Below are 144,179 nucleotides of genomic sequence, written 5' to 3'. Positions count from 1 at the left end.
AAACATAACACTTTGTAGTCAGGAAAAAAAGTGAATTGCTTTGCCACATTTTTTGCAGTATTACCTTAGTGCCTTGTTGCAAACCGGATGCATGTTTCGGAATATTTGTATTCTGTACAGGTTTCTTTCTTTTCACTCTGTCAGTTAGGTTAGTATTGCGCAGTAACTACAATGTTGTTGATCCGTCCTCGGTTTTCTGCTATCACATCCATTAAACTCTGTAACTGTTTTAAAGGCACCATTGGCCTGATGTAGGGTGACCACATTTAAAATACCCAAAATGCGGGACTGTCAAGCACAATCCGGGACATGTGGTCACCCTAGCCTCATAGTGAAATCCCTTTCCTTCCTCTCCGGCAACTGCTTTAGGAAGGACGTCTGTATCTTTGTAGGGACTGGGTGTATTGATACACTATTCAAAGTGTAATTAATAACTTCACCTGCTCAAAAGGATATTCAATGTCTGTTTTTTTACACATCTACCAATAGGTGCCCTTTGCGAGGCATTGGAAAACCTGGTCTTTGTGGTTGAATCTGTGTTTGAAATTCACTGCTCGAATGAGGGACCTTACAAATAATTGTATTTGTGGGGTACAGAGATGAGGTAGTTATTTAAAAAAAATCATGTTCAACACTATTATTGCACACAGTGAGTCCATGCAACTTATTATGTGACTTGTTAAGCAAATATTTACTCCTGATCATAAGCTTGCCATAACAAAGAGGTTGAAAACTTATTGACATTTCAGCTTTTCCTTTTTCATTTATTTGTAACACATTTTTAAAAACATAATTCTACTTTGACATTATGGGGTATTGTTTGTAGGCCAGTGATGCAAAATCTTAAATTCAGGCTGTAACACAACAAAAAGTGGAAAGGCGAAGGGTGTGAATACTTTCTGACTGGAAGTTCTATGGGTATCTGTGTCTGGGCATCTGCTAGCATGCTAGCAGATACCCATAGAATTTCCAGTCATTGCGCTAACGCTAGTTAGTATTGGCTCACAAAACCACCTCTAACTTCCTTCATACTGGACACGGAGACATAAAAATGGTATCCACCAGTTCATCTGACTCTGGGGAAGTAGATTGAGGGCCTCATTGACAAAAATCCCAAAGTATCACTTTAAGCCTGTTTTAAAATATGCTTAACATTTTTAAAGGATAAAAAAAGCTATTGAGATTGTGTTGAATTGTGTTTGGGAAGTAAAGATAGACATGGTTTTTAAAAGGTAGTGGTAATATATTGTAGGCGGCTTAACTTAACTGTACCGTGGCTCAACTAACCCATACCCGGGGTAAATTGTGCCAAGAGACCACCATGTTTTCAAAACTGATTATTTCTGATTATTTCCAGGGATGCACAACATCCTGAAATATATGGAGATATCTTTGTTAGAAATAATACTATATTTCCCTTGACGGAGTGATGCTGAATGTAAAAAATGGCTTAACGTACTCTGCTCTTCCCTAACTTTGAGGGTGGATGAGATGGGTTTCTATGCTACAGTATGTGTCCAGTTAGTAGGAGTTAGGAGAAGAAATATGGAGGAGAGTGGTGACATTGAGACTATAATGAGCTGAAGGCAGAACAGAGGAGAGCAGAGAAGAGGACCCAGCTGTTTCACGATTCCTTCAAAGGCCCTTTGATGCCTGTTTAAGCTGGAGCCAAATTAGGAGATGTGCTTGTGCCACAGTCTCCAGCTCCTTTGTCGCTCTTTCTCCCTCTCTTCCTCTTCCTCTCCTTCTGTCTCTCCCTCTCTTGTCTCCCCCTCTCTTTACCTGCCTTTCCCACTCGCTCCCTCTCTTTCTCTTTCTCTCCCTCTCCCTGCCTCTCTCTCTCATTCTGTCTCCCTCCATCCATGTCCCTCTACCATCCTTTGTTGGCTGTGCCCATTTGAGAGCGGGACCTTTGATTAGATCATTAAGGCCTGGCCTCATTGTTCAGGGAGAATCCAGTGATAGTTTTCGGTCTCCTCTGATAGCTCCTGTTCTGTATAACAGCAGCTCATTAAGACAGCCTGGGGAAGGAGAGGAAAAGAGAGTGAGAATGAGGCCTGAAGGAAGAGTGCTTTAAAAATACATTCATCTTTATTATTGAATAGGGGCCCAATGCCCATCTATGTGTCGAGTTTTCTCCTCCATTGTAGCTGTGGCCATAGAGGAGGCTGCAGGCGTTGTGTCACCTGGCATGTCTCATCACCATTCACGATTATGTGAGCTGAGGGATTTTTTGCGAATACCAGTAGTAATTTGCATGGCTCAAAATATAATTCAATAGGGCTCTTGTCCCTAAAAGACCCCAAATGATTCTCATCTTCACAGTTTTTTTATTTTTATTAACCGGGATGAGAACCATTAGTGATGCCTGAATGTGGTGAATCCATTAGTCATCTCTGGATATAGTTCGACAGCTCCTCTCATCATCGTCAGAAAAAGCCTTACCTAATTATTGTCTAGTATGCAGACTCAGCTTAAGGGTTCCTGGGCCTACCCCTATAAGGAATGGGTTGTCTAGGTATCACCCACATAAACCGCAACAGCACTCAATGACTAAATTACATTTTGATTGAAAATTACATTAGGCCAATGTTACACACTGAGGGAAGACACATGAACAAATGAGGGGTAAAACTGCATTCATCAATAGATAAACAATACACATATATTTTGGACTTCATATGGTAGGTATAACAACTCTTGACAGATAAATAGAGAATCGGTAAACTACTTGTAGAGTTATGGGCCCTCTGTGCACTTTACGACCCACAGCCACTGTTCTCTGGGAGTATGATATTACATTGACATTTTAGTCATTTAGCAGAGGCTCTTATCCAGAGTGACTTACAGTAGTGAATGCATACATTTCATACATTTTTTTTCTTCTTCCGTACTGGTCCCCCGTGGGAATTGAACCCACAACCCTGGCGTTGCAAACACCATGCTCTACCAACTGAGCCACACAGGACCACTATACTGTGTATAGAGGAGATGGAGCCCCACATAAATTGTATAGTAGCTACTAGCTAATGTGCCACTGGGCTGTTATGTTGTTCCATTCTTCTCAGCATAACATCCTGCTGCTGGGTGTACCATTAGTACACAGGGTCAATCTGGAATACAGCAGGGCCATGCATGGCCAGGGATTGGATCATCAATACGAGTAGTAATGTCTGGATGTATGGATTTCCTAGAGGATCAAATAAAAATCAAATCAAATTTTATTGGTCAATGGCACGTGGTTAGCAGATGTTATGTAGTGAAATGCTTGCATTCCTAGCTCCAACAGTGCAGTAATATTTAACAATACACACAAAACTAAAAGTAAAAGAATGGAATTAAGAAATATAGAAATATTTGGACAAGCAATGTCGGAGACGGATTATATACAGTACCAGTCAAAAGTTTGGATACACCTGCTTATTCAAGGGTTTTTCTTTATTTTTACTATTTTCTACATTGTGAAATAATAGTGAAGACATCAAAACTATGAAATAACACATATGGAATCATGTAGTAACCAAAAAAAGTGTAAAACAAATCAAAATATATTTAATATTTTATATTCTTCAAAGTAGCCATCTTTTGCTTTGATGACAGGTTTGCACACTCTTGGCATTCTCTCAACCAGCTTCACCTGGAATGCTTTTGCAACAGTCTTGAAGGAGTTCTCACATATGCTGAGCACTTGTTGGCTGCTTTACCTTCACTCTGCGGTCCAACTCATCCCAAACCATCTCAATTGGGTTGAGGTCGAGTGATTGTGGAGGCCAGGTCATCTGATGCAGCACTCCATCACTCTTGGTCAAATACCCTTTACACAGCCTGAAGGTGTTATGGATTATTTTTCTGTTGAAAGCAATTGATAGTCCCACTAAGCACAAACCAGATGGTATGGTGTATCGCTGCAGAATGCTGTGGTAGCCATGCGGGTTAAGTGTGCCTTGAATTCTAAATAAATCACTGACAGTGTCACCAGCAAAGCACCCCCACACCATCATACCACCTCCTCCGTCATTCACGGTGGGAACTACACATGTGGAGATCATCCATTCATCTACTCTGCGTCTCAGAAAGACATGGCGGTTGGAACCAAAAATCTCATATTTGGACTCATCAGACCAAAGGACAGATTTCCACCGGTCTAATGTCCATTGTTTGTGTTTCTTGGCCCAAGCAAGTCTCTTTTTCTTATTGGTGTCCTTTAGTAGTTGTTTCTTTGCAGCAATTCGACAATGAAGTCCTGATTCACGCAGTCTCGTCTGAACAGTTGATGTTGAGATGTGTCTGTTACTTGAAATCTTTGAATAATTTTGGGGGGTTTAATTTCTGAGGCTGGTAACTCTAATGAACTTATCCTCTGCAGCAGATGTAACTCTGGGTCTTTCTTTCCTGTGGCGGTCCTCATAAGAGCCAGTTTCATCATAGAGCTTGATGGTTTTTGCGACTGCACTTGAAGGAAATTACCTTCATGTCTTAAAGTAATGATGGACTGTCATTTCTCTTTGCTTATTTGAGCTGTTCTTGCCATAGTATGGACTTGGTCTTTTACCAAATAGGGCTATCTTCTGTATACCACCCCTACCTTGTCACAACACAACTGCTTGGCTCAAACGCATTAAGAATGAAAGAAATTCCCCAACTTAACTTTTAACAAGGCACACCTGTTAATTGAAATGCATTCCAGATGACTACCTCATGAAGCTGGTTGAGAGAATGCCAAGAGTGCGCAAAGCTGTCATCAAGGCAAAGGCTGGCTACTTTGAAGAATCTCAAATATAAAATATATTTTGATTTGTTTAACACTTTTTTTGGTTACTACATTTCATATTTGTTATTTCATAGTTTTGATGTCTAAACTATTATTCTACAATGTAGAAAATAGTAAAAATAAAGAAAATCCTTGGAATGAGTAGGTGTGTTCAAACTTTTGACTGGTACCTTCGGAAAGTATTCAGACCCCTTGACTTTTTCCACATTTTGTTAGGTTACAGCCTTATTCTAAAATTGATTGAAGTGTTTTTTTCCCTCATCAATATACACTCAATACCCCATAATGACAAAGCAAAAACAGGTTTTTAGACATTTTTGCTAGTTTATAAAATCAAACAGAAATATCACATTTACATAAGTATTCAGATCCTTTACTTCTTGGGTATGACGCTACAAGCTTGGCACACCTGTATTTGGGGAGTTTTTCCCATTCTTCTATGCAGATCCTCTCAAGGTCTGTCAGGTTGGATGGGCTTTTCACCTTTTCTACTGTGTCCCCGTCGATGTGGATGGGGGCCTGCTCCCCCTGCTGTCTCCTGAAGTCCACGATCAGTTCCTTCGTTTTTGTTGAGGTTGAGGTTATTTTCCTGGCACCACTCCGCCAGAGCCCTCACCTCCTCCCTGTAGGCTGTCTTGTCATTGTTGGTAATCAGGCCTACCACTGATGTGTCGTCTGCAAACTTGATGATTGAGTTGGAGGCGTGCGTGGCCACGTAGTCATGGGTAAACAGGGAGTACGGGAGGGGGCTGAGCATGCACCCTTATGGGGCCCCTGTGTTGAGGATCAGCGTAGTGGAGGTGGTGTTGCCCACCTTCACCACTTGGGGAGGCCCGTCAGGAAGTCCAGGACCCAGTTGCACATGGTGGGATTCAGACCCAGGCCCGCGAGCTTAATGAGGAGCTTGAGGGTACTATGGTGGCTGAACAGTAGTAGTATGAACAACATTCTTACATAGGTATTCCAGATTCCTAGAGGATTTCCATGGATACCCTAGAATAGTTTCAAAGCATGCCATGCTTTAAAATAACATTCCATTCAGCATTGGAAAATATTCATAAGGTGATCTCATGGATCCATGAAATGTAATTTGGGTGGGTGAAGTGTGACCTGTGTTTCTCCACAGGTCTGTGCCCAGAATGTTGAGCTTCGCTGTGCTGATGTCTTGTCTCTTTGCTTCCCGAGTGACACAAACTGCTGTCAGTCAAGAACACAGCACTGCAGGGTTGTGGTGGGATCTGATGGGAACTACAATAGCAGCTCTAGGTACTTGAGGCATCACCACCTAGACACAGATGGCTGTTAGAGTTGTGTCTGTGTTTCAGGTGAGATCTGTGGTTTGTGAATGTCAGGTCTAGGGATTTGGCTTATCACATTCACACGATGGAGTGGCTGTCTTCTGTATCACACAACAACTCTAATTTCCCTACAAAAACAAATGACAAAAATATTTTCTTGTCAAATTCTCTGAACGGAATATCTTGAGTAGATGGTACGTTGAAATCTCCCTCACATCCACTTGCGTATACTCTCCCTCTCTCTCTCCCTCCCTCTCCTACTCTCCCTCTGTCTTCCCCTCTCCCAATCTCTCTCTCTTCATCTCTGTCCCTTCCATGCAGCGCTCATATAAAAGGTTGACCCCTGGGGCCGGTCAAGCGGACATGGCTTTGTGTGTTTTTCAAGCCTGCATGTGATGTGTGTATGTGTGTCTATGCATGTGTGAGGAAGAGAAGAGAGGAGCGAAGTGATAGAGGGAAAGTGTGTGACAGTCTGTGTGTGTGAGCGAGAACAAGAAAGAATGAGAGAGAGATAGAGTGGAAGAGAGAGAAAGGGACAAAGAGAGAGAAAGGGACAGAGAGAGAGACTGCCCAACATTCTAGCGTTTAAATGAAGAGGCAATTCAGTTAAGATGCAGCTGCCTCAGATCTTCACACACTAAACAATGCGGGTTGCAGACTTTGACGTTGGGTTGTTTTCTTTAAAAAGAGTTGTTGATTCTGGGTCATTGATGCTGGGTTATTGAGATATGACCCAGTGGGTCAGATCAGAAGATTGGAGGCATGGCTTAGCATGGGTGTGGCTTTCAGATAGTTCTTTTTGGCCACCTGTGAGATTAAATATAATTCTGGTTCATCTTTTTTGTTGTATTATCACATGCTAAGGTTAAACACTTAAAATTGTGATGCTTTAGTGAAGCGTACACAAGTGTATGTTCATTAAGAGCCTATGCCAATCCCAATGTTGGGATGGTTACCACTTTGTTACAATGTGTTAATAATAATAATAATATTAATAGGATATTAGAATATGTAATGTGCAGACCTTTTTACATTTGCATTGTACAAACTTAACATGATGAACAGGAATGATGTTTACTCTCATGGGTGGCGAAAAATAACTACCAGAAAGCCACAACCCTAATAAGCCCTGTCTCCTGAAAATAATCTAGGGATTACATTAAAAAAGACCCAGCTGCAGGGTCAACCCAGCATGAAAGTGAATAAAAACCTAACTGATGGTTAATTTAAGACATGTTTTTAGTAATCCCAAAAACCAAACATGTTGAGTTATTCATGCAACCCAGCTGGCTGGGTCAAAATAACCCAGTGTGTGTTCTGTCCAATATTTGCCCAGCCCTGGGTAATAATCAAAATTGCAAATCCATCCTTTTATAGATGTCACTCCTTGATCATTCTCCAGAGCTGCTTCCAATATCCTGCTCTTTATGAGAGAGAGTGTGTGTGTGGGTGGGGGGGGGTTACGTGTTTGTCTGTGTGTGTCTTTGTCTCTGTGTCGGTACGTGTCTGTGTTTTTGTAGATGACTGTTTCCATCCTGATTACCAGTCGTCTCCGGTCTTCCTGAACGCTGGGTCTGCTCTGATTGTATTGATTCTCTGCTGTAGTATTGACTAATGACGGATGAGAGGCTGAGAAATGAGCTGCAGCTCCCCTTGTATGAGCTAATTGGTATGTAACTCCCTTGTCATGGCTTCTCAAGGAAAGTCTGTGTGTGTGTGTGTGTGTGTGTGTGTGTGTGTGTGTGTGTGTGTGTGTGCGTGTTGTGTTGACAGGTTGGTGGTTGTACCACTGTCATTGCTGTGTGTTCAACAGTTGCAGCCCTGAATTCATCCAGGTGACCGATGTTCTCATTTGCTTCACTGTGCTGCCAAGCCACAACAATGCTGGATTGACTAAATCCTGATTGACTCAGTATTTAACACTCAGCTTTAGATAGCTGCATTGCTACACTGTATCAGCCAATGCTAGATTGGAAAGTCTATCTGGGGGGGGGGGGGGGTAGATGAGTGGAATGGAGGAGAAAGGGAGGGTAGTGGTCAGGTAACGGAGCTGGGGGCAATTTTCTGTCAAACTGCTTGACGCCTGGGAGTGGCACAAACCCTGTTAGCTACCTGCTCTTTAACTACAGTTACAGACAGATGTCCAACATCTGTTTAGTTACCAAATAACCATATTACCATAACATTACCAGCAAGTTACAGGAAAGCCGCTTTTCGGTATCAGATTCCAAGTGTGCATTTAGAATGGTAATATGTATGATTTTCCAAGCGTGTCCCTCCCCGAGTAGTAATGCTAAATCGCTGAGAGCCTGCGACACATATTGTTCGAACTGGAATTAAAGAGTGGGTGGCAGAAAATCACTGGGGGCCTAAATTACATTCCACCAGCGTTTTCCTCTCCCTCCCTGGCTCTCTCCCTCTCTTTCTCTATCGCTCTCTGCCACCTCCTCATATTGGCACTTGTTCAGCAGCAGATCCTTCTCTACCTCAGGTCTATTTATAGAACTTCATTTGTCTGTGTCGTGTGGCATGTTTGCTTTGTTTGTTGGGTTTGCGACTTTGCACTGTGTTTGCAGTGTGTGTGTCGATGTGTGTGACTGTGTGTGTGTGTTTGCAGTGTGAGTGGTGGCTCTGATAGCACTGAGAGGGGATGGTATTGCCAGGATTGTGCTATAAAGGGCACTGATAACAGTCCAATCACACAGCTGCCAGGGACATCCCAGCTAACAACAAACGTTCCCACAACTTTAGAGAACGTTCCCTTAAGTCTCATTCAGTCATTAACTAACGTTTTCATAGAATTGTTCCTGTGATGTGGAAGGAATGTTTCCAAGAGACTATTCCCTTAATGTGAAATAGAACACGTTAAATGAGAATGTTGCAAGAACATCCGTGTCCAGTTTTCTGTGACTCCATCAACGTCCCACCAAACATACACAGATCATCGTTGCTATGTTCTCAGAATATAAGATCTTGAAGGAAAGGTTCACCCATTTTGAACGTTATATTGTTTTTGAGTGATACTCTATCAATTTGTCACGATCGTCGTAAAGATGGGACCAAGGCGCAGCGGGAATGTGAATACTCATCTTCTTTTTAAGATGAAAAACCAAAACTAACACTTAAACAAAACAACGACGAGAAAACAGTCCTGTGTGGCACACAGCTACACTTACGGAACAACTACCCACAAAAAAAACATGAAAAAACACCCCTACTAAATAGGTCAAACCAATACACTAAGCATAGAAATAGATAAACTAGACACAGACACAGAAATAGACTAACATAGAACATTGCCCAACAAACCCCGAAACACATTAAACAAACACCCCCTGCCAAGTCCTGACCAAACTACAATAACAAATAACCTCTTTACTGGTCAGGACGTGACACAATTCCTTGTGTAATTTCATATTTTCATGTGTATCTGAGTTATTGGCATTCAAGCAGGCAGAAATCAGGCCAGTATGACATAGCGCTATGATAAAGTCACTTTCACTACACTGGAAGTTAATAGGAATACGACTTTTAGGTCACAGAAAAGTTTGTAATACATGTCAGATTTCAGTACTGGCCAATGTCATAACTCAGGAGGACGTCTTCTTTTTAATGAGCCATTGATCATATTTTTTTGATATTCCTACCTTGAGAAATGTGTAATTTAACAGAGGTCTAGCACATTTTTCCTATTTGTCATCCTCTTTAGTCCAGGGTGCTTTGCATGGTGCCATTGCCAGAGATATTATAGACAGGAGATAGGAATCTATGTAATGAAGGAACGTATAACGACTGTCGTCCAATCACGTTCACGTTGTCATGCTGCGGTTGCAATGCTAATCATCATGCAATCCTTTCTCAAAGTCAGTGTATATGTCGAGAAATGTGCCTGTTTTTCTCAAAGGTACGTAATGTCACGATTCCAAAGCTACAGATAGTAAGTTCGTTATCTCACATCTCGGAAAAGATTTGTAATGTTGTACTTCTTGTTGATGAAATCCGTGCTAATGTTGGGTTTTTGAGCTAGTGCCCAATACACTCCCATTCACTCCTTGAAGGAGAGCCCTGCTTGTCCAAGAATCGCCCAGAATGCACCGCATGGTCCATTGATGTAGCATGGGCAACGTTTCCCGTCTCTTCAAAAGTATATATGCCGTTGCGAACGTAAGACTCCACTCTGTGAGGCACATCGATCTGCAGGTTGAACATGCTGAGATTTTAGACTCCTAAATTGATAGTGCAGTTTGTTTGGATGATTTTACAGCTAACTAGCTACGTTGCATGCTGATATTGTCTTTGGTATTATTGTGTGTAGCTATGTTTGCTAGCCTGCCAGCCCATAGTGGATTTTGTAGTCGACTTGAGCTACAACAGATTTCCACAATGATTTTCCATGTTGCTACCAACCTTTTTATAATGCCAACATTTAACATTTGTTCACAAAAAATATTGTTCTCACATATTAGTGTTATTTAACACTAAATTAAAGGAATTAGTCGTTAAATGACACGTTAAATGAGAACGTTAAATGAGAACGTTGCAAGAACATTCATGTGTCCAGTTTTCTGAGGGTTAGGAGAATATCCCATCAATGTTGCACCAAACATACACAGAACATGGTTGCCATGTTCTCAGAATGTAAGATAGTAATGTTCGAGACACGTTTCTTGGGAATGTGGCAAAAACATTTTTGTCCAGTTTGCTGTGGGTTAGGAGAATATTCCATCAAGGTCCTGCCAAACATACACATACTATATTAACTTATGGGCAGGTGGGACGGTAGCGTCCCAAAACCGTAAATAAACGATAAAATTTAAGACAGAGAATCGTTATTGTCTTTACCGGAGAAAAATACCAAAGAACACGTTCTCTTCCTCGTGCTTGGAAACACTACAGCCAAAATGGGAGCCACCTAGAAAAACTACAATTTCTGGCAAATTTTTCCAAAAACCAGCCTGAAACTCTTTTTAAAGACTGTTGACATCTAGTGGAAGCCCTAGGAACTGCAATCTGGGAGGATTTCGCCTTATAATAAAAGTGACAGCCATTGAAAACAGTGGTAGACAGATTTTTTTTTGGGGGGGGATGGTTTGTCCTCGGGGTTTCACCTGCCGTATCAGTTCTGTTATACTCACAGACATAATTCTAACAGTTCTAGAAACTTTTGAATGTTTTCTATCCAAATCTACCATTATATGCATATCCTAGCTTCTGGGCCTGAGTAACAGGCAGTTTACTTTGGGCACGCTTTTCATCCGGACGTGAAAATACTGCCCCCTACTCAAGAGAGGTTAATGTTCTAGACAAGTTTCATGGGATGGTTGCAAGAACATTTGTGTGTCCAGTTTTCTTAGGGTTAGGAAAGTATTCCAAGGACATTTATTTATATGTCCAAAGAAAAGTTCATTGCACATCAAGGCCCTGATTGATCAACCACTGATCCATTCATAGCAAAGTCAGGAATATTCACACAGAGCTTTTAACTTAGTGTTTTCATTCAGCTTACATATTTGACCTACATGATTACAATAATTATTATTCAACTTATACTCACCTGGGATTTGAACTCACAACCTCTTAGTTCAAGATACTCATATTCCTGCTACGCCACCATCTCAGTGTCAGGTATTAGTTAATCTGACTATCATCATTGATGTGACTGACTTATTTCAGTAATTGAAGGGCTTTCTGTATAATTGTCTAATGTCGGTGTGGCATATTAAATTGTTGTTATGATACACCTGAATCACTATGATCAATCAAGTGTTTTCTTGAGTGTACTTTTAACAGAGCTGAGATTTACTTCAAAATGCATTCACTCTAGTGCTTACACCTATCAAGTTGTTTAAGGTCTACACAAATGCCTATGAAGGAGGGTTTACGGTTTGTTCTGGACAGGGCCTAACTATACTGATAAGCACATGCCCTAGAGATATCCCTTATTGGGACAGTGATTAGGGTGTTTGTCATTGGTACTGGTGGCCTGGGTTTGAGACCTGGTAGGGGAGTCACCCTACTCTAACTATCACATTTCAGGTAAGACCCAAATGCAGACTGTGTTGAAGTAACAATGTTTATTACAGCTACAGGATCAGGCAAATGAGAGGTGAAGGCAGGCAGTAGTTGATAATCCAGAGTAGTGGCAAAGGCACAGGACGGCAGGCAGGCTCAGGGTCAGGGGCAGGCAGAGTGGTCAGGCAGGCGGGCTCAGAGTCAGGACAGGCAAAGGTCAAAACCAGGAGAGCGAGAAAAAGAGAGACTGGGGAAAAGCAGGAGCTGAGAAAAAACGCTAGTTGGCAACAGACAAACGGAGAACACAGGTATAAGTACCCAGGGGATAATGGGGAAGATGGGCAACACCTGGAGGAGGGTGAGGACAAGCACAAGGAGAGGTGAAACAGATCAGGGCGTGACACTCACATTCTTAGCAATATATGTTGGGCGACACCTGAAGGAGGCTGGAGACAAGCGCATGGACAGGTGAAACAGATCAGGGAGTGACAGTACACCCCCCTCTAGGGACGCCACCTGCCATCCTACCTGGATGCATTCCTGGTTGAGCAGGGTGTTGGCGTTGGAATTAAGAGATGAGGCCTGGGTCCAGGATGTCCCCAGCGGAGACCCAGCACCTCTCCTCCAGGCCATAACCCTCCCAGTCAACCAGGTACTGGAATCCCCTGCCCCGAGGTCAAACCTTCAGACAGGTTGGCCGTCGATGAGATGGGGGAGAGGGGTGGGCCTGGAAAAAGGAGACAAAGGGCTGTGAGACATGGGTTTACATCTAGACACATGACAAGTAGGAAGTATACAGAGGGTACGGGGCAATAGAGGACGAACAGCAGAGAGGCTAATGATTTTGGAACAGGGGGGAAAGATCTCGGCTTCCGGGGGTGTAGCCATGGGGCTATAGCGGTGTGCCAGCGCACCCGGCTTAACATCCTTGAGTAACGGTCTGTGTTGCGGAAGCGAAGTGGCCCGGGCCTTACTGAACCCCTCCCGGAGGTCCTGGTACTCTGCAAGAATGGCTGAGAGGTTCGAGGCAATTTCCAAGCCCCCAGGAAGATGTCCTGGGGCAGGCAGAGCTGATTTCAGGCAATGAGCGTGGCAGAATAGGCTCCAGCCCATGATGGCACCAGTAGACCAGTCAATTGAGAGATTGTGTCGCTGGAGTGAAGAGAATCCCAATACCAAGACTCAATTAGCAGGAATTGGAACGTCTCGCTGTTGATGGGGGTGGTATGGTGGGTGACCCGGCCTATAGAGCACCCGTCCAGCGCTCTAACATTCATGGGAATGGAGAGGGGTTGAGTAGGAATGCCCAGCTCAGACGTCAGAGTAATGTCCATAAGACTAATTTCGGCCCACGCGTCGATGAGTATCTGGAAAGACTTGGACTGCTTGTTTTGACAAACAAGATGAACTAGCAACAGAGAACACAGGTATAAGTACCCCGGGGATAATAGGGAAGATGGGCGACACCTGGAGGAGGTTGGAGACAAGCACAAGGAGAGTTGAAACAGATCAGGGCGTGACATTCACATTCTTAGCAATATATGTTAATATCATTATTGTCGTTTTGAATTGGATTATTCAGACATTTTGATTGTTTATATGGCAATGTCGTTAGAACACTTAGAAATATTATTTATGCGTGTCTGTTTATTATCATAATGTGTATAGATTTCTCCTCTTTCACGCGTTTCTGGAACTTTCTGGCTACCAGAGAATGCCTTTTAGCACGACTTCCAGATGCTTTTTCAGGGTTGATGTGGCATTTCTACAAGGAAAAGGTTAAGTGGGATAACAAAACAGCTGCAATCTTTCTTCGATTTTTGGCTTTACGATAGCCTATTGGAAACGGGTTCACTAACAGCATGAACTCTGTTAGCATGAGACAAGGTTTAAAAAATATACAGTACCAGTCAAAAGTTTGGACACACCTACTCATTCAAAGGTTTTTCTTTAGTTTTACTATTTTCTACAATGTAGAATAATTGTGAAGACATCAACACATCAACACAATTCACTATAAAAGCCTTCCCTGTGGCTCAGTTGGTAGAGCATGGTGTTTGCAACGCCAGGGTTGTGGGTTCGATTCCCACGAGGGACCGGCACAGAAAAAAATATGTATGAAATGTAAGAAATTGTGTGAAATGTATGCATTCACTACTGTAAGTCGCTCTGGATAAGAGTGTCTGCTAAATGACTAAAATGTAAAATAACACAAATAACCAAAAAAGTCAAACAAATACAAATCATTTTTAGATTTTAGATTCTTCAAAGTAGCCACCCTTTGCCTTCATGACAGCTTTGCACACTCTTGGTATTCTCTCCATCGGCTTCATGAGGTTGTCACCTGGAATGTATTTCAATTAACAGGTGTGTCTTTTCCCCAACTTTTCAAAGTGGATAATGCTAGTGTCATACAGGTTAATTACAGAATGGTGAGGTTTTACATCCATGTTCCCTCACAATCTTTAAATAACATATCCTCATATACTCTTTTAAATCTTAAAGGCAGACAATTAACTGTAACTCTGTAACTTGGCAACAGGTTCCACTTAGATGCCCACACACAATGTAAACAACCAAACAGGAAACACACGCCACCACATGCACACTCGCACACAAACACACACACACACACCAGCACCAGCCCAGATGACTGTTTTTCATACCCAGATCAGCAATAGGACTGATATGATACCCATCATGAAACAGGATGAGATTTATCCTCACAATAGCTGATGTTGTAGTTCAGGGAGCTCTCTGCCACAAATAGGCTCCTGTGTAACACCCAGGTGAGAGATAAACAGTATGTAAAGCCCTTTGCGACCTAGTGGGTCTATTAAATCGCTCCACTAAACAATTCAATATTTACCTAATCAAAAAACTGTGTGAATACAGCATTTGAGTGCGGTACACATGTAGGATCTTAATTTGATCCCTCTTTTGTTGCTGAATTTTTTAAATAATAATTAAGATCTGACACTCAATTTTTTTGGTGTGGCTGCTCAGACACCCAGCTAACAATTCTAGGTAGAGCGAAGGTTTTTGTAATGTTACCCTAATGTTTGAGTGTCTAGTTTTCCATCAGTTAGAAGAACATTCTGTCTATGTTTGCACAAACTTTCTGAGAACCTTTTTAGCATGTTTTTGTATTGAAGTTAGAACAATCCCCTAATGTCAAACATAATTTATATAAAACATGCTTACAATGTTCTCAGAATATATGATATTAATGTTCTAGACACATTTTATGGGATGTTGCAAGAACATTTCTGTGTCCAGTTTTCAGTGGGTTAGGAGAATATTCCATTAACGTCCTGCCAAACATACATAGAACATGGTTGCCATGTTCTCAGAATACAAGATATTAATGTTCAAAACACATTTCATGACAATGTTGCAAGAACGTTCATGTGTCCAGTTTTCTGAGGGTTAAGAGAATATTCCATCAACGTCCCACCAAACATACAGAACATGGTTGCCACGTTTTCAGAATGTAAGATATTAAGATATGAATGACACATGAATGTTCTTGCAATGTTCCCATGAAACATGTCTAAAACATAAATATCAAGTTCTGAGAACACGTTAACCACATTCTGGCTACGTTCTATTTGATATTAAGGGAATGGTCTCTTGGAAACCTTCCTTGCACACCACAGTAACAGTTACTGTAGGCCTACAGTAGTTGTATCCAGATACCTAGAATTAGCGATTCTGTTTCTATGAGTGTATCTGCACAGTGCTCAACAAACAGTGACTAACAGTGTTTGCATGACTTCATACATCTTCATACATGTGAACTGCCATTTCTGTAATAAGACCGTGGTTTAGATTGCATTCAGACAAAATGTAAACTGCAACATAATCTGATGGTGGAGGAAGTGGGAGGGTGTGCGTGCGCACGCGCGTGTGTGTGTGTGTGTGTGTGTGTAAAGCCATTTGCTCTCCTCCAATGGTAAATTGGCTCTGGCATAGGATGATAAGGTCTTTAAATAACAGCACTCAGCATTACACAGACAGAGCGTCAACCCCCAAGGGTGCAGTCTGGACTTTCAGGAGGACATTAGTGTGTGCGTGTGTGTGGCACTGTATGGATTTGTACCATCAGTGTGTGTGTGTCTGAATTATGTTATTTATCACAGCTAGAGAGGCAGGGACAGCAGGGAAATGACTCCCCCTGGTCTAGGAGAGAGAGAGAGGTGGGGTGTGGTGTCGTGTCTTTGGCTATGCTGGATTAAGTGATATGACATGCTATTCTATAAAATAATTTCTCTGTAATTAATATTACCTGATTAAGCTAATCAGGTAAATGTAATTAACTAGAAAGTCGGGGCACCACAAAAGAATGTTTATAGAGCTGTTATCTTCCGAATAAACTCTTAAAGACCTAGTAACTTTTTCATCTGTAGCAGTCAATATTTAATCGTCACTTTATTCAGTCTCATCTGAAAGTTGTAAATTCTTGGTTATCTTCACGAACCCTGGCTAACAAGTTGAATCAGCAATACAAAAATTGGTTTAATTATGTATTTACTAAATACCTAAATAATCACACAGAATTACATCTACACAGAATGGATCATACATTGATTACAAATGATGTCATAAACGACAACGTCCCTAGCGGATGGAACAGATATGACGGCTGGTTACACAAAGAAAGGGGGATTGGGTTTGAGTGAAAGAGTGGGAAGACTGAGGAACAAAAAGGGTTTTGTGTCTCTATCGGGCCGTAGCCAGCTATGCTATCGTAAATACAGTATTTTATGCATTCTAAATAACCGGCCATTTGAAAAAGGAAAATGCAATAAATATTTACTCTGAGCTGTGCTTCGATCGGTTGGTCGTAGATGGAAGGCCAGGTTGTCCTTTGAAGAATGTCCGGTGGTAACCTGGATACGTTGTAGTATCGTTGTGTGTGTTAAACGGGATACGTTGTAGTATCGTTGTGTGTGTTAAACGGGATACGTTGTAGTATCGTTGTGTGTGTTAAACTGGATACGTTGCCCATCCTTTCCTAGTCCATGTTTACAGCGGCTGCTGCTAACTCAACGGCTAGGAGGTATCACTTCTGGAGTGAATAAGAGTTCAAAGTTCATACCAAGTTGCCATACTTTTAAGCTCGTGCTATATTCTGGCTGGTATAGTCGAAATTCATCCTTTCGGCGTGTCGATCGTCACCTTCACATTGGACACGATGCTAATTTCGTTAGGTTGTTATCTGAGCCCTTTTAACGTAGGACCGTTGTCCTCACGTCCTCGGAACAGGAAGTAGTATTTTCATCAACGGGTTTATATAGTGGTGAAAGAAGGACGTGTTTCATAGTTTACAACCAATGTCTGTTCACTTGGGCGGGGCCTCTGAGTGAGCAGAGTTTATGACAAACCGTTCTCTCATTTAAGAAGCTAAAATTACATTTCATCTTTTCACAAATAGTTTCATATTTAAACATTACCGAAATAGGGTTCCGTTTCCCACCTTTTGATGTTCCCAGACTCTCTGTGTTAACAAAGGGATTTTCAATAGACACATCGGTAGAGTAGAGAGAGGAAAAAGGGAAAGGTATTTATGGGCGTCATAAACCTCCCCCAACAGGCCAACATCATGACAGTGGTTAGGGGCTGCTCAATCTATGCTATAGACTAGGGCAATAGCTTTTGAAAATCTATGAATAAAGGCTTGATAAAAGCATACCAATGAACAGTTTCAGCAACCCACAACCCACAATATCAATGTCCAGTGATTTAAATCGGTTTGGAAATCTATGACAAGACTTGAAAATGGCTGTTCAGCAATGATCAACAACCAACTTGACAGAGCTTGAAGAATTTTTTTAATAATAAATAATAATGCAAATATTGTACAATCCAAGTGTGCAAAGCTCTTAGGGACTTAGCCGGAAAGACTGCCAAAGGGGATTATAACATGTATTGACTCATGGGTGTGAATACTTATGTAAATGAGATATTTCTGTATTTCATTTTCAATAAACCTGCAAACATTTCTAAAAACAGATTCCTTAAAATTACATTTCACTTTAATCTGGGACTGATTTAGACCTGGGACACCAGCTGGGTGCAATTAATTTTCAGGCAGAACAGAAATGCCAGCAGGCTCCAGACCTCGTAGGGTAAGAGTTTAATACCCCTGCTTTAGAACCTTCTCTTATATTGTCACAATCGTCGAAATGAGTAGACCAAGGCGCAGCGTGTATAGTGCTCATATTTAAACTTTTAATGAAGACACTTGAACCAAAACAATAAAACGACTGACAACAGTTCCGTAAGGTACACTGACAACACGGAAAACAACTACCCACAAAACCCAAAGGAAAAACAGGCTGCCTAAGTATGGCTTCCAATCAGAGACAACGAAAGACACCTGCCTCTGATTGGAAACCATACCCGGCCAAAACATAAAAAACAAAACATAGAAATAGAAATCTAGAACAACCCCACATATAAACAGAAAACCCAAAACCACCCAAAACAACCACCTGTCACGCCCTGACCACTCTACTATGGCAAATGACCTCTTACAAGGGTCAGGACGTGACATGTATGATGGTGTGTGTGTTACATGACTGGCAGCTTGTGTGTATGTGTATCCCCCTGGGTTTCTGACCTGCTTTAGAGCTCTTTAGAACGGTTACATGAATAGGACATTTACTGCAACACCTTAGAGAGTAACCATGGGGTGTGTTTATTGTTTTGTTGTTACCAACAAACACAGATGTGATTGAACATGACCGTGCCACACACACAAGTAGACACACACACACACACACACACACACACACACACACACACACACACACACACACACACACACACCACACACACACACACACACACACACACACACACACACACACACGAGTAATGGACATGGGTTGAGAGTGGCTATCAACACATCAACTATTCTCTTCTTTCTTTGTATCTATTGCTCTCTCTCTTTTCCCCATCTGTCCATCTCTCTAAATATATTTTCCTCGGTCACACTCCCTCCATCACTCTCTCAGCCCATCTTCCTTCTCCTCTCTTCAACCCTCTCCTCCCTCTGTCTCTCCTATCTCTATATACAGTACATATTTTATCTAAAATACTTTACGGAAGAGCAGCAGAATTCAGAGAACTGTCAATGCTACTTCCTCTAATTGATTTTGAGGAAAGGCTGCTTTCACTCTATTGGCCTTTTGTGCACACATGTCCAGTGGTTACCAAGGAAACATGGTGCCAAACTTGAATTGGTAATTGGCAGGGAACTCTTTATTGCAGACCATGTCTTGGTCACGGCAGCCATGGGGCTCTGTTACTCTCGGTAACAACTATGACCTTTAGAAATGTCTCTCTGTTCAGGCAATTTGTCCCCTCCTGCAACATTATCACAGTGTACACTGGTTTAGACCTAGATACATCTAGATTCACAGTGTACACCTAGATTTACCTCAGTCTATCAAGTTACATTTCTCTGACTTCTACGTCTTTAGAATGGAGGTGTCACCATAGAATTAGGAATTAGTATCACTTTGTCTTTGACACCGTCCGGTTTTTTTTAGGTGGTAGATAGCTTTAATATTGCAGATACTGTAGATTGTGGCTTCTATCAATGTAACATCATTTACAATCTGCATCATTTACAATCCCCCATATATATATTTTTGTAAATATATAGATATTACTTTAAATATACACTACTTTTCAAAAGTTTAGGGTCACTTAGAAAGGTCCTTCTTTTTGAAAGAAAAGCTAATTTATTGTCCATTAAAATAGTATCAAATTGATCAGAAATACAGTGTAGACATTGTTAATGTTGTAAATGACTATTGTAGCTGGAAACAGCAGATTTTTAATGGTTATCTACATAGGTGTACAGAGGCCCATTATCAGCAACCATCACTCCTGTGTTCCAATGGCACGTTGTGTTAGCTAATCCAAGCCTTTTAAAATGATAAACTTGGATTAGCTAACACAATGTGCCATTGGAACACAGAAGTGATGGTTGCTGATAATGGGCCTCGGTACGCCTACAACATTAACAATGTCTACACTGTATTTCTGATCGATTTTATGTTATTTTAATGGACAAAGAATGTGCATTTCTTTCAAAAACAAGGACATTTCTATGTGACCTCAAACTTTTGAATGGTAGTGTAAGTCAAAACTGTAACTAGGCCACTCAGGAATATTCACTGTCTTCTTGGTAAGAAACTCCAGTGTATATTTGGCCTTTTGTTTCAGGTTATTGTCCTGCTGAAATGTGAATTTATCTTTCAGGGTCTGTTGGAAAGCAGACTGAACCAGGTTTTCCTCTAGGATTTTGCCTGTGTTTTGCTCTATTCCTTTTCTTTTTGTCCCAAAAAACTCCCTTGTCGATGACAAGTATACCCATAACATGATGCAGCTACCACCATGCTTGAAAATATGAAGTGATGTATTGTGTTGGATCTGCCCCAAACATAACACTTTGTATTCAAGTTCATTTCTTTGCCACATTTTTTGCAGTTTTTTACTTTAGTGCCTTATTGCAATCAGGATGCATGTTTTGGAATATTTGTATTCTGTACAGGCTTCCTTCTTTTCACTCTGTCATTTAGGTTGTTGATCCATCCTCAATTTTCTCCTATCAAAACCATTACCTGTTTTAAAGTGCTCAAAGGGCTATTCAACATCTGCTTGAAAAAAAATAATTACCCATCTACCAATAGGTGCCCTTCTTTGCGGGGCATTGGAAAACCTCCCTGGTCTTTGTGGTTGAATCTGTTTGAAATTCTCAGCTCGACTGAGGGACAGAGATAAAGCAGTCATTAAAAAATCATGTTAAACACTATTATTACACACAGAGTGAGTCCATGCAATTTATTATGTTACTTGTTAAGCAAATGTTTACTCCTGAACTTATTTAGGCTTTCCATAGCAAAGGGATGGAATACTTATTGACTCAAGACATTTCAGCTTTTCATTTAAAATGAATTAGTAAAAATGTCTAAAAACATAATTCTACTTTGACAGTATGGGGTATTGTGTGTAGTAGGCCAGTGACACAAAATCATAAATTCAGGCTGTAACAGAACAACATTTTGAAAAAGTCAAGGGGTGTGATTACTTTCTGAAGGCACTGTATATTATGAATGCAGCTTTAACTGGAAATGATGAGGTCTTTTTTGAGTCCTGTGGTGAGATAACATACAGACTACTTTTTAGACATTAAAACACTGGGCAAACCTTGATTTTGGGTTGAACTACCCTTCTGAGTACACAGCTAAATTGAATGCTGTCTCAATGTCTCAATTCAATTGGGCTCTTCGTTTAGTCTGGATACCTTTTCTATGGCCCTCAAGTGGTTGGTAGAGAATGGAAGGAGCTTCAGACTAGAGTTGGACGGTATCCAGCTTTTGATACTGTTTGACCATTTCTGCACCATACTGCAATATACAGTATTACCGAATGTGCAGACAAGGGGTGTTATTTCTACCAAAAAATAAATAATAATAATATTATAAAAATAACAAATAAGAATTGACGCACAAAACAACTTAGGCAACAGGGATCTTGATCAAGGAGGGGATTGATTGTCTCTACTGTAACCCAGAAGCTTGATCTTGACATCTATCCACAAGTTAGCAAACCAAATGCATAGCTGGAGACCTGAGCTGGATATTATTTATTTGACACATCTTAGAGGTCTTATAGTTATTGTTAAAGCTGCAATATGTAACTTTTTGGCCGACCTTACCAAATTCACATAGAAATGTGAGTTATAGATCTGTCATTCTCATTGAAAGCAAGTCTAAGAAGCAAAATATCTCTTCTATGTGCTCTTTTTTATACACCTACTTCAAACAGCAGAAAATACAATATCTTTGGTTATTGAAAATATATTTTACAGAGGTTTAGATGGTACAATGATTCTCTACACCAGGGGTACTCAACTCAACCTACGAGGTCGGGAGCCTGCTGGTTTTCGGTTCTACCTGAATATTAATTGCACACACCTGGTGTACCGGGTCTAAAGCAGTCCCTGATTAGAGGGGAACAATGAAAAAATGCAGTGGAACTGACTTCGAGGTCCAGGTTGAGTTTGAGGGCTCTACACTATACTCTATACACATAAACTGAAATTAGGCGAACTATTCAAATTTGAGGAACCAGTATTGAAAATCATATCGTCGGTATTGTGAAATACACCGGCATACGGTATAAACGGTATATCGCCCAAGCCTACCTCAGACTAGGATTATGTTAGAGCTTGTTGGTGTTGCGTCGTACTGTATATGAGTATGTGGTGAGGTGTTGGGGTGCATTGGCGTGTTACTGCAGGGGACTCTGACGTAGGTAGCGTTTGTGTGTGAGAGAGCAAGCCTCTGGGTGCCCGGCAGCAGCGGCACCTGTGGACGCTGGGAACACAGGTGGGAGTAGGTTCCTGGTCGGGCTGGAGTCACAAGGAATAAGCCAGGATGATTAGGTAGAGCTTTGGGCAATTCGCTGCATTTGTTATGGAGCTTAAGTTTCTAAGAGTCTGTACTGAGATGAGGACCCAGATTTGCATACTTCTCCTTCTCTCTCCTCTCATTTTCTTTCTCTCCTTTCACTCGCTCTTTCTTCATGACTTTGTGTATGAGAGGGCCCTAATCGTCACTAGAAAACAAGGACAAAACAAGGTTGCACCTCTGGCTCTGTGGGTGTGTGCGTGCATGTGTGTGCGTGTGTGTGTGCGTGCGTGCGTGCTCGTGTGCGTGCGTGCATGTGTGCTTGTTGGAGGATGATGCTGGTGTAAGAATAATTTGCCTCATTACTGGTTTGTAGCATTCATTGTGTTATTGACAATGGAAATCAAACATGTTTGATGTTAGAGAACACAATCTCTCTCTGTCTTTTACACAAACACAGCCTTTCCCCTGATTAAATCCCTGTTTGTTTCTCTCTGGCTTTAATGACAAACACACCTGTTTTCCACAGATGTTCTCCTTAACAAGCGGTCGACCTTCACTCTCAGATGGGCTGTATGGAGGTGATGACCGTCTGATGCTATAAATCAGACAAACTAAGAACCTATTTAGTATTTTAGTATTTTATTATGATCCCCAATTAGCCACTGCCCTCCTGGGTTCCAAACAGGAAACAAAGCACAACAAATAAAATACATAACATAATACATAATACGATGCAAAATACAAAAGATATAAAAATGTTCCCGTCGTGCTGCAAGGTGTTATTTTATCAGTTTTTTTTTTTTTGGGGGGGGGGTTATTGCTAGCTTGAGTTACCGGGCTTGTAGAGAGTTCCATGTAGTCATGCCTCTATTTAATACTGTGTGTTTCCCAGCCTCTACTCTGGACCTGGGGACTGTGAAGAGACCTCTGGCTGCATGTCTTGTGAGGTACCGATGAGTATCTGAACTGTGTGCCAACTGCTTGAAGAGACAGTTCAGTACCTTTAACACATCAACACCTCGCACAAAGACCAATAGTGACGCAGTCAATATGTCCTCATTGACATGCATACCACTGACGTTCTCCCTCTATGTACATCTAAGTGCAATACGTGCTGCTATGTTCTGGGCCAACTGCAATTTTCCTTTGTCCTTCTTTACCGCACATGATCACACAACTGGGCAGTAGTCCAGGTGAGATTAAAACTAGGGCCTGTAGGACTTGCGTGGTTGATTTAGATGTCAAGAAAGCAGAACAATGCCTTATCATGGACATACTTCTTATTGTTTTAGCAACCATTGAGTCTATATGTTTTGACCATGACAGCTTGCTATCTAGGGTGACACCCAGCAGTTTAGTCTCCTCAACTTGCTCAATATCCACATTATTCAGTAATAGATATAGATGAGGTTTAGGGTTGAGCCAGTGATTTGTCCCAAAAACAATGCTTTAGTATTTGAGATTCTAAAACTGACTGGAGCTCTATGTTAAGGGTGTCAGTTATTTATTTTTACTGTCGTAACCTACGTGTATATGGTTGAGTCGTCAGCGTACATAGACACAGGCTTTATTCAAGGTCAGTGGAAGGTCATTGTTAAAAACAGAAAACAATGGCCCAAGCCGGCTGCCCTGCGGTACTCCACACTCAACCGAATTTGCATTAAAAAGGCTTCCATTAAAGAAACCATGTGGGTTCTATTAGATATGTAACTTTCAATCCATGAGGCAGAGGATGTAAATCCATACCACCTATGTTTTTTCAGCAACAGGTTATGATCAATATAACAAGCTGCACTCAAATCTAACAAAACAGCTCCCACAATCTTCTTATCAATTTCTTTCAGCCTATCTTCAGTAATTTGTGTCAGTGCCGAGCATGTTGTGTCCTTCCCTATAAGCATGCTGAAAGTCTGTTGTGTAATTTGTTTTCTGTAAAATAACATTGTATTGGATCAAACATGATTTCTTCCAAAAGTTTGCTAAGCACCGGTAACAGGCTGATCAGTTGGTTGTTTGAACCATAAACACTAGAACCGCTGGGCCTCAGGCTGATCAGTTGGTTGTTTGAACCATTAACACTAGAACCGCTGGGCCTCAGGCTGATCAGTTGGTTGTTTGAACCATTAACACTAGAACCGCTGGGCCTCAGGCTGATCAGTTGGTTGTTTGAACCATAAACACTAGAACCGCTGGGCCTCAGGCTGATCAGTTGGTTGTTTGAACCATAAACACTAGAACCGCTGGGCCTCAGGCTGATCAGTTGGTTGTTTGAACCATTAAAACTAGAACCGCTGGGCCTCAGGCTGATCAGTTGGTTGTTTGAACCATAAACACTAGAACCGCTGGGCCTCAGGCTGATCAGTTGGTTGTTTGAACCATTAACACTAGAACCGCTGGGCCTCAGGCTGATCAGTTGGTTGTTTGAACCATAAACACTAGAACCGCTGGGCCTCAGGCTGATCAGTTGGTTGTTTGAACCATAAACACTAGAACCGCTGGGCCTCGATGGACCCCCCCCCCCTTCAAGCTAATCAGCGGTCATTCTGACTGCAACGTTCTAACAGTGTAATTAATGTATTTCATATATGCTATCACAAAAATAATCAGTTGGTTGTGTTTATGAAGGCCTTGGGTAACATTAGAATACCATTTTTATTTTATTTCAAATAAGTCAATAGCATTTTCATTAGTTTAAGTTACTGTAGACTATATGTAAAAAAAAAAAAAGATTAAAAAAAAAAAAAAGGCAATATTCAAGTTTTCAATAAATTTTATTCGTGGAGTGCCTTTGTTACAGCTACGAAACAGAAAGCTTATGTGTTGGAACATGGTAACAGCTTATTTTTATAATGACAAAATAAATAAATACCCCAACCACTAAGATGCAAGGTCAAATGATGAAACCATCAGTAGCCTAAACATCATTATAATCGCTAAGTGGCCTTGATAAATAGTGAAACTCGGCACAAAAGCAATAATGGCATTATAATTAACGTGAGTGTCGATATAACGGCAGTCAAAAATAGTCAATTATTGTCAGCTTGTGTGCATCTTCACGAAATGGCATCAGTTGGGTTTCATTTAGCTGCTATTCCTTGTCTTAACAGTTGACACAATTTTCGTAACTTTCACCATCCCACTTTTGCAAGCAACTTGTTCGCCAATGTCAGTGAAGAAATTGTCAAAATTGTCCATGTTTGGTAATTTATTCCAATACATTTTTGAATGCCCAAAAATATGTTTATGAATCTAGCTACGTTTTATAGGCTCCTCATTACGAGACTAAGCCAATTTGCCAATGCTAAAATCAATGTTGTCTATATATATTTTTTAGTAAGCTAGCTTCATAATTTTTTCTGACATGCCGAAAATGCAGTTTGACATGTGACTACAGTTTGCATTGAATTGTGGGTGACCAAAGTTCTTAACTCGCTCCCTCGTGTCACGTCCTGACCAGTATAAGGGTTAATTGTTATGGTAGTTTGGTCAGGACGTGGCAGAGGGTATTTGTTTTATGTGGTTCGGGGTGGTGTTTTTGTAGAAGGGCGTTTGATTTATTATTTCCGGGTTTTGGTTTATGTTCTATGTTTATGTATTTCTATGTTTCGTCTAGTGAGTGTATTTCTATGTTAGGTTAATGGGGGTTTGGGACTCTCAATTGGAGGCAGGTGCTTCCTCGTTGCCTCTGATTGAGAGTCCTATATATGGGTAATTGTTTGGTGTAGGTTTCTTGTCTAGCGTGTGTGAGCATGAGAAGACTGTTTGTTGATCGTGAGTTAGTTTTGTTATTTTGGTGTTCATTTTGAGTTTAATAAAAGTTCAAGATGAGCAACCACAGACCTGCTGCATTTTGGTCCTCCTTTCCCAACGACAACCGTGACACCTCGAGCTAAATCGAGGGCCGACGGGGCAAAGTTTGTGAATTGGACCTCCACTTAAGATAGCAGTCAAACTACATCCGGTTTCGACGGGGATTCCCCTGAGGGAAAGTGGCTTGCGCAAGGGCTGAGGGAATAAAAATAACGGACTGCAGCCTCTCACTGTGTAGCCTACTCCAAGTTGACTAGAGTAGACTGATAAGACTGATTTTATTATAGGCTACATACCATTTTAAGATTAGGCCTACAATTAGAATGGATCAATACAATAGAATGGCCCGCCCTGTTCTTCATTCACAATTGGTGATTACATAATTATGCATCGTTCGCTTCCCCTCGCTCATCAGTTCACCCATTCTCCCTATCATACTTTTCTTAATTTATTTAATCTGTTATTAGGCTATATGTGTGAAATTAGTTTTGGTATAGTTTAGGTTCAGTTTCGAGGCAATTATCAGGGTGATTATCAGCTGGGCACTGCACTTTCAACAGTCGGAAGAAGGAGCGTAGCAGGCCCAACTTTTTGGAGAAGGAGGGGCAACGGGGGGAAACCATTTTTAAAAATGACATGCCTTCCTAAAACTGGTTATAACTCCAGTTCTGTTTGTGATATTAAGATTCTAACACTGACAGAGTGTTAAGTAGACTTATTTAGGAAAAGTCAAGGATGGAGGGGGCATTTTATTTTATCAGCAATAAACATGACTGCTTTAGTGGTTCTATTGTTAAAGGTTTCATTGCTATTCTTGCGCAATGGAATGATATTTGCCTCCCTCCAGGCCTGAGGGCACACATCGTCTTCTAGGCTTAAATTGAAGATGTGGCAATGTATTCCGCTACCAACTTCAGCAATTTCCCATCCAGGTTGTCAGTACCAGATGGCTTGTTGTTATTTATAGATGCAACAATTGTTTCACCTCTTCCACACCAACTTTACGGAACTCAAAAGTACTGTGCTTGTCTTTCGTTATTTGTTCTGGTAAGCATGAATAGGAAGGCTCAGCGTTTGTTGTTTGCATGACATGCCTAAGATTGCTAATCTTGTCAACAAAAAAGTTATTAACTTGCTTGGCAATCTCAAAGGGTTTTGTTGTGAACGAGCCATCTGCCTCAATGAAGGAATGAGCTTTGTTTGCTTTTTTGCCTAGAATCCCATTTAATTAAGGTACTCCAGAGCTTTTTACTATCATTCTTTGTCATTTATATTAGCTTTTTTAGCTATTATATTAAGATCACCCCAGCCAATGGGTGTGGATACTGCTTTAGAGCAGATTTCCGCCAAATTGGTAAAGATCTGGTCAATACATGTTGGATGATTTAGTTCCTGTTCTGTTTGTAAATACCCTGGTAAATTGACTGATAACCTGAAACAATTTGCAGGCATCGGTTACAGCTTGAAGCTTCTTTTTGAGCGGACAGCTTGATGACAACCAGTCAATATTTAGGTCACCAAGAAAATATACTTCTCTGTTGATATTACATACATTATTGGGCATTTCACACATATATATAGTCAAAATACTGACTTGTTGCACTCAATGGTCTATAGCAATGTCCTACGAGAATAGACTTTAGGTGAGGCAGATGAACCTGTAGCCATATTACTTCCACATCATCTGACATGAGATCCTCTCTCAGCCTAACAGGAATATGACTCTGATCATATACAGCAACACCTCCTCAATTTGCATTTCTATCTTTCCTATATATTCTATAACCATGTATAACTGCTACTGCGTCATCAAATTCATTATCTAAGTGTGTTTCAGAGATGGCCAGAATATGAATGTTTTCTGATGTTTGTAAGTTGTCAATTTCATGAACCTTGTTTCTCAGGCTTTATAAGTTAATATGTGCTATTTTTTGTCATTTTCTAAAAACGGGCCTTTTTACAATCACATCCAAGAGGAGAACAGAACTACCAGACCCTGCACGGATTGAAACATTGTAAATTATGGCTATACCTTTCTACCATTAATACAGGACAAGTGTAGTATGAGCTCATGTAATTAGCCTTCCCAGTGGGCTCCAGATCTGTGAGATATGAAACTAATCCAGAGGTCACACACAGTCTCTGACAGGGCTGTCATGGAGACTGTTGATCTGGGCTGCAGTCAGGGAGAGACCCCCTGGTCCCTGTCAGATCCCCCTCTATCTGTGGGATGATCTCAGGGTCCAGAGAGGAGAAAACTGGGCTCCAGTTACACATGCCTCACACAATTGTGTCTGTGTGTCTGCTTGCCTGTCTCAGACTGAATGACAGACTGACAGGCAGACAGACAGACATACTTATTGCAAAGCGTATCTGGGTTTTACAAAAGCGCTATATAAGACCTAGCTATGTATTATTATTATTTATTACAGAAAGATACTTTACAACTTTATTACTCCCTTAGTGGAAATGAATGTGCCTTGACACATCCACTCCATTAGAATAACAGACAGACGCTTGGCAGTGATGTGTTTCACAATAACCCAGTCATCTTCCTGTGAGGAATAAGCCTGAGAGAGTGTGTCATGTTTTTAAAGCTGGTGTCTGTCTGCCAACTGTCTCTGTATAAATGTCAACAGCTAGCGACACGTTACAGGCTGTTAACTAGAAGGTGCTCCAGCAGCTCATGCAAATATTGTTAAGGCTTCAGCCTCTCAGAGCAACACAGGGAGCACGTACATGATGTGATGGAACTTAAGGGTTTTGTGCCCTGGCCAGCTGGGCTAGTAGACAGCAATTTCTACTAGCCCGGGTCCAAAGTCTGCTGTGCGATAATGGAAAAGACAGAATTTTACCTGCATCTCAGGCTAGTTTGGCACATTTTCTACTAGCCCATTCTGAAAAGGACTAGCTTTGGGCTAGTGGGCTAGCATATTTTCCATCCCTACATCTAAATAACATCAAGTCATCATGACGGACAGGGAGATAGGCTGATGATCTTATGAAAATACTATATAAATGTCTATTGTGAGCCATAACTGTCTAAATACTGTTTGACCAGGGCTGATGGCTAACCTTATGGCTGTGATGTCATTCTGTATAGCTACAGTTGAAGTCGGAAGTTTACATACACCTTAGCCAAATACATTTAAACTCAGTTTTTCACAATTCCTGACATTTAATCCTAGTAAAAATTCCTTGTCTTAGGTCAGTTTATTTTAAGAATGTGAAATGTCAGAATAATAGTAGAGAGAATGATTTATTTCAGCTTTTCGTTCTTTCATCACATTCCCAGTGGGTCAGAAGTTTCCATACACTCAATTAGTATTTGGAGCATTGCCTTTAAATTGTTTAACTTGGGTCAAACGTTTTGGGTAGCCTTCCACAAGCTTCCCAGAATAAGTTGGGTGAATTTTGGCCCATTCCTCATGACAGAGCTGGTGTAACTGAGTCAGGTGTGTAGGCCTCCTTGCTCACACACGCTTTTTCAGTTCTGCCCAAAAATGTTCTATAGGGTTGAGGTCAGGTCTTTGTGATGGCCACTCCAATACCTTGACTTTGTTGTCCTTAAGCCATTTTGCCACAACTTTAGAACTATGCTTGGGGTCATTGTCCATTTGGAAGACCCATTTGCAACCAAGCTTTAACTTCCTGACTGATGTCTTGAGATGTTGCTTCAATATAACCACGTAATTTTCCGTCCTCATGATGCTATCTATTTTGTGAAGTACACCAGTCCCTCCTGCAGCAACGCACCCCCACAACATGATGCTGCCACCCCCGTGCTTCACGGCTGGGACGGTGTTCTTCGGCTTACAAGCCTCCCCCTTTTTCCCTCCAAACATAATGATGGTCATTATGGCCAAACAATTATTTTTTAGTTTCATCAGACTAGAGGACATTTCTCCAAAAAGATGAATGATCTTTGTCCCCATGTGCAGTTGCAAGCCGTAGTCTGGCTTTTTTATGGCGGTTTTGGAGCAGTGGCTTCTTCCTTGCTGAGTGGCCTTTCAGGTTATGTCAATATAGGACTCGTTTTACTGTGTATATAGATACTTTTGTACCTGTCTCCTCCAGCATCTTCACAAGGTCCTTTGCTGTTGTTCTGGGATTGATTTGCACTTTCCGCACCAAAGTACGTTAATCTCTAGGAGACAGAATGCATCTCCTTCCAGAGCGGTGTGATGGCTGCGTGGTCCCATGGTGTTTATACTTGCGTACTATTGTTTGTACAGATGAACGTGGTACCTTCAGGCATTTGGAATTTGCTTCCAGGGATTTTCTGAGGTGTTGGCTGATTTCTTTTGATTTTCCCATGATGTCAAGCAAAGAGGCACTGAGCTTGAATGTAGGCCTTGAAATACATCCACAGGTAAACCTCCAATTGACTCAAATGATGTCAATTAGCCTATAAGAAGCTTCTAAAGTCATGACATCATTTTCTGGACTTTTCCAAGCTGTTTAAAGGCACAGTCAACTTAGTGTATGTAAACTTCTGACCCACTGGAATTGTGATACTGTGAATTATAAGTGAAATAATCTGTCTGTACACATTTGTTAGAAAAATTACTTGTGTCATGCACAAAGTAGATGTGGTTGAAAAATGAGTTTTAATGACTCCAACCTAAGTGTATGTAAACTTCCGACTTCAACTGTAGCTACCCTTTAGCTGTGACTATTGGATCTAAATACTGTAGCTCTTGACTCTTTAACAATTGATAAGGTATATGATTTTACATTAGACCTCCTGAAATCCATCAAGTTTGAGAATAGATTTAATTCTTCGTTTTTTTGTGATCTTTAGACTAGTCATTTTCCTGGCTGGCAATGCTGCTCCCTTGGCTGTGAGCCAGTCCTATCTCGATCTGATCATCACTCCTGGGGCTGTAATGACATTTTGCCATTCACAGCCCAGTCCAACACCAGGGGGAGTACAGGGACACAGGTTCAATCTAAATGAGAAGCCAAACCTTCACTCCATTTAGAGAGTAGACCTCTTTAAATACATCAGGTTGATATCGCGTTGATATTGTTGTTGTATCGCTGTTTTCATCCTTATTGTCATCATTGTCATTATCATCATTATATTAGGAATCGTCATTACCATTTCTCAAACATCTCCAATGTCAAGTTGTCATTGTAATATCTACAGCACCAGTCAAAAGTTTGGACACAACTACTCATTCCAGGGTTTTTCTTTATTTTTACTATTTTCTACATTGTAGAATAATAGTGAAGACATCAAAACCATGAAATAACACATTTGGAATCATGTAGTAACCAAAAAAGTGTTAAACAAATCAATATATAATTTACTATTTGAGATTCTTCAAAGTAGCCACCCTTTGCCTTGATGACTACTTTGCACACTCTTGGCATTATCTCAACCAGTTTCATGAGGTAGTCACCTGTAATGCATTTCAATTAACAGGTGTGCCTTGTTAAAAGTTAATTTGTTGAATTTCTTTCCTTCCTTCAATCAGTTGTGTTGTGACATGGTAGGGGTGGTATACAGAAGATAGCCCTATTTGGTAAAAGACCAAGTCCATATTCTGGCAAGAACAGTTCAAATAAGCAAAGAGAAATGACTGTCCATAATTACTTTAAGACATGAAGGGCAGTCAATCCGGAAAATTGTAAGAACATTGAAAGTTTCTTTAACTGTAGTCACAAAAATCATCAAGCGCTATGATGAGACTGGCTCTTATGAGGACCATTACAGGAAAGGAAGTCCCAGAGTTACCTCTGCTGCAGAGGATAAGTTCATTAGAGTTAACTGCACCTCAGATTGCAGCCCAAATAAATGCTTCACAGAATTCAAGTAACAGACACATCTCAACATCAACTGTTCAGATGAGACTGCGTGAATCAGGTTTTTATGGTCGAATTGCTGCAAAGAAACCACTACTAAAGGACACCAATAATAACAAGAAACTTGCTTGGACCAAGAAACACGAGCAATGGACTTTAGACCAGTGGAAATCTGTCCTTTGGTCTGATGATTCCAAATTTTGAGATTTTTGGTTCCAACCGCCGTGTCTTTGGAATAGTAGCACCAGAACGTATGACGCAACAAAGGAGTCTAAACACCATTGTTGTCTGAACAGCATCTAAATATTTTTTTTGTACTGATGGAAAATAAAGGTCTTAAACTTTATTCCTCAATTTGACCTTTTAGTGTAAAAGATAATTCAAACTTCATTATCCAAGCATCACACGGAACACATCCACAGCCAAACTGTTAGCAACCTAACAGCTAGACTAGTTTACAATGTACCACATCTCTGGTGAGCACAAGAGACTAATGTAATGTTGTTTAGAAAAGAAATGCGTGTCAGCTAAGCTAACAGCAGGTCAATTCTTTATGATGGCAGCCACGCATTCAAAACCACTGGAAACTCTGAAAATAATGATCTCCGACTGGGAAAAATAGATTTGAATGGTCGTCCAACTCGGAATTCCATTTCTGTTATGGGGGATTTATCAATAAATGGGGTGCAAACACAGGAGAAATGTGTAAACTGAATAAAAATAAAACCCCTGGAAAGGGGGTCTGAGCTAGCAAACCAGAGTAACCATAGTTACAATCTAAGTCAGTCCTGACAGAAAAGCGTAACTCTTGACAGACACTGATAGCCATTGAGTATAGAGATAATGTCCAATTTCAAAAGGAAACGCCTCACTGATGAGGAGATATGGGAAATATTTTGTCATTTTGATGATGACTCTGTGTATGAGAGTGAGTCTGATCAATCGGATAGTGACGAGGAATATCTGCCCCACAAAACTTGTGGACTGTGAGCGTGAGGAAAATGGTGCCCACCTCAACCTTGCAGGCAATGAGCGTCCGTCATCTTCCCTAGATGCTAATGTTGCTGTCAATTTTGTAGGCTGTGAGGGAGAAGAGGTTGAAGTTGAGGAGGATGGTCCCTGCTGCTGGAGATCCTGTCACTTCACACCATCAGAGATAGACTTCAATGACACCCTGTCTGGTGTACAAAGCACCCTGCCTAACCCCACAGAGTCAGAATGTTTTAAACTGTTCCTTGATGAGGAATTGGTGGAGAGTGTGGTGCAGGACACCAACAGGTAAGCCCGTTATCATATTACAGAAAAACCCAAGGCTCTCTTCAAATGTATCAAAATTCAGAATGCCTTTAGCCTACTAAATATGCATATTTGTTTGCAGGTATTCTCATGAACTGAAAGAGAAGACTGCCCCTGGCGTTAAAGGGAAGCTCTCAAAACTGGTGAACACTACCGTCAGTGAAATGTATCCCTTCCTGGTCACGGTGCTGCTGATGGGGCTAGTGAAGAAGAGCTCTGTAAGGGACTACTGGACCCCTTTTTCCCCAACCTTTTTTTCCCAGGAGCACTTCCTCGTCTTGCTGAGAGCGCTCCACTTTGTGAACAACGCCACTGCCAACCTTCATAAAATTAGGAATTTCCTGGTCAGCTTCACCAGGGCATTTGGAAGAGTGTTGGTTCCTCACAAGGACTTGTGCATTGATGAGTCTCTCATGGCTTGGAAAGGAAGGCTTGCATTCTGCCAATACATCCCATCAAAGCGCCACAGATTTGAAGTCAAGTTCTTTGTTTTATGTGACTGTCTGACAGGATATGTACAGGACCTGATCATCTACACCGGCGCCACCGCAGATATGAGGCATTTTGATCACCATGCTGCAGCCTTACCTTAGAAAGGGGCACACTGTTATTGTGGACAACTGGTACAGTAGCCCTACCCTTTACCATTACTGTTTGAGGGAGAACACAGGGATCTGTGGCACAGTGAGATCCAACAGGAAGGGGATGCCAATATTCAAAAATAAAATGAGCAAGGGGGAAGTGGAGTCCCAAACAAACGGGGAGATAACGGCAGTGAAATGGCACGACAAACGCGATGTCCATGTTCCTTCCACTGTACACACCTCCAAAATGTCAGACACAGGAAAACTGGACTATGTCACCGAGAGAGGAAAATTAAGCCAGACTGTGTCTTGGAGTACAACAAGAAGACAGGACTAGTTGAAGTTGGACATGCAGAACAGTTTTGTTGAGTGTGCCAGAAAGTCCCTTAAGTGGTACCAGAAGCTATTTTTCTATCTAATAGACATAGCTCTCCTCAACGGCCACATTGTCCACCGGCAGGTCACAGAACAGGTGATCTCGTACCTGCAGTACAGGATAAACCTGATGCGGCAGCTCCTTGAGGACCACCACACTCCTCGTCGTCCTTCTGCTGGGAGCCGGCCTGCCTCTGACAATCCTCTATGCCTCACTGGACGCCACTTTCCAAGTGATGTCCCTCAGACCATCCTGCAAGGAAAAAGAACAAGGAGGCATTGGTTGTTGGCTAGGAAAATATGATTTGATTATTTCAATCAAATCATATGTTCCCTAGCCAACAACCTTTATCCTAATCTGTAGACTACTTTAAACTAAAGAGAGTGATTTGAGTTGTTACATTACATCAACTTTTCCTAGGAATATACTGTATAGTTAGTAATACTTGAAATGTATCCAAATGTAACCACATTTTGGAAGGAGAGTGATATCTGTTCCACCAACGTAACATTCAGCCTATAGATGGCATGAAGCATGAACCTAGATAATCCTGTCTTGCTCCATAGTTTACGATAACCCATAACATCTACAACCTCGCTTCACTCATTCCACGGTCTCTGCATACAATATAGCTGATTACAAGCACGCACCATTCAATCTGATCGCTCGCACAAACTACCTCACTTTGTTGCTAACATGACTTCGTCCACCAGCCTGTTCTCAGCCTGTTCTCATTATCCTCCGCCTTGACCAGGCTAAAACCTATCCCAGCCATAGTACTCACCGCATTTGATGGGAAATATCTTCCTCACTTGGTGACGAAGCAGGCATCTGTAGGTTACATGTCCAGTGGTGATAATACATTGACATGATAATGAAATGTATCCACAGCTGTAGCCTAGTTTTCCAGGGGAGAATAAATAAAATTAATTAAAAAAAATAAGTAAAAGGTATTTAGGATGCCAGCCTTTAGCCATGGTCGGCATATGTACTATATGATTATACCACGCTCTCACTTTTTGTTCGCAACTATTGTATCAAATACACCGGATTTAGCACCTCAGGTTTCCTGCCCTATCTCACACGCGCAGCCCCTCAGACAGGCTAATAGCAAAGCCTCTTTCCGATAATAATACAGGTAATATAGACGATAATAACAATTATACAATTATCAATAATACTATAGATACTCACAGCTACTACTATAGGAAGAAAGTGTTATAAAGCCTCATATGAAGCAGACATTGCGGTATTGATACAATGAGGGGTGTAGAGAATAGCGGCAAAATGCAACAATCAAATTCTAGAACAGCAGCATAGAATTCTGGTACCACGTGCAAAAAGAACTCACGCTGTCAGGGCCGTTATTAATATTTCGAACTTATGTGTCAAAAGGTTAACCAGAATGGGTACTACAGCATTCTGCAGCGATACGCCATACCATCTGGTTTGTGCTTAGTGGGACTATCATTTGTTTTTCAACGGGACAATGACCCAACACACCTCCAGGCTGTGTAAGGGCTATTTGACCAAGAAGGAGTGTTGGAGTGCGGCATCAGATGACCTGGCCTCCACAATCACCCGACCTCAACCCAATTGAGATGGTTTGGGATGAGTTGGACCGCAGAGTGAAGGAAAAGCAGCCAACAAGTGCTCAGCATATGTCGAAACTTCTTCAAGACTGTTGGAAAAGCATTCCAGGTGAAGCTGGTTGAGAGAATGCCAAGAGTGTGCAAAGCTGTCATCAAGGCAAAGAGTGGCTCCTTTGTTTAACACTTTTTTGGTTACTAAATTATTCCATATGTGTTATTTTATAGTTTTGATGTCTTCACTATTATTCTACAATGTAGAAAATAGTCAAATAAAGAAAAACCCTTGAATGAGCAGCTGTGTCCAGACTTTTGACTGGTACTGTATATTGTTTACATATAGGGATAGGAGGGACAGAGGAAGGAGAGGCATGAAGAGAGGAGAAGGAAGATGGGCAGAGAGAGTGATGGAGGGAGTGTGACTGAGGAATAGATATTTAGAGAGACGGGCAGATGGGGAAAAAGAGAGTGAGAGAGTAATAGATACAGAGAAAGAGAGAGAATAGTTGATGTGTTGATAGCCACTCTAAACATATGTCCATTACGTGTGTGCGTGTGTGTGTGTGTGTGTGTGTGTGTGTGTGTGTGTGTGTGTGTGTGTGTGTGTGTGTGTCAGCAGTAGCAGGTGTTGGAGCAGGCCTGGGGTCACACACTCAACAGACCTAGTGCTTGTTTAGAGAAAATTACACCTGATTGCAGTCGATGGCCTGCACTGATAACATTTGTCTTTCTCTCTCCCTCTCTCCCATCTCTCCCTTCTTTCTCTTTCTAGGTAAGTGACACTTCAGAAGAGGTTTTCTCAGAATATGATGCTTCAGAAGGTAACACTGCTCTGCGGCTTTGACCCTCGGTCTTCAAACAATGGACTCTCCTCCTACTAAGGGATGAAGTTAGCTAGCATGGATGTCCTTGTTTGTGTCTCAAATGGCACCATATTCTGTAGTGCACTAGGGTGCCATTTGGGACTCAGACCTTGTGTTATATACTACAGAGTACGACAGTATGAGTCATAATACTCATGAAACCTAGCGGTCAAACAGGGAAATGGTTCCAATCGTTTTCCCATAGGGTTTTTTAGAAACACTTTAAATAAGGGCTGTGTTTCATGTAGGCTTACCCTGGCGTGACATTTTGGTAACTGTGTATCTCTGTAGAACCTTTATTTAACTAGGCAAGTCAGTTAAGAACAAATTCTTATTTACAATGGCAGCCTATTGGGGAACAGTGGGTTAACTGCCTTGTTCAGGTGCAGAACAACAGAGTTTTACCTTGTCAGCTCGGGGATTCAATCCAGCAATCTTTCAGTTACTGGCCCAACGCTCTAACCACTAGGCTACCTGCCACCCAGAGGTGACTTTTATCATTAAATTGGTTTAATTGATTTCTCACAGGCTGTACGACTACAGACATATCCTACTTTAAGAGGAAGCAGCAGCCCTATCCAGTCCATCCTGGTGTTGATCTGTCCCAGCAAATCCACTGTGTTGTTGTCTCGATCTTAGAGTCAGTGTGACCAGAGGGTACACTACAAAGCAGCATTAGTGAGTTAGCAAGCTAACTTACTTAAATGTTTGGAAAAAACTTCACATGTTTTAGGAATATATGCTTCAAATGGGCATGGATGGATTCAGTTGTTTCAACCAATTGATGAACCAGAAACTATTTATAGTTGTAGTTGTTTGTCAGAGTTATCTGGCTAACTCATTGAACCTGATTTGTAGTATACCCCTCAGATGTGATGGTATAGCGCCAGTGTGTTGTTGTTGATGCTAATCTGTTGATGTAATCAAATGACCAGGGTTAGGGGTCCTTCTCATTATCTCCCAGTCTATTGATTTGCTGAGGTTATGCACAGCAACACAGCAACGCTGCTCAGCTCAGAGCTCCCTATCTCTTCGCTCCCAGGTGGGAGGAATACAGATTTCCTCCTCCGCACCTCATCAATCGATCCTTCCAGGCTGAGCTGTAAGTGTGTGTGTTCTATAGCCCATCAATACAGATCGATGTAGAGAGAAAGGAGATCTCGTTAAAGCACTGAGAGAGTGTTGTTGAATAACAGTCAATCTGTGCCATTACCTCTGTCCCTGTCGCTAATGCATTCATGAATGTACACTACCAGAGTGAGACTATGTCAGTTGAAACATTGGTGCTGTACAACTAGCTTTTTTTATAAAGAGCTGAGAAGACTGGGCAGGTGGATGCGAAAGCAGAGATTAGAGAGTTTGTTTTCTATTCAGTGCCATTTGTTCTGTTCTGTCTAATGCATTATACAATGACTGTGTGCCATGTTCTGGCTGAGTGCATTATGTTAAATGTATCCCTGTCACTGTGAGATGTTGATAGATGGCTATGATTGGCCCTCCTGTGCTGGGCACATCAGTGTGAGGGTGTGCCATTGGCCGTGTTCAGGGTGGTGCGTCACTCTGCATCTCAACCAGGCCCAGGAGCTTCCCTCAGGCTGCTCCCACCACTTACGTAACACTGCTATTCTTACCCCTGGATGTGTGTGTGTTTGCCACTGTGTGTGTGTGTGTGTGTGCATGCATGTGTGTGTATGCCGCAACACGTCGCAACACTTCCCATAGCGCGACCTCCGACACATCAACAGAGTCAGCACTCTCTCTCTATCTTCCTTTCTGTCTCACTCTGTCTGTCCCCCTCCCTCATCCTCAGGGACAGCTGGAGGTGCAGCAGACATCCACGGGAGAATACGTATATGTATACTCACTCTATCCTCCATGGGAGTACACACAATCATTTATTCCCTTAACAGCGTTCAGAGATGGGCCAGGAAGAGAGAGTGGGATAGACAGAGAAGAAGAGGAGCAGCTAGTGAAGTCTACTAGTTTGAGGTGCATTGTGGGTGCCATTCCATCCCAGGTGGAAAGGCTTGGGAGGGCATTTGATAGTCCTCATGTTTAGCCTCAGTGTCTCCAAAGGGTTGAGTGTTTAGTGAAATATATTGGGAGCGTTGGTGTATTGGAAAGGCCTTTTCTTTGTTTTCACAGGGCATTATTATAGAGCCTTGTCTAAATCCAGCACTTGTTTTCAACAGGCAGGAAGAGCAGGAAGAGCTTGCGGTGCACAGGGGGGTCGTTTAGAGGTCAACGCTAATAATTCCAATGTGTACTCACCATCTCATGACTGGCTGTGTCTGTTACCAACACACTGACCTATCAGCCATATGGAATTCAATGTGAATATATACAGTTGAAGTCGGAAGTTTAAATACACTTAGGTTGGAGTCATTAAAACTCATTTTTCAACCACTCCACACATTTCTTGTTAACAAACTATAGTTTTGGCAAGTCGGTTAGGACATCTACTTTGTGCATGACACAAGTAATTTTTCCAACAATTGTTTACAGACAGATTATTTCACTTATAATTCACTGTATCACATTTCCAGTGGGTCAGAAGTTTACATACACCAAGTTGACTGTGCATTTAAACAGCTTGGAAAATTCCAGAAAATGATGTCATGGCTGTAGGAGCTTCTGATAGGCTAATTGACATCATTTGAGTCAATTGGAGGTGTACCTGTGCCTCTTTGCTTGACATCATGGGAAAATCAAAAGAAATCAGCCAAGACTGCAGAAAAAAAAAATTGACATCCACAAGTCTGGTTCATCCTTGGGAGCAATTTCCAAACACCTGAAGGTACCACGTTCATCTGTACAAACAATAGTACGCAAGTATAAACATCATGGGACCACGCAGCCGTCATACCGCTCAGGAAGGAGACGCGTTCTGTCTCCTAGAGATTAATGTACTTTGTTGAGAAAAGTGCAAATCAATCCCAGAACAACAGCAAAGGACCTTGTGAAGATGCTGGAGGAAACAGGTACAATGGCCATAATGACCATCGTTATGTTTGGAGTAAAAAGGGGGCCGCTTGCAAGCCGAAGAACACCATCCTAACCATGAAGCACGGGGGTTGCAGCAGCATGTTGTAGGAGGGACTGGTGCACTTCACAAAATAGATGGGAGGACAGAAAATCATGAGGACGGAAAATGATGTGGATATATTGAAACAACATCTCAAGACATCAGTCAGGAAGTTAAAGCTTGGTCGCAAATGGGTCTTCCAAATGGACAATGACCCCAAGCATACTTCCAAAGTTGTGACAAAATGGCTTAAGGAAAACAAAGTCAAGGTATTGGATTGGCCATCACAAAGCCCTGACCTCAATCCTTTAGAACATTTGTGGGCAGAACTGAAAAAGTGTGTGTGAGCAAGGAGGCCTACAAACCTGACTCAGTTACACCAGCTTTGTCAGGCGGAATGGGCCAAAATTCACCCAAATTATTGTGGGAAGCTTGTGGAAGGCTACCCAAAACGTTTGACCCAAGTTAAACAATTTAAAGGCAATGCTCCAAATACTAATTGAATGTATGTAAACTTCTGATGAAAGAACGAAAAGCTGAAATAAATTATTCTCTGTACTATTATTCTGACATTTCACATTCTTAAAATAAAGTGGTGATCCTAACTGACCTAAGACAGGGACTTTTTACTGGATTAAATGTCAGGAATTGTGAAAAACTGAGTTTAAATGTATTTGGCTTAGGTGTATGTAAACTTCTGACTTCAACTGTACCATTAGGAAAGGTCACATTCCATTCTATTCTTGTACATTTGTTCTTTCATAATAATCCTATTTCTCCACAATGGCTCTCAGAGCTTTTACAGGATCCTTGCAGGCTGACCTCGCTCTTAACACTAGAACCACTAAAGCAGTCATTTTGACTGCTCATGAATTTAAAAAAAAGTGTTAATCTTCCATTTTTTTAGTCATGCCCCCCTCCGTCCTTGACTTTTCCAAACCAACTATATTTAACACACTGCCAGTGTTAGAATCGTAATATCACAAACAGAACTGGAGTTAAAAACAGTTTTATGAGGGCATGTCATTTTTCTTATGCATTTCCCCCTTTGCCCCTCCTCCCGACAGCAGGGCCAGCTCCGCTCCTTCTCCCGACAGTGGAATGTGTAGTGCCCAGTTGATAATCACCCCAATAATTTCCTCGAAACTGAACCTAAGCTATACCGAAACCAATAACGCATATAACAACAGATGAAATAAATGAAGTACAGTATGATGGGGGAGAAGGGATGAGTTGATGAGCTAGGGGAAGCGAACGATGCATAATTATGTCATCACCAATTGGGAATGAATGAACATGCTGCGTTAGCGCTGCTACAAGATCTGGATGGAAATGACTCTGATGACTCAAATATCATTTCTTCGCCGCCATCTGAGTCATTTTCATCCAGATCTTGTATCAGCGCTAACGCAGCATGTGCATCCATTCATCTTGGTCTTCTTGCCATTGTAAATTACGCACATGGTGTACTCCCAAGTAAGCCTGAGTAGACTGATAAAACGGCTTGGATTTGGTGGACTGATATAGGGTACATACCATTTTCAGATTAGAATTAGAATGGATCAATGCAATAGAATGGCCAGTCCTGTTCTTCAATCACAATTGGTGATTACATAATTATGCATCGTTCGCTTCCCCTCGCTCATCAACTCACCCATTCTCCCGCTTTCTCCCCTATCATACTTTACTTCATTTATTTCATCTCTGATGAATATTCTTCTGATTCTGAGCCTCAACCTGAATAACCTACACCTCTGAGGCCTAAGCGCAAGAAAGACAGAATGGTGCGTACTGAGCAGAGGCCTGCGCCACTACCAAATGAAACAGTGAGACAGGAGAGAGGAAGGGACGCCACTGTTTAGATAGAACAAGCCGGTGACAGTGCTGCGGGCCGAATATCAGCACACAAGGTCATCACTGAGAGAGCAGGCCCTACATCTCAAGCAAAAAACAGCAACATCAATTCACTCAACAGTTGTTGTTGTTTATGTGACATGGACATGCTACAGCATTCAGGGACTGTACTGTGTCTAAGGCACACACGGAGCAAGGAGACACTGCCTGGGATCTGTCTGTTGATGATCTGGAAGCGTTCATTTAAATCCTGTATATCCGTGGAGCATACGGTGGAAAGAGCGTGTATATGGAGAGTTTCTGGTCAGACGTATATGGGACACTTTTTTGGAGAAACTACGGCACGGGATGGCTTCAGATAGATCACGCGTTACCTTCATTTCGATGACAAACAGACAAACTCGACGTTTAGATAACGGACTGTTTTTGACTGCTGTCATATCGACACTGATATTCATTATAATGCCATTGTTGCCTTTGTGCCAAGTTTCGCTATTTATTAAGGCCACTTGGCGCTTATGATGAGGCTACTGGTGCTTTCATCATTTGACCGCACATCTTGCTGACCGTGCGTCTTGGTGGTTGGGGTATTTATTTATTTTGTCTTTTTAAAAATAAGCTGTTACCATGTTCCAACACATATGCTTTCTGTTTCATAATTGTAACAAAGGCACTCCACGAATAAAATTGACTGAACACTTGAATTATTATTATATTAATTGTTTTACATATAGCTTATAGTAACATCAAATAATGAAAATGCTATTGTGCTATTTGAAATACAATAGAAATCATATTTTAATGTTACATTCGACCTTTACACAAAATAATTATTTTTGTGATATCCTATATGACATTTATTAATTACACTGTTAGATTGTTTGAGTCAAAATGACGACTAATTAGCTTGAAGGTGGGTCTCTCGATGCCCAGCAGTCTTCCTGCAGTCATATATACTGTGAATATAGGAAAGGTCCAATTTTGTTAATTGAATTAAGGTTTGTTCAGTCAGCCAACCCAATCTGTAACCTCCTCCTCCGCAAAACCTCGACCCTAGCTTTTAGAGAATCCTTGCCGGTCTTAAAACATCCACTTCCTTCAGCCTTCCCTGCACTGTGGCTTATAAAACATTTACTGAAACTGTCTGTATTCCGACTCTTTCTCCTGTTCTCTCTTCTCCCTCCTGTCTCATCACATCTGTAATAGCACTTTCCTTTGATTTCTCCCCTGCACTCGTTATAAACCTCTGCTACATATTTGTTTGTCATCCTTCTCTTCTCTTCCTCCCTTTGAAAAACAACTTGAGATGGAGCGATAGGGACTTGACTGTAGAGTCAGGGTCAAACATGTATGTGTATTGTCTGTTCCTCCGCTGTGTTGATGAGGCAGGAGAAGGTGGTGAACCCCTTGACTTTTAAATGTCATCTGGACTGTGACAGTAGCAGACACAGTGGCCAGCCCAGCTCCTCTCCTGTAAGCTCTTACGTTTACAGTCAACTCCTCTTCTAAGACTCACGTATGATCACATTTTATTCCTTGCGCGTTTATAAATAGCTACAAAGTAACTGCATACGTTACTTCTCTGTAAATCCTGTAAAATAATGTTACTGCCATGTTCTGTAAAGCTTTAGCTTTGTCATATAACAAAATAACAATTCAATATTACCTTCTATCAGGCCAACCTAGTGATGTCCGTGAGCTAGCAGACATAATCTCATAGACAGAGCCATTTGTCTGGGTAATTTTACGGCCTGGCTGCCTCCACCTAGCTTGTAATTGCTTTAACAGTTTAATGTCGCCCAAGTTCCTTTCACACTCGTACATGGCACTGTTGTCATAATTCATGCTCAGTAAAAGAATTCGAAAGACTAAAATAACTTCACTTTTGACTGACCAGGCCGATTCGGTCTTGTGTAGCAAAATTTGAAATTGTATTTTTACACTGAATAAAAGTAGAGACTCAGAGCTACAAAATGGTATTTCATACACTACATTTGAGGAACAATGGGAAAGTAATTCTGCTTTGAAAGTTGATAAACTTGTAACCTCACTTTTGAGAAAACGGCCCTTGAAAAGTTTGCAACCTACTGGAGAGCTCTTCTTTGTCTACACCCATTCAGCATCGTTCACAGTTCTTAAGCTTTAGCCCAACCCATCTCTTTAAGGATTCACATGTGAGGCTATGTACTAAACAACCAAAGATTTCAAGACTAAAGGCTGGTTTATACTACGGGTGTGTTCGTAAATTTAAATTGGAGTGCCAGAGTGTGCTCTGGGTGTTCTTAAACTCAGAGCGTTGTCAGATTGTCCGTTCGTAAATTCAGAGCGTTTCGGATTTGGAGCGTTCAGAGCGCACACTGGACGTTCTGGCCGACGACTATGGTTGATCCGAGCGTTCTGACCTAACAGCAGACACCCAAGCACCCAAGCTAACTGGCTAACGTTGGCTAGCTTGCTAGCTACTTCCAGACACAAATGAGAAAACAGCTCACTCTGACCATTTTACTCGCCCTAGCAGAGCTGGGTAGGCTGCACGAGAATGCTCTGAAATTCGGAGTAGATAGCCAGAGCGAATTTACCAGCTACATCTATCAACAGTTGTCTCAGTGACATCATAAACATTCTATTAAAATAGTTACTTGCATAGTGGAGTCTTTTGTTTAGACATGTAGCTAGCTAGCAAAACAATGAACCATAATCCCAACTCATAACGTTACTACCCTGCATGAATCTGCAGGCAGCTAACCAACCAGGTTCAATGTTTGCTAGCTAACATTAGGCTATAACTAGCAATGCGGATGGCTCTGAGATACAAATAATATCACTACACAGATCATACACACTAACGTTAGCTAGCCAGCTAACAGTACACTTTAACTTGAAATGAAAATGACTTTCTGACAAAATTAGAAACGTGTAATATCTGAAAATGTTGCTAGCTAGACTCTCTTACCCGTATACATGGATGGACGCTTCTCCCTATCTGCCACGGATGCCATGACTGCCCTTAGTTTGAAGATGTAATCCGGAGGCAGGTGTTTTATACAACAGCCTTCTGTGTGATGTCTTTTCGACTCGTCTGCATATTTGCAATCAAATGCCATACTTTTCTACATCTCCTTAGCTATCATACTCTAATTTCACTGATTTCAAAACTCGATCCTGCAGAAAGTGAAGAGCAACACTTATGCAGTTCTACTACCTGATATCTTTAAAAAAAAGCTGCGTTAGAAAGGATTACCTACACATACTGACCATCTCGTGTTATAGACATAAGCGAGCTACATGGCAGACCAATCACAACTAATCTCTCGGCATGTCCAGCCCACTCATTATCTCAACCAATCATGGCTAGCGGGAAGGTTGCTGACTTTTTCCATGGCTAAACCAACTAGTCTCATAATGTAACAGTTTATTCGTATTTACAGATGGCATACAAGTTTGTTATTAATAACCTGTTGAGGACCTGATCCCGGTATTGGGATTTATTGTCAAGAGACCATGGCGGGAAATTCAAAACTGCAAGAATCTAATAATTTCAATTTCTCAAACAATCAACTATTTTTCACCATTTGAAAGATAAACATCTCCTAAATCCAACCACATTGTCCGATTTCAAAGAGGCTTTACGGCGAAAGCATAAAGTTAGGTTATGTTAGGAGAGTACATTGAAAATAGCTGTGTGTAATGTTTTGTCAATTCAAAGACAGGCGTCACCAAAAGCAGAAAACCAGCTAAAATGATGCACTAACCTTTGACAATCTTCATCAGATGACACTCCTAGGACATTATGTTATACAATACATGCATTTTTTGTTCCATCAATCATATTTATATCCAAAAACAGCATTTTACAGTAGCGGTGAAATTCCGATTTTCTTTTCCCTCAAATGCTTCCGGTGAATCAGCGTTACAATTTACAAAATTACTATTCGAAAACATTGGTAAATTATAATATTGTCATTGAAAGAATTATAGATTAACATCTCGTAAATGCTACCACATTGCCAGATTTCAAAATAACTTTACTGGGAAATCACACTTTGCAATAAACGGGGTGCTAAGCTAAGAACAATAGGCTAGGATATACAGGTTAGCACCATCTTGTAACCATCTAATATCAATAATAATATTGTAAATAATCCCTTACCTTTGATTATCTTCATCAGAAGGCACTTCCAGGAATCCCAGGTCCACAACAAATGTGGTTTCTTTCGACAAAGTTCATAATTTATGTCCAAATAACTCCAAGTTGTCCCATGTTGTTAGCGTTCAGTAGGCTCCTCAAAAGTAGGGCGGGGGGGGAAAGTCACGACGAAAAGTTAAAAAAAAAATCTATTTACGTTCGTTCAAACATGTCAAACGTTGTTTAGCATCAATCTTTAGGGCCATTTTTAACGTGAAACATCAGTAATATTTCAACCCGACCTCTCCTGTGTCTTGAAAAACGTTTTGAAAAATGTCTCGCCTCACATGAACGCGCAGGTGCGCGCAATAATGAAGTGACGACATCCCAGGGACGTCAACTTCTCTTCCTTGTCATCCGGTCTCTGTTCATCATAGACGCTTCAAACAACTTTATAAAGATCGTTGACATCTAGTGGAAGCCGTAGGAAGTGCGAAATGAATCCTTTGTCACTGTGTGATCTATTAGCAATGACTCGAAAATAGTACAGCCACAAAATTCTCATTTCCTGGTTGTATTTTTCTCAGGTTTTTGCCTGCCATATGAGTTTTGTTATACTTACAGACACCATTCAAACAGTTTTAGAAAATTCAGAGTGTTTTCTATCCAAATCTGTTAATAATATGCATATCCTAGCTTCTGAGTTGGTGTAGGAGGCAGTTAAAAATGGGCACATATTTTTTTCAAAATTCTCAATACTGCCCCTAGCCCGTAGAGGTTTTAAGGCACAAGAAAGTTCACATGTTCCAGAAGGCATTTCTGCCAAAAAACGCATTTGCATTAAAAAAAGTTTACTTTCAAATGGCGCTCCTGTGAACTAGTAATGTGCGACATATGTCTAGTTTCCTGAAACGAGTCACATATGAGAAATGTTTTGTGCAATGAATTGCCATTATGCAAATAGCCCTCAGACAGGATTATTTCATTCACCGAACTACATTGTTCTCTAACAACGAGCCTGAACCAGGTCTAAATGAGTTGAGGATTTCCTCCAGCTTCACTCTGCTCTTCCCTGGAAGGACAGGAGACACAGTTATAGGGTTGAAGGAAGAGGTCTAGTCAACTTGCCTGCTGTTACTAGGCAGGATCCCCACATCTTTTGCAAGTCTCTCACAGTACCAGTGTCAATCAGTGATGGTTTTGATAAAAATAAAATCGGATTCTATCACGTATCATATGAGTTTATCATCATATGAAGAACATCGAATCCAAACTTGGTTTTGCCATAGCATTTGATGAGAAAGAAATTGAAGTTGCACATAGACACTGAGGCAACATTTTGGCTTGCCCCTCCTAATGGTAACGGTTAGGATTTCAGGAGGGAATGCTGATCTAGTAGATCTGTTCCTAGGGGCAACTTCATCCTACTCCTTTGATTATTACCATATCCTGGAGATCATTGCATCACTCTGAGGCAGTCTAATCACACCCAGATAGATGAGTGAGGCGATTCAGAACAGTGTGGTTGGTCAGTGATTAAAGTCCAGACTGAGAGCAGTGCTGGGAGAAGTAAGCCAGCATCAGGCAGGCAGGGCTGCCGTAATGACACAAAAATGGTGCAATGCAAGAAAAAAAATATTTTTGAGGTGGGGGGTCTGGTCCCGTCATAGGACAGAGAGTGAAGGCTAGGAGTGGAGGGGTGATGGGGGCTGTAGGCCTGAGGCTGGAAGCCAGGAGGGGTAGGCTCAGAGCTGGCTATAGCCAGGGATGGAGTAGGGGTAAAAATGGCAGCATAGACCTGAGCCTTGCACTGACCTCTTAAGTTGCACACTGACACCACCTGCCAAACAATGGATGTGCCCTCTGTCACCCCAACTGTGATAGAGATTTAGATTGGCCACAGCTCACACTTCCAACTGGCCCCGACTGAATTAGAGGGAGAGTAAGTCTTATTGAGAGGCAGCAGCAACTGTTAGTTAGCTGCAGCAGATGGTACTGTTATGGAGATTGCCTGCAGTCATGGCTCATTGATATTTAAACAGCTTCCCATCTGTACCTGCTCCAGGGAGAGGCAGAGAAATAGATCAACAACAGCCAGGGAACTGCAAACCAGATCCTCTCCCGCATGGTGCTTGATCACGCCATATGATTGTGTTTTAGCCACTGAAGCAGTGTCTTTCTCATATCACTTGCTAAAGTCTGTGAATCGACTGTATGCAATGCATACGTCAAGGCATGCATGTTAGAGGATCTCTGGGTGCATTGGGATGGAACGGTGTGCTATTAAAATGATTCAAGTATTTGTGCCATTGTTTTCCTTTTGGTGCCAAAATGAACATTCAAATGTGACTGCTGTCTTCCTAACAGTGACAGGGATTTTTACCTGAGCCGTTAACAGTGGAATAAGTGTCTTGTTGATCTGCAACTGAAGTCTATACGACATTTAGTATTGGGACCCTCAAACCCATTATTTCTCCAACCAGCGCTTGATGCTACCAAACCCCAGATTAGGTTTTGTGTATCTTAACACCAATGCATAATTTGATGGGTAAAGGAGTTAACGCTTAGTGAAATGCCACCTCATCACGGGCTATGAATGACAAGGAGGGCCTTGGCATTTCTACAGCTACTCGTTTGACGGACATCTAGCCAAGATAGCCCACCTCCGTCTCACCCTCTCTCAGGCCTGATGGACAGAGGGTCTGGCACTCTTTACTCATCTGTACTCACATTTCTCTTGTATTTCCATTCGAAATTGAGATGAAGAATACTTTGATAGATATGGCAGCCCCTCGCATCTGTCAATAAGCCAACACCACCTTGTGGCGACTGAGAACTGAGCAGTGAGATAGTGAGAGGAATACTTCTGTGTAAATTACTATATCATGCCCTATGGCAATGGAATGGCATTATATTGTATTGTATGTACCTTTTCTGTTGTACTGTATGTACGTTTTCTGTTGTACTGTATGTACCTTTTCTGTTGTACTGTACCTTTTCTGTTGTACTCTATGTACCTTTTCTATTGTACTGTATGTACCTTTTCTACTGTACTGTATGTTCCTTTTCTACTGTACTGTATGTTCCTTTTCTACTGTACTGTATGCACCTTTTCTATTGTACTGCATGTACCTTTTCTACTGTACTGCATGTACCTTTTCTACTGTACTGTATGTAGCTTTTCTACTGTACTGTATGTTCCTTTTCTACTGTACTGTATGTACCTTTTCTGTTGTACTGTACCTTTTCTGTGATACTGTACCTTTTCTATTGTCTTGTACCGGCACTGTTCTCTCAGCTATTGATCTAGAGATGAAGGAAGAAAAGGACTTTGCTAAATGTCAGCGCACATGAAATCGATATCCTCTTCCTCTGGCATCCATTTCCGTTCCGAGCGTAGGAATCCATAATGTGCTGTTTTGTTGTGTTAGCAGCATGGCTGGTTTAATGAAAGTGCTGCTGTAGAATGAAAAAAAGATTTGATGTTTCGTAAACTAATTTCGTCGTCAAGTTCTGACGATCATTATATTCAGATGATGATCTGTCGTGGAAATGTGAGTTGATGGAATAATAATAATAGTAATATTATGGTACTAAAGGATATAAATTGGTTTTGTCACAGACAAATGCTTGTTTTTTTCTTCTGTGGTTTTGGAAAAGCTAAAAGACTTGTAAGTCTCCCTCTCCCCATCCTGCTCTCTCTCCCATCCTTAAATATCTTCCCATCCCTCTTTCTCCTCTTCTCTCTCCCCATCCTGCTCTCTCTCCCATCCTTAAATATCTTCCCATCCCTCTTTCTCCTCTTCTCTCTCCCCATCCTGCTCTCTCTCCCATCCTTAAATATCTTCCCATCCCTCTTTCTCCTCTTCTCTCTCCCCATCCTGCTCTCTCTCCCATCCTTAAATATCTTCCCATCCCTCTTTCTCCTCTTCTCTCTCCCCATCCCTCTCTCTCTGAGCCTTGCAGTCGATCTATGTTTACCCACTGTGACCTTTCCCATTTCCCATTTCTACAATCTCCAGTCGATCTATGTTTACCCCACCCTCCCTCCCTCCCCCTCCCTCTTTCTCTCTCTCTCTGTCTCGGTACCAACCACGATGGCCTTTTCCATCTCCCCTGTCTGTCTGTAGTGTGGCAGGCTGCAGGATGGCTAGTGACAGCTCATCATGTTCAGTAAAGCAGGGGTACAGCCCCAACACTGGGATCTTCGTTATGTAACAACACCACAGACGGACAGAGACAGGCTATTTATAACCTGGACCCACCATCAATTTAAACACAAAGATGCTAGATGAGATAGAGTCCTGTTTGGATGATTGTGTGTGTGCGTGCAAGTATATGTGTGTCTATAATAAATCAAAATATTACAGTATACACAGTACACTATGTATTATAGTCAAAGGAAGGGAATTCCTCTACTTGGTTACTTCCCAAATTAACCCTTTACCACCCCTCCTTTCACCTCTCCACTCCTCCACCCTTCTCTCTCTTTCTCTGACGGGGGGGGTGATGAGAGGGTTTCTGGAGGGGGAGAGGCGGTCTGACTCCTGGCAGGAGTTGAGAGACTGCTGATCTGTGCGTTGGGCAGGATGTGTGTAAGAGGCAGGACTGAATCCTATATTTCAGAGCACAGCAACTGGCTCAGAGCCAGGGTTGTTTTGTATTTAAACGCCACTTTAAATGTGTACATGACACTGCAACAAAATTTCCCCATGGGGACAATAAAGTCAGTAAGTATGATGGTTTTAATGCTCACACATGCACATTCACATAGTCAGAATGGTCTAACCCTTTCCTCAACCCAGCATCACGTGCGCACACACTCACTCACTCACTCACTCACTCACTCACTCACTCACTCACTCACTCACTCACTCACTCACTCACTCACTCACTCACTCACTCACTCACTCACTCACTCACTCACTCACTCACTCACTCACTCACTCACTCACTCACTCACTCACTCACCACACACACACACACACACACACACACATACATACATACACACACACACACACATACTTGGCAGCACCAGCACCACATAAAATTGGCAGCACCATTTTAAGGTCTGTAAAATTTCTATTAAAATCTGAGTCTCAAATCGTTGCATGTCCTTTTTAATAGCCAGGTATCGGCACAAATTTCAGCTAATAATTGCGGGTCTAAAGGAATTGTTTATATTTCTGTAAATTAGTAGGCACTCTTATCCAGAGCAACTTCTTGTACACTTTCATACTGGCCCCCCGAGGGAATCGAACCCACAACGCTGGTGTCGTAATTGCAATGCTCTACCAACTGAGCTACGTAATTGTTGAGGTTACTACAGCGCTGATATTCCCACTGTCATCTGCATAAAACATAAATAAAACTTTTCTGTCATCGTTGCTAGCCATGGTGCCACCAAAAGGAAAACACAACATCAAATTCAAGCTCTCCATGGTGAGGAAGCACGAAATAGGCGGGGTGTATGATACTGTATGCAGCCTTTGCAAGTCTGATCTGCAATGGATTTTTTATTATAATCTTTATACTGGTCATACTGGTCACAATTAATAGTGTGGTAATCTTTAAAAAAAATATTAAGCAAAAGCTGTGTGCATTAAGGAAATAGAAGCCTGTCTCTAATAGAAGCCTGTCTCTAATAAGCGCTAATGTTGTTTCGTTTAATACCGGAGCTTCGAGTCATGCGTCGAAATCGCTAAGGAACTAACTTCGGAGCAGTGTGCCGATGCATGTATCACTTGATCAGAAGTACGTCATCAATGATGTCCGAAGCTTCATTTGATCACATGCTTTTTCAAACCGCGTGTTGTGAGATTCCACTGATTCCACTGTGGTTCCCGTGCTTTCTTCGAGTCTTTGCTGCTTTCAAACTTCGATCTCTACTGGACACCGTACTTACAAATATAGTTAAGATTTTGTACAAAAAGTTTTATTTGGCTGGTAGCGTAGTAGGTAGAGTAGAGCACTATGGAACATTTAGGGACATGAGGTGGAATCCTGTTGAAGGCACAGTATTACAGTATTTTGTTTTATGTGAAGCCACTCTGCACTGTTAAAATAATTTGTTTTATTTAGTATAGTATAAGCTTCTGTGTTAAAGCATCATAAAAAAATGCCATAGATTCCGTTTTTGAAAAATAGTAAACTTGAATACAAAAAAGGGACGCATGATATATATATAAGATGCAAACCTGGTATTCCAACTGATTATAGGCTACTGAAGCGAACGACATACGGAGTTTTGATGAAAACAGTTGAGGAGAAAAAAAAAACTCAATCTGATAATCATACAATTTATTGCTGACCGTCAGATGTCACTAATGTGCATTGTGAACAGATAATGAAGCTCAGAGCAATCAACTGTCCTAAAGAAAGCCTCGGTTTCCCATCACTAACATTCGCCGGTTGTGTTCAGTGATTGAAGAAAATAACACCCGGGCTAATATTTGAAGTTTTATGATAGTACATTTTCTTATTATTTTTATGTTTGAAAAAAGCTAATATTGGTGACTTACAGCTGCCACCTGCAGTGCTGGAGTCTTGAACCAAATCTTGTTGTTTATTTATTGTGGCCACTAGATGGCGATCATATAGCTTAAAGCCATTTACAAACTAGGCAAACCAATTTGAAAAAGAATACAATGCTCTGATCATTGGCTGATCGCTCCCCACCCAGTTCACTACTTTAAAATGTCTATGCAAAAACGTGTTATTTCTTTGCAATGATCTCCATACCTTTCTATGACACACACTCGCACACACAAGAGAGTGAGATGTCTACAGTCACAGATGTCTACAATGTACAGCATATTTTACATGCTTATTGACGGAAACACAGTCCTGTTTCACTATTCTTTTGTCCTATGTGACATCAAAAATTGTAGTACATAAACTCCATAGTATGTAAAATCATATGTAATCAGGGGTTTGAGATTAGCGCCTGGGATTTTAATGAGTTTAGATATAGTTAGGCATCTCTCAGAAGACGTCTACATTACAGAGATCGTTGTTGGCTTGGTCCATGTGCCTATATCCTGTGTACTGTTACTGTAGCATGTTTCCTGCTAAGAACATACCTAAAGATGCCCAATGCTTGATAGCACACACTTACACACACACGCACTCGCGCATGCCGGCACGCAGGCACACAAACTCACACACGCACACTAACAGACACATACAGATGCAGAAACATGAGCCAGCATTAGTTCTGCAGTCTGAAATGTCATTGTTCAATGGTGTGTCGGCACACAGTGAGAGAAAGAGAGAGAGAAGGGAGGAGTAGGGAGAGAAAGTGTGTGTAGAAGGGTGGACAGATAGAGAAGGAAACATGGTGAGAGAGAAAATAAATGATAGAAAACAAACAATGCGTACATTTGGGAAATGATGGATGTCACCTCTTCTCCCACACTCTGATCACAAATGCGCACGCACGCAGGCACGCATGCACGCACACGCACACGTCAGCAACACCAAGCCTCAGAGGACTGGAAAGCTTCCCTCCTGCTTTCTTCGCTCCTCTCCCTGCCAGTTGTAAGCTGAATGAAGCCTGTGAGCTGTGAATTCTAAGAGGATCAATAGGTTTAACTCACTGTACACAGGAGGAGAAGGCACACACATAACAAGGTCAGGACATCCCACTGACTGACTGCCTGTGAGGGTGGGAGGGAGGGAGTGAGAGAGTGAGAGAGCGATAGGGAGAGCAGGGACAATAGCGCAGCGCTCCACTCATTTTCTTCCCCCTTTCCCTTCCAACCCCGGGAGCTCATGGGGACAGGCAAGATCTAGACATAGCGAAAGAGAGGGAGATAGAGATCGACAGAGAGAGAGAGAGAGTGTGACATGCCCTGTCACGCTAGTGTCGACTGCTCCCGTGCCGACCTTCTTCCCTGGCTGTCAGGAAAAGGAATGTTTTCCGGAGAGATGAATCCCTGAACCCGTTCACCATGAGGATGTGGGACAGCGATTTCCAGATCCTTGCCGGAAGAATCCCTCGGAAAAAAGAGCAGCCGCCTGAGAAGCTAGTAGCTGATCCTGTGTGGACTCCTGGGTCACAGTGCTGAGGACTCTCTCCCCTTCACACCGCTGAAGCATTACAGCACTGCTTTCTTGTTTTGCTCGTTGTCATATTGGGTGGATTTTGTTTATAGTTGTGTTTACCCTGCATTTTTTGGGGGGGGATTTTTTATGCTCCAAACTGCTTTTGTTAATCCAAGCAGGGGTGGCCTTGCATTATGTAGTCCATTCATATTCCAGCTGCTGATAACATGACTCCATAAAGGCTGACTTTGTGCCCAACACTGGAATGACTAAGTGGACCTCCAGTGTCATTACTATGGTATAGAGCACAGAGCAGTCTAAGGGGCAGGCAGGCATGATGTTGTTTTGGGAGTGGTCACAGTGTGTGGAGGGCAGTGTGTGTAGATAGAGTCTTAAAGGTTAGAGGGAAGATTCATCACGCGGCTTCATGAAGCCTGGACTCTGCCACGGGGCGAGGGAGAGGACTATGATGCACCTCAGCAACTTCCCTTTCAGGAGGCACTCATGGATATGGTGAGTTTGTGTGTCTGTGTGCGTGTATGTGCGCGTGTGTCCAACATGGCGGCAACAGTAGTGGACATGAGTTCTGTTCTCCTGCATGTTCTCCTGCATGTTCTCCTGTGTCCTATGTGTTCCTGCTGGTCTGTACTGTTCCAGGATGGTTAGAAACGCCGACAGGCAGCCCAGTTCTACTCTGGGAGATTTATTGTTCAATGGGCCAGACATTTCCTGCCATTTTCTCCCACATAAGCCTGTGGAGGCTTATGGAGCTAGCTAGCCATGGCTCCCTGCTTTGGATTCCCCCTCTGCACTTTTCATCAGCCACTTAAATAGAGGCTCCTTTTGGGATGTGGCTTTCTCAGGGCCATGACAAGATTCCTGGCTGATTGCTATCTTCAAATGGTTTGTTATTAGAGCTAGTCATATAACAGTGACTCAATGTTTGGACCGTAATGGTCTCTGTCAGATTATTGACCCATACCTCAACTCTCCTGCTTCCTTCCTGTACTAGTACTAACTAACATGCAGTATGTACAGTACAGTCTTCAACACAGACAGGCTTCTGCTTTTCTTTGTGCAGTGACAGAAGTGTCTGGAGAGTGAGCTCAAACGCTGGCTGTAGCACACGCTGTGCAGACTTATACTGTAGACATTATTTTAGCTTCTCGACGTGTCCGCAGCCAAGCATTGTCTCAGGTCAAGAAAACTCCATATAAGACAATGTAATAATAATATAGCACATTTTTTTCGAAATCAACTTAGAGCGAACACATGTATTCAGTATAGGTGGCCCGACGTGGGGATAAAACCCCCAGTGTCAGCTGTTGAGTTTCTCTAGGTCAGGTCACGTGGTTAGGAAAATATGTACAGTAGTTCCAACTCATTGTTTACTTGATCAGTATTAGATTAGAGGCAGTGGAGGGATGCCACTAGACTGTGACCTTTAGAGAGGCCGAACCAAAGACTGTGGCTGGATGGGGGAACAGCTGACAGACAGACAGACAGCGGTCAGGAGGAATGTTTCTAGCTAATCCAGTAGCAGCTACGTGAAGAGAAACAAACGGTCTATTTCTCCTTCTCTCTCTCTCTCTCTCTCGCTCTCGCTCTCTGTCCTTCTCTCTCTCTTTCTCTCTCTCTAAAACACACACATGCTCAGCATTGCCGCAAGTTATCCTTTGATATCGCTAGCTAAAGTCACACTTCAAACATGAAGTTGATTACTTTTGTCATTCAGACGCGACATCATAGGGTTACTGAGAAAGTATTTACCATGACATGCTGTATTTTCTGAGGGCAACTTTGAAAGAGTTTGACCTTGTCTGAAAGACTGTGACCTTGTCTGAAAGACTGTGTTGCAGATGCTTAAGGGTACCTCAAGATTTGAAAATACCAAGCCAGAAATGATAGTAAAATATTGAATTGTTTAGGCTGTTCTTCCAGGAGGTGCTATCTAATCCTCTTCCTCAAAGCCATGGCAGTACAGTAAGTAGGGGGATGTATAGTAGTGTACATGTAGGTGTGGGTCATAACACCATCAGGCCACTGCTGTCTTCTATGTTTGCATCCCAAATGGCACCGTTCTGACCAGTGGTGTGAAGTACTTAAGTAAAAATACTTAAGTACTAAGTCGTTTTTTGGGGTATCTGTACTTTACCTTACTGTTGATATCTTTTCCTAAAGAAAATAATGTACTTTTTACTCCATACATTTTCCCTGACCCCCAGAAGTATGTGTTACGTGTTGAGTGCTTAGCAGGACAGAAAAATTGTCAAATTGACACACTTATCAAGAGAACATGCCTGGTCATCTGCTCATCCCTACTGCCTCTGATCTGGCAGACTCACTAAACACAAATGCTTAGTTTGTAAATTATGTGTGAGGGTTGGAGTGTGCCCCAGGCTATCCTTACCTTTTAAAAACGTTTACTTTTGATACTTATGTATATTTTAGCAATTACATTTACTTTCGATACTCTAGTAGATTTTAAAAACAAATTATTTTAGACGTTTAGTCAAGAAGTATTTTACAGGGTGGATTTCACTTTTATGGTTTTCATTTTTTATGAAGGTATCATTACTTTTACTCAGTATGACAATTGGGTACTTTGTCCCCCAATGCTTTTGACCAGGGTCCATAGGGCTCTGGTCAGAATAGTGTGCTATGTAGGGAATAGGGTGCTGCTATTTTGGACATAGACTATGTAGGGGAGTTATATAAGGATGCTTACGCCTTTCATTTAGTCATGAATTGATGGTCATTATAGAGATTGAATGGTTTAGCTTTAGCAGGCTGCTCTTAATGTATGATAATAATTTGGTATTGCCATTTTAATTGGTTAGATAATCTGAATGGGTAATCATTCCTCCTCAGAGTTTCAGTATACAGTATATGTTCCAGTATAGTACAAATACATTGTACAGTACAGAGTTTCAATTTAGTATAAATGTGTTGTTTTTTTTCAATCACGTGTTTCCCCTTTCATGGATAGTCTCAGGGGTTTGGTGGGATATAACAGACAGATTGAGTGACAACATGGCCACATTGTCATGGTTGTCTGAACAAAGACTTTCTTCTCATTCCTTTAGTGATGAGCTGTCAGAACTCATTTTGACGGTGTGTCTGTTTGCTGCAAGGGGGACCGAGCACTGTTTCAGTCCCCATAGAAGAGGAATGCACCAGTGTGTGTGTGTGTGTGTGTGTGTGTGTGTGTGTGTGTGTGTCTACAGATGAGCTTTCAGATGGATATGCATTATTTATCACTATATTCTTCAAACTTCTTGAGCTGGCAGCACTTTTACACTGTTTCGCTATGATTGTATTCATCAATCTAGCAAGAGGGCAATATTTATGTCTGGGGGGAAAAAAACACCTTTCAACCCAAATAATCTAGTACATAAAAGTATAATAAAACATATACAAATGTGATGATATCATAGTGAATTCATGACGTGAATGAATAAGCCTTTTCATACTTTGTAAAATGTCTATATTATACTGAACAAAAATATAATTGCAACATGCAACAATTTCAAAGATTTTACTGAGTTACAGATCATATAAGGAAATCAGTCAATTTAAATCAATTCATTAGGCCCTAATCTATGGATTTCACATGACTGGGCAGTGGTGCAGCCATGGGTGGGCCTGTGAGAGCATAGGCCCACCCACTTGGCAGCCAGACCAATCCTAATTAGTTTTTTCTCCACAAAAGGGCTTTATTACAGACAGAAATACTCCAGCAAGCATTGTTTGGTTAGCGATGTTTCTGTAGCACTCATAATTGCGGAGTTTGCAAAATACATGGCCACTGGATTGATGTAAATAATCCTGATATCATTCTGCCTGTCACGATTCCGTAAGGCAGGAGGAAAAGGCAGAGTCAAACGCAGGAGACGTAGTCCAGTTGTGCCGTAGAACGGTATATTTATTTCACCAATAAAACCACTCGGCGTAACAAAAGGGCATAGGGTGTGCCCAGAGACCACACGGGAACACAGTTAACCCCGAGAAAACAAAGATACGCACAGGGCGCAGCCCGGCAAATATAACATTCCTCTAGCGAGAATCCGCTGGGGAAAAATGTGCAAAAAACACAAAACGTTCACAGACCTGCCCGCTGACGAATAAACAATCCCGCACAAAACACAAACCACAAGGAACAAACTAAATACCCCCCCTACTAATTACAGAAACGGAAACAGGTGCGGACTTAAACAGACAAAACACAACGAACACAGAACATAGATCGGTGGCAGCTAGTAGACCGGCGACGACGACCGCCGAGCGCCGCCCGGCCGAGGAGGGGCGCCATCTTCTGTGGATACTGTGACACTGCCAGGTAGGCATAGACTACTTTGTAGTTAACATTGAATTGAGAAGGCTTTTGGGAAAACCTTTCCGTCTCTACCAGAAGAATGTTATCCTTAGCATCATCGCTAACGGCACACACACACACACACACAGAGAGACATGGGCATTCATGTGTCATTTCAGAAAGTTGCAGGAAAATGTTAATCACATGCATTTTGTGGGCAAATGAATGAACGTTCTTATCAGTTGAATAGATTTAGTTGATTTCCTACTAAGTTCAATACATTTGGAATATTGTTGAATTCCATTATAATGTCTGTATTCCGTGATTCTGTCTGCGTTTTCCGCAGAGCAGATTATATAGGGCCCTGGGGAATAATGACCATAATGCCAGGTGTCTGTCTCCAGCATAAAATAAAGTTTTGGACTTCCATACAAAATTACTTCTTTACTTATTTTAGGTTAAGGAAGCTTGTACAGTAGGCATCATTCATTATCACACAGCTATATAAGTCATATGTATAGGTCCGTGTGCTAGAGACAAAAACAACGAGCGGTCTGTCTTCGCTCTGCGGTGTAACAAAGGATTTACGCTATAGAAGCAGCACTCACCTAGCCATGCTATCCTCACCTTCATGTGGGTGCTAACAAGCTTGCATGCAAGCTAGGTAGTGTTACGTATCAACAGCCATTGTCAGCCAACCCAGTAGCGGCTGGAAGCTATGGTGAGCTCCAAATGGTCACTCGCATCGCGATATCACAGAGGAATTGTATAAAGTCCCACCCTGTTCAGCTCCCTCGCCCATCCATCCTGCATAGCTCAACGGTCCCCCCACTCACTCCACTTCTCTCGCTTTCCTTCCATTGAAAGTGAATGGGTTCCGATGTTGAACCGTGCGATGTGGTTGTATAGTGTGAATCCACTGTAAGGGCTGCCGGGGAGCAGACATTTTCTAAGCACCACCCACTTGAAGAAGCTGGGCGGTGGCGTCACAAAGTTGTCAAACCCAGAGGCACAACATCACGATACTTCCGGAGCAGACTCGACAGACCAGACTGGGGTTTGGGAAGTCCAATGGGAGGAGTGAAAAATGTGTCCTTGGTTATACATTTTCTGGAATTCTCAAGGCAAAACCTCGATTCAGGCCAATGTCTTAAGTAGTCAAACCTGTCATTACTAAAAGTTTGTGAAAGTGACAAAATTACATGTTTTAATTTTGGTCAAAAACAACTTTTTATCAAATGAGTGCATTTTCAATATGTTTAGGTTCATTATTATTGTTATTATTACTATTATTATCATCATCATCATTTTAGAATTTTCATTGTTGGACCTAAAATACCAGAAAAACACTATGAAATCAGTTCCAACTGATTTACATGTTGTAGTGTTTTTTGTCCAACAATGAAAATTCTAAAATGATAATAACAAACCCCAAAATATTTGCTCAGAAAAATTGGTAAGTATTCCCACGTATAGTAATGAGACACATGTTATTGTATACTGTCACGTTGTATAAATGATTGGAGACAGGCGCAGTGATACGTAATGGGGGGTTTTAATACTCCACCCAAAAATATACAACATGCCATGAAAAGGCATGGGGACGAAGCCCAAAACAAACACGTAAACAAAAACACAGGGATGTAACCCAAACAAAAGAGCGAAGTTAAACCTCTAATAAATACACGGGACGAGACCTGCAATCACAAGTGCACAATACATGCAGCACGAAAGCCGAAACAACAAATCACAGGTACTCACAAGACCAACGGACATGGGAACAATAACCGACCAAGAAAATGGTGAACAAAGGGCACAATTATACAATTACTAATCAGGGGAAATGGGAACCAGGTGTGCGTGATGAAGCAATTCAGTGACGCCTAGAGGCCGGTGACGTAGACCTCCGGAACTGGTGCACGGAATGAGCAGCTGTACCAGGGGGATCCGTGACACATACAACAATAAGCAAGGTTTGAAATGATTATATTTTAGTCAAATATTATATCTGTTTGGGCTTCTTGTGATCAATATGCAGTGAACAAATTATTTGTAATTATGTTCTGACCCCCGAACATCCACTCAAGAAAAAATTTGACCGTGGCTGAATCTAGTTGATGATCCCTGTTCTAGGACAAAGTCACCAAAAATAGAAGCTCCTAACATATGTCCGTTTTTTTGCATTCTGACTTTGAAAATGGTGTGAAATGAATAAAATAAGTTATGTAATCATATTAGTAATTATTATCAGTAATTCTAGTGACCGATTTCAGGTACTGTAGTCTTAGGAGGTTTAATAATGGACCAGCCTAATCCTCTCTGTCCCTGATTTACCAACACTACCAAGCCCCTGCTGACTGAATTACTAGAACTTCACTCCCCACAGTCATCTTGCATTTGTTTTACGGGATTAACATGTTGCTTTAGTTTCCTCTTTACTTAGGACTACCTCATTAAGATTAAAATATTCACATCCAGTCTTGATATTCAAGGTACGAAGCCCAAAATACCAGATCTTATTCAAAGTGCGTGTTGCGTTCTGAATTCAAGCCAGTGTTGTTATTTTCGGAGCGTGTTGTTAACATGTGCTAATGCGGTACAATAGACTAGAGTATGTACTTGAAAGCCCCATGGCTCCTGGTCCAGTAGGACAGTATGAGCACAAGCAGATGCCAGACTAAATCTGCCATTTACCTCCATGACAATAAAGCCTCACCTGGCTAGAGAGAGGCTGAGTGGCTGTTACACAATCCCAGTTCACCTTGGATTTGGCACTCAGCAGGCACGCATACACACACACACACACACACACACACACACACACACACACACACACACACACACACACACACACACACACACACACACACACACCTACGTAGGAGAGTGATTTTTCCTCTATACTCCTCAGACCTGTAGACAGGTAGTGCTGTCTTTGTCAACAGAGGACGCTCGGTTGTCTTTGTCAAAAGAAGACGTTGGGTTTAGAGCAATAGTTTGGCAGTTAGATAGTCGAGACTTCACAGCTCTCATTGAAGGGATTAATGAGTGGCTTAGTGTTAGGTTGGCAGACTCACTTTTCATTTGTCACAAACACATTTGTCGCCATAGTGATTTTTTGGGGTTGGACTTTGGAGAGATAATTACTGTTCTTGTCTTTCTCTGCCGATGTTCAATATTATTACATGGCTATAAATACTTAAAGACAAAGCATTAGTTTCAGGAACAGAGTTAATGTGGGAATAATAACATTACTGTAGCTGGCACTGACAATTTGACTCAATCTAAAGGCGTTTTCATCATGCATCACTATTTGTCATGTAATGTTATTACCATGTTTGTGGGCTTGGGTCTGAGCACTTTAATAATGGTAATAAAATAAACATTGTATGTGGATTTCTATTTGTAGAAATATGATTGAAATAATCAGAAATGTAACAACATCTGCAGTGTATCTACAGTAATCATATACAGTGAATCCTAATACACTTTGATGTACTGAGGGAGGAGAGAAGAAATGTGAGGTCTATTTTTAGATACTGTACCATGGTACAGTAGGAGTTGAGATGGAGCTCTGCGCTTTATTTGCTCCCAGAGGTATTGGCACTGTGGGGCCTCAAGAATCAAGTCAGACAGGTGGTGAAACTGGGTAAAATGAGCTGCTCCCTTTCTCCCCAAGAGCTCTCTTTCTCCCCATTTAGTCCTGTGCAGGATCAAATAGTGTATACCCAAACTTAGAAAAAATTGCCTCACTCTCAGTTACTTTGCTGCGACCGAGGTGGAGGTTAAGAAAATTGGCTTTTGGTGACGTCATAGTGCAGCCAGAATCGCATCCTTCTGGAGGCAAAGCCATCACTCAGTGTACCCATAGGACCAGCAGAGACGAGAGAGAGAGAGAGAGAGAGAGAGAGAGAGAGAGAGAGAGAGAGAGAGAGAGAGAGAGAGAGAGAGAGAGAGAGTGTGTGTGTGTGTTGCTGACGCCTCTCCTGCAGCATCAATCTCTGTCATCCTGCCTTGCTGCTTGTGATACACAGATCTTTATTAAGGTGGGCTATATAGAGCCAGACTGGGGGGGGGGGGGGGGGGGGGGGGGGGCAGTCTGCTGCAGAGCTCCATGGGGGGCAATAGACAGCTTGTTGGAGAAGTGTGTGCGTGCCGTATGCATGCGTAGTGATGTTCCACGGAAAATTACTGTTCGTCTGGATAGGAAGAGCATCATAGCAGCATAATACTGTGCCATTTCTAAACAATAAAATACTTTCCTTGTTACTCAACTCGCTACTCACCGTCTATACAGTAATTGTTGTTTGCACATTCACAGCTTGTTTTGTGTCTTTTGGTAGAGGAGTGTTTCATGCTGGGGAGTGAGTCAGTCAGTCAAAGCTGGTATTAGTCTTCTTACCAGATGTGAAGCTCGTCGTTCTCAGGATGTGCTGTTCTCTCCTCCTTAGCCCTCTCTTTCCCTCACACACGCATGCTGAATGCACTCACACACACACACACACACACACACACCTTTTCTCTCACTCTTATTTCACTCACTCTCACACACAGGTACTCAGACATGCACGCACACGCACGCACGCACACACACACACACACACACACACACACACACACACACACACACACACACACACACACACACACACACACACACACACACACACACACACACACACACACACACACACACACTCAGCTTAAGTCAAGGGAGGTGCAGTGATCCATGGCTGGAGATAATGTTCCCTTTACTCATGATAACCAGCAACAGTCAAGATCTAATGACTCATCCAGCACCCCAGATCTGCATCGTTGTTATGTGTGTAGTGTGTGTAAGTGCGTGCACGTTCGTGTATGTTGAAGTGAGCGTTTATCAACCATTGTACTGGACAGAATATGTGCTTGGCAGGGCCAGTTGCTTTGAGTAACCATGCATCACTTTGTCTGGGATCCACTGTCAGATTCAATGTTCAGTATATTTTTCTTGAAGGTGATAGCTTTAAAAAATCAAATCAAATTAAATTGTATTGGTCACATACACATATTTAGCAGATGTTATTGCGGGTGTAGTAAAATGCTTGTCTTCCTAGCTCCAACAGTGCAGTAGTATCTAACAATTCACAACGATACACACAAATCTAAAAGTAAAATAAATATATAAATATTAGGATGAGCAATGTCGGAATGGCATTGACTAAAATACAGTACAATACAGTATATACATATGAAATTAGTAAAGCAGTATGTAAACATTGTTAAAGTGACTAGTGTTCCATTATTAAAGTGGACAGTGATTCCATGTCTATGTATATAGGGCAGCAGCCTCTAAGGTGCAGGGTTGAGTAACCGGGTGGTAGCCGGCTAGTGATGGCTGTTTAACAGTCTGATGGCCTTGAGATAGAAGCTGTTGTTCAGTCTCTCGGTCCCAGCTTTGATGCACCTGTACTGACCTCGCCTTCTGGAGGTAGCAGGGTGAACAGGCCGTGGCTCGGGTGGTTGTTGTCCTTGATAATCTCTTTGGCCTTCCTGAGACACCGGGTGCTGTAGGTGTCCTGGGGGTGTCCTGGAGGTGTCCTGTAGTTGTCCATGAAGTGTTCTACAAAGACACCATAGTAGGGCTGGTCGATAAATCAATATCAATAATTATCGCGGTAATTACTTCCCTCAATGATGATATAAAAACGTTTTAGATTCATTTTCGATAATGTCGATATAGAATAATTAGGTACAACAGTCCATTTCACCTCTGTGACGCAGGAACGTGCGGAGAAGGGACAACATGCATGTGGAGAGGTATACGCCCACTAAAAACCTCTTAGCACCTCGGGTGATGGAGTAGCCATTATTAATCAGGAAAATGAGTGATGTAGGTGAAAACACTGGCAGCGATAGCCATGGAGAAGGAGCAGCTTCCAACAAAGACATTATTGATAAAAAGGGTTAAACTGTTTCAGTCATTTGGAAGTGGTTTGGCTTTTTGAAGTCCGACAAAGAGCAGAGCAATGTTCGGTGCAAATTGTGCCGTAGACAGATGGCTACGAAGTGGCATCTGAAGCAAAATCAACATCTGAAGCAAAATCACTCTTTGGAACATGCAGGAAGTTTGAGTTTGCGCCACGGTATTGATAAATGCCTCTCAAGCACCAACCAATCTACGGATGTTTGCCTAAAGCAGTCAACACTGACAGCATTTATGCCCTACAAGCAAACATCGAAAAGACAAAGACATCACAAATGCTATTATGCATTGCATTGCTATGGACATGCTACCGATTAGCACAGTCAAAAAGGAAGGTTTCCAGAGGCTTATCAATTTAATTGACCCCAGGTACCCCTGGCCGCAAACATGGAACAATTTTCCTTAAAGTATAATTTTATGTGTAGCTCACATATTTTAAAAACAATGTAACCTTTATTGAACTAGGCAAGTCAGTTAAGAACAACTTCTTATTTACAATGACAGCCTATCGGGGAACAGTGGGTTAACTGCCTTGTTCAGGGGTAGAACGACAGATTTTTACCTTGTCAGCTCGGGGATTCGATCTAGCAACCTTTCGGTTACTGGCCCAACGCTCTTCCTAGTGGTTTGTTCAGCCATTAGGCATTCTTGAGTCTGAAGCAGATATGCACCTTTTAAACATTACTTGATTAATATCGTGATAATTATCGTTACCGAATGAAAAAATATATAGATATCGTGATCATTTATTTGCCATATCGCCCAGCCCTACACCATAGACCATATGCACTATTTGACTGTCAGGTTGTCATTCTAATCATTTTGGCTGCAAGGCCTTTTTTAAGGCATGTCCCTGTACTTACTATTGAGATGTGTGCAGCCATCCTCACACAGAAGAGAGCCACTGCGACTGCATAGCCCCAACGCTCACATCCATTTTATTGGATTCCCTCTGCTCTGTTTCCCATGTATCCCCAGTAGCAGAGGTAAGATAGAGCATTCAATCTTTTGTATCTCTCTGGAACATTTGGAACACAACAGTCAGATCAATAAAAATGCAACCCCGGTGTCAGATCTGTCAGAGGAGAGTAGAGATGGCCGCAGGTGGTTCATGACTAAACTCACCATGAATCAGATCTATCTTTTCTATCTCTGTGTCTGAACGGTTGAACCTCTCAGAGCAGGGGCACAGTAGGCTGGCAGGCTGGCAGCATGTCATCTAACAGCATGGCACCTGCCCTCTGCCCAGAAAGGGATTGGAGATACACAAGGCAAATACAAATATGAGCACGATTAGAGATTAAGTAGTCGTAGCTCCACCTTAACCCAGCCTTACAGTAAAGGTGCTACAGCCTAGTTGTCTGGTATCTGTTCATATCATTAGTGAGTGTGAGGTCAGAGATCTGGTGCTGTGTCCATGCGTACGTCACCATTAGACCCCAACAATGGCCATCGGATCTAATCAGACAGGCCTTTCCTGCTGGAACAAAAAAAAAAACACTGAGACCGGCGGCCAATAGCAGTCACACCTCGCTCACAAAATAAACAGATGTAATGAAACAAAAACGTTGATTTCATTGACTTAAAAAGGCTTTGACAGTATAGACCGAGAGAAGCTGTGGAACAGTATGGCACAATATGGAATCCCACCCAAATCCATCAACATCATTAAGCACACCTACTAAGGAATGCAATGTCAAGTCCATCATGAAGGAAGTCCAACAGAAAAGTTCCAAGTCCTTAATGGGGTGCGGCAGGGCTGCCTGCCCTCTCCCTTCCTCTTCCTTCTTTGCGTAAACTGGATCATAAAACAAACAACCAATAATCAAACCGGTATTCAGTGGAGCCTGACCGAACAGCTAGAGGATCTAGACTTGGCTGATGATTTGGTACTATTAGCACAAACTCACCAGCAGATACAGAAAAATCCCATACTCCAGAACAGCGATTCTCAACTGGTGGGTCGCAACCCAAATTTGGGACGCGGGAGGTTTTGAATGGGTTTGAGAAAAGAAAATCAAAATATATCTAGATTTTTTTAATGAAAAATACTCCTGTATGAACTTAAACGACTTAAACCAGGTCGAACGTGTGTAGAAATTATAATGAACTTATATTTTGTAACAATTTTATATTTTTTCTTCAATCACAGTATTTTCAATATAGAGTTATTAGAAGCGCTATTTTGCGTATTTGTTTGATTTTGTGGTCTCAGGCCATTGAGTTTAACATTCTTCATCAAGAATATGGGCAAAATGTAATTATTGACAATGAAGAAGATGGGACTATTGTTGCCTTGTCATGTTGGTACATTTACTATCAATATAGCATTAAACATAGTTTTCCAGATTGCATTTTGGCAACAAACAAATGGCAGCGTGAATATTAAATCGCGACTGAGACAACCTGGTTGAAATTGGGTCCCGAGGCAAAACCAGTTGAGAACCATTGCTCTAGAAACAATAGCAGCTACGTTGAACTTGAGATCAACCTCCCGAAAACCAAAATCATGAGGATCAAGAATAAAAACAACACACGCATAACCATGGAAAACAACCAACTAGAGGAGGTAGATAGATAGATTCACCTATCTACAGTAAGTAGTGTTACGGAGGGACAGATTAAGATGTCAAAGCAAGAATTTGTGAAGCAAGAACAGCATTCAACACATTGTTCTGTACGGATCTGATGCATGGAGAACCACCACTAACACACTGAACAAATTGCAAGCATTCCCCAACCACTGTCTCAGACACCTTCTAGGAGTCCACTGGCCAGATATCATCAGCAACATCAAGCTGTGGGAAACTACCAAATAAGAACCAATAGCAGAACAACTCAAGAGGAGAAAGTAGAGTTAGATAGGTCACACACTCGCAAAAGAAGAAGACCTAGAACTACCTGGAGACGAAGCGCAGAGCAAGCGATTAAGGTTGTGGGTGTGACATGGCAACGTCTGGAGCGGAGGGCAAAAGACCGAAAGGGATGGCCTATGTTCCTCAAGGAATACAAAGGCCTAAGTAAGGAAGTAATAAAACAAAAAGGTGTGATTATTCTGCAGGAGAACAATCCCGGGCACTGACCTGGGGTTATGTGAAGTACATGAACCACACAGTTCTGAGTAGTTAGAACATTCTGGTCAATTTAAAGACATCCTATAGCCTATATCCGGTATCCTAACCAGGATTTCTGGAAAACCTGGGAATTTTTGGAAAATTACAGGAATTTTGCAACCCAAGTTGAGTCAAATCAGGGCAAAGCAGATCATTTCAAACAATAGGCCTACTGGTCATCCCTCTTGTCCCAGCCCTTCAGGGTAGGCGGCTTACTTGTTTGTGAATGTAGGTAATTTGGGAACAGAATGTTAACAATGGATCGTTCAGCTGATCTGTTATACCGATGTCTGTTATCGTCCGATTGTTTCAGTGAGTGTTACATCACTGGGCTAATCACGTTAGGATTCACCTGCAGAAAATGTTTATGAGAACAGCAACAATAGAGGCCTATTGCTTATGACGAACAAGGTGATTAGGATCAGTGTGATGACAACAATGGCCGGAGTAGCTTACCTTGGCTTATCATCAGAGAAGGAGTCCGAGCCGATGACGTGGACGTCGATTAAGGCAGCCCCCCGAACCGCTTTGATTCAGAGGGGTTTGGTTAAATGCGGTAGACACATTTCGGTTGTATGCATTCAGGTGTGCAATCCCCTTTCCCTATCCCCAAACACGCAGACATGATCAATCCATAATACAGCACCAGAGGGCTAATGCTATAGTCAGGTACATAATAATTGGCACCCTTGATAAAAAATGAGCAAGAAAGACTGTATAAAATAAATGATACAAATAGTGAGACATATTGTACTGTATGCTCAATTTAAAAAAAATATATTTATACTAATACAATTGCTCAGCGAAATAGATTTTTTAAACAAGTAATAAAAACAAATCTCAAAAAGATATGGGTCAAAATTATTGGCACCCCTGTTTTCAATATCTTTCAATCCCTCACCTTGTGAGGATAATGGCACTGAGCCTTTTTCTATAATGTTTTATGAGATTGGAGAACACATTGGGAGGGATCTTAAACCATATCTATATACATAATCTTTCAAAATCCTTGATATCCTTTGTCTGCGCTTATGGACTGCCTCTTCAATTCAAACCATAGGTTTTCAGTGGCTTTTAAGTCCGGAGACTGAGATTTATGGCCATTGTAAAATGTTGATTTGGTGGTCAATTAACCATTTATTTGTGGATTTTGATTTATGCTTGGGGTTATATTCGGGGCCTTTTAGCCAAAAAACCTGGTTACTTCTGCCAGGAGGCTGAATCTTGGCCGCAAGTGGATCTGTACTGGAGAGCTCTTCTTTGTCTATACCTTTTCAACATCATTCACACCCTCTTAAGCCCCACAGATCTCTTTAATGATTCACATGTGAATAAGTAAGTGTAGTAAAAAACCAAAGACTTCAAGACTAAAAGTGGTGAAAGTAGTAGCTTACAATAAGGAAAAACTCCAGGTAAAAATGCACTTAATCTAGTCCTTGGCCTATATCCTCATCTGACTTTGATGCAGGTCTTGTTGTTCTTCACATTACTGTCTCTGGTAAACACACACTATATCAAACACAATCTTATTTCTCACATGCAGAGGATACAGAAGGTACAGTACAGTGAAATGTTTACTTGCATATTTGCATAGTAGCAATATCAAAAATAGAATTTGTATTCTATAATCACTTTATAATTATTAGATGATGATTACCCAGACACACTTGTCTAAATTGATGGGTCATGTGAAATAAATTATATAACCACTCCCCATCCACATCTAGCAAAGTGGATGGGTCACTTGTCTGGACATGTACATATTTTCATGAAATAGAATAGATGACCGTAATCACCTCAGACACACCTGGCTAACTTGATGGGTCACGTAATCAGTATTTTGCTTAGACATGTAGCTAGCTAGCTAAATAATGAACCAGAATCCCAAACCATACTACTAGCGATACAAACGGATTGTCATGAAATGAATCTTCAGGTAGCTAAAGCTAACCAACAACGTGCAATGTTAGCTAGCTAGATAACATTAGACTATAACTAGGATTGCAAATGGCTCTCTGAGTTATGAATAATATTACTACACAGATCATACACGTAACATTAGCTATCGAGCCAGCAAGCTAACGCTCGCTAGCTAGCTAACAGTACGCTTTAACTTGAAATGAAAATGACTTTCTGACAAAATTAGAAATGTATAATATCTGAAAATGTAGCTAGACTCTTACCCGTATACAATCATGAATGCTTCACGGCAGACTGGAACCCCTTTAGCTAACTAAGTAAGACGTCTTGTGTCGTTTCTGTTTTGTTTGTACAGCTTGTTTGGCACGGGTTGTGTCAAGTCACTCTGATTTACAGTGACCATGTGCAGAAAGTAGTCCATCACAACTTTTTCCAACTGATCTTTGTTGATAGCGCCTGCTAAATTTAGGGTAGCAATGTTTTTGAGAGCAGTAGCAACATTTTTGTAGTTCTCCACATTTGTAGTTCTTCAAAAAAGCCGCGGTAGCAAGGATTATCTAAACATAATGAGCAGGTCACTTTAAAGACAGAATCATGGTACATGGCAGACCAATCCAAACTCCTCTCTCGGCATGTCCAGCCCATCCATTATCTCAGCCAATCATATTTTAAGTTCAAATGCCTCTCCAGTGAAGTAGTGATGTGCGATATATGCCTAGCTTCCTGAAACTGGTCACGTTTTTCCCCTTTTGCCACCAGAACAGCCTCAATTCGTTGGGGCATGGACTCTACACTACAAGCTCTCACAGAATTAGAAGTTCATCCATGTTTATCAAACGTCAATTTCCAAAGTGTTTAAGGTTAAGTTTAGGCATTAACTCAGAATTCTTAAGGTTAGGCATTAACTCCAAATGGTTAAGATAAGGGTTAAGGTTTGGGACAGGCTTAAAACAAAAATAACAGGGACAACTTTCTATCGCTGGATTCGAACGTGCAACCTTTTGAATCAGAGGAAGATGCTTACACCCATCCACCATCCCTGGCCACAATATCTTAGCAAAACAAAAGCCTAGTTCAGGGTAACAACGTTCACTAGTGGCCGGTTTCCACGTCATCTCCCGACGTCTTCAGCCCTGGTTGACTCCAATGCTTCCCACAGATGTGTCAAGTTGGCATCAAGTACTGGGTCAGACCCCACTTTGCCTCCAGAACAGCCTGAATTATTTGGGGAATTCTACAAGGTGTTGGATACGTTCCACAGAGATTGTGGTTCATGCTGACGCTATGGCATCATGCAGTTGCTGCAGATTGGATGGCGGTACATTTATGCTGCGAACAGCCCGTTCCATCTCATCCAACTCACTGTCATATTCAAGGAGATGCTCTCCACTCCTCAATTTTCCAGCATTGGTTATTGTGTGCCCATTGGAGACGCTTCTTCTTGTTTTTAGCTGATAGGAATGGAACCCGTTGTGGCTGCCATAGCCCATCTGTGGACCGACGAGTTGTGTGTTCCGAGGTGCCGTTCTGTGCCATTATTTGTCTGTTTTTGGCCCGCCTGTTAGCTTGCACGATTCTTGCCATTCTCCTTCGGCCTCTTTCATCAGCAACCTGTTTTTGCCCACAGGACAGCCGCTGACTGGATGTTTTTTGTCTGTCGCACCATTCCCGGTAAACCCTAGACACTGTCATGTGTGAAAAGCCCAGGAGGACGGATGTTTTTGAAATACTGGATCCAGCGTGCCCGGCAAGCTGCTTAGGTCAACTATTTTAACCATTCGTTCAATTTATTTCATTTTTTTCATTTTTTAAAAAACATTTAACCTTTATTTAACTAGGCAAGTCAGTTAAAAACAAATTGTTATTTACAATGACTGCCTACCCCGGACGACACTGGGCCAATTGTGCACACCCCTATGGGACTCCCAATCACAGCCAGATGTGCTACAGCCTGGATTCAAACAAGGGACTGTAATGACACCTCTTGTAGTGCCTTAGACCAATGCGCCACTCGAGAGCATCCGAAGTGTAACAGAATGCATAGATTCCTGTCTGCCTGCTTTATATCGCAAGCCACCACCACGTGACTCACTGCCTGTAGGAGTGATACATTTTTGTGAACGGGGCGGTGTACCTAATAAACTGTCTGGTGAGCGTACAGTATATAGCTGTGTTACACTTAGAATGACATATTAGAACTCGGGTGTGACATCACAACATCAATTATAAGGTGCTCAACTGCATAAAAACATAGGAACTCTAAGGATGATGACCCTGTTGTCGTGTTTATGACAACAACACAGCTTATGACAGAGTATGATTACAGTTACCATTGTGTCGTTGTATTATTATGATCATCATGGTGGCCCTGGTGCTCTATATTCTGTTTGGAGAACAGCTTAACCAGGCTAATCTCCAGATTATTTTGGGATCTTCGGGAATCCTTGATCGTGGCAGCCCCTTACACACAAGCACACACACACACACACTTTGTCTGTGCCCATATGCCCTTACTCACTCTCCCACCTCCCAAACACATGCAGTGACACTACGCTGTGATGATGTCATCAAGGTTTTAAAGAGGGATTACTCTGACATCACTGAAAGGGGTGCCAGACTAAACCTATTAACACAGGCATGTGCTGGCTCCTGCAGTGTGTGTGTGTGTGTGTGTGTGTGTGTGTGTGTGTGTGTGTGTGTGTGTGTGTGTGTGTGTGTGTGTGTGTGTGTGTGTGTGTGTGTGTGTGTGTGTGTGTGTGTGTGTGTGTGTGTGTTTTCCCGGAGATTAGAAAAAAATAGAAGAGCATTTCAGAGTTTGATTGAATGATTGATTTGATTATTAATGTCATTAATCTGTCATTACTGTTGAGGTTATTGTAATATGTTATATTGTATTTAAATTAATATGTGCACATGAGGTATGTGGGAGGCTGGGGGGGTGTAACTCGTAATATGTATAGGTAATAGGAATGTAGATCTTTGTTTGTGTTTTTGTGCTTTTTCTTTGCTTATGATGTTTTTCAAATTGATGTATGTTTTTTTTACATGTCTTAAGGACTCTTGAAAGACTAGCCCTTGGGCTAAAACAGATCCTAATAAGATCAAATCAAATCTATCCATCTTGACACTTTGCATCGCATTAGCTGTGATGTGTCAGAGTGGTGTTGAGTTGATATTGGATTTGACCTGTTAACAGCTTACTGGTGCTCCATGTGTTTCTCCCAAAGATAATCAAAGATGTTTTACATGAGGACATCACAGTGGTACGACACTACCCCCTGTTTTGTCTGCTCATTTACTCTTCATATATTGTAATTGCAGAGCTGTTGGTATTATCATCTTTTTTAAATGTTGTGTGTTGGCACACTAGTCTTGTTGTTTTGTGCATACTAGGATTCTGTCTATCCCTGTGCACTGACTGCAGGACTGTGACTGAGCATGGCAGACTCAGAGAGCCATGGTGGTTACATGTGTTCCTGGGAGACACTGAGTGAGATTACTGTACTGTATGCCTGTCTGCGTCTGCTTTTCTCATATTCATGGGTAGGACACACACACACACGCAGAGAGAGAGAGAGCTGTCGTCTGCCTAATCCCCTAGTGTGTTACGCTTGTCCCATCATATTTATAGATTTGTCAAAAGATTTTGATACAGTTGATTGTTCTTTTTTATTGAGGAAGTTGTCTGTGTTAGGCCTTGGCACTAATGCCTGTTTGTGGTTTCAGAATTATCTTAGTGACAGAACCCAGGCTATTATGATAGACGGGGTAAAATCAGAATTTATTGAAGTGCTTAAAGGGGTACCCCAGGGATCGATTTTGGGGCCATTCTTGTTCACGTTGTATATAAATGACATTGGAAATACTGTTAACACCTGCAACATTCATCTTTACGCAGATGACACAGTTATTTACTCCTCTGCCTCTTCAGTGCAGCAGGCCATTTGTGACCTTCGGCATGATTTCGACTCAATCCAAAAATCACTTACTGATCTTAAATGAGTGTTAAATGCAGATAAAACCAAGTTCATGCTGGTCTCTAGATCTCGTAATGTTTACCCTGAGGACCTGCGTATTTGCACTCCAAACGGAGCATAAATTCAGAAAGTGTTTCACTATAAGTTCTTGGGTATCTGGATTGATGACAAGTTGTCTTTTGAAATAGACATTGAAAACTTGACAAAGAAGCTGAGATCTATGATTGTTTTTTATATAGAAATAAATCCTGCCTCAGTCCTGAAAATAGAAGGAAGATTGTTCAAACAACGCTTCTCCCTGTAATAGACTATGGTAATATTATTTATATGCACGCGACAGCCTCTGTTTTGAAACCACTGGACTCAGTATTTTATTAACCCTGGGGACGGTTTTAGGACTCACCATTGTATTCTTTACAAACATGTGGGATGGACCTCTGTCTGTATGAAGAGAGCTACACTCTCTTTTATTTATTCACAAAGCAGTCTTGCAGAAACTTCCTTTGTACATTACTTAATTGATTCATTTTAGATGTACAAATGACCAAACCCATTCTCAGGGATGGATAGCTCTGGAGATCCCTTTGGTCTCCACAGAATTAGGAAAATCAGCTTTTAGTTTTTTTTCTCCTTATTTGTGGAACGGTACACAGAATTCCTTGCAATTAGATATTCTGGTGCCTTTCAGGCATTTTCAATTATTAATTGGAGACTTTTATGTTACTGAATGCGATAGATTTAAAAAATATATATTTAATGTTGTGTATTATGTGTTTTATTATAGTATTTTATTATAGTGTGTTTTATTATAGTGTGTTTCATTATAGTGTGTTTAATTATAGTGTGTTTAATTATAGTGTGTTTTATTATAGTGCGTTTAATTATAGTGTGTTTTATTATAGTGTGTTTTATTACACTGGGTTTTATTTGCAATGTATATGTAGGGCTGTTGTTTTATTTATGTTTTGTGTTTTATTTGTAAACGTATACAGGGCTCTCTTGTAAAAGAGTTTTATATCAATGTGACTCCCCGTTTAAATAAAGGTTAATAAATACATTTGAAGTGTGGAAAACTTTTTGACTTGTGAGCCTATCTGCTTTGTGAACCAGTGAGTCAGTGTAGAGACTGAAGGCTCAGTTTGGCTGGTGTTAAGGGGGCGCAAGTGGCACTGGTGCCAGGGTTAGTAGGGCGATAGGCAGCCTAGCGGGTTAGAGTGTTGGGCCAGTAACCTAAAGTTTGCTCGTTCAAATACCAGAGCCAACAAGGTGAAACATCTGTCGATGTGCCCTTGAACAAGGCACTTAACCCTAATTTGCTCCAGGGTCACCGTACTACTATGGCCAACTCTGTAAAAAAAAACATTTAGTACACCGATTCTGTGTATGTGACAATAAAACCTCTATATCTTTTTTTTAACCTGATTTATTGTATATCAGCTCACTTGCGCTGAGGTGTAATGGTGTAACATTTTTAGGTGTGTCCTTAAAAACGTGCGCCAATGTGCCAATTTCAAGCAGTGCTGCTGGTGATATTCAAGGCTCACGAAAAGCTGGTCTGAAAAGCTGGTCTTAGCGGTAACGCAGTAGCGAATCATGATTATAGGACCTAGGCCTTCAGAGGGAACAAAAATCTTCCAATACATTGTATCAACAGCAAAAAAGTCAAGAAAGCATAGCATCACTTAAAGGAAAACTCTTTTGGTATTTGTTTCATTAGTCCATTGTTGACACAGTCCCAGAAATACAGAAATCATTCCCGTATGGGGCATTTTGCATGATGCAAAATGCATCATACGGGGATGGTTTCTGTATTTTAAAAGTTACATGTGTTGAAAATGTAATTTCCTTCATGTTTAGAAAACATTCCTAACCCCCAAAAAGCACATATAAATCACAGTGAAATTATCACAAAACGACCATTAACCGGTCCCAATCATTATCATAAAAAAAAAAACCTACACGATTTTCAAAATCCTAAAATCGCTGAGCCTCTCACATTGAACAACATCTTCCTGTATTATTTTTTCGGTCTTGCCAACATAGTGATGCACACTAAACAGTGTGGCACAGACAGGGGTCACACACTACAAGATTCTTCAATTGGTCATGAGGATTCTTGATACCACTCTGTCTCGCGAAAACAATGACGTGATTAGATTTAATGTACTGTAGCTACAACGAGCTGTGGCTCTAAGGTCTTAATTTAAGGTTAAGGTTAGGGTTAGGCATAATGACTTTGTGGCTATGGTAAATAGCGACAACTGGTAGGTACTGTAGGTAGCAAAGACTGTGGTAAATTGAACTGCATTGACCCCTACTGGTCATATGCAGAAGCATATCTAAATTGTGAATTCATGTCATTTTATGATAAAAAAAAAAAAGCAGTTTAAACGTTAAGAAAAGTTTTACATCCCTACTACATGTTTGTTATAATTATGCCTATTGCAGGGTTACTGGATACTATTTAATAAACTATCTTCAGTGGATAGGACAAGGATTTATGATATCATGCGTCTGACCCTATCCAATTTAGAAATATTGTTGTTGGTTTACAAAACCGATTGATTGTTTTTCGTTTAATTTGAATGTAGTGCAATTTCGTCTGATGTTTCTGAAGAAGTGCAAATATGATCTGTAAGATGGTTCCATTATGTTTATAAAACATTACATTTGGGAGCAGTGTAATATTTATATTGGATCTTTGTCCAGCTCTTGTGAAAAGTTGGGATGTGCGTAAAACCCTCCATAGTCAAAGTTGCCCTGTCTGTATTATATTGTACGCCCTTGGAGAGCAATTACAGTATGGTGCCTGTATAATTGTATTTAGACATAGCCTATTTAAAACAAGTCGTTGTTTCATTTTCATTCCAATTTTATTACAATTATACACTGTAGGGTTGTCACAATACCAGAATTTTTACTTCGATACCAATACCAGGTTTAGTATCACGATACTCGATACCAAAATGATACCACAACAACAAAAGAAGGCGTATTAGCCAAAGTCACAGAATGGCACTATCCAGACAAATAAACGAAGCTACTTCTCTGTTCCATCGTTGGGAATCTTTAGAATGTTTTTGCCATTTTTGTCCAAAAAATATTGACAGCCATGATGCATTAATGAATCAATTATACAGCCATTCAATCAGTTTGACTTTGTTTTTACCAATCTAGCTTCAAAACAGCAGAATATTAGTAATTTACTTGAATGGTAAATCTCTATTGATAAACTGTGTAAATCAGGCTGTAGCCCAGATCTATTCACAATGCAGGTGAATGCATATTATTCAATAAGAGTGAGTGCATGCATTGAGTTAATGAGCTCGTTTTAGCTGATTTCATGGGGCTACAGATTACAAACCACCCCTTTACATTTAGGATTTATTTTATTGGCAACTGCTAGGAGAACACATTATTTTATTGAGCTGGTCAACAACATTTGCATAGAATAAGCTAAATCTTTTCTCCGCCCCAAAGTGGGGGGCCCCCCCAATAAAATGTCAAAAGGCTAGGGACGGCTCTGACTGCTTGTGTCAGTATGGATGTGGGTAGACAGACAGATCCACCACTTGTTTATTCATCAAAACCCAGCTGTTTCGCGCCACCGCCAGCTACTGTGCCTATAATTCCCATTGTGAAAATAGCTCAAATATTTCTGACTCAACCTCAAACTTATAGCGCTACTGCCAGCGCTAAGATTGACCATTGCGTTAGGTTTGTTAAAATAGAGCCCTGAGAGTTCATCCAGCTTAGCTCCTCACTGAAACATCCAACTTAATGGCTGTGTTTACACAGGCAGTCCAATTCTGATATATTTTGACCAATCACATCAGATCTTTTTCAAAAGACAAATTAATGAAAAAAATATATAAAAAATGGGCTGCCTGTGTAAACATAGCCATGGCAGGTAGACTAGTCATGAACTGTCCATGGATGTTGTGACCCTTGAAGTGTTTGTGCTTTTCACATATTGTTCTCTTCAAGAAACCTGTTTTACTTGGGTACATCTTCAGAAAATATTGATAACTGTACATTTATATCATTCATCATGTCTTGTAAACTCAGCAAAAAAAGAAACGTCCTCTCACTGTCAACTGCGTTTATTTTCAGCAGATGTAACGTGTAAATATTTGTATGAACATAACAAGATTCAGCAACTGAGACATAAACTGAACAAGTTCCACAGACATGTGACTAACAGAAATTGAATAATGTGTCCCTGAACAAAGGGGGGTTCAAAATCAAAAGTAACAGTCAGTATCTGGTATGGCCACCAGCTGCATTAAGTACTGCAGTGCATCTCTTCCTCACGGACTGCACCAGATTTGCCAGTACTTGCTGTGAGATGTTACCCCACTCTTCCACCAAGGCACCTGCAAGTTCCCGGACATTTCTGGGGGGGAATGGCCCTAGCCCTCACCCTCCGATCCAACAGGTCCCAGACGTGCTCAATGGGATTGAGATCCAGGCTCTTCACTGGCCATGGCAGAACACTGACATTCCTGTCTTGCAGGAAATCACGCATAGAATGAGCAGTATGGCTGGTGGCATTGTCATGCTGGAGGGTCATGTCAGAATGAGCAGGAAGGGTACCACATCAGGGAGGAGGATGTCTTCCCTGTAACACACAGCATTGAGATTGCCTGCAATGACAACAAGCTCAGTCCGATGATGCTGTGATACACCGCCCCAGACCATGACGGCTCCTCTACCTCCAAATCGATCCTGCTCCAGAGTACAGGCCTCGGTGTAACGCTCATTCCTTCGACGATAAACGCGAATCCGACCATCACCCCTGGTGAGACAAAACTACGACTCGTCAGGGAAGAGCACTTTTTGCCAGTCCTGTCTGGTCCAGCGACGGTGGGTTTGTGACCATAGGCGACGTTGTTGCCGGTGATGTCTGGTGAGGACCTGCCTTACAACAGGCCTACAAGCCCTCAGTCCAGCCTCTCTCAGCCTATTGCGGACAGTTTGAGCACTGATGGAGGGATTGTGCGTTCCTGGTGTAACTCGGGCAGTTGTTGTTGCCATCCTGTTCCTGTCCCGCAAGTGTGATGTTCGGATGTACCGATCCTGTGCAGGTACTGTTACACGTGGTCTGCCACTGCGAGGACGATCAGCTGTCCGTTCTGTCTCCCTATAGAGCTGTCTTAGGCGTCTCACAGTACAGGCATTGCAATTTATTTCCCTGGCTACATCTGCAGTCCTCATGCGTCCTTGCAGCATGCCTAAGGCACGTTCACGCATATGATCAGGAACCCTGGGCATCTTTCTTTTGGTGTTTTTCAGAGTCAGTAGAACTGCCTCTTTAGTGTCCTAAGTTTTCATAACTGTGACCTTAATTGCCTACCATCTGTCAGCTGTTAGTGTCTTAACGACCGTTCCACAGGTGCATGTTCATTAATTGTTTGCGGTTCATTGAACAAGCATGGGAAACAGTGTTTAAACTATTTACAATGAAGATCTGTGAAGTTATTTGGATTTTTACGAATTATCTTTGAAAGACAGGGTCCTGAAAAAGTGATGTTTCTTTTTTTGCTGAGTTTAAATATAGGCGTATTGATTGTTTAAAATTGTTCTATGACACCTAAATGGATTGGAATACTCCATTCTCATTCATTCTGATCTTCTTATACACTCCTTATATTGCATATCATTTCCTGTAGATTTTACAACAATAAGGCTTGGGGAGAAGCCTGGTGGTCATACCCATTCATTTTCCCATTACATTGTCTCATTAAATGAGGGATTATTAAACCTGAAGCTGTCTCCTAGCAACTGAGGCCTGATTGGTTATCAGGACCTACCTGCCTTTATGAATTCTGTCATTCTGCAACCATGGAAACAAATTTACAAACATTAATCTGGAAGGAGAGCTTAAAGATAAAGAGGACCGAAAGAACCTGGTCACCTGGACAACGCAAAGGGTACACTAGAGTGGATTTCTAGTCCAGAATTTTCAGTTCCCTCAAAAGCTTTTTGATACCCGTCACTTGGAAAACTTTCCATAAGGTTTCCATTTCAGATGTCAAGCATGGCCTTATTTCTATTACAGCATATTGGATGACTGTTATTCATATTCCATTCACCCAGCTCAATGTAACATCGATATATTTAGGCTGTTACATGATACTCACATTTTCCCTATACCCATCATGAGGTTGCTACAACCTACAACCAAATGAAAGTTTACAATGTAGGTGCACAGGTCGAGAGAAATTAGAGTAATCAAGGTGTCTGCAGTGCCTGCATCCAGCTGATCTAGGTTGTAATCATTAGTCCAACAGTTGCAAACTAGGGTTTCTATTGGACAAATTCAGGTATGATTATCACCGTTTCATTTAGTTTTATTTTCTTGCATTTCAGAAACGTTTTTCATCAGAATCGGTGGAATGAACCCCTGATCACACTCAAACACAGAACTAGCAGCCACATATAAACCGCATGAACACTTTGCTCGTTGTATATATAATTCCTTCTCGCATCTACGCTCTCTCCTGTCATCACCTTTTCCCTTCAGTGCACAATACAACAGCTGTCTGTGACCATGCGATAAAACCTTTCCAAGCCAAACTTTCATACCATAACTACTACACACAGCGTACATTGTTTTCACCATATTAATGTCATAGTCAACATAGCTACTAGAACTAACACGTTAGTAAACCCGCTAAAATAATGCAGTACAGTGTACAGCAAGCAGTTTAGCAGTTACACCGGCGTGCCCCGGTGACAATAAAATAAAACCAAAAGCTTACCTTGACTTGGACAAGTTCCAGTGTTGGATAGCCATAGCCAGCTAGCTAACATAGCAGCCCTCTCTGTTTGAACCAGGTGTTTGAGTAGACTAAACTAACTAGCTGCATTGCTAGCTAAGTAAATTAAAGTAAAACATATATTTACAACAAGATACAGCTATTTCACTCTGACAGAGCTCCAGAGTTCCTCTGTGGAGATGGGAGAACCTTCCAGAAGGAAAACCATCTCTGCAGCCCTCCACCAATCAGGCCTTTATAGTAGAGTGGCCAGACGGGACAGCCCGCTTGGAGTTTGACAAAAGGCACCTAAAGGACTCTCATACCATGAAAAACAAGATTCTCTGCTCTGATGAAAACAAGATTAAACTCTTTGGCCTGAATGCCATGTGTCACATCTGGAGGAAACCTGGCACCATCCCTACGGTGAAGCATGGTGGTGGCAGCACCATGCTGTGGGGATGTTTTTCAGCGGCAAGGACTGGGAGACTAGTCAGGATAGAGGCAAAGATGAACAAAGCAAAGTACAGAGAGATCCTTGATGAAAACCTGCTCCAGACTGCTCAGGACCTCAGACTGGGGGCAAATGTTCACCTTCCAACAGGACAATGACCCTAAGCACACAGCCTAGACTATGCAGGAGGGGCTTTTGGACAAGTCTCTGAATGTCCTTGATTGGCCCAGCCAGAGCCCGGACTTGAACCCGATCGAACATCTCTGGAGAGACCTGAAAATAGCTGTGCAGCGACGCTCCCCATCCAACCTGACAAAGCTTGAGAGGATCTGCAGAGAAGAATGGGAGAAACTCCCCAAATACAGGTGTGCCAAGCTTGTAACGTCATACCCAAGGAGACTCAAGGCTGTAATTGCTGCCAAAGGTGCTTCAACAAAGTACTGAGTGTGTGTAGATTGATGAGGGAAATCTTTATTTAATCCATTTTAGAATAAGGCTGTAACGTAACAAAATGTGGAAAAAGTTAAGGGGTCTGAATACTTTCCAAATGCCCTCTAGGTTGAGTAGATCGGTAGGAATAAAATCAAGTGTAATCCCTTTTCAGATGTCATTTTAAGGCAGCAAAATGTGAAAACTGTGCAAGGGGTGTGTAGACTTTCACTAGGCACTGTATGTTACTCAGCACTGAAGTGGGTTGTGTGCTGATTATACATGTGAGGCAGGCATCCAATCTAAGCTATTTTTGAACCCAGCTGGTCTTCTCTGCGGTTGAGGGCGGAGTGGGTGCCCTCTCTCTCTCTCTCTCTTTCTCTACACCACCTTTGATAATGAGTCAGTATGAGAAGTGAATGTATTCCCAAGGCTCTGTATACAAAGTCCCAAAACCCTTTATTTGAGCCTATTTTGAGCCTATTTTGTAAGTTGGACAGTACAGAAAAGCCTTGTTTGTTGGGTTTGTGATGGGGCCTGGTGAAGGGGTAATAGGGTCAGAGAGGAAGAGGTGGAGCGAGAGGTTTCATTCTTGTCCAAATCTGTCCAAAATAAGCCTAATGCATTTCTACGGGCTTATTTTGGACCTAAGCTTGTCGCCTGCGTTCCCGCCTTTGGGACAACGACTCCCATTGTTAGGGCGCAGACATGAGCATCTAGTCATTATATACAGATCTCTGAAAGGGTACAGCAGAGGATTGGGACACAGGAAGTGTGAAAAGGCCATTTAGGAGCAGAGAGGGAGAGAGAAAAACACCGCTCCTACCTCTTCTTTTCTCTTATTCTCTGATTTCCTCACACTCTCTCGCTCTTCCATTCTCAGTTACTCACTCTCCCTTCTTCCTTCACTCTCTCACTCCTGTTGATCTGTCGCAGGTGACCTTCCTTCTCAAACCCCATTGAGGAGGAACCTCTGGCTTTCTTGTCCAATGGGATTTGAGAAGGAAGCAAGGAGAGTGGAGGGAGGACACAAGGAATATGCAATTGAGATATTCCCAGTGAACCGTTTCTAAGCTCCTAATGAGGTCTGTGACCCTGGGCTGTAGCACTGCGCCTCATAAGCCAATCACACTGACACATTCTGAGACAGCCTGGCCAATTAGGTGTCCACTCTCTCTCTCTAACTCCCTCCAGCACACTGTCTCTCACCACTCTCTCCCTTTCGCACTTTCTCTCTGGTGAGCTATTGAATGTCTTTATTTAATAATACAGTTGAAGTCGGAAGTTTACATACATCTTAGCCAAATACATTTAAACTAATTTTTTCACAATTCCTGACATTTAATCCTAGTAAAAATTCCCTGTCTTAAGTCAGTTAGGATCACCACTTTATTTTAAGAATTTTAAATGTCAGAATAATAGTAGAGAGAATGATTTATTTCAGCTTTTATTTCTTTCATCACATTCCCAGTGGGTTAGAAGTTTACATACAATCAATTAGTATTTGGTAGCATTGCCTTTAAATTGTTTAACTTGGGTCAAACGGTTTGGGTAGCCTTCCACAATAAGTTGGGTGAATTCTGTCCCACTCCTCCTGACAGAGCTGGTGTAACTGAGTCAGGTTTGTAGGCCTCCTTGCTCGCACACACTTTTTCAGTTCTGCCCACAAACTTTCTATAGGATTGAGGTCAGGGCTTTATGATGGCCCCTCCAATACCTTGACTTTGTTGTCCTTGAGCCATTTTGCCACAACTTTGGAAGTATGCTTGGGGTCGCACCAAAGTACATTAATCTCCAGGAGACAGAACGCATCTCCTTCCTGAGCGGTATGACAGCTGCGTGATCCCATGGTGTTTATACTTGCGTACTTTTGTTTGTACAGATGAACGTGGTACCTTCAGGCGTTTGGAAATTGCTCCCAAGGATGAACAAGACTTGTGGAGGTCTACAATTTTTTTTTGCGAGGTCTTGGCTGATTTCTTTTGATTTTCCCATGATGTCAAGCAAAGAGGCACTGAGTTTGAAGGTAGGCCTTCAAATACATCCACAGGTACACCTCCAAGGTGTTCAGGTCTTACTGTCCTACTTCTTAGAAGAGACTGTCCCCTGTTGGCAACGGAAGGCATGCTCATTACAAACCCAAACTAGCATCAATGTCATTGCTTGCAGCCATAACAAATGTCTTGTTCTCCCTGCTATTGATCGATGTTATTGGAAGGATTTGGAGTTAACAGGTAGTCTAACTGAAAAAATATGTTTTCAACAACTGTTTTAGCAATTGGCTAAATGTTAGGCGGTGATACAGTATGTTTCTTATGGTGGTGCTGGTGTTGTTTTTGATAAGGCTCATGCAACGACAATATAATGGTGAATTACAGTGAGTGCAATCCCGGCATGGTGCACTGCTGCCACCTAGCTTTGGAAGCTGGGTATCATAGCTCTTATGGGTGGACTATCACAGCACTGAGTGGGAGAATCTCAATGGAATTCCTTGATTCCTTGGTCCTCTCTCCTCGCCTCCTTCTCAAAACCCATTGGATGAGAAGGTCAGAATGAGTTTTGAGATGGAAGCGAGGAGAGAAGACACAGTGAATCACGGAAATGCAATTGAGATTCTCCCAGTGAGTGAGTGAAGTGGGTTAGTATTATCTTCTTAGCTGTATCAGTTGGTCATAGAAGCCCGTAGAGCGAGATGGTAATAGTCTCTTAGAGACAGACAGCTGTAGCGCTGCTACCATACTGAATGTGTTTCTGAGGTAACTCATGTGAAGTATTAGCCAGCTACATGTACCCGCCCCTCCACACAATCATTTAGTCCTCTCTCTCTCTCTCTCTCTCTCTTTCTCTCTCTCTCTCTCTCTCTCTCTCTCATATTCACTCCTCCTTCCTCTCATGCTAGCCTTATCTCATGCTTCTCCCTCCGTCCAGTGGAGCTCTAGTAGGGGTGTCGTCCCAGGCGCGTGTATGTGTCTCTGTCTTCTGTGAGGGAGTGGTCCCTCACACGTGTGTAAGTGTGTGTTTGTTTCAGCTGTGAGTGTACGTAGGCTATCTGTTGAGTGTGGAGGTGTAGTAAGATGAGTCTGCCAGCGAACTCTGAGTCACTTGAAAGGATAGCACGCTACCGCCATGCCTGCTCCAACGGCTCTCCGTACACCACGAACAAGCCCATCGATATCAAGCCCAAGAGGAGAGGGTAACTGTGGGGACCGGTGCTCAGGCACTGGGGGATGGGGATGGAGGGTAGGCTACTGTGACTGTGCATTCCTGCAGTAATATCTGTATTTGTTATTCATCTAACATTATATGCTGTTTCTGGTTAGTTATTATTCCAAGGTTATAGTGTGCAGTTTTTGTCACAGAGACTGTGGCTTGACATGGACTAGAATGGGATTGTTGCTGTGATTCTTGCACTGTCCTAGTTATTTTTCAACTGAGTGGTTGAGGTATTGGAAGAGGAGGAAAGGTGAGGAGAAGTTGAGTGTGATTGAGTTCTATTAGCTGACTGTATTTATCAGTAACAGCTCTTTAAAGCCCTTCATCATTTTGTGTGTGTGTGTGTGTGCTCTCTTATCTGAGCCCTACCTGGCCTGCGCTGATAATTCTCTCCACCGGGGCAACCAGAGCAGCGTTCACATTGGAGCGCGCCACAGTGTTATGGAAAATGTCGTTGCTCCGTTTCTCAGTTGCCAGGCTGTGATAGCTTTGTGGCTTGGGTTTTTCTAAGTGATCCAACAGCCTTTAGTTCTGTAGTTCTCGTGTTTGCTCTGTGTAGATCCAATGTTGCACAGGTGTTGGTCGATAACTACAGTACACATTGTGTGTGTGTGTGGAGCAACACATCTACCGTTAGATAGGTACATAGAGATTTAGTGACATTAGAAGGGTAAAATAGTCGACAAATAATGGAATGAGAGCTGCACCAAAGCCTGCACTTTACTCCATGTTCTGGAAGACGGGTCCATTCAGAGGATTATTCAGGTTATTGGCTGCTCTGAAGCTCATAGCCAAAACACTTTCTTCCCATTAGTGCTAATTCTGCAGGGTTTTAGACCTTGTTATCCCCATTCACTCTCTCAAAGTAATCAGATGTGCATTATGATTATCAAAGCAGGTTTTTTCTATATGTGTGTGTGTGTGTGTGTGTGTGTGTGTGTGTGCGTGCGCACATGCGTGCGTACATGCATGTGTGTGTGTGTGTGTGGTGTATGTGCATGCATGTGTGCTTGCGGGGGTGTGTATGTGTGCAGGCGTGTGTCTGTAATGTTGGGTGCCCATCTCAGTATCATAACCAAGTCATAAGATAAATGTCATTATATAGATATGGGTTGAGCTCAACCTGTCGATTGAGTGGGCTGACCATCTGTTCTTTGCAGCCTCACGTCAACCTATTTATAACACTATGCACTGATAGTGAGCGTGAATAGGGCCATCCCATATGCATCATAAACTCATGTTTGGAGGCCTATTTATCGCTAACAAAATCTATTCAACAAAGTGACTTTAGAATATTCGGATTCTTAGCTTGGCCTAATTCTATCGGATTGCTAGGCCTACTGCAGGTTACCATGAAAAAAGGGAACTTCCGCTTTAGAATTCCAATAGCACAGGATCAAATGACAAAGGGCTCGGTTCAATTTGCAACACTGAAATTCATCGTTACAGTGTGATTGAAATTTAAAGGGGATGTTCCCGCGCTAGTGGAGACTGAATTCACGGTGAATGCTGTTTATGTCAGCTCAATCCGAAATGATCTTTAAATTGAGAGAGTGCAATCTGTAACGCTTCAGATATACAGATTGAATCGAGTCCCTAGTCCTACCAGATACAGTATGCCTATTTCAGCACTAGATGGCAGTAATGCTTAAAATCATCTGTATGCTGAACTTTTATTATACTGTACCTATATATTTACATATAACTGAATGTAACTGCTGATCTTAGTTTGAGTGTCTTGTTATCATTTCTTTAAGTTGTTACGCCTTTCTTGTAGTGTTCTATGCAACAATGATGATATTACAGTTTAAAATAAAAATGATAAAGCCTTTAGCCTGTAGCTATGACCCAGGGGCGTGACTCAGGGCGTGACTCATGCGCTCTCCTGAGCCAGTGGATTGTGCCTATTCAACTCTGGTTCATCCACTGCAAAAGACTGACAAAGGGTTATGTAATGTGCATAGCATGGACAGCCAGCCAGTCAGGCAGCATGAAATCAGTCACACTACCTCTGCTGTTAGAGGTAGTTGGTTTGCCAGCCTCACACAGAGGTTCATCCTCTGATTGAATCCAGTACTGGAGAAACATGGCATGCATCCCAAATAACACCCTACCGTATTCCCTACAGTATGTAATGCACTACTTTTTACCAGGGCACATAGGGCTCTGGTCAACAATAGTGCATTATACCGTATAGGTAATAGGGTGCCATTTGGGACACAAGTATGATCCTGTCAACAGAGGATAGGTATATACTGCTGGATGGAGGGTGTATTTATACTACACCGTGGTGGGGATGTATTTATACTACACCGTGGTGGGATGTATTTATACTACACCGTGGTGGGATGTATTTATACTACACCGTGGTGGGATGTATTTATACTACACCGTGGGGGGATGTATTTATACTACACCGTGGTGGGGATGTATTTATACTACACCGTGGTGGGGATGTATTTATACTACACCGTGGTGGGGATGTATTTATACTACACTGTGGTGGGGATGTATTTATACTATACTGTGGGGGGATGTATTTATACTACACTATGGCGGTATTTATCTAGTATAGTCCAATGGCGGTGAGCTTTACACCACTCCAGCCGATGCTTGGCATTGCACATGGTGATCTGGAAACCCATTTCATGAAGCTCCTAAACAGCCTAGTCATGACATTGCTTCCAGAGGCAGTTTGGAACTCGGTAGTGAGTGTTACAAATGAGGATAGACGATTTTTACGCGCTACGCGCTTCAGCGGTCCCGTTCTGTGAGCTTGTGTGGCCTAACACTTCGCTACTGAGCCGTTGTTGCTCCTAGATGTTTCCACTTCACAATAACAGCACTTACAGTTGACCTGGGCAGCTCTAGCAGGGCAGGAATTTGACGAACTGACTTGTTGGAAAGGTGGCATCCTATGACGGTGCCTCGTTGATAGTCACTGAGCTCTTCAGTAAGGCCATTCTACTGTCAGTGTTTGTCTATGGAGATTGCATGGCTGTGTGCTCAATTGTATACACCTGTGAGGAAAGGGTGTGGCTGAAATAGCCGAATCCACACATTTTGTATATATAGTGCAGGTTCACACAGGGTCCAAAAAGTGACCGGTAGAAGAGATAAGGCAAGTTTATTATCAATATACAGTACTTTGTTAACATTGTCCCCAGTTGAATCCTATTGCATCCTGTTTTTGGGTGAATAGGCCTATTCCTTAGCTGACGTGTGTGGGTAATATCCTGCATACTGTTTGTTACATACGTACTCTACACACATTATCTTTGGGTCAGCATTGATTATGTAGAATTACAACTCATCGTGTAAGAGTGTGCGTGTGTTTGGGATTGTGTGTGTTTATTTGAGAGTGTGGGAGAGTGTGACGTGCGGCCCACGGTGGCCTCAGGCCTGTCTCCTTTCTCTCACATAACAGAAAGCGCTTCATTTGTTCTCAAGCAGCAGATGAAGCAAATAACCTCTCGAGTGGCCGGCTTCTCTTTTTCTCTCTCCCTCTTCTCTGGCAGAACAGAAGACAATATCCTCTGTTTGACGTCACTCTGTTGTCATCACATCCTAGACTGGTGTGTGTTCTAACGACACACAATTATGCCAGGGTGTGTGTGTGTACGCTGTTTGTGTGCATGTGTGTGTTTCTGTCATAGCCGGGCCTTATTACTAGCCAGGTCTTATTACGGGGCTGTTGTTGTGTCTGAGACGTGCATCATAAGAGCAACACTTACCTGTCCCAGTTAGACCTTAATGAGGAGCTCTCACTCACTCACTCACTCACTCACTCACTCACTCACTCACTCACTCACTCACTCACTCACTCACTCACTCACTCACTCACTCACTCACTCACTCACTCACTCACTCACTCACTCACTCACTCACTCACTCACTCACTCACTCACTCTCACACACACACACTGTGTGTGACTAGGTTATGAGGTAATTGGGTTTGTACAGCCCTGTCATACATGTTGACCCAGTTCTGCCATGTGGTGAAAGCCTCCATGTTTTGTTGACAAAACTCCCTCACAAGCCGGAGTCATACAGTTCCCACATTAACCACGTTCTCTATCTGTTTGATAAGACATGTTGATTATAGACGTTGACTCCAGTTGAAGCAGTGTTTACTACCTCACACCAAATAAAATATGATCAAGTAAGACTAAGTAATGTGACGACCCTCCCACTCTGTCTGCTGTATTCTTTCCCTTTGCTCTCGTTTTCCTTATTAGGATGCTGGTGGGCGGAGCCGGGAGGGTTGTCAGCGACATGGATAAATACACTACTTCCCCATTCATGGAGGAGACTCTCTCCATGCAGACACCTTTATTGATTTTGTTGTGGTATTTTTGGTGGCCTTTTGTTTGTTTTGGCACCTTTCAACACCCCCGCATTATCACATTTACTCATGCAAACACTCACTTACACTACTGATTACACACACCATTGTTAATTGTATTTAGTTTACTTTATTTAATAAATGTATTTTGTTTTTCCTTGTCTCCACGTTGTCTCCCTTTTGTTACGAACTTCGAGCCGGTTCGCGACAGTAACAATAGATGGTTAAGTTACAATTGATATGAAGTTGCAGAGATTAGACTTCCTAGAATTCATTTTGTTGGCGCTATTACATGCAACACAGTATTTTCACAGCATTGGAGAAGGGTCTGGGGCTAGTGGAGTCTTGTAGCTTACCCTCTCTCACTCACACCGTCTCCCCTTTGACTCCCTCTCTTATGGCCGTCCTCTGTTCTTTTCTCACTTCCCTACTCCTCCCCTCCTCAAATATTCCTTGTCTGCCACTCCTTCTTTTTCCTCCCTCCCTCTCTCTCTCTCCCTCGCTCCTCCATTTTGCAAGTGGTTTTCACTTATTGAAGTTGCTTAATTGACCCCCCATAATTTTAGATAGCAACTGTCACTAAACAGGCTCGAGTCCGAACATCCTCGGACAAGCTCACATTTCAAACACAAGGAAGCCGATGAGGGCAGTGGCAAACACTGAGTTTTCATCAACAAATAAATTATTTAAATGGCTAAATAATTTATCAGTCCACCGGGGTACTGTCATTCCTGAAATGCATAGCCTGTTGGAGAATTTTTCGAATCCAAAATGATATTTTACTTCCATTGTTTGCTAGCTGCACTGCCCCCATTGAAAACGCTGTTAATTCTAGCTAGCTAGCCACTTACTGTACATTTGTAGAAAACAAGTTATATTATGTTAGCTATCTAAGTTAGCTATATCATGAATATAACTCTCATCTGCTGTCCACACCATGATATGAGGATTTGAGAGCAATATTTAGCTCTAAATTGAATAATAGCTTTGACTGCATGCTGACACATTCAGAGCCATCCAGTGGCTAGTAGAGCTGGGAAGAAAAAACTAAAATGATCGACACCGACAATACCGATCACTTATCGCAGGCATTTTGCTGATATCGTTTATTACGATAAGTAGCTTATACTAGAGAAATATGAAGTTTGAAAGGAAATAAGTTTGCTAATATGGATGATTGTTAATGGGGCAATTGATGGCTACAACCATCAAACTGTATGGCTCAGTTGGTAGAGCATGTTGCTCTATTCCTGGAGCCACCCATAAGTAAAATGTATGCATGTATGACTGTAAATCGCTTTGGATTAAAGCGTTGGCTGAAGGGCAAATACAGTGGATTCGGAAAGTATTCAGACCCCTTGACTTTTTCCATATTGTCACGTTACAGCCTTATTCTAAAATGTATTAAATTGTTGTTTTTTCCCATCAATCTACACACAATATTTACATTTACATTACATTACATTTAAGTCATTTAGCAGACGCTCTTATCCAGAGCGACTTACAAATTGGTGCATTCACCTTATGATATCCAGTGGAACAACCACTTTACAATAGTGCATCTAAATCTTTTAAGGGGGGGGGGGGTTAGAAGGATTACTTTATCCTATCCTAGGTATTCCTTAAAGAGGTGGGGTTTCAGGTGTCTCCGGAAGGTGGTGATTGACTCCGCTGTCTTGGCGTCGTGAGGGAGCTTGTTCCACCATTGGGGTGCCAGAGCAGCGAACAGTTTTGACTGGGCTGAGCGGGAACTGTGCTTCCTCAGAGGTAGGGGGGCCAGCAGGCCAGAGGTGGATGAACGCAGTGCCCTTGTTTGGGTGTAGGGCCTGATCAGAGCCTGAAGGTATGGAGGTGCCGTTCCCTTCACAGCTCCGTAGGCAATCACCATGGTCTTGTAGCGGATGCGAGCTTCAACTGGAAGCCAGTGGAGAGAGCGGAGGAGCGGGGTGACGTGAGAGAACTTGGGAAGGTTGAACACCAGACGGGCTGCAGCGTTCTGGATGAGTTGTAGGGGTTTAATGGCACAGGCAGGGAGCCCAGCCAACAGCGAGTTGCAGTAATCCAGACGGGAGATGACAAGTGCCTGGATTAGGACCTGCGCCGCTTCCTGTGTGAGGCAGGGTCGTACTCTGCGAATGTTGTAGAGCATGAACCTACAGGATCGGGTCACCGCCTTGATGTTAGTGGAGAACGACAGGGTGTTGTCCAGGATCACGCCAAGGTTCTTAGCACTCTGGGAGGAGGACACAAGGGAGTTGTCAACCGTGATGGCGAGATCATGGAACGGGCAGTCCTTCCCCGGGAGGAAGAGCAGCTCCGTCTTGCCGAGGTTCAGCTTGAGGTGGTGATCCGTCATCCACACTGATATGTCTGACAGACATGCAGAGATGCGATTCGCCGCCTGGTTATCAGAAGGGGGAAAGGAGAAGATTAATTGTGTGTCGTCTGCATAGCAATGATAGGAGAGACCATGTGAGGATATGACAGAGCCAAGTGACTTGGTGTATAGCGAGAATAGGAGAGGGCCTAGAACAGAGCCCTGGGGGACACCAGTGGTGAGAGCGCATGGTGCGGAGACAGATTCTCGCCACGCCACCTGGTAGGAGCGACCTGTCAGGTAGGACGCAATCCAAGCGAGGGCCGCGCCGGAGATGCCCAACCCGGAGAGGGTGGAGAGGAGGATCTGATGGTTCACAGTATCAAAGGCAGCAGATAGGTCTAGAAGGATGAGAGCAGAGGAGAGAGAGTTAGCTTTAGCAGTGCGGAGAGCCTCCGTGACACAGAGAAGAGCAGTCTCAGTTGAATGCCCAGTCTTGAAACCTGACTGATTAGGATCAAGAAGGTCATTCTGAGAGAGATAGCAGGAGAGCTGGCCAAGGACGGCACGTTCATGAGTTTTGGAGAGAAAAGAAAGAAGGGATACTGGTCTGTAGTTGTTGACATCGGAGGGATCGAGTGTAGGTTTTTTCAGAAGGGGTGCAACTCTCGCTCTCTTGAAGACGAAGGGACGTAGCCAGCGGTCAAGGATGAGTTGATGAGCGAGGTGAGGTAGGGGAGAAGGTCTACGGAAATGGTCTGGAGAAGAGAGGAGGGGATAGGGTCAAGTGGGCAGGTTGTTGGGCGGCCGGCCGTCACAAGACGCGAGATTTCATCTGGAGAGAGAGGGGAGAAAGAGGTCAAAGCACAGGGTAGGGCAGTGTGAGCAGGACCAGCGGTGTCGTTTGACTTAGCAAACGAGGATCGGATATCGTCAACCTTCTTTTCAAAATGGTTGACGAAGTCATCCGCAGAGAGGGAGGAGGGGGGGGGGGAGGGGGAGGAGGATTCAGGAGGGAGGAGAAGGTAGCAAAGAGCTTCCTAGGGTTAGAGGCAGATGCTTGGAATTTAGAGTGGTAGAAAGTGGCTTTAGCAGCAGAGACAGAAGAGGAGAATGTAGAGAGGAGGGAGTGACAGGATGCCAGGTCCGCAGGGAGGCGAGTTTTCCTCCATTTCCGCTCGGCTGCCCGGAGCCCTGTTCTGTGAGCTCGTAGTGAGTCGTCGAGCCACGGAGCAGGAGGGGAGGACCGAGCCGGCCTGGAGGATAGGGGACAGAGAAAATCAAAGGATGCAGAAAGGGAGGAGAGGAGGGTTGAGGAGGCAGAATCAGGAGATAGGTTGGAGAAGGTTTGAGCAGAGGGAAGAGATGATAGGATGGAAGAGGAGAGAGTAGCGGGAGAGAGAGAGCGAAGGTTGGGACGGCGCAATACCATCCGAGTAGGGGCAGAGTGAGAAGTGTTGGATGAGAGCAAGAGGGAAAAGGATACAAGGTAGTGGTCGGAGATTTGGAGGGGAGTTGCAATGAGATTAGTGGAAGAACAGCATCTAGTAAAGATGAGGTCAAGTGTATTGCCTGCCTTGTGAGTAGGGGGGAAGGTGAGAGGGTGAGGTCAAAAGAGGAGAGGAGTGGAAAGAAGGAGGCAGAGAGGAATGAGTCAAAGGTAGACGTGGGGAGGTTAAAGTCACCCAGAACTGTGAGAGGTGAGCCATCTTCAGGAAAGGAACTTATCAAGGCGTCAAGCTCATTGATGAACTCTCCAAGGGAACCTGGAGGGCGATAAATGATAAGGATGTTAACCTCTATGGGCTAGGTGGGACGCTTGCAGCCTGTGGCGCGATTTTCAAAACCTTAAAAATCCTAATAACTTCAATTTCTCAAACATATGACTATTTTACCGCTATTTAAAGACAAGACTCTCGTTAATCTAACCACACTGTCCGATTTCAAAAAGGCTTTACAACGAAAGCAAAACATTAGATTATGTCAGCAGAGTACCAAGCCAGAAATAATCAGACACCCATTTTTCAAGCCAGCATATAATGTCACCAAAACCCAGAAGACAGCTAAATGCAGCACTCACCTTTGATGATCTTCATCAGATGACAACCCTAGGACATTATGTTATACAATACATGCATGTTTTGTTCAATCAAGTTCATATTTATATCAAAAACCAGCTTTTTACATTAGCATGTGACGTTCAGAACTAGCATACCCCCCGCAAACTTCCGGGGAATTCGCTAACATTTTACTAAATTACTCACGATAAACGTTCACAAAAAGCATAACAATTATTTTAAGAATTATAGATACAGACCTCCTCTATGCACTCGATATGTCCGATTTTAAAATAGCTTTTTGGTAAAAGCACATTTTGCAATATTCTAAGTACATAGCCCAGGCATCACGGGCTCGCTATTTAGACACCCGGCAAGTTTAGCACTCACCATAATCATATTTACTATTATAAAAGTTTGATTACCTTTTGTTGTCTTCGTCAGAATGCACACCCAGGACTGCTACTTCAATAACAAATGGTGGTTTGGTCCAAAATAATCCATCGTTATATCCGAATAGCGGCGTTTTGTTTGTGCGTTCCAGACACTATCCGAAATGGTAAAGAAGTGTCGCGCGCATGGCGCAATTCGTGACAATAAAATTCTAAATATTCCATTACCGTACTTCGAAGCATGTCAACCGCTGTTTAAGCTTGAAAGGGCTGGTAACTGTGACAGCATGGAATTGAAATGAGGAGATAGACAGATGGGTCAGAGGAGAAAGAGAGAATGTCCACTTGGGAGAGATGAGGATTCCAGTGCCACCACCCCGCTGGCTCGATGCTCTAGGGGTATGCGAGAACACGTGGGAAGACGAAGAGAGAGCAGTAGGAGTAGCAGTGTTATCTGTGGTAATCCATGTTTCCGTCAGCGCCAGGAAGTCTAGGGACTGGAGGGTAGCATAGGCTGAGATGAACTCAGCCTTGTTGGCTGCAGACCGGCAGTTCCAGAGGCTGCCGGAGACCTGGAACTCCACGTGGGTCGTGCGCGCTGGGACCACCAGGTTAGAGTGGCAGCGGCCACGCGGTGTGAAGCGTTTGTATGGCCTGTGCAGAGGGGAGAGAACAGGGATAGACAGACACATAGTTGACAAGCTACAGAAGTGTTGTTTCTTGTATTATTGTCTCTTGTGTCTTTAGAGAACTGTTTCACTTTGATATCCTTTTTCTTCTGTCCTGATTTTCTCTTTCTTTTCTTCTGTTAACTAGATATTCTTTGTTGTTCTTCGTTAGCTAGCTAGCTTCTTCCAAAAGAGTCCCTAGCAACTGCTTAGCAACTGGTAAACAATTCAGCTCGCTAAGATAACTACAATTTTATGAAAAATAGTTATTTTTCAAAAGCCTATCTTCTTTGTTTGTTGCTTGTTTTTTCTCCTCTTCAGTCTTGCAGTTTTCTTTTGCTTTTTCCGATGTACTTCACTCTAAAAACCATGTAAATTTCAATATTTGTAGGAGCTCATTTTTCAGCTGCTGCTGCTCAAATTGGAGTTCCGGAACATGAATATCCCATAATGTCAAAGCAAAAACAGTTTTTTTGTCATTTTTGCAACAAAAAAATCAAAATGAAAAATTAAATTTACATAAGTATTCAGACCCTTTACTCAGGAATTTGTTGAAACACCTTTGGCAGCAATTACAGCCTCATGTCTTCTTGGGTATGACACAAGCTTGGCACAGCTTTATTTGCAGAGTTTCTCCCATTCTTCTCTGCAGATCCTCTCAAGCTCTGTCCAGCCCACCCATTATGTCATGTCCAGCCCACCCATTATCAACCAATCATGGCTAGTATTCATACACCTTAACTTATTCCACATGTTGTTGTGTTACAGCCTGAAAAATATATTCGATTGAGACACACAATATACCCATAATGTCATAGTGGCATTTTTTGTTAGAATCTTTTACAAATTAATAGAAAATGAAAAGCTGAAATGTATTGAGTCAGTAAGCCTAAATCAGTACAGGAGTAAAACTGTGCCTCAATTCGGTCTTATGTAGCAAAATTAGAAAGTGTTTTTTACATTGGATAAAAGTAGAGACTCAGAGCTAGAAAATGTTATAGCATACACTACGTTTGAGGAACAATGGGAAAGTAATTCTACTTTGATAGTTGATAAACGTGTAACCCCACTTTTGAGAAAATGGCCCTTTAAATGCTAGCTAGCTAAACAATTACTAAGCCGAGGTGGAAAAAGTTAGTAAACTCCCATAGCCTACTTCACAGAGAACATGTCGAATGTTGACAAAAAGGAGAACAGACGAGGTACTAACATTACACAATTAGAGCACACTGGTTTGATTGTCAGAGCCTGCTGTGCTATAGGGTTCCCACTAGATAACACGGCCACAATGTCCGTGAAGAGCATGAGCTGTGACTAATATTAGCCAGCTTGGGCTTGCTACTGAGCTAGCATAAGAAATCGGTAGCACAGAGTAGATCCTCCTTATGACCTTGAGAAATAGTGGATTGTGGGTAGTTTAGAAGATATCCGGAAATAAGTTAATAGATATGTAACAACCCAAAAACATAACTATGTTTGTACTTATAGGTAACCAGATTGTGACAACTAAGTTACTAAGTCTTTGACCACACTGTGTTACATTGGTGAGTAAAAACTTGTGCTTCCTACCCTTTAAACCATCACCATTCTGAGAAGTGGCGAAGTTAAGCTCCGGTTCACACCGGCAACACTACACCTGTCACGGCTGTCAAAAGGAGAGGACCAAGGTGCAGCGTGTGTATAGTTCCACATTTGATTTACTCTGTGAAACTATGCAATACATCAAATAACTGAATAGACAAAACAACAAACTGTGATGCAGAGGAGAAACAAACACTACTCAAAAATAATCACCCACAAAACCCAGGAAGAAAAACCCCTACTTAAGTACGATCTCCAATTAGAGACAACGAGGACCAGCTGCCTCTAATTGGAGATCATCCCAAACAAACCAACATAGAAATACAAAAACTAGAACCTAAGAACATAGAAATAGACCCCCCAGTCACGCCCTGACCTACTCTACCATAGAAAATAACAGCTTACCATGGTCAGACGTGACAACACCCCTGGTTACAATGCTCATATTCTGACTTTTTTTTTTGCTACTTTTTGTCCTTACACCTGTAATAAGTCACTGTGGATGAACTCAATTGTATTTAATTTACAGTGTAAACGTGCCACATGCCACTTTGCCACTATGCTACTTCTCCAGCATGTTGTGGATAATACAACACCACTGGCGTTGTTGTTAGGTTGCTATGGCAGCAGTGTGATTGATGTTTGATACAGTGCTGTACTATGTGATAGATCCCCACCCCTGAAGGAGTTACTACAACCTCACCGACACTGCCCACCCCAACACCAACCCCACACAGGCTGCAAGATAGTGATGGTCATTCTGAGTCTTTTCGGAAAACCGGCTAGTTTGGCTCCGTTCACGTAAAGGAGCCGACTCATTTGTCACCCATACGGCCATTACAGTAGTTCAAAATGCAAAATAATCTACCTAGAACCATGAAAAAATTGCAAATCTACAATGTCAAGCCCAAAAGGTAGGCAACGATTATGTCATATCGTGAAATGCACGTTCAATTACATTTTTACCTGGCCAACCATGAAAAAATCAGCGTGGACCAGGTTGACACACTCTCTCCACTATTTATTGTTTCTGCAGTGAGTGACCCTCTTTAGATCATTATTTTGTCACTTATCTGCAGAAAAACGTTGTTTTGAGCTTAAAAAGCAGTAGTAGCAGTATGCAAATCAGGGAGCCAAATGAACAGCTCTTTCACCGATGCGATTCGGTTCCTGACGTTCACCAAAAAGATCAGTTCAAAAAGAGCCATTTGTTCGTGAACGACCCATCACTACTGCAGGAAGGAAAGAGAGAGGAAGAGGGAAGGAGGAAGAAAGGATGAGGAGGAGAGCTTACACATGCGGCCAGGAAGAGAGAGAGAGTCCGAGAGAGGAGAGCTAATGTGGTGGCTAATTTCTGCATTACCAAATGAGGAGAGTTACAAACTTCACACATCAGTCAGAGTTATACTTAAACTACATCTTTAAAAATAAGAGCTTTGCAATAGCACTTGACTTTCAGTGATGCGCCATTGAAAAGTGACAACACAAAAGTACAAAGATCTTTTATAGCCAAGATACACCCCTCTCAACGTACATGACGAACAACAGATACATAGAATGGTCACAAGATTAAGATTTGTATGAAAGATATCTATAAAACATAGCAGACAGCAACTACTGTGTCAACAGTTTTCATTGTATAGACCAGTGTCTGGTCCTCCTACTCCAAACTGGAACCATCTCTCCCTGGTAAGGTATAGAACAGAACCATTAGCTCATGTTCTGTGGAATGCTCTTTAGGCTTTATTACCCAAAGACATCGTAAATTTCCTCTGTCAATGCTATCTCAGAGGCCCATCCTCAGTAAAACACACACAATAGTTAACAGAATACTCTATTCTGTCGAATAAAACAACCATTATAATACAATACAAGCATTATAACATAATCGTGCAATTTTCCACAACATCTCCCCCATTTTGAGAATCTTCTCAACTTAAAAGAAAATTACAAGATTTAAGAACATTCATTCACATAGAAAATACATACATTCTACATAAACCAAAAATCACAAAACAATAACTCATTGCATGGGGTTCCTGCACATGACCAGCTTCCACAACACTAACTCAGCCTCATCAGAAGAAACTCAGCACTGTCTCTTATTTCAATCCCCAACACATGAATTTCTTCACTCATATAGATATTAACCTACTCAACTGAAATCAATCCTTCAGTTTTAAAAATCATTCAATTTCCAAATAAAATCATAATTACAACCCAGTTAATTATCCAACCAAAATGTTAAAATGACATTGCTCAGTGATTCAAATTGATCCTATCACTCAAAGTAAAAAACTCAATTTAATCACACATCAACATTGGCAGAATGTACATTTATATTAACATCCAGTATAATTATCCCATAATTCTTACTATTAACTTTTTTTATCACGATTATAATACAGATCAGTATCTCAATGCATTCTTAATCTAAATTACTCTACAATCAACCTGATACCCCAAAAGTCTAAAACAATTTTTTGGGCACAGTTGACCAACCCCCTCCTTCAGGCACTGATTCTTCTGGCGTCCTTTTCGTTCTTCTTCAGATAGCTTTACAGTTCAAAGTGGATGGCCCATGATAATGTCCCAATTTCAATGTTTCACCTTAGACGCCCATTATCTTTACCACCCATTATGTCTTGTCCATTCGTCAACCAGTATTCCAGCAACATAAGAGAAGTTTAGAACAGATCTCTCTCCATGCTCACTCCACGTGGACTCCTCTCACACTCATGAGAAAAACATGAGAGAAAAGCAGTTGATAGCTTAGATCGGATACTATACACCGATTTCTGGCTTGGCTCCTTTCTCTCGGTAGAAGTGGTTCGGACAGGGCCGTATTCAACGCCTTTGTCACTCTTCTTCAGCCAGTTAGAGGGGGTTTTGAGGTACACACACTGTTCGGTCCAATTATCTCTTCCATGCATTAAGATACCGTCTGATGTCACCTTTCATGATAACCTCGAAAGAACAGATCAGAACAACAGTTTAGTTCAGTTCATTAACTACATGATAAATTATTACTTTTACCAATTATTCTTAATACAAATGTCTAAACATATGTTAAAGAGAATAACAACACATTCTATTGAAACTATTCTTTCAAATTGGCTTATACTCCCCATCACACTGTCAACTCCATCGCAGAGCCACAGGATCAGGAAGTTAGACCTATAACCCATCGGGAATAGAACAGAACAAACACAACAATACACTCCTTCACATATCACTCAAGGTGTGTAAACTTCAATCCAAAACCTCAAAGGACTGAATCCAAAACCTCAAAGGACTGTATCCTCCCCCATTTTTAACACATAACTCTCCATGAGAGTAATGTATAAAAATAAAAAAAACACTACTACTGGTCAAAAGATAGAACAAAATACAAATAACATAATCAAATTAAAATCACTACTCTGAAAAACGCCACAAAGAAAATTATTTTACCCATATGGTCATAGGAAAATAGACTTTACCTGTTAGGGACAGATGTTCCGCTAGCGGAACGCCTCACCAATATCCAATGGTATAGAGTGGCGCGAATTACAAATACCTCAAAAATGCAAAAACTATTTTACACCATTTTAAAGACAAGACTCTCCTTTATCTAACCACATTGTCCGATTTCCAAAAGGCTTTACAACGAAAGCAAAACATTAGATTATGTCAGGAGAGTACCCAGCCAGAAATAATCACACACCCATTTTTCAAGCTAGAATATATGTCACAAAAACCAAAACCACAGCTAAATGCAGCACTAACCTTTGATGATCTTCATCAGATGACACTCCTAGGACATTATGTTATACAATACATGCATGTTTTGTTCAATCAAGTTCATATTTATATCAAAACCAGCTTTTTACATTAGCATGTTTTGTTCAGAACTAGCATACCCACCGAAAACTTCCAGTGAATTTACTAAATTACTCACGATAAAGGTTGACAAAAAACATAACAATTATTTTAAGAATTATAGATACAGAACTCCTTTATGCAATCGCGGTGTCCGATTTTAAAATAGCTTTTCGGTGAAAGCACATTTTGCAATATTCTGAGTAGATATCATGGCTAGCTATTTTGACACCCACCAAGTTTGGCACTCACCAAACTCAGATTTACTATTAGAAAAATTGGATTACCTTTGCTGTTCTTCGTCAGAATGCACTCCCAGGACTTCTACTTCAACACCCAATGTTGTTTTGGTTCCAAATAATCCATAGTTATATCCAAATAGCTCCGTTTTGTTTGTGCGTTCAAATCACTATCCGAAGGGTGACGCGCCGGCGTGTTTTGTGACAAAAAAATTCAAAATATTCCATTACCATACTTCGAAGCATGTCAAACGCTGTTTAAAATCAATTTTTATGCGATTTTTCTCGTAAAATAGTGATAATATTCCAACCGGGAGACGTTGTATCCGTTCAAACACTGAAAGAAGAAAATGGAGTCGTCACATGCACGCGTGCGCCAGTGCCATTGTTCTCAGAAGTACCACTCTCCAAAACCCCTACTGTTTTTCGCCTAGAGACTGCAGAGTTATCATTCCATGTTCTGGCGCCTTCTGAGAGCCAATGAAAGCCTTAGAAAATGTCACGTTACAGTAGAGACCCTGTATTTTCGATAAAGAGGCTACAGAAGGCCAAGCAATGGTCAGACAGGGCACTTCCCATATAGAATCTTCTCAGGTTTTGGCCTGCCATATGAGTTATATTATACTCACAGACACCATTCAAACAGTTTTAGAAACTTTAGGGTGTTTTCTATCCAAATCTACAAATTATATGCATATTCTAGTTTCTGGGCAGGAGTAATAACCAGATTAAATCGGGTACGTTTTTTTATCCGGCCGTGAAAATACTGCCCCCTATCCCAAACAGGTTAAAGCAGCCTACCCTTAGTTAAAGGTTATGCCCTATCTGTCTTCTCATTGGTCCAAATTACAAATATGGCTAAGAACTATAAAACTCCACAATAATTATCAATTACACAAATTACCCTGAAATCAGTATTACAAATGACCTTAAATTCATTATCCAAATGGCTTTCCAATGAGGGTGATCAAGCCACAATGAAAAGTCATGATATGGGTCATAAGTCATACAAACCCTTCAAAAAAGTGTTTCTTACTATATTAGACAAATTAAAAAAATAGTCAAACATTTCCTACATGTTGTATCCCAGGTACCCAGAACATTCCTATCAAAAGAATTCACGTGTTTAATTAAATCTCAGAAAATAAAAACGTATAAAAATTCCATGTGTGTGGGTACCCCTTTAAGATATTGTAGCACTAAGATACATGTAAAACTCACCAAACCCAAAGGAAATAGAAATCAAATCAAACAGTACTTTAAAAACACCAACAAATAGTCATAACAAATGTGTTGTGTGTGTGTATTTGCAAACCTTAAGGTAAAAACAAACAAAACATTTCCAGGCCTTTTCAATTTTCGTAGTTTACGGCCTCAATCTCACTCACCCAAGATTATAGCCTCAGGAAACATTCCAAAGAGAGACAATGAAATCCCCATTTTCCCCAAAAAAACACAAAACACTTCGTTAGCATTTATTATACTACACCGATTCAGAAACCCAAAAGTTAACTACAAACAAAACCTGATAATAATAATAATTCCACTATACTCACTCAAATCATTAATCATTAGTTTTAAACTTCCTCAATATTTATATGTACTTAATTTAGCATGCGCCACCCTTAGACACAATTATCCTCTATCGCAAAAGTAGTAAATTTCTCAGCGTAAGGAATCAGCAATATTTAATCCCAGGCATTTAAGAAAATGTTGTTTGAGACGTGTTCTCCCATGTCTACTTTAACATACATACTTTAGGTAACTTCCATCCGTTGCGGAAGAAAGAATCCTATTCAAACACATCAGATAATACAATGTTTAATTAAGTGAAATCAACACCTAAAATAAACAAACAGTACTTTTTACATTTTAGTCATTTAGCAGATGCTGTTATTCAGAGCGACTTACAGTAGTGAATGCATCCATTTCATTTCATGCAATATTTTTTTTATTTTTGTACTGGCCCCCCGTTGGAATCAAACCCACAACCCTGGCATTGCAAACACCATGCTCTACCAACTGAGCCACAGTAAACAATAAACAAACCCATAACCCCTTTCCAACAATCTAATCATTTCAACCTGCTGCATAAATTTAGTAAAAACAAACCCGTAGTTTAACAAATCTAAAACCTTTAAAAGTTGGTGCTGTCTCATCAGCGTAAAGAGTCAAAACTATCTTTTTTCCACTCATATCTACAATGTTTGCATTCCCCAAAGATCAATACTGTTCAGCTCGTACATTAATGATCTTCCTTCTGTCTGTACAGGGTCTGAAAGTTCCAATGTATGCAGATGATACAGTGATATATGCATGCAAATAACAAACAACAAGCTACACAAGAACTCACTACTGTAATGGTTCAGATGACAAAGTTGCTCAGGGACTCATGTTTGCATCTCAATAAAAAACACAGTCTGCATTTTCCTCACAAAGAAAACAACTGATGCCCCTGAGCCAGATGTCTATGTGTCAGGGGAAAAGCTCCAGGTGGTATCTGATTTTAAGTACCACGGCATCATACTTGATTCCAACTTCTCTTTTAAAAAGCAAATGAAAAAGATAACTCAAATAACCAAATTCAACCTAGCTAATTTCCGAAATGTATGAAATTGTTTGACTACAGAGGTAACAAAACTATACTTCAAATATATGATACTCCCCCACTTAACATACTACTTTACTAGTTTGGCCCAAGCTTGCTGTACAACATTAAAACCCATTCAGTCTGTCTGCAAACAGGCTCTCAAAGTGCTTGATAGGAAGCCCAATAGCTATCGAAAGCATAAACTCCTTCTCTCCACTCAGTACTTTTGTTAAACAGAAAACCCAAACCTTATGGCAGCAGATCCACAAGGTCCGCCATGAGAGATGACTGTATAGTTCCCTTAAGGAAAAGCACCTTTAGTCAATCAGCTTTCAGTGTGAGAGATTCCCATGTCTGGAATACCCTGCCATTAGATATACACACAACTGTTATTAATTTGCACTGTCCCTGTAAAACTAAAAATAAACTCAAACTGCAAACCACTTTAATAACCTGACATTGTTTCACGTAATGGAAACAGATTATAATGTTAGAATACATGAACTTCCTGCTCAAATTCACTGGTGTTACCTAAACAATAAACCAAAAAACAATCAGAATACATTATCACAAAATGTTTCCTTATTCACACCTGAATTCCTTACAGCCCAACATAGCCCTGCGCACACAACCAACTCTCCTATCCTTGCCAGTAGTCAAAAATATAACCCCTACTCAAACAACGTTCTGCCTTACCTCTATCGTAAGATTAAAACCAAACTTTACAACTTTCTCTTCTCTTTCGGCTTCATACTTATGAAATGTCCAAGACTTTAAAAATAACATGTAAAGAGCCAAATTTATAAAATACATCAGTCAATCCATAAGAATAAAAAACACATTTCGGTGGGCACAACTCTATAGCAATTACCTCTCCCATATTATTATAATTCATTAGATTTAGGTAACTGTCTCTTCCTTGATTGATTTATTTAAATACGACTCCTATTCTCAATATGTTATTTCAGCAGACCATTTAGGCAACAGACATTTAGGCAACAGACAACGTATTATATCGAAATTCCCTCGCTATTTATGTTGAATGAATTCGTCTTTCAATTTGAACCAAACAAGCTATTAAAACTTTCAGTTTATATCTTAATCTTGGGGATCGGTGCCCGGTATAGGGATTCATTGTCAAGAGACCATGGCGGGAAATTCAAAACTGCAAGAATCTAATAATTTCAATTTCTCAAACAATCAACTATTTCTCACAATTTGAAAGATAAACATCTCCTAAATCCAACCACATTGTCCGATTTCAAAGAGGCTTTACGGCGAAAGCATAAAGTTAGGTTATGTTAGGAGAGTACATTGAAAATAGCTGTGTGTAATGTTTTGTCAATTCAAAGACAGGCGTCACCAAAAGCGGATAACCAGCTAGAATTATGCACTAACCTTTGACAATCTTCCTCAGATGACACTCCTAAGACATTATGTTATACAATACATGCATTTTTTGTTCCATCAAGTTCATATTTATATCCAAAAACAGCATTTTACAGTAGCGGTGAAATTCTGATTTTTTTTCTTCTCTCAAATGCTTCCGGTGAACAACGTTACAATTTACAAAATTACTATTCGAAAACATTGGTAAATTATAATATTGTCATTCAAATATTTATAGTTTAACATTTCGTAAATGCTACTGCATTGCCAGATTTCAAAATAACTTTACTGGGAAATCACAATTTGCAATAAACCGGGTGCTGTGCTAAGAACAATAGGCTAGGCTATACAGGTTAGCACCATCTTGTAACCATGTAATATCAAAATTACTATTGTCAATAATCCCTTACCTTTGATTATCTTCATCCATTGGCACTTCCAGGAATCCCATGTCCACAACAAATGTGGTTTCTTTCAACAAAGTTCATAATTGATGTCCAAATAACTCCAAGTTGTTAGCGCTTCGGTAGGCTACTAAAAAGTAGCGCGGGGGGGGGGGGGAGTCACGGCGAAAAGTAAAAAAAAAAATCTATTTACGTTCGTTCAAACATGTCAAACATTGTTTAGCATCAATCTTTAGAGCCATTTTTAACGTGACACATCAGTAATGTTTCAACCCGACCTCTCCTGTGTCTTGAAAAACGTATTTGAAAAATGTCTCGCATCACATGATTGCGCAGGTGCAGCCAATAATGAAGTGACGACATCCCATGGAGGTCAACTTCTCTTCCTTGTCATCCGGTCTCTGTTCATCATAGACACTTCAAACAACTTTATAAAGATCGTTGACATCTAGTGGAAGCCGTAGGAAGTGCGAAATGAATCCTTTCTCACTGTGTTATCTATTAACAATGACTCAAAAAAAATAGTACAGCCACAAAGTTATTTTTTTTTCTCAGATTTTTGCCTGCCATATGAGTTTTGTTATACTTACAGACACCATTCAAACAGTTTTAGAAAATTCAGAGTGTTTTCTATCCAAATCTGGTAATAATATGCATATCCTAGCTTCTGAGTTGGTGTAGGAGGCAGTTAAAAATGGGCACATATTTTTTTCAAAATTCTCAATACTGCCCCCTAGCCCCAACAGGTTAAACAAACACTAGCGACCGTATCTTTCCAGGCAAAATATACTAATAGTTGAATTACAATCAGAAACACAGATCTTAGTCAATTCATTGGCCGGGAAACAAACCCGGGCCTCCCTCGTGGCAGGTGAGAATTCTACCACTGAACCACCAATGCTATTTAAATGACCAAGACTCCCCGCAAATAAACCCACTTTACAATTGTCTGTTTTGGAAAAATAAGGCACGTACTACCGAGAATACTCTATTCTGTCGAATAAAACAACCATTATAATACAATACAAGCATTATAACATAATCTTGCAATTTTCCACGACACTAGCGAGAGTAAAGTGTCAGAAGATAGAAAAGAGGGAAAGGGAAGAGAGGGGAAGGGCTTATACTTGCTGGCCAGGAATAGTCAGTTGAGAGAGGGAGAGGAGGAAGGAGAGGGAAGGAAGAAAAAGGAGGAGAACTTACACACGTTGGTCACAACGAGAGGAAGAGAGAGGGAGAGCAAAGCAGGAGTGAGAGGAAGAGAGAGAGAAAGAAAGAGAGAGAGAGAGAGTAGAGAGAGAGAGAGAGAGAAGGAGAAAGAGGCTGATCCCACACACAGTGCAGTGAAGGTCTGAGAGAGAGGATTCCAGTAGTGAATAGTTTTAGTTGGGACTTCAGTTGTGTGTTCTGTGACTCATCTACCAGTCTCTGTCTCTGTCTTGATCACGAGCACTCAGGCTGGGGCACAGAAGCACTGAACACGACCACAACAGGCACTTTACACAACCACTCCATTGGACCGCTCCACAGGATTACTACGTTGGAAGAAGAGGTCACTACAGTTGGAAGAACACGGTCTGAGCTTTTTGAGATAACTATAGAAGTGAAGTGACAGTGGTGGTTTGACCACAATCTGAACAGAACAGTTTGATGGGACCTGGAGAAGAACAAGTGGTAACAGTGGTTTGAACGCAGCAGGAACACTTTCCTCTCTAGGGAGTTGTGGGTTCTGTGGTTTGACCGGAGCAGGACTGTGGGGGCTGTTATCTGGACAGGGCTGTAGCGTTTGGCAGATCCGAGGGGTGAGTGGGTGAGGAGGTCACACAATGACTATTGTTCTGAAGCCACGATCTCACTCCACCAGCTCTCTACGGAACCCGGAAGGAATCTGGTAAACAGACACAAACTTCTACCAACCCCCCGCTGTCCTGTCTCTCTCTGTTTCTGTCTATATCTCTGTTTCTGTCTTCTCTTTCCCTCCTCTCTCTCTCAACCCTTGCTCTCTCTCACCTGCTTCTCTATCTGTTGTCCTGCTACTTTCCTAACTTTCTCACTGACCCAATTTTCAGTCCCCTACATTCTGACCAGCTGTTATTCCTCTTTTTTAGTTCTCTCTCTCTGTTCATCATCCTGTGTAAGGCTCTGTCATTCATTTCCATATCGTTTTCCTCTCCCTGCCTCTCCTGCTTTTCATCTCAATCCTCTCCGTCCCTCCCTCTGCCTCCCTTTTCATACGGTCTACTGTTCTCTGGTTTCTCTTCCTTCCTCGGTCTCCTTCAGACTGTCAACCCCTGGCCTGTCTTTTCGTATTTGGTGTTTTGGTTTTGACTGTGGGTTACTTGGAAAGTAACTGTACGTGAGAGAGCTTTTTCTATCCTTGCACTCTATTGTACTCTGTTAACTATACAACACACTTCATGGAAGAGCAGGCATCCAGCATGGCTGTTTGTCTCTGTGCTGTCTAATTGCCCGTTACTACGTTTCCATCAGAACTTACTGTATCAAGCCCATGAAACAGCAGATACATTCTGTCTAATCAGGTCGTAAAGGCCTCATGTAAATCATAATCGACTCTGGAATGTGTGTCAGTCCCTTGCTGACGTATCCCTAGCAGCGCCCCCAGGGTTTTCCTTTTCCATAGAATGCGCCTCCGGGGGCTGCTCTCCCTGCCTTCCTATCTCCTCACCCTACTGTCTCGACTTGTCCTTGGCTCTTTCTTTTTCTCATCCCTTCTGCGCTCGCATGTTCCCTGTGAGCGTAGATCTCTGTCGAACACTTGTTTGTTTCCACAGTGTTTCGCCGTGGTACTTCCATGCTGTACTTTAGCTTAGCAGTCCAGTCCAGCCCCGAACAAACACACAGCATGCTGGTTCCCTCCTCGACCCTGGCCTTTAGGTCACTCTGTTCTCACACAGTCTGCTAATTATCCACATAAGATCCCATACTGGGAGAAGGCCTGTGTGAACCGTGCACCATCATTAAAGCCATTGGGAAGTCTTCAAGCTGAACGAGGCTGCCACTGAAGGACAGGTATTATGATCAGATTAACATGTGGAAGTAGATCTCTTTCAGCCAGATGTCTGCCCTGAAAGTTCAACCTGGTGGAATTCTTCATGTCATCAATGTCAGTTAGTTAACTCTCAACCCGATAAGCATAGCTTTGTCTAAAGCTGAGTACATGACCATAGGAGAGAAGAGAAGGAGGAAATGTTTGTGAATTGTTAACACTCTCCCCTTCACCTTCATTGATTGAAGGGGTGTGTGTGAGAGACAGAGAGAGAGGTGCATTCCTCTGTTATCAGTAGAATAATGTAGAATCTCTCCTCTGCATGGCTGACTGCACAGCAGGTTCTACTCCAAGGGAACTCTCCATTATGTCTCCCTCTGTGACATCACAATAGCTCCCCCCCTCCCAACCATGCCATGTCTTTGTGACATCCATCACAACACCTCATCTTCCATTCCACACAGCATGTCACCCTCTGTGACTTCACAACCCCACGCCCACAGACATGCCATATGTCTTTGTGGCATCACAGAAGCCTCTGCTATTCTTCTATGTGTCGCAAACCTTTTTTTCTTAAACTCCTGTCACATGTGAGTCGGGTTTCTGTCCCAAACCCGCCTCACATTTTACATGTCACATTTTACATGTATCTATGACATCACAATACTCCCTCATTCTGTCAACTCTTACATGAATTCATTTTTCTTGCTGGTATGTTTATTTGTAAACTTTGGAGAATGGCCAAGGGAAAGACACACACTGTGTCTCTCCTTATCCTGTCTTACGTCAGAATTCAGAGCTTTTCGCACTCTGGCCTCCCTAATAGCCATCGTCTAGATGGAGGGGGGGGGGGGGGGGGGGGGGTCTGGCTTTCAACTTACTCTTGAAAGTTGTAATAGTAGAATGGACAAGCTGCAATTTCAAAATTGGGTACTGCATCATCAGTTTTCCTCTTGTCTTGTCAGCCAAGGTATACCTTAGAGAGCTATTTGTAACTTGTCAGAAGTGTCCAGATCAACTAGCCCATGTCAACTAAAAAAACTTTTTTGCAAGTTTTTTTTGCCCATAGATTTTGTTGTATTGTTTGAGTCACTCAAATATTACATGAATACACATTAGACATGGCAAAATGTGTAGAATTGCAAGACAAATAGAAATAGATGTGTGCGTTTTCACGCGTGCGGGGGTGAGCAGGATGTCCCCAAATGCTGGAAGGGTGGCCTGAGTGAAACGTTTGGGAACCCCTGATCTAGACCAAGCCCCTCTGCTGTTGTGGTTAATGTTCTGATGAGTTCTGATTAACCTGCCAGGGAGATGTGCCAGGAATGAGTGTCAAGTGACGCAAAGATTCCCAATGGCTAGTTAGTTGGCTAGGTTGATATCCTAACTGTTATCTACAGTAATGTGCTTATTAGTCAATATATACCAATTTAGTCTGACAAGCTGTTTTCCTGTTAGAACATGTTTGCAACAGAAGTAGCTTGTCCCAGTACTTTTCATGTGATCTGTACTCATCTCTAGCTTCATTGAAAAGCGGTGGTGGAAAGTGGTCTCAGTGCTAAACATGGAGTGACCCTTTGGAAAGTGTGGACTTATAAGGTTCCAGTCGAGGTCTTTGAGTGTCAGAGTGATGCTCAACAGACTGGTTTGCTGGATGTTCCAGGCCTAAAACGCTTACCGTGACCTGTCCAGCAGGGACAGAGAATGATTGTAATCGGCCAGTCAGAGCTTCTATCTTGCCCACACCCTTTTTTACTCTTAGTTGCTATGTTGCTATGTGTTCTCCCATTCATTCATAAATAGCACTAATGCAGGTACGGTATGCTGGTTGTCACATGTATTACTATCAGTTATACACTATGGTACAGTGTGTGACATCATCATGTGTAGGTGTTAATGACTGACTCATCTGCTCAGCATATGTTGGCCAGCTGGAGACTGACTGACAGGATCTCTCTTAATGAGAACATGTGAGCAGTGTGTGTTTTGTACCTGATTCCAATTTATTTGACTAAATGTGCTGCTAGGGCGTTAGTGTAGGGAACAGATGGAGAACGTCCTTTATCAGTCAGTGTGATAGGTACTTGGGAGAGTTGAGCGCTGCTTATAACAACTATATGAGGGTAGAGAGAGGTAGGGGCTACATAGAGAGATAGAGTACAGAGAGGGGCCAGAGAGAGAGAGAGAGGGTGAAACAGAAAGAGAAGACAAACAGGAGAGATAAAGAGAAATAAGACAGAGAAAGCAATGGAAGCAGGGTACAGAGTAATGAGAACAATGTTTTCTCTTTACTCACTCATTACGTGAGCCTATCAGAGGAGCTAAATGCCTTCTATGCTCGCTTCGAGGCAAGCAACACTGAACTATGTATGAGAGCACCAGCTGTTCCGGATGACTGTGTGAGCACGTTCGCAATAGATTTTGTGAGTAAGACCTTTAGGCAAACATTCACAAAGCCGCAGGGCCAGACGGATTACCAGGACGCATTCTTAGAGCATGCACTGACCAGCTGGCAAGTGGCAATACTGACATTTTCAACCTCTCCCTGACCCAGTCTGTAATACTTACATGTTTCGAGCAGAACACCAAATTTGAAATTGTGTTATTTACATTAGATAAAAGTAGAAAATGCTGCAGTATCTCATACACTAATGTTGAGGAACAATGGGAAAGTAATTTTGCTTTGAAAGTTGATAAAGTTGTAACCTCACTTTTGAGAAAATGGCCCTTGAATATTTTGGTACCTATTGGAGAGCTCCTCTTTGTCCACACCAATTCAGCATCGTTCACACCCTCTTAAGCTTTAGCCCCACCCATCTCTTTAAGGATTCACATGAGACGCTATGTACTAAACAACCAAAGATTTCAAGACTAAGGGCTGGTTTATACAGGTGTGTTCGTGATTTAATCTGGAGTGCCAGAGTGTGCTCTGCCCGTTCGTAAATTCAGAGTGTTTCATTCTCAGAGCGTTCAGAGCGCACACTGGACACTCTGGCCGAAAAGTAGCGTTGATCCGAGCGTTCTGCCCTAACAACAGCAGTCAAGCACCCAAGCTAACTGGCTAACGTTGGCTAGCTACTTCTAGACACAAATGAGAGAACAGCTCACTCTGACCATTTTACACACCCTAGCAGAGCTGGATAGGCTGTTTTTATGTTATCCAGAGCATTGGTTGCAACTGTGCTGCTGGCAACAATTTTATTACGCTTTTTTGCCAACGTTTACTGACACTGGCTATATTCAACAGGTGTTGAGCATTCGTAAATTCGTCAGTTATTCTTGCCTCTGGCACACTCAGATGAGAGTGCTCTGAAATCGGAGTGGATAGCCAGAGTGAATTTAGAGTGAATTTCTATTGACAGTTGTCGAACTGACATCGTAAACATTCTATTAAAATAGTTACTTGCATAGTGGAGTCTTTTGTTTAGACATAAAGCTAGCTATCTAAACAGTGAACCATAATCCCAACTCATAATGTTACTACCCTACATGAATCTGCAGGCAGCTAACCAACGAGGTTCAATGTTAGCTAGCTAGCTTTAGGCTATAACTAGGAATGCGAATGGCTCTGAGATACAAATAATATTACTACACAGATCATGCACGTAACATTAGATAGCTAGCCATCCAGCTAATGTTAGCTAGCTAGCTAACAGTACACTTTAACTTGAAATGAAAATGACTTTCTGACTAAATTAATAATGTGTAATATCTGAAAATGTAGCTAGCTAGACTGTCTTACCCGTATACATGGATGGACGCTCCTCCCTCTCTGCCACGGATGCCATGTTTGCCCTTAGTTTGAAGATGTAATCCATGAACAGGTGTTTTATACAAAAGCCTTCTGTGTGTTGTCTTTTTGACTCCGTCTGCATATTTTCAATCAAACGCCAGAATTTTCTCCATCTCCTTAGCTATCATACTCTAATTCCACTGATTTCAAAACTCGGTCCTCCAGAAAGTGAAGAGCAACATTTATGTAGTTCTACTACGTGATACATTTAAAAAAAAGCTGCTTTAGAAAGGATTACCTACACATACTGACGAGCTCATATTATAGAAAGAAGCGTGCTACATGGCAGACAAATACGAACTCATCTCTCGGCATGTCCAGCCCACTCATTATCTCAGCCAATCATGGCTAGCGGGAACATTGCTGTCTTTTTCTATGGCTAAACCAACTAGTCTTATAATTTAACAATTTTATTCGTATTTACAGATGGCATACCTGTTTGTTATTATGGCACATAAAAGTTCACATGTTCCAGAAGGCATTTGTGGCGCTCCTGTGAAGTAGTGGCGCGCGACATATGCCTTGTTTCGGAAACGAGTCAGACATGACTATCGCCCTGTAGCAATCACATCTATACCCATGAAATTCCTTTAAAGGCATTGGCTCACATCAACACCATCATCCCAGATACCCTGGACCCACTCCAATTTGCATACTGCCCCAACAGATCCACAGGTGACGCTATCTCTTTTGCACCGCACACTGCCCTTTCCCACCTGGACAAGAGGAACACCTATGTGAGAATGCTATTCATTGATTACAGCTCAGCGTTCAACACCATAGTGCTCTACAAGCTCATCACTAAGCTAAGGACCCTGGGACTGAACACCTCCTTCTGCAACTGGATCCTAGACTTCCTGACATGCCGCTCCCAGGTGGTGAGGATAGGCAACAACATCCCTCAGGGGTGCATGCTTAGTTCCCTCCTGTACTCCCTGTTCACCCATGACTGCGTGGCCGAGTACGACGGCAACATCATCATTAAGATTGCCGACGACACAATGGTGGTAGGCCTGATCACCGACGACAATGAAACTATATTTGGTGGAGGTCAAAGACCTTAGTTTGGTGCCAGGACAACAACCTCTCCCTCCCCGTCAGCAAGACAAAGGAGCTGATCGTGGAGTACAGAAAACAGAAGGCTGAGGATGCCTCTTCACCCCTAAGGAGACTGAAAAGATGTGGCATGGGCCCTCAGATCCAATATAATTGAGAGCATCTTGACTGGCTGCATCCACGCTTGGTATGACAACTGCTTGGCATCTGACCGCAAGGCGCTAAAGAGTGTAGTGCGTATGGCCCAGTACATCACTGGGGCCGAGCACTCTGTCATCCAGAACCTATATACTAGGCGGTGTCAGAGGAAGGCCCTAAAAATGGTGAAAGACTCCAGCCACCCAATTCATAGACTGTTCTCTCTGCTACCACACGGCAAGTGGTACCGATGCATCAATTCTGGAAGCAACAGGACCCTGAACAGCTTCTTCCCCCAAGTCATAAGACTGATAAATAGTTAGTTAAATAGTTAACCAGTAGCTACCCGGACAAACTACTTTTTGGGCTCATCACTGTTTATTATCTGTCACTTTACTCCTAGTTATGTGTACATATCTACCTCAATAACCTCACACCCACCATGCACATCGACTTGGTACTGGTACCCCGTGTATATAGCCAAGTCATTTTGTATTTATTATTACTTTTATTATTACATGTTTTCTCTGTTTTCTTTCTCTCTGCGTTGTTGGGAAGGGCCCGTAAGTAAGCATTTCACCGTTAGTCTACACCTGTTGTTTACGAAGCATGTGACAAATAAAATTGTATTTGATTCATTAGGCACCAGGCCAAACTCGCACATTTTCCATTCAAAGGTCAGAGTAGTTTGGCCCTGCCTGCTCAGTGCCTCTCTGCATCACAGGCCTGCCTGCTCAGCCTCTCAGGCCCTGTCTCTAAGTCCTCTCTGCCTCTGTTTCCCAGGACCTGCCTCTCAGCCTCCCAGGTCCTGGGGTCCTGCCTCTTAGCATATCTCGCTCTCTGCTTCTCAGGCCCTGCCTCTCTTTCTCTAATGGACAAAACACATCACACCGAATTACGGTCGGCCGTTCGTCTGCTGTTCGTTCTCTTGCTGACTGTGCAGTGTGTTTTAGAGACCACCCGCCGGTGAGAATCTGACTGCCAAAATGTTTGGCTGTTTCTACATGTAGAATCGGTTTGCTCTCAGCTTGCAAATAACAGCCAGCATTTTGTTCAGAGGTGCTAAGAACTCTCTGCCTGGAAACTCTACCGGTATGTCCGTGCCTTAAGGGCTCTCTGCCTCTCAGGCTCTGTCTCTCAGCCTCCTAGGCCCTGCCTGCTCGGTCAGCTGGGCCAACACTGGGCTGAGGAGATAAGATACTGGTAACCACATGATTACTTATGATTAAAAAATATATGGAATGTCATGTGTTCTTTAGGCGTTCTTGAGCAGAGCACATCCTAAGATGCTTCCCAGGTGCTGGATTGAGTAAACCGTTCAAAGAAGGCAAAGTTTCGACATGCAATGAGTCTTATTGGTTGGTATGTCCTTTGTGATTGCAAATGATAACGCCAGAACCTAATTCCTGCTTGTAGGAATGCATGTTAGCTATTATTTGTCCCCCACGATGAAATTGGGAATGGGGACTGTGGATCTGTCTCCGTCCATCCGTCCGTCGGTCCTTCCGTTCAAAAGTTAGTCACACACGATATCTCAGACAGGGTGAATGATGCGTCATGCCATAGAGATCTGTCATTTACAAAATTACACTGTTTGGCCAGATGGTGGATAATAAACGTTCACGTGGGCGTGGTCTGGAACATAAATGCATATAAATCATTCAAGGGGATGTGTGTATGGGGTGTGACACACTGTTGCATCAGTTGGCATTGTTAGCATATTTCATAAGTTGCCCTAGTGGGAAAATTGAGGATTTACCCGCATGAGTTCCCCGGTGTTTACCAAAATGGGTTACACCTTGGTCAAGGGTGGGTGTGTAGTGTGACCTATATGTGCAATAGGTTGGCTGTAAATGTGTCTTTTCAATTGGGCTGTCACCTGGGACCAAACTGGGTTTGTTCTCAGTCTCCATGCAGGCCCCAGATGTTGCTGCCCAAGCAAGCTTTCTTAAGAGATGATAAAATAAATGAATGTTTATTTATAGCACATGCTCAGATCAAATGCAATTCAGAAACTCTGATTAAAGAGATAGCTCAATCAAATTACGAATGTACACATTGGTTTCCTCACCCTGTATAATGTATATTTTGTACCTTTATTTAACTAAGCAATTCAGTTAAGAACTGGTTAATAACGTTATTTTAGCCTAGGCTAAAACAACTATAGCTTTCCAGCTCCATAGCAAGATGCTCTATCCTCACTGATTGGTGAAGTAATTGAATGTCGAGCTAATGTAAAAAAAAATAAAAGAAATATAAGATTTCAGAGTTTTAGAAAGGAACAGAAAGGAGCAATGTATTTTGACCGGTATTTTTAATTCTTTGGGTTTGCAGGTCGGAAAAATAATGGTGCCCCTGCTACATAGTGCACTACTTTTGACCAAAGTGTTATGGGCCCTGGTGCACTGTGTAGGGAATAGGGTGCCATTTGAGTTGCAGTCCCAGACTCCAGTGATAGATAATGGCACTATCTCTAGCACACTCTGGCATACTGGGTTTCACATGTAGGGGCTACAACCACATGGCCGTTGTGAAGAGGGGGGGGGGCTGTGCGTGCGTGCGTGTGTGCGAGATAGACATGCTGGTGTTCTGTTTGTGCTATACAGTGTTATGTGGAGCAGCACCTATAATGCATGTCTCCAGCTGTGTGTGTGTGTCAGGCTGAACCCTGGCCTGGTGCAGTCATATGACCCAGGGCGGAAAGAGTGTAGGCAGCAGTCCCTGATACACATACAGATGCTTCCGTCTCACTCGCCTAGCTAACAAACATTCACACAACATGCACCAGTCCTTTCCCACCTCCATCTCTCTCCAGCGCTCGCTCTGTGAAAATACATTTGCCACCTCCAATGTATATGGTTTCCAGCATGCTACTACGCATACCTTGCAATTATGAATGCACGTGTGTCTCCATGACCTTGGTTTTATGAAAGGAGCACGGGAGAAAATACTTTGTGAAGTACACCACAGTGAAATCACATTGGCTAGGGTGCTATAGCGATGTGATAGATTTGAATATGTGATTTGATAATAGTCCTTTTTTCTTAGAGGCATTCTAATAAACTAGCTGAATCTCATGACGTGGAATCAGTCCCCGCAGTGTTCTATTACGGAAGCCAACAGTCAACACAGATTGAATCATGGTTGACGTAGTGTATTTCAAACAATAAGAATGTTTATTCATGTCAGAATCTGCAGCTGGGTGTAAACACTTGTCGTAGGGTCAAAGAGCGGGGCTCTTCATCCGGAAGATTTAGAGAATATGCTGTTCTGTGTTTTCATGATTTTAGGGCTGACAGAGTGCTTACTGTGCTGTACCCATGCATAGCCACAACAACACGTCATCAACACTCACAATGACGAACACACACACACACACACACACACACACACACTGTACCGAATAGCACGGGCTACCCTATCAGCTCCACAGCGGATCCTACAGGATGATCACGACAGCTATTTTCATCGCATAGCTGACACTGGTGATGATGATAGGGATAGTGATGATGAAGATGTATCTGGTGCTACGTAGAGGGGAATCCCTCTGGAGGATTACAGTAGAGCCAGGTCTGGTTACCCTTGTAATAGGTCAGGTAATCCTGGGTGACAGCGGTAATCTCAGGTGTGAGGATAATCTGGAGGACTCTAAGGAACGGTGACGTCAAATGGGGATTGCGTCATTGTCCTAAGTGGTGGTGGTGACTCAATGAGTCATTGTCTTTATCAGAGCTGTGTTAAAGTACTGGTCTGTGTTACAGTACTGGCCTGTGTTACGGTACTGGCCTGTGCTACGGTCCTGGCCTGTGTTACAGTACTGGCCTGTGCTACGGTCCTGGCCTGTGTTACAGTACTGGCCTGTGTTACGGTCCTGGCCTGTGCTACGGTCCTGGCCTGTGCTACGGTCCTGGCCTGTGTTACAGTACTGGCCTGTGTTACGGTACTGGCCTGTGTTACGATACTGGCCTGTGTTACGGTACTGGCCTGTGTTACGGTACTGGCCTGTGTTACGGTACTGGCCTGTGTTACGGTACTGGCCTGTGTTACAGTTACCATATAAAGGCTTTTGGATATTCTTGTGGGTCTTTGAAAGAATGTTTTGAAACCTAAGCAACCTGCTGCTCAATGTTCTTTGCAGTACAAATAAACAAAAATGCGGACAGGTATCCTATGTTTCTAACACCCACTGTTTATGATTATGTCTAATATTTCCTCTCTCTCTGGTTGTTGTCTGACAGTTTCGATGTGGACAACGGCACATCGTCGGGGCGCAGCCCGCTGGACCCCATGGCCAGCCCGGGGTCTGGGCTCATACTGCAGGGGAACTTTGTCCACAGTCAGCGGAGAGAGTCCTTCCTCTACCGCTCTGACTCGGACTACGAACTGTCGCCCAAGTCCATGTCCAGAAACTCCTCCATCGCCAGCGACATGTGAGTTTTTTCTCTCTCCAACTGTCTCTCTGTTCCCCTCCAACCGACACACAGACACACACACACACACACACACACACACACACACACACACACACACACACACACACACACACACACACACACACACACACACACACACACACACACACACACACACACACACACACACACACACACAGTCTATCTACACATGTAGTCTCTCACTGAAGAAATTGAGTGTTTTCAAAGGTGTGGTGGGTGATATGATGTGATAGCTGTCAGTGTACTTGTTGCCCATTCCCAGTTCTCTGTTTGATTGACAGCTGATGCTGAGGTGTCACAGTGTCACGTCTCTATTCGAAGCCCTTTGCCCTCAGCATTAGAGGAAAGCTGTAGCGCCCTGAGTGCAAACCTTGAGTTAGTTGTGTTTGGTGATTGAGGTATGTATTGTCTTAAACTCCTTCAGTGACTACAACACCAACAGATGGCTATTGAGTCACCAAGATACTCATTATCCCCTAGAAGCATTTATTTGGGCTGCAATTTCTGAGGCTGGTAACTCTAACGCACTTATCCTCTGCAGCAGAGGTAACTCTGGGTCTTCCTTTCCTGTGGTGGTCCTCATGAGAGCCAGTTTCATCATAGTGCTTGATGGTTTTTGAGACTGCACTTGATAAACTTTTCGGATTTACTGACCTTCATGTCTAAAAGCAATGATGGACTGCAATTTCTCTTTTCTTATTTGAGCTGTTCTTGCCATAATATGGACTTTAACAAATTGGGCTATCTTCTGTATACCACGCCTACCTTGTCACAACACAACTGATTTGCTCAAACACATTAAAAGTTAAAAAATTCCACAAATGAACTTTTAACAAGGCACACCTGTTAATTGAAATGCATTCCAGGTGACTACCTCATGGAGCTGGTTGAGAGAATGCCAACAGTGTGCAAAACTGTCATCAAGGCAAAGGGTGGCTATTTTGAAGAATCTTAAATATAAATACAAACCGAATGTCATAGCTAGCTAAAGTTAACCAAAATAGGTTCAATGTTAGATTCTTACCCGTATACATGGATGAAAGCTTCACGGCAGACTGCAACCCCTTTTATCAAATAAGACGTCCTGTTTCGTTTCCGTTTAGTTTGAACAGTTTGTTTGGCTCGTTGTGTCAAGTCATACTGACCGTGTGCAATGCCATAAAAGTCATCAGATCTTTCTCCCTCTCTGTCACCGATGCCATGGTTGCCCTTAGACATGCGTTTCATACAACAGCCTTCTGTGTTCTCTTTTTGACTCCCTATGCATTTGCAATCAAGCGCCAGAATTCTATTAATCTCCTTATCATACTCTGCTGCTACCAGACATTCCACTGATTTCAAAACTCGGTCAACTTCTTCCGTGACAACAACACTGTTGATTGTCACCGTTTCTTCTCTATCACTGTCATCAAAAGACTTCTTCAATGAAAATGTTCTACGTAAATCAGGGATTTCCTCATCGTCTGATTCATTTTCAGAGTCAGAGAGAGTCAGCATGGCACGATCGTCCTCCAGAAAGTAGTCCATCACAACTTTTTCCCATTGAACTTTGTCAATAGCGCCTGATCAACTCAGGGCAGCAATGTAATTAAGAGCAGTAGCAACATATTTGCAGTTCTCCATTGCTAACGTTATATCTTTCTAAAAAACTGCAGTAGGAAGGATTATCTACACATTACGAGCAGCTCATTTTATACACACAAGATCCTAATCCGCAGACCAATCCAAACTCATCTCTCGGCAAGTCCAGCCCACTCATTATCTCAGCCAATCATGGCTAGCGGGAAGGTTGCTGTTTTTTTTCTGTGGCTAAACCAACTAGGCTCGTAATTTAACAATTGTATTCGTATTAACAGATGGCATACAAGTTTGATATTAAGGCACATGAAAGTTCACATGTTCGAGAAGGCATTTCTCCCCCCCCCAAAAAAAATGACGTTCAAACAGCTGTCCTGTGAAGTCGTGACTTGCGACATAGGCCTAGTTTACTGAATCGGGTCACATATTGTCACGCTGTATAATTATATGAGACAGGCACAGGAATACGTAAAAGGGGATTTTATTTCTCCACCTAAAATAAAGTACGTCATGAAAACGATGGGGACGAAGCCCAAAACAAACACGTACAGTTGAAGTCGGAAGTTTACATACCCTTAGGTTGGAGTCATTAAAACTCGTTTTTCAACCACTCTACAAATTTCTTGTTAACAAACTATAGTTTTGGCAAGTCGGTTAGGACATCTACTTTGTCCATGACACAAGTAATTTTTCCCACAATTGTTTACAGACAGATTATTTCACTTATAATTCACTGTATCACAATTCCAGTGCGTCAGACGTTCACATACAGTAAGTTGACTGTGCCTTTAAACAGCTTGGAAAATTACAGAAAATGTCATGGCTTTAGAAGCTTCTGATAGGCTAATTGACATAATTGGAGTCAATTGGAGGTGTACCTGTGGATGTATTTCAAGGCCTACCTTCACACTCAGTGTCTCTTTGCTTGACATCATGGGAAAATCAAAAGAAATCAGCCAAGATCTCACAAAAAGAATTGTGGACCTCCACAAATCTGGTTCATCCTTTGGAGCAATTTCCAAATGCCTGAAGGTACCACATTCATCTGTACAAACAATAGTACACAAGTATAAACACCATGGGACCACGCAGTCGTCATACCACTCAGGAAGGAGACGCGTTCTGTCTCCTAGAGATGAACGTACAATGAACGTACAAAACCGCCATAAAGAAACACACTATGGTTTGCAACTGCACATGGGGACAAAGATCGTACTTTTTGGAGAAATGTTCTCTGGTCTGATGAAACAAAAATAGAACTGTTCATCGTTATGTTTGGAGGGAAAAGGGGGAGGCTTGCAAGCTGAAGAACACCATCCCAACCGTGAAGCACGGGGGTGGCAGCATCATGTTGTGGGGCTGCTTTGCTGCAGGAGGGACTGGTGCACTTCACAAAATAGATGGCATCATGAGGGTGGAAAATTATGTGGATATATTGAAGCAACATCTCAAGACATCAGTCAGGAAGTTAAAGCTTGGTCGCAAATGGGTCTTCCAAATGTACAATGACCTCAAGCATACTTCCAAAGTTGTGGCAAAATGGCTCAAGGACAACTAAGACAAGGTTTTGGAGTGGCCAAAGCCCTGACCTCAATCCTATAGAACATTTGTGGGCAGAACTGAATAAGCGTGTGTGAGCAAGGAGGCCTACATACCTGACTCAGTTACACCAGCTCTGTCATGAGGAATGGCCCAAAATTCACCCAACTTATTGTGGGAAGCTTGTGGACGGCTACCCGGAACATTTGACCCAAGTTAAACAATTTAAAGGCAATGCTACCAAATACTAATTGAATGTATGTAAACTTCTGACCCACTGGGAATGTGATGAAAGAAATAAAAGCTGAAATAAATCGTTCTCTCTACCATTATTTGAACATTTCACATTCTTAAAAGGAAGAGGTGATTTTTTTACTAGGGAATTTTTACTAGGATTAATAGTCAGGAATTGTGAAAAACTGAGTTTAAATGTATTTGGCTAAGCTGTTTGTAAACTTCCGACTTCAACTGTATATACACATACTAATCAGGAGGAATGGGAACCAGGTGTGCGTAATGAGACGAGACAGTCCGAGGTTGGTGGTAATGAATCCAATTCAGTGACACCTAGAAGGCCGGTGACGTAGACCTCCGGAGCTGGTGAACGGAATGAGTAGCAGTACCGGGGTATCCGTGACACATATTTTGATTTGTTTAACACTTTTTTGGTTACTACATGATTCCATATGTGTTAATAAACCCTTGAATGAGTAGGTGTGTCCAAACTTTTGATTGGTACTGTATATATATATATATATATATATATGTATATATGTATATATATGATTTTTTTTATCGTGCGAAAAACGATTTTAATCGACATTGAAATGACTTAAACCAAATCGACACTGTGTAGCCTTTTCAATTCGTCCAGCTTGCCAACAGTCATTGAAACGAAAGCTAGACAATCAAAGAGCATCGAAAATAACAAAAACGATGGATAGAGAACTATTTTTTGCACATTTTGACGGCAAGGAAATATAATACATTTTAAGTGAGGCCCTCCAGACTTTTTTGACACCCCTGGTCTTGTTTCTTTAGACAGAAAATGAAAGTAGTGAGGTTGCTCAGGGTGGATCAGAGGGCGTAATCCGCAACCGTCTATCAAGCCAAAGGTTGTGTGTTCGAGTGGCGTCGGGGACTACATTTTAGTTAACCCTTCCCCTAATCCTTATTCTAAACGTAACCCAATTCACCTAACCTGCTACGTAAATTCACCTAACCTTTGTTATTTTAATTCCATGACCTTTCACGTAAATTATCCTAACCTTTGTCGTTAGTTCACCTAATCACCAACGTAAGTTATCCCCGTAATTCCCCTTTGTTGTTACTATGGAACAAGCAACCTGGTCTCAGAGAAAGATGTATAAATTAAAACCTCTTCCAAGAAGTATGAAAAGTTACATCATCAAATTCATATGCTATTGTACGACTGTATAAGACGTATGATAGTATATGTCTTCTAACAGTATGACGTTTAACGACCGCAATTCCATTCATAATCTTACATAACGTAACATATCATACTAAATGGGGTGTCACAGATTTACATACAGAATAATATGAAATGCCCTGAGGCCACATTGTATAGCCATATTACACTAGTCTTGCCATAGTCTGTAGCCATGGCTACAGCTGGGATCATCTCCTCTTTGTCACGCAGAGGGTTAAAATGTGAAGGTCATGTTTAGAATTTCTGTAGACAAAGGTGTGTCAAAAAATGTAATCTAACATCTTTTTATCTTTGTCTCTTTTTTTGCAGTCATGGCGACGATATGATTGTAACACCATTTGCACAGGTGAGCAATGGCACGATTGCTAAGCAAGTTTTATTGTGTTGTTGCCTAATTCCCTGTTGCTATGCTGATATTTAGCAAAAGACACCCAACTTGGACCAGTTTAGATTGGATGGGGCAATCACTGTTTAAGAGATGAATGTGAGGTTTTAATGTCAATCTGTCCTGATCTCCTCCAGGTTCTAGCCAGTCTAAGAACTGTACGGAATAATTTTGCTGCATTAACCAATTGTTCACAAGACAGAGTGTCCAACAAGTAAGTCTTCGCAAGCATACACTGTATGTACCTTATACACAATGAACCTGTAATTACTGCTGTGTAGTAGTCTAGAGCAAGGCACAAAGCTACCCTAATTATAGCTAAATATTAGTGTTATTTGGGGATTTTGGGGCTATATATTGGATATATATGTATTTATATGATATCTCCAACTGAAGTCTCTCTTTATGGTGTTGTGTTACAAACGGCTTCAGTATTCCCCATGTCATCTCTCTTTGACTGTGTTTACATAGGCAGGCCAATTCTAATCTTTTTGCCACTAATTGGTATTTTGACCAATCAGATCAGACATTTTGCCCTAGTCTGCATGCTATACCACCAGACACTTGCTGCTGCATTTGACACAATGTGTTGGAGAAGATGTGAATCCTTTGCTGTAGTTCTCCCCCTGCTGGTCTTCACTGGGACTACAACAACAGCAGTCCCACTCAGTCTGTGATGAATGGGGACTGATTCAGCTGGAAAGGGTGCAGCAGATTTACCTCTGTTAGTGAGATAGAAGGGGGAGAAAGACAGGAGGAGTTCGATAGGAGAGAGATAGAATGAGGTAGTACAGTAGTAGTGTTTTGAGAGGAGATCAATGTGTATTTTGTTTCTCCCCACACCAGGAGATCACCCATGTGTAATCCACCACCCATCACCAAGACCTCATTCACAGGTACGCTGATAGTCTTTAACTGTGTGGTCTTTGTGTTTGTTACTGTGTGTGTCAGTGGAGGCTGCTGAGGGCAGGACGGCTCATAATAATGGCTGGAACGGAGCAGATGGAACGGCATCAAAACACGTGTTTTATGTATATTATACCGTTCCACCGATTCTGCTCCAGCCATTACCATTACCATTAGCCCGTCCTCCCCAATTAAGGTGCCACCAACCTCCTGTGGTATGTGTGTGTGCGTGTGCGTACTGTATGAATATGTTGATAGAGAAAGGAGGGAGAGAGAATATCATCCATTCTATCAGCTTGGTAAAATGCAGCATTCCTTGATGATGGTGTCATGGCATTGTGATATGACAGACATTGGGATGGGAACTGTCAGACCAGAGATAGAGGATGAGGACATAGAGATCCTTTAGGGGGAGCCAAACAACAGGACACTGTATCAAAACGATCCAGAGTGTGTAGTAAATACAACATGGCTGACATGTTTGGAAGAGATACGCCTGTAGCTTCTGTATAGGACAATGGGAACCAAACAGCATAAAGGCTGCAGGACAGTGGTTAGTAACCCTGGTACAGTAGCATCAGCAGGACTGTTTGACTTCTGGTTCACCTGTTTGTCTGTCACTCAGCCTTGTATGGAAAGGCTTCTGTGCCAAAGTGCTGTCAGGCCCCATGCTCCATCCCCTGACTGACAGCTCACAGCCAGACCCTACATTCCACACAGATCCTATGGGATCCTGCTAGAATCAGGTCACTACATCTGAGGCTGGGCTTAGCAGGTTGGTGTGACCCCTTACCTTTCGCTCCCCACTGTAGCAGTTACCCACTATACAGTGATGGGAATGACATCTAAATCAGTGTGTCTAACTAACACCATGAAACTAATCGGTCATTCACTAGCAATGGAACAATAACAATGAAATGAACAATATCAAGTTTGCTTTCATTTTTGTATTGTAATCATCTGTAAGCAATCTGTAAGACACAGATTGTTGGTAGGCTTTGTCAAAGAGGAGAGGAGAGTGGTCCACTACTACTTCAGAATAGGGCTTCTCTCTCAGGTGTTTTATTCAGGAGATGACACAGGGACCAAAATAGACCTGTTCTTGAAGGGCACTTCTCGTTGCCCTCTAGCACTATGTAGGGCTGGCAGTGTGTGTCACAGGGTGAGCAGCCAACCATGTTAGTAGGTCCTGCTAGTAGGTCCAATACTATGTCAGTAGGTCCCATACTATGTTAGTAGGTCCCATATTATGTTAGTAGGTCCCATACTATGTTAGTAGGTCCCATACTATGTCGGTAGGTCCCATACTGTGTCGGTAGGTCCCATACTGTGTCAGTAGGTCCCATACTGTGTCAGTAGGTCCCATACTGTGTCAGTAGGTCCCATACTGTGTCAGTAGGTCCCATACTATGTCAGTAGGTCCCATACTGTGTCAGTAGGTCCCATACTGTGTCAGTAGGTCCCATACTATGTCAGTAGGTCCCATACTGTGTCAGTAGGTCCCATACTGTGTCAGTAGGTCCCATACTATGTCAGTGGGTCCCATACTATGTCAGTGGGTCCCATACTATGTCAGTGGGTCCCATACTATGTCAGTAGGTCCCATACTGTGTCAGTAGGTCCCATACTGTGTCAGTAGGTCCCATACTGTGTCAGTAGGTCCCATACTATGTCAGTAGGTCCCATACTGTGTCAGTAGGTCCCATACTGTGTCAGTAGGTCCCATACTGTGTCAGTAGGTCCCATACTGTGTCAGTAGGTCCCATACTGTGTCAGTAGGTCCCATACTGTGTCAGTAGGTCCCATACTGTGTCAGTAGGTCCCATACTGTGTCAGTAGGTCCCATGCTCTGATACCAGGTCCCATACTATGTTAGTAGGTCCCATACTCTGTCCCACATCCTGCTCCTTTCATACTCAGAGTGCTGTAGCTCAGTTGGTAGAGCATGGTGTTTGCAACACCAGGGTTGTGGGTTCGATTCCCACGGGGGGCCAGCACAGAAAAAAATAAAAAATGTTTAGAAATGAAATGTATGCATTCACTACTGTAAGCTAAATGACTAAAATGTAAATGCTGTAGATCTTGTATTTGGGCCACACATATCCAAGCTAGAATCCACAGGCTATTTTTTCCCTGTTAAACAAAACACGTGTGACAAGCCAAACCCATGTACAGTATGCACTATTGTAAGGTGCCATGACATTCAAAACCTCCCTCTCTCACAGAACATTCCACTCTCTACCCGGGAACATGTGTAGCACACAGTGTGTGAATAATTGATGACATTGCACTATATTTAGAAATTATTAGAGTGCATCCATTATGGCCCTGGCCATAAAAGAGAGTGTGAGTCATGGGACTGATTGTTTAAGAGAATTGACTACTTGTAATTCATGTGAAGGCCTGTGCTGGCAGTGTCATCCTAGCCTGGGTCCCAGTCAGTATCTTTAGCTAATCCACTGTCTGTGCTTGCTCCACGTCATGTGCCAAAGAGACTGGCCTTTCTTGCGTCTTCAAATATGAACATTGTATCATTAATAAGCTCGAGGAGAACAGAGGATTTGATCCCGATTCATCACCCTCACAGCTATTCTCCAATCATAACGATTATGCAAATTTTGGAACTCTGTCTTTTCTCCACAGAACACGTTGGTATCTGGTTTCTAAGCAACCGTATTTTGTTTGTCCAGATGAAACCAGCCTGTCAAAAGTTGCTTGCTCAGTCTAAATTCTCAAACTGGATACATACTGCAAATCCAACCACAAAACGTCTTAGTTTTGATTTTAAGCCTCAAAATACAACATGTTGTTAGGCTAACAGCTAAATGTATTTTTTATTTTTTTTTACTTTGTTTTACATTCTAATTCCATTTTTTAGGCTCCACATATTATATTTGTTATTTCCAACAACCAATGAGCAATTCTCTCGTAAATTGCATATTGAACGTTGACATGGATTGTCAATGACAAGGATTGTCAAGGAGTGAAATTTGATCTAAAGATACTGATGCTAGCCTGCTGAGAAGGACAATAAAGGAGGTCATGTAGAACAGTCCTAATGGGACATGGAGAGGCCGATGGGGCATTAGACGAGCCCTGCCATGAGTCCCACATGACATATAGGCTGGTCTCTTTCAGCTCCGGCCCCCTCCTCCCTCCCTATCACTTTATTTATTATACATCTGTCCATCAATGTGTCGATTGGTTGGTGTTTGAAGACGGCTATTTTTAGTGTGGGCTAAGAATAGACTGGATGAGGAGAATAGACCAATGAAGAGTGCTGTAGCTGTGTGAACTCTGACCTGGGGAGAAAAGATAATGCTCGTCTTGTGATCCAGACTAGGTGGTGAGGGAATGGAACAGCTGTCCGTTTATTAATGGTTAATTGCATTCTTGTTACCCCTGCACACATCTATTGCTATGGGCATAAGTATTGTTCATGACACAAACTGTTCACACCCCTCTTGTTGGCGCATTTATTGCAATTCAATACATTTTGCCATGAGATGGAGACTTTTTGCCATTTTAAAGCTAATTTCCTGCAATTCTACACATTTTGCATGTCTTATGTGTGTTCATGTGATATTTGAGTGACTCAAACATTAAAACAAAATCAATGGGCTAAAAAACATAGCTAGAAAATGTTAGCTAACTAATTGATCTGGACATTTCTGACCAGTTATAAATGGTTCTCTAAGGTCTGCAATGACTGACATGACAAGAGGAAAACTGGTGATGCACAAACCAATTTTCGAAATTGCACCTTGTGCATTCTGCTATTACAACTTGAGAAGCCCAACCGTTTGGGAACCACTGGTATAAGGGACAAAGTATTGCCTTGTAGCTGTATCTCTCAAATATCTCTCTTAATCTCATGAAGATTGGACATAAAATATAATGGATTTAAACCAATTTGGGTTTTGGTTTCATTGTGGCGAAGTTGGTAGAGCAAGGCGCTTGCATCACCAGGATTGTAGGTGTAATTCCCACAGGGGACTAGTACAAAAAAGTACGAAAATGTATGAACTCTGGATAAGAGCGTCTGCAAAATGACTAAAATCTAAATGATAATGATGATTTCCAAAGCAATGGGAACATATATTAAAACAACAACATGTCCTTGCTGGCGGTATGTACAGGATTACCACTCTCCCACTTCCAGTCCAGCTCCAGTGTTCCTAGCTGCTTCGGTCCAGCGTTTGGCAGCAGCCTGCCGTCTGTGCAGCAGAGTGGTCTCTCTGTGCGCTGGTGTCTGATGTCGCACTAAGCATGAGAAGAATGTCATTGACGTCAGTGCAGTCTCTGTCAGAGAGAGTGGCACCCCAGCCACAGAGAGAGAGAGAGAGAGAGAGAGAGAGAGAGAGAGAGAGAGGCACCCCAGCCATTGAGAGAGAAAGAGAGTGATGGAGAGATACAGAGAGGGAAATGTAAAAGAGTTGAGCTTGAAAGACAAAAGAGAATGACAGAGAGATTTAGGGCCGGTTACAGTGATGCAATGCTGATGTTTGAGGCATGCTGGGAAAATTACTGCACATGTGGCACACACACACATAGCTTATACTGTACACATGTAGGGAACGTTCCTTACTTTGAACCGTATTACTGTACATTTGGCACATAGTACATATGCAGACACCAGTGGCAGTCGGTGCCATTTAAGATTAGGGAGGACAACACATTTTTTTTAATGAGCATAGTCTTATTTTTATTACACCATATTGGATGACTGTTATTCATATTCCGTTCACCCAGCTCAATGTAACATCAATATATTTAGGCTACTACATGATACTTGAATTTTCTCTATACCCATCATGAGGTTGCTACAACCTAGCCTGCAAATGAATGTAGGTGCACGGGTCGAGAGGAAGATGTGAGTAATGAAAGTGACAGACAGTGACTCGTTCAGTACCGCCTTGCACACTCTTGCCTGCATCTAGCTGATCTAGGGTGGAATCATTAGTCCAAACAGTTGCGAATTAGAGTTTCTATTGGATAAATTCAGGTAGGTCTATCCCCGTTTTGTTCCGTTTGCTTCAGTTCAAGAAACTTTTTCAACAGAATGGGTGGAATGAGTTATGACATAAGTGTTGTGTTCCTTTGTTTAGCGACCCCTAAATTTAAATGCATCACTCACAAATGTAGCTGACTGTCTTCTGCAGGTTATCATCTAACCAGTGAGGTACCATATATCTCCCAAATCCTGATCACCCGCACACACAGTTCACTTTCATAGCAGCCACATACATACAAGCTTATTAACTAAAATGGATCAATTGAAAGTGTGGGTTCACAGCTCCAATCCAGATGTGTTGGTCATTACTAAGACATGGTTAAGCAAGAGTGTTTTGAATACTGATGTTAACCTTTCTGGTTATAACCTTTTTTGGCAAGACAGATCTTCCAAAGATAGGGGAGTGGCAGTCTTTACAAACGATCACCTTCAGTCCTCAGTTGTCTCCACCAAGTCTGTCCCCAAACAATTTGATTTGCTGGTTTCAAGCGTTAAACTTTCAAATAACTCTTTGTTGACTGTTGCTGGGTGCTATCGTCCTCCATCAGCACCGGCCTGTACCCTACCTGCCCTAAGCTCTCTCCTGGCCCCTTACACTAAGTCTGAATTTGTCCTGTTAGGTGACCTAAACTGGACATGCTTAAACCAACTGACCAAGTCCTAAAGCAATGGGGCTCCCTAAATCTTTCTCAGATTATTACCAATCCCACAAGGTATGACCGCCCCATTATAGCTGATTATAAATCCATAATAATACATATATTATCACCTAATGTTGTGTTAGATCTTTTTATCAACTTAAGTTCTTGTGAACATTATAAGTTTTGAACTTCTATTTGCTATTTATGGCCTGTAGGCCTCATTGACCTGAGCACATACAACTGTTTTTTGAGTAAAAAAAGCATAATGTATGGATATTTTGACTTTAACAAATACTCAGATGAAAAATATTGTGCTATCTATCACAGACTACTTTGTGTCAAAGTTGAACAAGGACTCTCTCCTCCTCACCAGTGTCATGATCAAAGATATGATCAAGAGCCTCACATACAGTATATCGTTTGGTCAATGTGCTGCCACAGAATGAATTGTGAGCAAGGCCTCAAAAAAGCTTTATATACCAGAGCTGCAAGAAAAGTTCTATATATTATTATAACAATGTTGCGATTGTTTGTGAGAATTCCAACAGGTGTGGTTCCCGTGGGGGAAAGATTCTATTGGGGAAAGGTTCCTGTGGGGGTTGCCATGGGAGCCAAGAAGGGGAGTGAGGTGTGTGTGTGTGTGTGTGTGTGTGTGTGTGTGTGTGTGTGTGTGTGTGTGTGTGTGTGTGTGTGTGTGTGTGTGTGTGTGTGTGTGTGTGTGTGTGTGTGTGTGTGTGTGCGCGTGGCGTGTGCGCGTGCGTGTGTGTGTGTGCTCAAACACACATGCATGTGGAGGTCTGGGAGAGGAAGTGTGTCCATCTGATGAATGAGCATGTGCCTGAACTCAATTGTATACACTAATTGTAGTCTCACCCATTCATTTCTAATGACCGGAGATTTTTGACCGTGAACACCACAGGTGTACAAAACTTAAATAAAACACCCAAAATGTTTTGAAAATTATCCAAATGTATTTTGTGTGTTCAGATGCCGTGTGGACAAAGTCATGGAACCTTATGACAATCAGACTAAATGAACTACATTTCTCAGAGAGAAAACTTGTAAATTGGTCCAATTCGACCGGAACACAGCAAGAGGGTTAATTGGGTTTTGAGAAGGTGACACACTCTACTAATGAATGACTGAGAGAGGCTTCAGTGCACTGCTTACATTTGCAATGGAAATAAGGAATATACAATATAATAGAAATTACAAATATTTGATACACTGTTATTTGAGGTTTGAAAGGGGTTAGAATAGACTACTGATACCTCACCCTAACATTGTTTGAAATTGTCTGACTTTACGATCATTATTCAGAGATTATTCCTCTTTAAAAAGCATCACTACCCATACATCTCTTTCTCAGACATCTGTCTCAGACACGTACGGCATACGATACATCAGAGAAACCGCAGTCGCTTGAAGGGTCTGGGAAAAACCCGTGAAGCTCTGTCTCGTTCTCCTCTCTCTCTCTCCCTCTCTTTTTCTTCATCTCTCTTTCTCTTTGTCTCCTCTTACATGTCCACCTCCCTTCCCTCACCCCTCTCTCTTTCTCCGTTGAACGGACACGCAAATTGAGCTCCAGCTCCACTGCCTCATACTCCAGGCCGGGCTTTCTGTGCGGCCCTCCCCTATCCACAGTGCAGTCCTCTCAGGCTTTAGGTACAGCTCTGAGGAAGAGCAGCGATCTGCCGTCTGGATACCAGGGATGCTACACACACATCATCTATAGGACGGAGCCCAGACTCAACACACACTCATTGGATTATAGCGTTGGCATGTAGCGTTTCTGCTGCAGGGAGGCTGAGGCAGAGTGATGTGTTACGGTTAGCTCTCCATCTGGTGTGTGTGATTTGTGTGTGTGTGTGGTATGTGTGTGCGGTAAGCGCGCACCCCACAGCTAGCCAGTCAGCCAGCCAGCCAGGCAGCCAACCAGCATGCTACAGTGTGCTCCCCTTTGTTCCAGCCTGTCGATGAAACCCTGCTGGTTGTGAGATTCTGGACAGCGTCTGGATCTACTGCCCCTTCTCCACCCCCATCCCTCCCTCCTCTCATCTATCCCTCTGTCTCTCCATCCTTCCCCTGGGCAGACATGGGCCTGCTATCCAGACTGCTCTTCATCCTTCTCCATGACTGGAATTATATCTCTTCTATGGACTGTATACTGAACCTCAGACACACACATCACTGAGAGACTGGGATTCTGTGTGTTGTTGTGCGTATGTGTGTGTGTATGTGTGTGTGTGTGTGTGTTTGTCTTTGTCTCTGTTTTGGTGTTGTCTGTATCGTATCCAAACCTAAAGGGCACCCTCCATATTCTCAGTCTCTGCTGTGATTTTAACTGTTGCTTGTATTAGGGGTGCTTGGGCTTCAACAGCCTGGTGCAGGGTTTTGGGCTAGGTTTAGGTTCCAGGACTATACGCCCCTGTCATTCCTCCAAAGGTTTGGACAGTAGGACTATTGGACACGGAGGGGGGGTCTCTGGGATAGGATTCAGGACTCTAAGCCCCTCTGGTCTCACCTTATCAGGGTGTCTGTCTTGGGTTGGAAATCAGACTTGTGACTTGGCCCCTCTCACTCTCCTACTGGCCCCTCTGCACCAGTATGAAGAGTCACCCATGCGTCCACTCGGGGCATCTCAGCATTGCTGTGTGTGGGGAGGCAGACCCCGGGCCAGCAGTCTGCGCTAGCCCTCTGAAGCGCCTCCGTACTGACCCCCTGCCCACCTGTCTCGCCCCCCCAGAGGAGGCCTATCAGAAACTGGCCACTGAGACGCTGGAGGAGCTGGACTGGTGCCTGGACCAGCTGGAGACCCTGCAGACCAGACACTCAGTCGGCGAGATGGCCTCCAACAAGGTAAGGACAAGAACCTTTTACTTATTATTGTGTGTCATATTTAGTTGCGTTTGAGTAAGTCTTTGTTTACAAAAAACATGGAGGTGAGATCTGTAGCAATCAAGATTGTTGGCTTCCCACGCTGGAAAGGTCTGTTGAGGTACTGTAAGGATTGACTATCCATCTCTTCCCGCATACCTGTGCATAACTGAAGTGTTTTGGAACAACACTACACTACACTGCAATGGATTCGGTCCCTCTCAGCTGGGAACATGACTCTACTGTATGGAGTGACCATTGACAGGTAGCCTAGAGGTTAGAGAGGAGGAGGGCCTGCCACCAGAGAGTTGCCTGAGTTGGGAGCTTGACAGCTTTTCAAATGATGTTGTGTTCTAGCCAAACTGCCATCTTGGATTCATACTTGGATTGATTGTGAGGAAGGATACAAGGAGAGGGAAGTGACTTTAGACTATTGAGATGCACCCCTAGTACCCCCATTCTCTCGATCGCTCGCTTATTCACTCACTCACTCACTCACTCACTCACTCACTCACTCACTCACTCACTCACTCACTCACTCACTCACTCACTCACTCACTCACTCACTCACTCACTCACTCACTCACTCACTCACTCACTCACTCACTCACTCACTCACTCACTCACTCACTCACTCAGACCTATTCCTCCTCCTTCTACAACAGCAGTATCTGTACTAATACTGGTAATGATATAATGATTCATGCTGTCTTTCACATGGTATGGGGAGATCCCTTGTATCAGTATCTGGAGCTGTACTTAGCGTTATCATGCACGGATGGGAGATGTGCACGGAGAGTGCTCAGCTCGGCTCTCTCCAGCATGGGCCTGACGCCCTGCATGCTGAGCAGCTCTGGGCTCTGCTGGAGAGGCTGCCTCCCTGGCTGATGATGTCACACCCCATGATGTCACAATAGGGTAGATGGGCTTGGCGCAAGATAAAGGAGAGGCAGGTCGGACAGACAAAAGGACACAGTCAGACACTTGCAGATGGTAGTACAGCCACAGACAGACAGATATGCATTGCCCCTATACAGGGGTGAGAAACACAGGCTATACACAGGCTATTTGTCACCCTGTCGTATATAGCTGCAGCTAGCACACACAGCTATCCCTGGTTTCCATAGCAACACACCTAGTTGGCTTGCCGTCTCACTCCAGTGAACACACACACACACACACACACACACACACACACACACACACACACACACACACACACACACACACACACACACACACACACACACACACACACACACACACACACACACACACACACACACACACACACGGGCTATGTTTCTCTCCGAGAACACACCATGTACACAACTGTCACTCCTTCTCTGTTATTTTCAACCTATGACATGGCTATTTCTTGACTAAAACATCAACATGAAGTATTTCATTTTGGTAATACAGAACAGTAGCATTGGGTACCAGTATCATCCACATACCATTGTCTTATTTTGTGCTGTTTGTTTTCACTACATACAATTATAGCAGGTTGTAACATGTGCATTAGCTATACACGGCTTAGGTAAAATGTAGAACACAGGCTGGGGAGGTCAAAAGATGTAGATGGTGGAATTGTATGTATTGTATGTAATGGTGACATCACTGTTATTGTGACGAGTGATCTCATTCGCTGGACCCAGCTGGCCTCGAGCATTATATTTAACCTACCTATTTGATGATGTCAGTATCACATGCCATTATTGTCTCTGATCCACCCTGAAATTGTAGAAAGACATAATGGGTATTGGTATTTGCAAGGGGCATGTTGTATTAATAAGGGGCATGTTGTATTAATAAGGGGCATGTTGTATTAATAAGGGGCATGTGTGCCATTATATAGCATTATGTTGTACACTGTGTGTACGTGTTGTACATGTTGATAGCTTTTACATACACACACTTTATTATCCTTCACCTAGGAAAGGGAAATCTGCCACCAAAATAAATGTTACAGATCAAAAAATAGCTCCAGATATGAGATCCATTTTGACTGGCTCTATATTCATCAGGGAATTGCAGTTTTGTGCCACAATTCCCCAAAACAAATTTGCCCGAAACATGATGCGATCCTTTCCATTTTCTACCTAAAGGTGTGTGTTTCAAACCTATTTGCTGAGTTAACAATAGCAGACTGCCTAGCTAGCCGGCCTGTGTGCGCGTGCTTGCCTGTTTTTTGGACCTGTGACGGCCTGTTCCTAGTCTCCTGGACACAGGCGGAGGCGCTATATCTCTCTTAACGGGAGACCAGCAGTCTCAGCTGCTCCAGCGCTGCTACCCACAATGCCTTCAGGGATCCAAGATGGAAGGTAATCTGAGACATGACTTGTCCCATCTACTGAGAGGGTATTTTGATTGGTCCAAGGCTTGACTTAATTGTTTTAGGTAGGAAACATATAGTGTTGTAGTCTTTTAGTGTATGCCCCACCAATCTAGTTTACAGTTAACGTGGCATGTTTATTTAAGCTAATCAATTAGCCTGCTATCTTTTCCTCTGTTAATGCCTTTTAATGTGTTCTGACTACCGTCCATCCATACTGCATCCGAGCTGCTTCATAAGTACAAATACAGTACAGTGTTCATGTACCCAACCCCAGTTCAGAGAAAACACAGCCAAGTTATTGCTCATCATAAAAGTCAGGACCAAAGACATGTACCTTATGGCACTCTATTCCCTATATACAGATTGTCTAACTTAATTTGATCACTCTGTTGTCGCAGAGCAATTTCCTGCGCTGGTAGCGTATCAACCCCTACAAAAATGGCCATTAATTATAATCCACATAATAATTCACATGTCCTGTTGCTGCAGGACTATTTTCTTAATGCAAGAAATTGGTCAAATTAAGATACCAGATCTGGCCTGCCAAGTGGCGCAGTGGTCTAAGGCACTGCTTTGCAGTGCTAGCTGTGCCACTAGAGATCCTGGTTGGAGTCCAGGCTCCGGGATGTCCTTGTCCCATCGCGCTCTAGCGACTCCTGTGGTGGGCCGGGCGCATGCATGCTGACACGGTCGCCAGGTGTACAGTGTTTTCTCCACCACATTGGTGCGGCTGGCTTCCAGGTTAAGTGGGCATTATGTCAAGAAGCAGTGTGACTTGGCTGGGTCGTGTTTCGGAGGACACACAGCTCTCGACCTTCACCTCTCCCGGGTCTGTACAGGAGTTGCAGCGATGGGACAAGACTGTTACTACCAATTGGATTCCATGAAATTGTGGAGAAAAAGGGAGAAAAAAAACTAAAGATAGGCCTCATGGTCAAACAAATAGAATACAGCATCATTTATGACCCTGAATGAAGTGCCACACAGTATTCTCTGTGCTGTACTAACTGTCCCATTCAGACATGTTCCAGACAGCCCAGTGACTGACCCTCGCGCCATGTGCAAATTGAATGGGATTTATAAATGTATTACACATATTCTTTTCTGTGGTCTTCTCTGACTCAACTCCCAGGAAATTAGCCTGAACTACCTTCAGTGTGAATATTGCATGACCAGGATGAGACCATCACCGCTTCCAGCAACAGTGTCCCAAAGATTACCTCAGCGTGATGACACATATCAAGAGTACACTCACACTCATGACACACAACACACAGTAGTGCCATCAAACACACACACACACACACACACACACACACACACACACACACACACACAGGCTCGGGTAGGTAACTGATAGTGTAGTAGTCTTTTGTCTATGCCCCACCAATGTAGTTTACAATTAAATACTTTCAGGTGCCATGTTTATTTAAGCAACTCTATAGCCTGCTCTCTCTTCCTCTGTTAATGCCTTTTAATGTGTTCTGACTACCGTCCATCCATACTGCATCCGAGCTGCTTCCGGAGCACACATACTCTGGTGCTGTATTAGTGTTGCAAAATGTCAATACATTCCCTGGTTTTCCAGAAATCCTGGTTGGAGGATTCTGGATTTCCTGTTTATTCCCTCCTGACACACGGCATGCAGTACTAACATCAAACACACACACACACACACACACAGACACGCTTGGCTAGCAAACGGATAGTGTAGTAGTCTTTTAGTTTTCCAGAGATCCTGATTGGAGGATTCCGGATTCCCTGCTTATTCCCTTCTCATTTCTGGAATCCTCCAACTGAGATTTTGGGAGAAGCAGGGAATTTATTGAAAGTTCCCGGAATTTTGCAACCCGAGCTGTACCCAACCCCAGTTTAGAGAAAACCCAGCAAGGTTATTGCTGATCATAAAAGTCAGGACCAAAGACATAGGATGTGTCCCAAATTACACTCTATTCCTTATATACAGATGTTCTATCTTTATTTGATCACTCTGCGCCGCAGGAAATTCAAATCTGTAGTGTATTCTACTTTTAAGAAGACTTCTAAAGTTTGTAATTTCCACTTTAAATTGTCGGACTTGATTTGCCCTAATGAAAAATGTATCAACCTCTATAAAAATCCCCATGAATTATTATCCACATAATAATTCACTTGTCCTGTAGCTGTAGGATTTATTTCCTACTGTGAGAAACTGGTCAAGTTAAGATAGCAGATCTGTAGTGCACTACTTCTGACCAGAGGACAAAGCCATGGCCTCATGGTCAAACAAATAGAATACAGCACCATTTATGACCCTGAATGAAGTGTCACACAGTATTCTCTGTGTTGTACTAACTGTCCCATTCAGACATGTTCCAGACAGCCCAGTGACTGACCCTCGCGCCTTGTGCAAATTGAATGGGATTTATAAATGTATTACACATATTCTTTTCTGTGGTCTTCTCTGACTCAACTCCCAGGAAATTAGCCTGAACTACCTTCAGTGTGAATATTGCATGACCAGGATGAGACCATCGCCGCTTCCAGCAACAGTGTCCCAAAGATTACCTCAGCGTGATGACACATATCAAGAGTACACTCACACTCATGACACACAACACGCAGTAGTGCCATCACACACACACACACACACACACACACACACACACACACACACACGCGCACACACACACACACACACACACACACACACACACACACACACACACACACACACACACACACACACACACACACACACACACACACACACACACACACGGTACAAGCATACAGTATGTCCCCATCCCGCTGCACTGCAGAAATCAAAGAAAATGTTGAAAATCTACTTATCAGAGGAATTACCTCCAACCTCAACCAATCACACGGAGAGATGAGCTCAGTCTGCTCCAGCCCAGCCAATCAGCTCTGGTGATCAAGCGCACTGTTTTCTCCATCCTCTCCCTGATAGGCTGGGTGTGTGTGGGTGAGGGCAGCAGCCCGTGTGGTTAACATAGGAGTGTGTGTGAGAGGCAGAGGCAGCCTTATTTCGAAGTTGTCGACAGGAGAGCTTCCCTCTCCAGGACCACCGGCAGCATCCAGGCATCCTCCTCTCACGTCATCTATTATTCACACATCCCAGTAGTGACTTTAGTGTGTGTGTATGGGTTTTACTCTGAGTGTGTTTGTCCGTGTGTGCGGGAGGATGCTCTCATCAGAACCACGGGTAGCCAAACGCTGTCCCCAGCTTCCCCAGAGCGCAGCGCTCCAGTCAAGATCCTGGACTATGGCTTTCCCCATGCAGAGGAACGACGCAGAGGAAGAGGCGGATATGACTGACTCTGTTCAGTGATTGGACCTGCAACACACCTCAAAGCCCCTCTTATTCTAGGACTCTGCTCTCGCTGTATTGAGCTGCTGGAGGTGTTGTTTCTGTTCCTCTCCCTCTTTTTTGGCGGTTCCGTCGTTCTGCACTGTAGCTGGCTCTAGTCCGCCTGTTCTGTTTATATTTGGACCACACATTACGTTTTTTTTTTTCAAAATGCCTGAGGTCAACTACCTGCACTCTGTGTCCTGGGGATTTCTAAAGGTAAGACGTGAGGTGGATTTTGTTATTCTAATACCATTAATATATATTTTTCTGATAAAGCAAGTCGTCATTCCTCCGATGAGGTGAGAATGATGTCATTGCCCGACAAAGGAAAAGCAAGGCTTGTCCCTGACAAACCTGTGGACTTTATTTATCAGAGCTGCAACGAGAGAGACAAACGTGTTGTTTGACGTAGTCCACCTGTATTGCTGGTGTTATTAGTTAAATGGTTGTATGGCTGGGTGTGCAGTCTGTGGCTCTGATATAGATAGCCGCCAATTATTTTGATGCTCTTACTGCTGGCTGCATGTTCACATGACTTATAGCTTATAGCATACAAGGGCCGTTTTTTGTATGAAAATGCAGGGATAGAGATATGCTGTATGTGAAAGGTGATCGAGTGCGTTGGTAAATATTTATAGGGCTGTATCAATGGCAGTCACTTTAACAAAGAGTCTTATGTCAAAGTCCAACTGCACAGTAAGTACTATGGGTTTATAATGGCCTCTGATATTGATCTATATTGACCATTCACATACATTATGCATGCTGGCTCCCTAACGCGGGCGCCACAGTTGCCAGGTTGAGAATGAAATGTAAATGTGTGTGCATTCAGATAGTGTCAGCACCACAGCCTTCAGCCTGGTTTTCGCAAATCACTGTTGTTTAAGAGTTCTCCTCCACCTTCCTCTTATTGTCCTCCGAATCAAAGGCCACATCTACATTTGGGTCTGTCACTCCAATCAGGAGAGAGGGAGCGAGCGACGGAGGGACAGAGGGAGCGAGCGACGGAGGGACAGAGGGAGCGAGGGAGAATGATAGTGGTTGACAAAGAATTGGGTTACTGATGACATCAGAACTGTGGCTGGTGGGGGGGGAGCAGCGGGTATCTCACCTGCTCTGTACCGGTTCCAGCCTCTCAACTGTGTGTGTGTGTGTGTGTGTCATAGCATGCTGTAGTAGTATTGATTCAAGTGTGGAGTCTCATAGTGTCTGCTATTTCCCTTCTAAAATAGTTTTCTACCTTTATAAATGACTTTGGCCCTCAATGGCAGATATGGTCAGAGTGAATGCTCCGATATGTGCTCCAGAATTCCACCATCTTTGTCCCAAGTCATACAAAATCATGAGTGACACATCCAGTGCAGAATATAACTCAATTTTCCCTGTTTTACTACAAACTCTAACCCTTCCTCTCTGTGTTTGTTTGTCTGTGTGTTGTGTTCCAGTTCAAGAGAATGTTGAACAGGGAGCTCAGCCACCTGTCTGAGATGAGCCGCTCTGGGAACCAGGTGTCGGAGTTCATCTCCAGCACCTTCCTGGGTGAGTGACCACTGGGCTCCTCCATGCTCATCCGGGACCCTGTAGAGAGGCAGGATCTGTGTCCCAAATGGCACCCTATTTCCTATATAACCCAGTACTTTTGACCAGGTCTCATAGGCCGTATTTTGTGTTGTTAATGCAGACAGTTTGGACATCCCACTCACTGTCTCTTATTCTATGTTTTTGACACATAGTCTCTTCTTTTATGTGTTTGACACAGACAAGCAGCACGAGGTGGAGATGCCAACTCCGCAGACGCAGAAGGAGAAGGAAGACAAGAAGAACAGGCCCATGTGTCAGATAAGTGGGGTGAAGAAACTGCAGCATAGCTCCAGCCTCACCAACTCTAACATACCCCGCTTCGGAGTCAAGACAGAGACAGAGGACGAACTGGCTAAGGTGGGCAGCAGTGGGAGAAAGGGGGAGGAGAGGGAGTGGGAGGAGACATGAAGAGAGAGGGTAAAGGGCAGAAAAGTGAGGGACAGAAAGAGATTGATGGGAGGGAAAGATTTAGAGAAGGGGTAGAGAAAGAGGGGAAGACAGATAGAGTGATGCTCTTCAACAGATGTCTACTACTGTATGTTGGTGTGTGAAGGGTTGGTTTCCCTTTGCAGGAGCTGGAGGATGTAAATAAATGGGGCCTTAACGTTTTCAAAGTCACTGAGTTCTCTGGGAACAGGCCCCTGACCGTCATGATGCACACTATATTCCAGGTAATCATCACATTTGATCTACTCTATTTTTGTTGATTGTACTTACATGACTATTAGAATACAAAATAATGTTTTGTTTTTTCTTATAGGAGAGAGACTTGTTAAAAACGTTTAAAATTCCACTCGACACCTTTATAACATACCTGATGACCTTAGAAGACCATTACCATGGCGACGTGGCCTACCACAACAACATCCATGCTGCTGATGTCACCCAGTCCACTCACGTGCTGCTATCGACCCCCGCTCTAGAGGTTGGACCTCTCAATCAATCAGTCAATCCATTCATCAATTACATACTTCAGTTTTTATTTGTCGGATTGTAACTGACAGATTTCCGGTTGCTGTTATTTGGTGTGTTACTCACCATCTTATCATGTTTGAATGGCTGGTGTGACCCTGTACTGTCTTCTCTGCTGTTCCCAGGCTGTGTTCACCGACCTGGAGATCCTAGCTGCCATATTCGCCAGTGCTATTCATGACGTTGACCACCCTGGAGTCTCCAACCAGTTCCTCATCAACACTAGTGAGTCTGAGTACAGGCCTGACTTAATAGCTACGTCAATGGCTGGCTGGTGCACACGCATGCACGCACACACACATACGCATAAAAGCCACTCATCAGAGCATGCACGAAAACGAAGACAGATACACACGCGCCCACCCCTACACACATGCACACACACTCAAATGAACTGTAGAGATCAATGATGGATGCCCTCTGTCTCTCCTGCGCATCTGGGTAAAACACTCACGAGATTCAATCCACCCATGTGCACACACACCAGATACCCTCCCCCCTCCCAGCTCTGGGACAAATGCTTGTTCTTGGAAGCTCTAAGTACAACAGGAATTGCTGTATTTCGGTTGGTACTATAATTCCACCACATACTGTAGAATACAGTACCAATTAGTATAGTGTAAACACTAGCTTCATTACAAGTGGAAATAGTGTCCTTATTCTACAAATGATCGACCTCTACAGATCTGTTTAAGAGTTTAAGAGATTGTCCGGCACTTTTGTATGCTTTTTAATTGGTAGTTCTGAAACCAATTGTCTACGACGTCACATATGTGCACCACGTCATTGCTCTCTCTCTCGCTCTGCTGTGTGTGCATCTTGCTAGCTGTCACTCAGATGGCGAGGGGCTGAAGCTCATTGGCTAGAACTCAAATTGCTAGGGGGCTGGCCCACGTGGGGAAAATGTAGGGAAAATGGCTCAGCACAGCTTCCAGATAAACAGTCACTTTCAAATGAGGGATTTCATGGCTAATTGATGTAAGACTGTAATTGTGCTCATAGATTAAGCATGTTTATAAATTGGGTCGTTCTGAATGCTCGTTGGCAGAAAGATGTGGTATATGAGACAATATACCACGGGTATGATGCAAAACCACTTGTTTATTGCTCTAATTACGTTGGTAACCTGTTCATAATAGCAATAAGGCACCTCAGGGGTTTGTGGTATATGGTCAAAATATCACAGCTAACGGCCGTGATATATTGTCGTACATAAGAACAGCCATATACCACACCACTTCGGGCCTTTTTACTTAAATGAATTACACATTCACACATCAAGCCCAAAGCGGGAGGTTTAAAAAATACTTAGTAGTCTCCAAAGTTCCGGAGCATGTGTTTTAAAAGTATATATTTCTGTTTTATATATTGACTGGTGAGGCAGAGGACCTCAACAACACCTCTCCATCGAACCCTGTTTTATGGATATAATATCACATTATTTATGTCAAGCATCTGAGTCAGGGTACAGTATGTGTGTTTGTCCCCCAGACTCGGAGCTGGCCCTCATGTACAACGACTCGTCAGTCCTGGAGAACCACCACCTGGCTGTGGGCTTCAAGCTGCTTCAGGAAGAGAACTGTGACATCTTCCAGAACCTGACCAAAAAACAACGACAATCACTGCGCAAGATGGTCATCGACATTGTGAGTGACTGGATAATCATCAGTAACCAATAGGAACGTCTGTGAAATAGTCTCCACATCAGCTTAGAAAACATCCATGGTTGTACTTGATTGCTTCTGTTAACTTCACAGGGAAGTTCTGTTCTATTGCTTTGTCCCTGCCAGTATTGTGACAGCCTGTGTTGCGTCTCTGGTGGTCCCCAGGTCCTAGCGACTGACATGTCCAAACACATGAACCTGCTGGCTGACCTAAAGACCATGGTGGAGACCAAGAAGGTGACCAGCTCTGGAGTTCTACTCCTGGACAACTACTCTGACAGGATACAGGTACTGCAGAACATGGTGCACTGTGCGGACCTGAGTAACCCCACTAAGCCCCTGCAGCTGTACCGCCAGTGGACCGACCGCATCATGGAAGAGTTCTTCACCCAGGGGGACAGAGAGAGGGAGAGAGGCATGGAGATCAGCCCTATGTGTGACAAACACAATGCCTCTGTTGAGAAGAGCCAGGTACCCAAACACACCAGACACATTCACAAACACCCAACACACACTCACACATATCCTTTCTGTTGTTTTTAACTAAACCTAAGCCTCCCTCTCCTCTCTCCAGGTAGGCTTCATAGACTACATTGTCCACCCTCTATGGGAGACGTGGGCAGACCTGGTGCACCCTGATGCCCAGGACATCCTGGACACTCTGGAGGACAACAGGGAGTGGTACCAGAGCACCATACCCCAGAGCCCCTCACCTACCCTGGACGAGCCTGAGGATATCAGCCGCCCCCTTGGAGGGGACAAGTTCCAGTTTGAACTCACCCTGGAGGAGGACGGGGAGTCGGACACAGAGAAGGACAGTGGCAGCCAACCCGAGGAGGAGGATGAAGAAGAGGAGAATAGTTGTAGTGACTCAAAAACACTCTGTACGCAGGACTCTGAGTCGACAGAGATACCACTGGATGAGCAGGTGGGGGAGGATGAGGAAGAGGAGGTGGAAGTGGAAGGAGAATCCTCTTCATCGCAACCATCTGTAGTGGAAGAGGAAGAGGAGGGGGAGGATGATGAGAAGAAGGGAGAGGAGAAACCAGCCGATACATAGCAGTGTATGGATGGCAACTAAACTGTTCTTCTTAATAACCAGAGATTATTATTTATAGAGTATTTTGGGGTTTTGTGGAGTGTCTGTCTGTTTTTATATATATATATATATATATATATATATATATATATACATGTGTTTATGGTTCCAAAGCGCACGCTGCTCTCCACCCCTTGGTCACTCCTCTCTCCTCATCCTATTGGTCAGCTTCTTAGACACGTCCACTGGTACTTCTACAAGTTTTTTGCACTCAGGAAAACTCTTTTCCATTCACATTTGTACTGAAGTTGTCTGTGTGTTATTTAACTTTAAAACCCAGTCCTACTGTGTTGAAGTTACATTAAGGATTTTGATCAGCCGTTTAGAGTGTGTTTAATGCTGTTTATATACAGCATATCTCCTCCTTTCAGCCTTGCCTGACTGATGGCAGTGTTTCTGTGTGTTATTAAGTGCCGTTCTGCAGAAGTTGCTATAGTATATTTTTTTCTTAGTTCTTTGTACTCCTCAGCAAAGTCAGTGAAGCAATGTGCTAAGTTGCTGTGTGGTCTGGATGAATGAAAGCCCAACAGGACACGTCACCATGCAGAGAGGACCTGCAGCACATGGAGAGAAATGCATTGTGGGAATTTATCAAGACACTTTTCTGAAGTTGAAGTCTTCCTTGAAAACCTGACTGAAAAAAAGGCTAAGATCTTTCAGCACTAATGCTAGGTTTGACCTCTAGAGTTTTTGTATCATACCGTACGTATCTTTTTTAGGTTTTACTTTTGCTATCCTACGTTTTACTTTTGTTAACGAAAAGAAAAAGAGAAGTGACTTGAAAGTCAAATGAAATCTGTTGATGAGAATACCTCGTCTGCCACTGCTTTTCTGTGTGTAAAAGGGTCATTTTCTAGTTATTGTATTTGGGTTAGTATTGGGGATTATTTGCACTCCTTTAAATATATCCAACCTGGCCTCAGGGCAATTTGTAGCATCTGGGACAGACATTTGCCACTTCCATTTAGTATCGCATGTTACATTACAAATGGAATAGTGGTTGTACAATATTATACGAATTGGAGGATGTGTAGTATCATAAGTCTTACCTGGTCGAACAATATCATACAAATTGTTTTAAGTAAGTTATCGTATGTCTTGGAGGATGTCTTTGTCTGAGACCAGGCTGCTTGTTGCGTTGCAGGATAATTTACATTGCTGGTTAGGAGAATTGACAACAAAGCAGTGGTTGACTTGAGCAGCAGCTCACCAGAGCTGAGTACCGGCACCAAAAAAGCTTCTACTGCTTGAGCTCCTGTTCATTTGATAGAATATTAGCTCAAAAGTATTGTGGAGCTCCTGCACTGAAATATAAACCATACCGGCACCCAAAATGAGTACCAGCACCTATTTCAGTCTAAGTCGAGCACTGCGACAAGAATGTACGTAAAACGTTAGAAGATCCAGGCTGTATCACATCCGGCCGTAATTGGGAGTCCCATAGCGCGGCGCACAATTGGCCCAGCGTCGTCTGGGTTTTCCCGGAGTAGGCCTTCATTGTAAATAAGAATTTGTTCTTAACTGACTTGCCTCGTTAAATAAAGGTAAAAATAAATGACAATAAAAGGTAAGAATTAGGTTAAGATTAGGTAAAGGGTTGGGGAAGTGTTAGCTAAAATGCTACACATTACTAGATGGTTGCGGTTTACGCCCACCTATCCTTCCCGAGCAACCACCCTAATTTTGTTTCTGTCTTAAGTAACCAGACCATTATTCCATTTGTAACATAACTGAACATATCATTTTATGTAAAATAGCAAAAGTGTAAGTTATGAGTCCAGTCTAATATATCGCCCAATTCCAAATCAACCCCAAGCTCCTACCCTCTGTCTACGCACTTGATCTGAGAGGATTGGATATATATATTAGTTTCCAATCCTCTCATATCTACAGGAGTGCCCAGGGGGTAGGTGCTCGGGCTCGATTTGCTGATTGCATGTTTATCAAAAGTAATTTACACTATTACTCCCATACCACTGTCCCCATGTTTGGTTGTAATAACCATGTAACAGTTATTTCAAAGAATGTTTTCGCTGAAAAAAATGACACATGTTGACATATAGGCCTACTTTACTTTACGTTCAATGAAATCATTTTGTCTGACTGACCAGAAGGAAGCCTTTACATTCTACTTATTGTTGCCTGCAGTAAATGTGAGCAAATGTCATCTGACAATGCAATGCTTGTATTGGATATAAGAAGCACCTTTGGTTAAAGGGTTGTGGAAGTCTGAGGGGGGGGGGGGGGGGGGGGGGGGGGTTCGTTAGCTTTTTTACATTTATTTAGTGTGTTGCGACACTTTTTGTGCTACGCACACAGTAACCTTATTTCCCGTTTTCTGTCAATCAATCTTGTCTTCGTTTTCTGATTGTGGTGTAGGGATGTGGTCGATTCGGTTTCTCATTCGGGAAGCGATTTGTTCCAAAATAGTGGTAAAAAATATATGTC

At 42.3% G+C, this 144,179-nt stretch overlaps 1 protein-coding gene across 1 annotated transcript; it reads left to right on the top strand.

Annotated features, from left to right (window-relative positions):
- The first annotated feature begins 53,597 nt into the window (after positions 1 to 53,597).
- LOC106580051 (3',5'-cyclic-AMP phosphodiesterase 4D) lies at positions 53,598 to 143,961 on the top strand. Its single transcript, XM_014160619.3, has 14 exons — positions 53,598 to 54,410; positions 116,117 to 116,308; positions 121,212 to 121,248; positions 121,425 to 121,501; positions 122,134 to 122,183; positions 130,595 to 130,707; positions 137,861 to 137,954; positions 138,175 to 138,353; positions 138,569 to 138,667; positions 138,757 to 138,921; positions 139,094 to 139,193; positions 140,460 to 140,614; positions 140,798 to 141,103; positions 141,207 to 143,961. Exons 1-14 carry the CDS (start codon positions 54,325 to 54,327, stop codon positions 141,690 to 141,692), a joined length of 2,139 nt encoding a protein of 712 aa, XP_014016094.1. The 5' UTR covers positions 53,598 to 54,324; the 3' UTR covers positions 141,693 to 143,961.
- Positions 143,962 to 144,179: the final 218 nt, after the last annotated feature.

Source organism: Salmo salar, chromosome 20 (assembly GCF_965601325.2).
Source record: "Salmo salar chromosome 20, fSalSal1, whole genome shotgun sequence".
NCBI classification, from domain to species: Eukaryota; Metazoa; Chordata; class Actinopteri; order Salmoniformes; family Salmonidae; genus Salmo; species Salmo salar.
This window is presented reverse-complemented; position numbering and strand designations above follow the sequence as displayed.

Coding starts and splice junctions, on each gene's coding strand:
- LOC106580051 (XM_014160619.3), top strand. CDS start 54,325: ATGAAGCCTGGACTCTGCCACGGGGCGAGGGAGAGGACTATGATGCAC. Junction 121,502..122,133: donor CAAGACAGAGTGTCCAACAA/GTAAGTCTTCGC, acceptor TCCCCACACCAG/GAGATCACCCATGTGTAATC. Junction 122,184..130,594: donor CACCAAGACCTCATTCACAG/GTACGCTGATAG, acceptor TCGCCCCCCCAG/AGGAGGCCTATCAGAAACTG.